Here is a 144179-nt window from a genome sequence, read left to right as displayed (position 1 = left end):
TTTTCTTACCATGCCAATCCGTGACAGTACAATCTGGCCAAGATGGATTCCACGGAGTTAGACCGCTTCCGGTCGGCGCTTGCACACCAAGGACAATTGGTAGGAAGTCATGATAAGACTTTAAGAGATATTATGGAAGCACTTAACACGCTATCCACGAATGTTTCAGCGCTAGACCAGCATCTTGAACGCACCTTTGCCTCAGAATGAGATTCTTGCCTCTCTGGACTTTGCTACTACCAGCTCGCCTCATATTCAGACTCATAGAGAACCTAGCATACCTCACCCCACGCTTTTTTCGGGGGACTCCGGTTCATGCGGCAATTTTTACATCAATGTTCACTGGTGTTCGATCACCAACCTGGCACCTACACCTCCGATGCAGCCAAAGTAGCCTTCATCATGAGTTTGCTTAGAAGTAGTGCAGCGGCTTGGGCGCTAGCTGTTAGCAAAGCTAATCCGTCAATTCGCTCCTCACTCGCCTTATTTTTTAGCAAGATGCGTAAGTTTTTTGATCATCCCATTCGAGGTCGAGAGGCAGGAAGTAGACTCTTGCATTTGAGACAATGGAACCGCTCAGTAGCTGAGTTTTCTATTGAATTCCGGGAATTAGCATCAGAGAGCGGTTATGACGAGAGCGCCCGGGTATTTTTCGCAAAGCTCTCCATACTCGTATCAAGGACGAGCTAGCAGTTCGCGACGAGACTCAATCTTTGGATGAACTAATAGACCTCGCTGTTTGCCTGGATAACCGGCTACACGAGCATGATCAGGAGCACACGGAGGAGGAGAGGGGAGGTCGAACCTCTACAACGACTCGACGCCAGGAGACGTTCACACCGCCCAGGGGGGAATGCCGTGAGACCGTCACGACGGAGGCCGCCATCGTTGCTCCAGAGGAACCAATGCAGCTGGGAGGACGTCGACTACCCTCGGCTGAACGTTCACGTCATCATCGTCTGCACCTCTGTCTCTACTGCGGTGCAGCTAACCACCTCATCGCATCGTGCCCCATCAAGCCTCCTCGTCGCACTCAATTGCCCCCAGACATCGTAAGGAGCAGTAAGGTCCAAGCCGATACAGGTCGGGAATCGGCCAGGCATCGATCTCCGGAAGCCAACTGTATCAAGTCGAGGAGGAAAGCAAGGAAACTACGCACCCCACACAACTTAGACTGCAGATTTCTGGGACAATCAGTGGGGGGGTAGGAGTGTACCTGTCTCGGCTCTCATAGATTCAGGGGCCGACAACAATTTCTAGCCGACGCTAACTTTGTTGAGAAACATAGATTGCCTAGAGTTAAGTTAACCATCCCAAGGAAGTACATTCACTGGATGGTAGATTATTAACAGTGGTGTCATTCCAAACCGAACCAGTGACTCATCGACTCTCGGGTAACCACCACAAAAAGATTCTGTTTTTTATTGTACCCTCTCGGTCTGCTCCTGTTGTGTTAGGTTTGACATGGCTTAAACTTCATAACCCTTCGATCGATTGGACAATGAATAATTGGGGAATACATTGCTACGCTAATTGCCTTCGTTCAGCGGTACCCGAGAGTCCACTTATTAATCCTACCGAAGAAAATATCAATCTGTCTAGAGTTCTCAAGGTATATCACGAGTTTTTGTTCACAAGCTTGAGTTTTTAGTAAAGATAGGGCCCAGTGTTTGCCACCCCATCGTCCATATGATTGCGCTATCAAGGTCATGCCTGGTGCGCCATTACCTAGCACAAGGTTTTTCCACATTTCAGCACCGGAACAACAAGCATTAAAGGACTACATTTCTACATCACTGGTAGAAGGGCTTATCCATCCCTCTTCCTCACCCCTGCGGGCGGGATTTTTCTTTGTTGAGAAAAAGGATAAATCACTCCGACCTTGCGTTGATTAACGTGGTCTTAATGAAATTACAGTCAAGAATCTCTGACACTCATGGACTCAGCATTCTCATCACTTCATTCAGCTAGAATATTTACCAAATTAGATCTACGCAACGCTTACCATCTGGTTAGGATCAGGGAGGGGGATGAGTGGAAGACAGCTTTTAACACCCCATTAGGACACTTCGAATACCTTGTCATGCCATTTGGTTTAACCAATGCACCAGCTGTTTTCCAAAATCTTAATCAAGTGTGTTTTGTTTATTTTAATTTTCTCTGACTCATTGCAGGAACCCGTTCGCCATGTTCGGCAGGTTCTACAGCGGCTTGTGGACAACCGTCTATTTGTTAAGGCAGAGAAGTGCGGATTTCATGCTGCCACGGTGTCGTTTTTGGGCTATATTGTGGAGAAGGGGCAACTGAGAGCCGACACCGCGAAGATAAGGGTTTGCTAACTTTGACGAGGCTTACATCCACCAATATTCCTTTTGTTTGGTCTCCAGAAGCTGAAGCTGCTTTCGTTAAACTAAAATCATTATTCATCTCTGCAACCGTTGTAACTCATCCTGACCCTTCACTTCAATTTTTCTTTGAAGTTTAATTATCTACAGACCCGGTTCCAGGAACGTGAAGCCCGATGCACTCTCCAGACTCTTCGATCCAACTAAGGAGGACGAACCCCCATTACCTGTAGCTCGAGTCTTGGGGGGCCTACTTTGGGAGATTGAGAGGGAGATAATGGTAGCAGCTGCCGGTGTGGATCAGCCTGAGGAGTGTCCGGAGAATAGGCTGTTCGTGCCGCCGGAGCTCAGGTCCGAGGCGCTTCATTGGAGCCATACAGCTAAGGTTTCCTGCCACCCGGGAGTCCAGCGCACACAATTCATCTTGGCTCAGAGGTTCTAGTGGCCGTTACGACGTTAAGGAATTTGTTGCCACCTGCTCTGTCTGTGCCAGGAGCAAGCCGTCTCATCGTCCTCCTGCCAGTTTCCTACAGCCGTTACCCATCCCCTCCCGACCATGGTCACACATATTGCTGGATTTTATCACTGGATTCCCCCCCTGTTTTTCTGTTCATGGACTTGTCTATATTGTCTATTTTTGTTTTGCAATAAACATTGAAACAAGAAAGCCTTATTGTCTGCTCTGCATATTGGAATCCTGTTACCGGCCACCACGCCAATCCGTGACATGAACAGAAAATCACATTTTGCATGTTTTAATGCTATGTAACTCGACGCTGCTATCGGCAGTAATCCCTACAGTAATCCCTCATCACGATGTGCTTCAAATTTCGTTGCCTCACGCTCACGTTTTAATTTTAGCTCATAAGTCATCACTGTTTTGTGGTTGAATACGGCTTATTATTATTTAAAAATTGCATATTTAAAGAAATTGTACGTATTTTTGTTTTAAGCATTTTCAAGAATAAAAATGGCTCAAATAAGTAAAACACAAATATAAGGCATTCAGAAGACGCAATCAAAGACGTTGTGATGATATGTAGCATTCTACACTGGTCACTAGGTGTCAATAATATTACTGCAATTTTCAGTGAGACACAAAAGCACCAGGCTTTTATTGCAGGTTTGAATTATCTCACAACAGGCATAATAATCCCTTTATAAGCCAGGCCAAGCTAAAACTCAACTCTGAACCGCCAATGTCAATTCCTGCCAACCCTCAACTACCCACTCCCCGCGAACCCCAGCCCCCAACTCAACAGAAAGTAAAAAAAGAGCAACAAGGAGCTCTCCCAATGCTAACATGTAAGTCTACTGTATATTATGTTGTAAATTGATAATTTTCTCTTATTACGTCTTCTATGTTGGGTAATATGAGTGTAAAGCTGACTATAGGGGTGTTATTTCATGTCCAGAGGACTTTAATAATGTTAAAAACTGTATTAAATGAGTGATTGCTGTACAAAACATGTCAACATATACACTACCAAACAATTTTTCATAGAACTCCTTTGGGTCTCAAATTTTATGTCGAGAAAAGCAGTCAACCATGTACGTCAATTGTAGTGTAGTGTGTAGTGATAGCAATAACAGTTAGACTGGGACTTGATGAGTTGTTCGACACAGACAGGTTTTTGTCACAAGTGGGACCGACCTCAGCAGGATTCCACTCCATTTCATGAACCCAGTGAAGATGAGCAGTTCAAATGCATGTATTGCAAATGTGCACAAATATGAGATGTTAACAAGCCATTTCTGCTTTATAGTCTTTATAGAGACTCTGCAATAAAGATGATTAAAATGTATCTATTATCCCTCGCTCATACACATGCAATTCATAAGCACAAAATTACACTTTTTTTCTTTATTCATTCATTTAGTTGTTCATTTCTAAAGCCGAGATTCCTACTGTATATATTCATAGCACAAAACAACACCAATTTAACAAAACTAAGATATATTATCATATTGCACAAAATAAAAATCATCCAAACTGTAACTTTTGGTAATGCTTTTTGATGATGTAAAACATCTTCATATGGCTAGATTGAGTCAAAAGGTCTGAGATTGGTAGCGTGTGTTTTACACTCGTCAAAAAGGTAAGAAACAATGTAACAAATAATTATGCCGTTGGCAGATTGGCAAAATGAATGTTCGCTGACAATATTCGTACATGACTCTTTCTCTTATGCGGATATGGAGATGTACTGAATGGGAACTAAATCATAAAACTTTAACAAAACTAATAGAATATTGACATAATTTACTCAAAACATCCATGTGTCTGACTGAGATGACATTTTGTCTATTTACCACACATTGAGGTCCGAAGGCCAGCTCCAACTGGTGGTGCCTAAGACCAGACTTAAGACCAGGGGAGAACGGGCCTTTTCTGTAGTTGGCCCAGAGCTGTGGAACACTCTCCCCCCTCATGTAAAAACGGCCCCCACAATCAAAAGCTTTAAGTCTCGTCTTAAAACCCGTTTTTATTCTCTGGCTTTTAACTCGTGGCGTGAGTCGTGTGATCCTCTGTGTCTTTTATTATTTTTTAGTTTGAATGGTTTTATTCATTTTAGTTTTTAAATTTAATTCACTTATTTATTTTTTACCTACTTCTTGGATTTTTTGCTTTTATTGTTTCTACTTCTTGTTTTAAATATTTTACTGTTGTACATTTCTTTGTTTTTATTTGAGCTTTTAGTTTTTACTGTAGTAATTTTTACTTATTATTTACATTTACATCTACATTCCTTTATTTATTTTTTATTTGTGGTTTTGCTAGTCTGTGCAGCACTTTGGAAACAGTGTTTATAAAATGTGCTATATAAATAAAGTGGATTGGATTGGATTGACTACCACGTCATCAGAACTATGATAAAGCAGATGACATTTTAATGTATTGCTAAAAAACATATATATGTATATACAGTATATATATATATATATATATATATATATATATATATATATATATATATATACATACATACATATATATACATATATTACATACATTTCATAATATTTACATTTTTGCAAATATAAGTGTTAAAATATAGTTTATTTTCCATTTATTTAATGGAAAATGTCTTTGCTACTGGTAATCATCCAATGTTTTAAAAATCAACAATAAAAAAACATCATAGTCACTCAATTCAGCTTTAGACAGAGTGATTTGTAGCTGTGAGGGTCATACATGTATTTTTTTCACACCAGCAAATTACAGTAGAAAGCCTATCACTCTTCTGTTCATCTCATCAACGCCACCACATGTGTCCCTACCATAGAGGTTCTCAACTCGTGGGTGACGGGCAGGTGGGTTGGCAAGGCTGGAAAAGTGATATCAGACAAATTATGACTATTATGACCATACAGTGGTACCTTGGTTTTCGTTACTAATTCGTACCAGAAGGTGCGACGAAAACGGAAACATACGAAAAATGAAACAATGTGAAATAATGGATGACATGGATAACATTTAACATCACTTTTACCTCAAGGCTCTTGTTTGCCAGAATGGCGAGGAGCGGCAAGGGAAGAGGGGAGAGGAAAGGAAGGAGGGGATCCACACCAACAACTTCTCAACATTTAACATTTTTTGTAATCTCTGTTTTACAACTTTACCCTTTTCGCACCATTAGCTTCCTTGACTTCTTCTTTCTTCGCCAGGATGGAACTTATAGTTGATACAGACTTCCCATATATCCTGGCGAGATCGGCCACACGAACGCCATCTTCGTATTTTCTTGAATCCAATAGTGTTTCTCACCCTCTTTATCAAAGTGCTGGCACTCGCAACTTTCTTTGGCCCCATGGTGGGTTATTGAGCAGTCACACACAAAATAAAAATGCATGGATAGTGAGTCAGCAATGCGGAATAATACATGACAGGGCAATCGGGCTAGTTTGTATGTGCAAAATTATACAATAATCGAGACAGTGGATGAAAACGGTAAATTTGGCGAAAACCGAGGTTTGACTGTACATGGTTGGTTACTATGGATTTGTGTGAAGACCTGCAGCTGAATGCTGTCCACTACAATTAATCTTGCGTCCTCTTCTACACAGCCCTGTCTGTGCATCCCAATACATGATAATTTACTGTCCACTTTCTCTGTTGCTCATAAATCTATGCAACTATGTGAGAGAGTCTTGGATGTGACACTCAATTCAATAATAGCCAATTCCAATATCCAAAAGCAAACAACAAAAGGATGAATTGGCCTTACAGTACTTTGTAGAGTCTAATCAAAAAGAAGATTACACGGAAATAGCACTGCTTCGATCTACTAACAATGTTGTCCCATGCTTGCAGGTGCTCAAAGGGAATTTATCTAATCCCTGAACTGTAAAACCTGACACTTTAGATTTGAAAAATACCAGTATTTGGGATTCTAGCATGCTCAGCAGGTGTTAGATAGTATTGACAGATAATACTGCAAGTGGAAATCCTAATTATAGGCGTTAGTTTGAAGGATGTCGCAGAAAAATGAGGAAAATGATGGCGGAAAAGCAGGCGCAACTGGGGAGCAAGCGGTGATGGTGATGGCAGAGGAGGGAGTGAGCTCATAGCAGGGTCTGGGAAAATCTGTGGTCCCAGGGAGCCCAGCTGAGCTCAATTACCAGGAGAATCCTGTTGCAAAGGGAAGCTGAAAGGATACAGCATCGATCTGTCACACATCGACAGTGGAGAGGGGAGCACATGTGGAGAAGGTGAAGAAAGCAGCAGTCAAGAAGCAGAGTGAGAAAAGTGATGGAATTGTAAAAGACAACGATGCAAAACAAATAAGAGGTATAGAAAGATAGTAATAATACTGTTAAAAGCATTATATTGCTCCAATGCTAGAGTGAGCAAAAACTGTCAGTATATATATATGTCACTCTGTACAGCACAAACCTTTGTCAAGGGCGAACGCCCAACAAAAGTGACAAAAATACAGCAATGATAGAAATTGGATGTAAAGATAGCATCACTATCTGATTGAATATATATAAATAGGTATTATGAAATTATGAGCGTAATTACGAAAAAGGTTTTGTGGACATAAGTTAATTATCAACTTTCAGGATTATAATAAAGATGTGTTCTTAAGCACAAATTAGAAATAAAAATGAATGTATACATTTTATATAATATTCTGGATGTTGTATTTGTTTGACATTGTGTCTCATAGTAAACTCACTACACTCAATAAACACAATAAATAAATCCTGGACTGTTAATATCTTTGTAAGGGGATAAACTGTCAAATTCAGCAGCGGATCGAATACTTATTTTCTCCGTAGATCTCTTTTTCCTGGGGGTTATGCTTTAGGGCCACCAGGCAAAAACCCGCGAAGTATTGATACACTCATAAAAATGCTCGCTCCCGCTGCTCCTGCTAGCGACGTTGACATTCTCCTCCAATTTCAGATCAACATTTGCAATCACTGCTGTAATTATCAGATTAGATTCGGTTCCAGAAAATTATCCTTCTCTCTTCAATTGCCATTGTTCACTCGCTATCCAATCCAGGTTTCAGCTCTAAGTATGCCTCACACACTTATTAAACGCATTTAAAGTATAAAATGCATAGCTACTCACCACTAATGAATGATAAGGAGTCACGTTGCAGCCTGTCACAGCACAGCACACAGTTATGGTGAATTCAAGTACCGCTGAACAGTGCAAATGTGCAAAATCTCAATGCTTGACAAAAAACATTATCAATGAAGCATAAAAACATATACATGTAAAAACGGTGGGCTTTGTAACAGTGGTACATGATCACTGTGCATTTAGCTAAGGTGAATGACATGAGTTTTCTGTGGAAAAAATTGCCTATTTTCAGAGAAAATGACCAAAAATATGCAAATCTGCGGGGCCACGAATGCTGAATCACGAATGTGCTCAGATCCACTCTACATACTGTGCCTTCAAGAGCCCCCAGGAGTACAAGTACCCCCATTTTAGAACCTTTGGGTTAGCAGGTTACTTTTTTGTGTATGGAGGATGAAGAACAGACAGGTGGTAGCATTATGACTGTCAGAGATGGAAGGTTTCATCAATGCAACGGTGGCAACAAATGCTAAAAACAAACTGTATGCTGTTAGGTGTTCAAAACATCATAATTGTAATGAGTTCTTCTGTGGGCAATGCACCAACTCCCTCAAAATTTTTGTGTAAGTTATTTTTGTATGTTTTCATGTAATCCTGTTGTATTATTAATGATGAGTGCATGTATGAATCAGAAGGTCATAAATCCTCCCCGTTACGAAGAACGTTGCCAAGGATGACGTTCACGTTGCCTCTCATGACATGCTGATGGAATGTTTGTGATCTGCATATACGGAGCCTTCTGTAGCATGTTTAAAAAATATTTTTTAGATTTTTTTTTTTTTATAATTCCTGTGCACATAAACCTCCATTTGGTTCATATTAGCTGACTGTTTTTGTTTCTGAGATGAGGTGGGTGTCTGCAAAATAAATTGTTTTGTTACAAAATGACTCAAGGCACTCAGGCGTCATTTCAAAATGCAATTAACTACTTGATTAGATCTGGAAGGTTCATTTTTGATATGTGGCACACATGCTTTTTTTAATATGAGGAAGCCTCGCTAGTTTGGATTGACTGCCCAGCTAAATGTCTTTGTAGCGTTAATGAATTTCATGCAGGAAAGTCAAAGCTGCTTTTCATCACTGATTGATTAAATGAATGCACATAATCTGTATTCACTGAGGTATTTTGAAAAGTATGTTAGAAAGTCCTGAAGGAAAGTCTCTGTCAGATATCAGAAGTTTAATGGCATTTCACGCCCCTGGTCATATGCCTAATCAGAACCGACGCCACCTGCTGGAGGGGGCGCTGCTCAAAACCCCCTCACAAACAACAAAATAGTAAAAAATAATGACTACTATAATGCAGTTGCAGCCCGGACTGGTGTCCTCATGCTCTGTCTTGAAAATAAAAATAAAAAAAACATACAGAAAAAAAAGAAAACACCCACAAACATACACACCTTTGTTGTTTGTTATTTGATTGATCTATCCTGCACTTTGGGAGGGAGGGATCGGATGAATTACGGTAGCGTAGCAGACAGATGTCAACAGCAAGTCATGTACTGTATGTCAAAACCCTATATTCCCATCCATCTTCTATACCGCTTCATCCTCATTAGGGTCACGGGGGCATGCTGGAGCCTATCCCAGCTGACGAGAGGCGGGGTACACCCTGGATTGGTCGCCAGCCAATCGCAGGGCACATATAGACAAACATATAGACAAACAACCATTCACCCTCACCAATCGCCAATTAACCTCACCTGCATGTTTTTGGGAATGTGGGAGCCGGAGTACCTGGAGAACACCCACGCGCACACGGGGACACGGAACATGCAAACTCCACACAGAAATGCCCAGGGGAAAATCGAACCCAGGTCTCCAGGCTGTTCCTGTATTGGCCAACGTGCTAACCACTAGACCACCGTGTGGCCCCATATATTCCCTACTGTTGAAATTATTCGATTTAATAGCAACACAATCCAGGTTTAAGTCTCACACATGTAAATGCCTCACAGATGTATAATTACTCAGCACTAATGAATGATAATGGAAGATGATCGACTAACAGATGGAATCAGAGTCACGGTGTAGCCAGTCACAGCACACAGCTATGGTGTGTTCAAGGAGCGTGGACAAAGTGCGAAATTTCGCTTGATGGAAAAAAATCTTATCAGTGAAGCATAAAGACATCCATCCATCTATTTTCTATGCCGCTTATCCTCACTTTATCCCCACTAGTGTCCCGGGGGTATGGTGGAGCCTTTGTAAAAATTGTGTGCTTTCTAACAGTAGCGCATTTATGCTGTGCAGTTGACCTGTATTATCATGTATTTATAAGTTATTATTAGTGACTTATGGTGAATAACATGTTTATATATATAGATTTTTTTTTTTTTTTTTAAACCAAAATGTGCGGGGCCATGGATGCTTAATCACGGATGTGTGAGGATCCATTGTATTGTTATCATGCCCTCAGGTGCAGAGGAGAGAGAACAGTGGATGTGGAAAAGAGGTTATGTTATGAGTAATGTTGTCTTCTTCACTCGCATATTTATTTATTATTTTACATTATCCTAGTGTGTGTTTGGTTATTTGTTTAACCTTTAGGGTCTCTCAAAAGGCTGTTGTCCATTAATGTTCAAGGTGGCGTATGAATGCTGTTGGTGTTATTTGGGCACCGAAATTCCAGGAGTCAGCTCTGCTATTGATCACCGATAGCGTTGTACTTCTAACACTAACTAATACAGGCATTGCTGTTGTCTAAATACTGTTGTTTTCACCTTTGGTTCTGTGTCCATTACAGCCACATAAAACAATTACAGTAAGTATACAATTTTATGGCTATTACTGACAATGTTTTAATGGTTTTATTGTGGGATTGTATTCCGTTCCAATCATAGGATGGCTACTGAGCCCCGAAGCCAGGGGTGTCCAAACTTTTTCCACCGATGGCCGCATACTGAAAAATGACAGGATGCAAGGGCTACGTTGTAATAATCTTTAAAATTTTCTTTTTGTGCTATTTTGACTTCATTCCCATAATGTTATAACTTTTTCCCCAAAAACATTTTTTAAAATTGATAACTTTGTTTTCTTTTGTCTGTTTCTCATAATATATAATATTACAACTTCTAGCATATTTTTTTTAATATTTCTACTGTATGCTACTGAAATGAATTTTTTTTTTAATTACTGTTGATTTTTCCATTGTTGGTGTTGTTTTTTAGTTTTCTTGTTAAATTATACTCCTCTGTGAATCACCACCTTATCGTGGTGGATGTGTTTGAGTGCTCGAGTGATCTTGGAGCTATGTTGTTTGTTTGTTGCCCCTGGTAGGGTCTCCCAAGGCAAACAGGTCCTAGGTGATGGGCCAGGCAAAGAGCGATTCAGAAGACCCTTTGAACAAGAACAAAAGGAGGGGCCGCACCCCAGCCGGATGTGGGACACGGGGGCCTCACCCTGGAGCCAGGCCCGGGGCAGGGCCTTGCAGGCTTGGGACATGGAACGTTACTCCTCTGGTGGGGAAAGAGCCCAAGCTTGTGCAAGAGGTTGAGACATTCCAAATAGACATAGTCGGACTCACCTCGACCCACAGCTGGGGTTCTGGAACCAAACTCCTCTAGAGAGGCTGGACCTTGTTCTAGTCTGGAGTTGCTGTAGGGGAGATTAATTAATGTATCAATTGATCTGTGTTGGAGTCATCCCCGGTGAACGAGAGGGTCACTTCTCTACGCCCTCAGGGTCAGGGTCCTGACTGCCAGAGGGGTGCTGGAGAGCACCCCAGCTAGTGACTCAGTAGTTCTACTGGGAGACTTCAACGCCCATGTGGGTATGATGTTATTGGACTTCTGTGCGAACCACAGTTTGTCAATAACGAGCGCCCAGGTCAAACATAAGGATGCCCACAAGTGCAATTGGCACCAGGACACCCTAGGCCGTAGGTCTATGATCGACTTTGTAGTTGTATCATCAGACCTCAGTCTGCATGTTCTGGACAGGCGGGTGAAGAGAGGGGCTGAGAACCGGGATGTCCAGTCAGAATGGGCCGTATTTTGTGCCTCCATTGCAGAGGCAGCCGATCGGAGCTGCGGCTGCAAGGTGGTCGGTGCCAGTCGTGGCAGCACACCTCGAGGCTGCCGTCAAGCTGAAGAAGGAGTCTTATCGAGCAGGTACCGGCAGGCCAAGCGGCACGCGGCTTTGGCGGCGGTTGAGGCAAAAACTCGGGTGTGGGAGGAATTCAGTGAGGCCATGGAGCACAATTTTCAGTCGGCCTCGAAGAGTTTCTGGCAAACCGTCCGATGCCTCAGTACAGGGCGGCACGGTCCACACTGTTTACAGTGGGGATGGAAGACTGCTGACCTTGACTGAGGATATAGTTGGACGGTGGAAGGAATACTTTGAGGCCCTTCTCAGTCCCACTGACATACCTTCCATAGAGGAAGCAGAGTCTGAGGACACGAACAAATACAGTTCCATCACCGTGGCTGAGATGTCTGGAGTAGTCAAAACACTCCCCAGTGGCAAAGATCCAGGTGTGGACAACTTTCCTGCTGAGTTCCTCAAGGCTCTGGATGTTGAGGGACTGTTTTAGCTGACGCATCTCTACAACATAGCGTGGAATTCAGGAACAGGACCTCTGCACAGACCGGGGTGGTGGTCCCCTTTACAAGAGGGGTGATTTTGCTCAACCTCCATCCATCCGTGTTATGCTGGAGCCTATCCCAGCTGACTTCGGGCGAGAGGTGGGGTACACTCTGGACTGGTCGCCAGCCAATTGCAGATTTTGCTCTACCTGAACTTAGAAAACTCATTTCAAGCCAAAGTTTAACTAGAACTGAGCAATATATTAGCAGGGAGCTATAAAACATTTGCTAAACAAAACCAAAAAAAATAAAATCAGTATAGATACACTGGCAAAAAAAATCCTTGGTTGGGTATATGTTCAGTTTGTTATATTCAGACTGGAGATAGTAATAACCAATAGCTTATTTCTATCAATTATTAAAAAATTTACATTTACCTGACATTTGTGCACACCCAGAGGCAAGAAAGTCTTGAACAAAAGTGGATTCCTTTAGCAGCGCAGGCATCTTAGTAGACTTTCAAAACACCGTCGTAGAGATGCTGGCATTTCACTTTGTGAAGTTCAATGTTTTTTTCCCTCACCGCTGAATGTTTGCAACACATTTGGTGCATCTCGGATGCAAAATTTCATTCCACAGTTCATGACAGGTTGACTACAGCACGGCACAGGTCGGAGAAAAGGAGTGCATGATTTGCTCCCCCCATACAACATAACCCATTTACAGCACAGTACGGGAAATCTCACCTCACTGGAGTGTTTTTTTAAATGTTGGATTTATTGGTATGACATCATAATTCCTCATATCAGCCCAATAATTATCACTGATATGTATCGTGCACCCCTAATTCAGACAATAGTTTTACGGTAAATCAGATGGATTAGATCTATTATAGGGCTGCACGATGGTCTAGTGGTTAGCAGGTTGGCCACACAGTCACAGTCCAGAGATCGAGAAGACCTGGGTTCGAATCTCCGTTGGGCATTTCTGTGTGGAGTTTGCATGTTCTCCTCGTGCGGGAGTGGGTTTTCTCCGGGTACTCCGGTTTCCTCCCACATTCCAAAAACATGCATGTTAGGTTCATTGGGGACTCAAGATTGTCCATAGGTATGAATGTGAGTGTGAATGGTTCTTTGTCGATATGTGCCCTGCGATTGGCTGGCGACCAGTCCAGGGTGTACCCCGCCTGTCGCCCGAAGTCATACCCCCGCGACCCTAATGAGGAGAAGCGGCATAGAAAATGGATGGATGGAGATCTATTATAAGATCTATACTTACAATGTCATGTTTCATGTCCATCAGAGACATGATGCAACATACAAATTACCGCTGATAAGCGCCACGTCACAGTCAGCAGCTGACCCTTCTGAGGAAGACTGCAAGTGACAGTCGCGACATGTGATGGTAGATCTCTATCTAACATACCTTAAAAATATTGTCTGAATATAACAAACTGAGCATACTTTATATCAGACAAAATGAACCTATTTGAACTGCTTGGTTGGGGTTAACAGTATTGTTAGACAACGAAACTGAGTCAAAACACAAACCAGAGACTAAACAACATAGATTTTATCAGTTCATTGATTTACTATTGTGTACTTTTTTTAAATTTCTGTCTGTAGTTGATATCACCATAAAATGTATGTTACTCATTAACATCAAGCAAATGTCTACATTCAAATTTAAATGTTCTTATTATTGTTTAGTATTGGCCACTGAGCACTATAATAATACTTGTACTACATCCACACCATTACACTGTATTTGACAGTCCATTGTTTTTTAATTACAGTGAATAAATTATCATTTAGTAATGTGGACACGTGCATTTTTACTGGTGAGATAATAAGTGGGATACAATTGTTTTTGAATGGCCATTGTCCACTTAGGCCTGAGTAAAATTAGTCAGTATCCATTAACGAGCCTCTCTGCATCCAGAGAGAACATATTGATGAGGAACTTTGGTTTAGACTGGCCTCTGTTTGAACCCTGTTGTTTTAGTAAACAATTTAGCTGTATCATCTTGAAAATATTATTGTAATTAGCCACTTACTGTTTTGAGATCATTTCTGAAAGCAGCTAAAACAAAAATGTTGGAGACAATCCAGACTGATTTTGATTAACATTTTGTCAGCGTGTCACTGATGTAGTGGTTCATTTGCCTGACTTCCAAGCAGGCAGTGTGGGTTTAGTTCCCACTCAGTGATGCTGTGAATGTGAGTGTGAACGATTGTCTGTCACTGTGATTGACTGCTGACCAGTCCACGGTGGAGTAAACCTGAACTGAAACTGTAATTGGAACACTATCTTCCCTGTTTTTTTATCGTATATATAGTCGTCCCTCGCTACATTGCAGTTCAAACATCACTCCTCACTCAACATTAACTAACAAATGATCGCTGTTTCGTGGTTGACTATGGCCTATTATTTGTCAAAATATGCATATCTAAGCAAATTGTACATATTTTTTGGCCACTAAAATACAAATACAGTATATCCCACTAAGTGTCACGTTCGGCTTTGCGGCGTTGTGTGGCGACTCCGAGGATGCAGAGAGCAGCACCAAGTGCAGGTAAAAATCTATAGTCTATAGTGCAATGGCAGGACCACAGCAAAGAGTAAAGCCATATACAAGCTATATATGCTTGTATATGGCTGAACCATTTTGTATTCACTATGTCACTATGCATTCTTTACTTGTGTATCTTGCTTGCTGCTGTAACAGGTGAATTTCCCTGCTGTGGGATTAATAAAGTACTACTACTACTACTACTACTACTACTACTACTACTACTACTACTACTACTACTACTATATGCAAGCGACAATGATAAATCAGAATGTGAAACAGAAAACTGGGCAAGGCAGGAAATGATTACAAAATAAGAGTCTAACCACAGCAACTAAGGCATAAAAGGGAACATTAACACACTGTCATGCCGGCTAAATTACAGGGTGTGACATTAAGACCACAACTTGTGAATGTAGTACTCTACATTGGTCACTGGGTGTCAGTAATTGTTCGGTGAGACCACCACCCAAGCACCAAACTTAAACAACCAGCTTTTATTGCAGGTTTAAATGCTCTCACAACAGCCACAATAATGATAATAATAATAATAACATAATAATAATCATCATCATCATCATCATCATCATAACATGGATTACTGATGTGGCCATAGCCCACAACAAGCTAAAACTCAAGTCTGAACCCCATATTACTTCCTGCCCGCCATTGATTCTGCTCCTCTACGAGGTAAACTGTCTAAAATGGCTTATTTTCTGATTATATATATATATATATATATATATATATATATATATATATATATATATATATATATATATATATATATTATATACTATAGTGTGTACTACAAATAAAGTTGACTATATGGGTGTTATTTCATGTCTGGAGGGCTCTAATAATGTTTAAAAAAATGTACTTAGAAGATCGTAAACAGGTTTTCTATGCCATAACTACAAAAATGAACCAATTAATCACAATTAACCAATTAACCGTGATAAATGAGAAAATTAATTGGTTCCAGATTAGTGAATTTACACAAAGTAGGATTCCTTACAGTATATATAGATCAAATTCAACCACAAAACAGCATGATTTATGATTTAATATATTTTGTAAAAATGTCAAAATGTAAAAAAAAAGTGAAGGCGTGAAATTGGAACTGCAAAGTGGTGAGGGATGACTGTATATAAGAACTACAGAGCCAATCGCTGATGATGTCATAGATGGGAGATGGATCTATAGGACAACGGGCCTCATTCACGAAACGTTCTTACGCACAATGTGTTCTTAAAGCCTTCTTGTCAAGTCAAACTAGCGGGAATGAATCAATTCATGAGACAGGAAAAAGTGATTGAAAGATACCTTATTTAAAATTTATAAAACTTAAAGGAAAGAAAAAATAATAATAATAAATAAATAAATAAATATTTATAGCCTTAAGTAAATAAGATTTTCGTTAGTGTAGCTGGAAAAAACTATTTTTTATAATTGCTACAGAAGATCTGGTTAGGACAGGAAGTTAGACTCACCAGCACACCTGGGCGGGCACCAAGGACATGCAACTTCCTTTTAAGCAGGCAAGGCTGCAAACAGGTGTGGTAAGTTGGTGTGATTAGAACTTTACCCCCAAACTTTGTGCAAGTGGAGCTACAAGTCTGAAGAGGCAGCCGGTAAGAAACTGAAATCTTCTCTAAAAAGTCTTATTACTGCTGTTTTGATGAGCCTGCGCTGCACACGGCTTGACTTTCTTTCATGGTGCGTGCCTCATTTGTGAATTAAGAATATAAATGAATTGAAAGCGTGTGCTCGCTGTACTTGTTTTGTTGAGGGTGTTGAATTAAGAATGCTGCCAATCGTTTGGGGCACATGTGGGCTTGCGGCGGTCCATGTTTGGTTAATTGATTAGTTCTTGATTGTAATTTTGCCAAGGTACGAGCAGCATGTTTGGGGCATTAAATACAAATTATGAATATTTCTTGTTAAGTCCGTGGTGTGGTTTGGACCCCAGATGCAGAGGCTGAGGGCTGGTGTGGTTGTAAAGGAACTTTTAATAACAAAAAATGCAAAAAGGCAGTTCCACAAACCGAAAGCGATGGTGTCTTGGCAAAAGAGGGAACAGAAAAACAAATAAAGGCAACACCATGAAGAGCAGTACAAACTTGGGGAGTAAAGCTGGATGGCAGGGAGCGACAGGGTCCAGAAAGGCGTAGCACGAGGATTGTGTAGTAGGAGTTCTGGGACGGGTAGTCAGCTGTAGCGAGACAATAATCCAGCGGCTGCCAGCTGCGGGCAGTCAGCTTAAATAGGTATAGACTAATGAGCTACAGGTGTGCCCAGCGTCCCCGCCTCCAGCCTGCTCAAGGTGTGACTGCAAAAAAATAGAAAACAGGCCAGGAGAAGGCAGGTACCAAGGCGACACAGCACATCAACCACCAGTGCTCACTGGCAACTGTGACAGTACCCCCCCCCTTAATGGGCGCCACCCGGCGGCTTACCTGGCTTCTCCGGGAAGCGCTTGTGAAAGTCCGAAATGAGGGTGGGGTCGAGAATGAGGGACCGGGAGATCCAAGAGCGATCCTCAGGGCCGTACCCCTCCCAGTCCACCAGATACTGGAAACCCCTGCCCCTTCTTCTCACGTCCAAAATGGCCTTGACCGTGAATGCAGGGTAGCCGTCGATCAGCCTAGGAGGAGGAGGAGGCACCTCCGGAGGGCTGAGGTTGCTGGAGGTGACTGGCTTGAGGAGTGAGACGTGAAAAACCGGGTGTATCTTGAGGGATTCTGGCAGAAGGAGTCGAACCGCGGACGGGTTCAAAACACGATCCACAGTGTAAGGGCCGATGTACCTGGGTTGGAGCTTCTTGGAGTCTGTTTGGAGGGGTAGATCCCGGGAAGAAAGCCACACCCTTTGTCCTGGCTTGTAGTCTGGGGCGACTGAGCGATGGCGGTTGGCTAGGTGTTGGTTGCGCTCTGAAGTCCGGCCCAGAGCTGCCCGTGTGTTGCGCCAAGCCCGGCGGGCCCGGTGAAGGTGGGCAGCCACGGAGGGAACTGCCACCTCTGACTCCAGGGAAGGGAATGCTGGGGGTTGGTAACCATAGGCAACGTGGAACGGAGAAAGGCCCGTGGCGGAGCAGACAAGGGTATTGCGAGCATACTCGATCCATGGCAGGTTGAGGGACCAGGAGGCGGGCTGCTGATGGCAAACGCAGCGAATGGCCGCCTCCAGGTCCTGATTGGCTCGCTCTGTTTGGCCGTTGCTCTGAGGGTGATAGCCCGAGGACAAGCTGGGTGATGCTCCGAGGGACTTGCAGAACGCCTTCCAGACTGCTGATGTAAACTGTGGGCCTCTGTCCGAGACCACATCCAGAGGGATCCCGTGGAGTCTGAAGGCGTGGGAGACAAGTAGGTCTGCCGTTTCCAGGGCAGACGGAAGCTTGGGGAGCGCGATGAAGTGCGCCATTTTAGAAAAGCGGTCTACTATGGTGAGAACGACTGTATTTCCATTGGATGAGGGCAGTCCTGTCACAAAGTCCAGTGCAATGTGGGACCAAGGGCGGGAGGGGATGGGAAGCGGTCGTAAGAACCCCGCCGGGGCCAGATGCGATGGCTTGTTCCGCGCACAAGCTGGACAGGCGGCCACAAACCTCTGGACGTCGGCTCGGAATGAGGGCCACCAGAACCGTTGCGCCAGCAGGAAGGCGGTGCGGGAGACTCCGGGGTGACATGCTACCTTGGAACCGTGGGCCCACTGGAGGACCTCGGAGCGAAGTCCCGGGATGACAAACAGCCGGGCCACCGGACATCCCTCTGGGACGGAGACTTCCTTCGCCGCGTTGGCCACCCGCCGCTCGATGTCCCATTGCAGGGCCCCCAGGATCCGGGACTGGGGAACGATGTACTCCTGGCGGGGTTCCTCCAGGACAGGTGCGTGTAGTCGGGAGAGGGCGTCAGGCTTGCAGTTTTGGGAGCCCGGGCGGTAGGTCAGGGTGAAGTTGAAACGTGTGAGGAAAAGGGCCCACCGTGCCTGTCGGGGGTTGAGGCGCTGAGCGGATCGGAGGTATGACAGATTCTTGTGGTCGGTGTGAACAATGAACGGGAGCTCGGAGCCCTCCAGCCAGTGCCTCCACTCCTGCAGGGCTAAGATAAGAGCCAATAATTCTCTGTTACCTATGTCGTAATTTCGTTCGGCCGGGGTCAGGCGGCGAGAGAAGAAGGCACAGGGGTGGATCCTCTGGTCATCGCTAGAGCGCTGGGAGAGGACGGCTCCTACGCCGGAGTCGGAGGCGTCGACCTCGACAATGAATTGAGAGGAGGGATTGGGGTGGATAAGCACAGGAGCCGAGGTGAATAAGGATTTAAGTCTACTGAATGCAGCGTCTGCCTCTGGGGTCCACGTAAACGGGATTTTAACAGATGTGAGCTTCGTCAAAGGTTCGGCTACCCGGCTAAAGTTCCTAATGAAACGACGATAGAAATTGGCAAAGCCCAGGAACCTCTGAAGAAGCTTCCTTGATGTAGGAACGGGCCAGTCGACCACAGCCTGGAGTTTAGCTGGGTCGGGACTAAGTTGGCCCCGTTCCACAATGAACCCCAGAAAGGAAACGGATGATGAGTGAAAAGAACATTTCTCCGCCTTAACAAATAGTTTGTTCTCGAGCAATCTTTGGAGTACTAGCCGCACGTGCTGGACGTGCTCCTCAAGCGACGAGGAAAAAATTAGGATGTCGTCCAAATAAACGAAAATGAAACGACCAAGCATGTCTCGCAGGACGTCATTGATGAAGCTTTGAAATACGGCTGGAGCGTTGGTGAGCCCGAAAGGCATGACGAGATATTCAAAATGTCCGAGAGGGGTATTGAAGGCGGTCTTCCATTCGTCACCCTCTCGGACACGGACAAGATGGTAGGCGGAACGGAGGTCGAGCTTAGTGAAGATTGTGGCGGAGTGGAGGGAGTTGAAGGCGGAATCCATAAGCGGTAATGGGTATTTATTTTTGACTGTTATATCATTGAGAGCGCGGTAGTCTACACAGGGGCGTAAGGACTTATCCTTTTTCTCCACAAAAAAAAACCCAGCAGCTAATGGAGAAGAGGAGGGGCGAATGAGGCCAGCATCGAGGGATGTGGCGATATAAAGTTCCAAAGCCTCCCTTTCGGGTTTAGAAATGTTAAATAGCCGCGAGGAAGGAAGGGTAGCCCCGGGGAGTAACTCGATGGCACAATCATAAGGTCTGTGCGGAGGGAGTGACTGAGCTTTCTCTTTACTGAACGCTTCCCGGAGGTCGTGGTACACCGGAGGCACCGAGGTGAGATCAATTTTTTCTGGAAGTTCAATCTGAGCGGACCGAGTGCGTGGAAACGCAGATTTGAGGCAGTGTGTGTGACAAAAAACACTCCAATTGATAATGGAGGATTTAGTCCAATCAATATGGGGGTTGTGTTTAAGCAACCAGGTAAGCCCTAAAACGATGGGTGCTGAGCGGGAAGGAATGACGAGGAAGCTCATGGACTCTGAGTGATTACCAGAAATGCGGAGAAGAAGTGGGACAGTTTGGTGTGTGATAGTGGCCAGGTGACGCCCATCAAGAGAACGCACCACTCTTGTCTCATTGAGTTCTAACACAGGAACACAATGTTGTTTAACAAAAACCTCATCAATAAAATTGTCGTCGGCACCGGAGTCAATAAACGGTTTGATTTCTAATTGTCTAGTTGACCAGGAGAGTGTACCTGGGAGTTGTAGTCTACGCGCCGGGTCAGGTGGTGACGTCATCACGGAGGGCGTGTCCGCGGGCGCGCTCGGAGGACTGGAGCGTGTTGCTTGGGTGCGTGGGCTGTCGGGGCGGACGGGACAGCGGGAGATGGAATGGCCTGCCTGTCCGCAATAGATGCACAGGCGGAGGAGCTTGCGTCGGTTCCTCTCCGCAGGAGTGAGACGACTCCCTCCCAGCTGCATAGGTTCGTCGACCCTCGGCGCCGGAGGTAATTCCCTGTAGACGGATGGTGGAGGCGGCGTCTGTTGGGCCTGGTAGCTGCCGTGGCTGTAGCTAGGAGTGATGCGTCTCCGGTCCGTGAGGCGATCGTTGAGCCGTTTCTCTATGCGGATGGCCAAGGCGATTAGGTCGTCGAGGGTCGCCGGAGTCTCCAGCGGAATCATCTGGTCCTTGATGGGGTCGGCAAGGCCCGTGAAGAATACGTCCAACAGAGCAGAAGCGTTCCAGTCACTCTTTGCTGCGAGCGCACGGAATTCCACGGCGTAGTCAACGGTGCTGCGGCGCCCCTGACTTATCCGCAGAAGGGTACGTGCTGCGTCGCGTCCAGGAGGAGTTCGTTGGAACACCTGTTCCATAGCCTTGGTGAAGGCGGGATAGGAGGAGCAAATGGGGGAACGACGGCTCCATTCCGCCGTGGCCCACTCCCCGGCTCTGCCCGTTAGGTGGGATATAATGAAGGCGATCCGTGCCCGCTCGGACCGGAAAGCAGCTGCCTGCAGCTCGAAGTGGAGCTCGCATTGAGTCAAGAAGGTGTGTACCTCGCCGGAGTCGCCGGAGAACCTCTCGGGTTTGGACAGCGCTGCGCCGAATGCAGGTAAGATGGCGTCTGACGAGGGCGAGGGGTCTGCGGGAACCTCAGGGTTAGCGGGGGGTGCGGTGGTGGAAGAGCCTTGTTGTAGACTTGCGACCAACGCGCCGAGCTGGGTCTCCAGAGCCTGCATGCGTGCGTCTTGTTGGTCCGCTAGGCTTTTGATGCACGAACCCAATGCATTCATTTGTTCCTCTTGTCTGCCCAGGCGTTGGGCCTGGTGACGAAGCGACAGCTTAATGGGCTCGGGCTCCGCGGGTTCCATGGTTTGGCTGGATTATTCTGTTAAGTCCGTGGTGTGGTTTGGACCCCAGATGCAGAGGCTGAGGGCTGGTGTGGTTGTAAAGGAACTTTTAATAACAAAAAATGCAAAAAGGCAGTTCCACAAACCGAAAGCGATGGTGTCTTGGCAAAAGAGGGAACAGAAAAACAAATAAAGGCAACACCATGAAGAGCAGTACAAACTTGGGGAGTAAAGCTGGATGGCAGGGAGCGACAGGGTCCAGAAAGGCGTAGCACGAGGATTGTGTAGTAGGAGTTCTGGGACGGGTAGTCAGCTGTAGCGAGACAATAATCCAGCGGCTGCCAGCTGCGGGCAGTCAGCTTAAATAGGTATAGACTAATGAGCTACAGGTGTGCCCAGCGTCCCCGCCTCCAGCCTGCTCAAGGTGTGACTGCAAAAAAATAGAAAACAGGCCAGGAGAAGGCAGGTACCAAGGCGACACAGCACATCAACCACCAGTGCTCACTGGCAACTGTGACAATTTCTTTTGCCCATTAATGTACTTGTTTAAGTGTTTGTTAAATCATGGTATTTATTTAATAGATTTTTATTTAATACCACAGTTGGAGAAAACAAGCATTATGTAAAATACAAGACTAAGTTAAACGCAAATGTTAAATTGTAAAAATAATTTAATAAATAGCAGTAAAAGTGGTAAAAATAATTTAAATTGTTGCCATAGAAATTAGTTCATATATTGCAATGCAATATAACGTTGACTTTGTGTTACATGTTTGTCCTTCTTTTGAAGGTTTTCAGCTGTGCTGTGCTGTGCTGTGCTGTGCTGTGCTGTGCTGTGCTGTGCTGTGCTGTGCTGTGCTGTGCTGTGCAGTGAAAAACTTTAATGTGCATGAAAACTCATGATTTGAACCACATTGAATAAACTTAAGGAAAGCAAAGCATCGAGTGGATCCAGTTTCTTCAGCGTAGCAACTGAAGCCCTTTCGTCAAGTTCGAGGGATGCACAAAGTGAAGAAGAACTTGACACTGAAAACCGGGGACCAGTAAACTGGAAAACCAGGAATGTTGATCTGTCTGTGGAACTGAGAGAAAATTAAGCAAGATTAAAAAATCATCAAACTGCATCAAAAATAAATAGATCTGAAGCAAGAAGTCAAAATGGCTGATCAGATTGCCAGCAAATCCGTGGAGCAACTTAAAGTGGATAGGACAACAGCAAAAAGGGCATTCTCACGACTTTTTAACAACACCACACGAAGCTTTCGAGACATGTCGGAAGAGGAGCTAAAGGGCAATTTTGATAAAATCACACAAGAGGCTGAGAGAATCCTAGAGGCAAATGACAATTTGGAAGCTGGGCTCGTTGCAGAGTTGGAGGCGGAGCAAGGGACAGATGAGGAAGTTGCATTACCCGAGCAGAAAAAAGCCGACCTGGAAAAAACTGCAAGTGAATGTGAGCTAAAACTAAAGGAGGTCAGACGCCTGATCAAAAAGACTCTTTGGTCAAACTTTGGATGTGATGAGTTGTCCACAGCATTTCAGGCGGCGGAAGCGGAGTATGAATGTGTTGCTGCTGTAAAGCCGAGTGGTAACCTTGAAGCATATGATTACATGCTCACTCATCTGCAAAAGCTGGTGAAGTCTGCGAAGGAAGCCTATGGTCAGTGGAAGCGCTGGATCCCATCAGATAACATGAGGGATCTCCAAGGCCAGCTAAAGGCGCTAGAGCTTCATGTTCCAAAGTTAGTCTCCAGGAAGGCGGACTTTATTCAAATGAGATGTGAAGAGGATGCAGGAAAACTGGCACAGACACTGTCAAACCCCAATTACCCAATGCAGGCTATCAGATTGAGGCCAACAGCCCTTCCCAAATTTTCAGGTAACAAGCGTGAATTTACCAGGTGGAGGAAAGATTGGGAAGCACTTCAGATGCAAGGGGAGCCAACGGGCTCAAAAGAGGTCAAAAAGATGCAATTACTGGACAGTCTTGATGATAAAATGACCAGAGACCTTCGGCTTACCTCATATAATACAGCTGAAGATATTTTCCGTGTTCTAGAGAACCGCTTCGGGAACCAAACAGCCATTGCCATTGAAATTGTTGAGGAACTGCAGAAAATGCCAGCCATCCGAGGGAATCAACCACGGAAAATTGTTGAATTAATTCAGACCGTGGAAAAAGCACTGCAGGATTTGATTGACCTCGGAGACACAGGAGCAATTAAAAATCCCATCGTAACAAAATCGATCGAAAGTAAGCTTCCAGGGTTGCTTAAAAAAGAGTGGCTTGTGTATGCAGCTGATGAACAAAATGCCGTAACTTCATCGAGAAGATTTGACTGTTTGTTGGCATTCCTGAAAACACAGGAGTCCATATATGAGCAACTGGAGCTGCTAAGGGAGGAGGAGCCTCACAAAAGGGATTCCAGATCTGAGCCAAGATATGCCAGGACAAAATCAACCAAGGCAGGTGATGACCAGAGAGGCTGTGTAGTCTGCGGGGACAGCAAGCACAATAGAAAGCTGTATTTCTGCAAGCAATTTAAATCTCTGAAAGTACCAGAGAAGAAGGTGGCAGTACAAAGGCTTGGTGCATGCAGGAAGTGTCTGGAAGTTCATAAGGACAACTCGGATTGCAAGTCTGACTTCTTGTGCAAAAACCAAGACTGCAGAGATCAGCATATGCCAGAACACCACTACTATCTGTGTCCGAATGCAGAAATGAAGAGGACTACTACAGGGCAGAAAGGTCATGTCGGCCCTGCAGATGGAAAAAGCAGTGGAAGAAGCACGGAGGAACAAGAAGAATTCCTCAAGAAACTTTCCCCTGATTTGGCAAAGCAATGTAGAGATGTATTTTCCAACACCACATCCAAGGCTTTTAGTACTGCTAAATATTCACCTGGTCTTCTGTCAGAAAGTGGCTTACAAGAGCTCCCAGTACTAATGATGCTCCTTGAAGTCACCGCTAATGCAGGACAAACAATTGGAACGCTTATTGATCTTGCATCAGACACAAACTATATAACTCACAAAGCTGCCAGTCAACTGAACCTCCGAAGTGAGGAAATCACCCTTGTTGTGCATGGTGTTGGAGGAATGAAAGTTCATGTTGAGACAAAGAGATACCTCCTGAAGATCAGGATCAGCACTCCGAAAGGCACAGTCAAGTCACACCAGATGGTTTGTTATGGCTTGGATACCATTGCGGATGTGCATAAAACAGTGACCCCGAAACAGCTGAAAAAATTCTTCCCAGACATCCCACTCAAAGAATTGAGGAGACCCAAAGAAATAAACCTCCTTATTAGCCATCGAGAGGGTCAACTAGCACCGCAACAAGTCAGAGCTGTGGGAGACCTTGTGTTGTGGGATGGACCACTTGGAAAGACAGTTGGGGGAACTCACCCAAGGCTTTTCGAAAATCTTCATGTTGCTGCCCATATGTCCAAGACACACTTTGCACGGTCAATGAGAGCGGCTGCTGTGAAGTATGAGGAGCTGGTTGGAGAGGTTGAAGGGAAATTTCTGCCGAGGCAAAAGATGACAACTGATGCCCAGGAGTCAAGAACGTTGACAAGCAGCCGTGATTTTTTAAACTGGTGGAAGTGGGACAGCATTGGTGCAGCTTGTGAACCAAGATGTGGAGGCTGTCGTTGTGGAAGCTGCCAACCCGGTGGCAAAGAAATGACTCTTGCTGAGGAAAGAGAGCTTGAAGTTGTGAAAGCAGGGCTCACTTACGTCAAAGGGGACGACCACAGCAAGGAACCTCACTGGCACGCCAAATATCCCTGGTTGGAGGACCCAGCTTCCCTACCAAACAATAAAAGTGCTGTTGAGGCTACCTTTCTCAGAACAGAGAAACAATTAGCAAAAGAACCGGAATGGAAAGTTGCATATACTGCACAAGTGCATGAGATGATCGCCCGCAAAGCTGCAATGGAGCTATCGAGAGAAGAAATACTTACTTGGACGGGGCCGGTCTGGTATATAAGTCATCTCATTGCGCCAAACCCTCACTCTGTAACCACTCCAGTGAGACTCGTCTGGAACAGCAGTCAAAAATTTAGAGGCAGGAGCCTAAATGACCTGCTTATGAAAGGCCCAGATGTTCTGAATCCAATTCGTGCCGTCCTCCTCAGATTCAGGGGTGGAGCCTATGCTGCTTTAGGGGATATTAAAAAGATGTATAACTCCGTCTGGTTGGAGGACCGTGAAATACACCTGCACCGATTCCTTTGGCGAGACTCTGAGAATGAGGAACTCAGGGAGTATGCAATTACCCGAGTGAACATTGGAGACAAGCCAGCTGGATGCATTGCGCAGCTAGCAATGCGTGAGACTGCAAACCTCCCACCTTTTACTCACCTCAAAGACGAGCAGCAGGTACTCCATAAAGATAGTTACGTTGATGACATCCTCACTTCTCATGATGACCTTAAACAACTGAGAACCATCACAGGAAATGTACGGAATATTTTGAAAGCAGGAGGATTTGAACTGAAGCCTTGGGTCTTCTCAGGTCAAAGTGGGAGGAAGGACAGTCAGGTTGGCACAGAGTCAAGCACAGTGAAGACCATAGTGTTGCCGAATCAGATGCGGGAGGACGACAATAAAGCACTTGGTTTGGGCTACCTGGTGGAGGAAGACAAATTGCACGTTATGCTGGGCATTAACTTCTCAAAGAGGAGGAAAAAGATGAGGCTGAGCCAAGACCTTCTTCATGAGCAAATTAAAACCGAGACACCAAACCCTCTGACCAGAAGAGAACTGCTCAGCCAGGTGTCGAGCCTGTATGACCCACTGGGCCTAGTTACCCCCGCGAAGCAGAAGGGTGCCATTCTTGTGCGGCGGGCATTCCAGGAGGCAAAAAATGAAAGTGGCCCAGTCAAGCAAACATGGGACCTGGCACTTTCAGATTGTCTCAGAGAAGACGCTATTCGTCTCTTTGAAGAATACTCAAAACTCAGCAGAATCAAGTTTCCCAGGGCACTAACTCCTCCCGGCGTGTCTGGAAAACCACTGGCAATTACGTTCTCTGATGGCAGTGAGCACACTTATGGGGCAGTTCTCTATCTAAGGTGGGACTCCAGTCATTGTCCAATCATCAGGCTAGTGGAGTCCAAAGCCAAATTAACCCCCCTGGATCACAAAGGAGACGCTGTTAAGGCAGAGGTATGTGGAGCAGTGTTCGCCTCACGGCTAAAGAAATACTTTGAGCAACACAGTAGGATTAAAGTCGAAAGGTGGTACCATTTGGTTGACAGCCAAACAGTGCTTGGGGCAATACAGAGAGAAAGCTATGGCTATCAGACATTCTTTGCAAATAGAATTGGTGAGATTCAAAGCATAACAAGGGTCCAAGATTGGTGGTGGATTCTTGGTCCACAAAACATCGCTGACATTATCACCAGAGGTGCTGGCCCAGATGACCTGGACGAGGACTCAAAGTGGCAGAATGGGCCAAAGTTTCTCAGTTTGCCAGTAAATCAATGGCCGACAAAAGCTGCCAAAGATCTGGCCTTGATTGCCAGGGAGAGCATCCACAAGATGCAAAAGAAGGCATTTGTTGCTGTGATGACAAGCTATAACAAAAAGCAGGAACAGGAGAAAAACACAATCCAAAACCAGGAACTCATCCTTGCTGACCCAAGAAGACCACCTGAACCAGCTTCCATCCAGTTAATTGAGATTAAACGGTTCAGCAGTTTAACCCGACTGGTAAAAACAGTTGCATGGATGTGGAGGGTAGCAAAAAAGTTTAGAGGACAGAATCCAGCCACGAAGAGCCCAAAGTGGGAGGCAATCCCCTCCACAGGAGTCATCTCTGCAAAAGAGCGAGAGGATGCGCTAAGAGACATAATTCTTGCAGCACAAGAGGGCGCTACCTTCCCAGATACTACTACAAACAGACTAGTGGTCTACAGAGACAAAAACACTGGATTGCTGCTTTGTGGTGGGCGTGTGCAAATCTTCAAAGAAGATAAAAGCGCTGTACCCCTTCTACCATATGGGGCTTGGGTGTCCACGTTGCTTGCTCGAGAGGCCCACAGTGAAGGTCATGAGGGCGTAGCTGGTACCTTGCTCAAAATGAGACGGAAAGCATGGGTAATCAAAGGAAGGAAAATAGCCCAAAAAGTTGTTGATAGCTGCATCCTTTGCAGGAAAACAAAGGCTGTAAAATGCCAACAAGTAATGGGAGACTTGCCACCCGAACGGACGGAGCCTGCTGCACCATTCCAGTTTACAACAGTGGACCTCTTTGGACCCTACCATGTCAGGGATGATGTCAAGAGGAGAGTAAGCCTTAAAGTCTGGGGTGTTGTATTTTGCTGCATGGCGAGCAGAGCCATCCACGCAGAGTTGGTCAACAGCCTATCGAGTGAAAGTTTCCTTTTGGCCTACCAACGTTTCACTGCAATCAGAGGGCATCCGTCGAAAATCTGGTCTGACCCAGGCACCAATTTCATTGGAGCAAAACCTGTCCTGGAAGATATGTACAAATTCTTGGAAAACCAAAATAAAGCAAGCCTGGAGGAAACAGCAGCCAAGAATGGAACTGATTGGATGTGGAAAATCCACCCTGCTGATTCGCCTCATCGAAATGGTGCTGCAGAGGCTGCTGTGCGTGTCCTCAAGAGAGCACTCCAGAATGTCTGTGGAGATTCTGTGTTCAGCTGTAGTGAGTTCCAGACGATACTTCAGTTGGCAGCCAACCTGGCGAATGACCGCCCGATTGATGCAAGAGTCCAAAGTCGAGAAGATTGTATTCAATATGTCACACCAAACAGTCTTCTTCTTGGCCGAGCGTCACAAAGTGGAGACCTAAAAACGTTTGACTTCTCCAGCTACCCTTATAAAAGACTTCACGCAATGCAGTCAGAGGTAACCAAATTCTGGAGGCGCTGGAGCCAACTCGCAGGTCCATACTTATTTGTAAGGAGTAAGTGGCACACCACACAAAGGAATGTCCAAATTGGAGACGTTGTATGGATTGCAGACCAGAATGCATTGAGAGGACAATTCAAGCTGGGCAGAGTTGTGAGCACAAACACAGATGGCAAAGGCGTCGTAAGAGACGTGAATATCGAGGTCTTCCCAAGTTACTGTGTTCCGATGGTGAAGGCCAAGAGAAGCCATCCAACCTACGACCGACAGAGGGAGAAGATGCAAAGCACCATTCTTCATCGAGACGTCAGGCGGCTGGTGGTTATACTACCTGTAGAAGAACAGACTATCTACCCCAGCTGATTCCAGAGCATCAAGCAATTGAGTTTGACTTCAGAGCGGGCGATCTCCCCGGTGGTTCCTTGGGTAGATCGAGTGGGAGGTGTCAAGTCAAACTAGCGGGAATGAATCAATTCATGAGACAGGAAAAAGTGATTGAAAGATACCTTATCTAAAATTTATAAAACTTAAAGGAAAGAAAAAATAATAATAATAAATAAATAAATAAATATTTATAGCCTTAAGTAAATAAGATTTTCGTTAGTGTAGTTGGAAAAAACTATTTTTTATAATTGCTACAGAAGATCTGGTTAGGACAGGAAGTTAGACTCACCAGCACACCTGGGCGGGCACCAAGGACATGCAACTTCCTTTTAAGCAGGCAAGGCTGCAAACAGGTGTGGTAAGTTGGTGTGATTAGAACTTTACCCCCAAACTTTGTGCAAGTGGAGCTACAAGTCTGAAGAGGCAGCCGGTAAGAAACTGAAATCTTCTCTAAAAAGTCTTATTACTGCTGTTTTGATGAGCCTGCGCTGCACACGGCTTGACTTTCTTTCATAGTGCGTGCCTCATTTGTGAATTAAGAATATAAATGAATTGAAAGCGTGTGCTCGCTGTACTTGTTTTGTTGAGGGTGTTGAATTAAGAATGCTGCCAATCGTTTGGGGCACATGTGGGCTTGCGGCAGTCCATGTTTGGTTAATTGATTAGTTCTTGATTGTAATTTTGCCAAGGTACGAGCAGCATGTTTGGGGCATTAAATACAAATTATGAATATTTCTTTTGCCCATTAATGTACTTGTTTAAGTGTTTGTTAAATCATGGTATTTATTTAATAGATTTTTATTTAATACCACAGTTGGAGAAAACAAGCATTATGTAAAATACAAGACTAAGTTAAACGCAAATGTTAAATTGTAAAAATAATTTAATAAATAGCAGTAAAAGTGGTAAAAATAATTTAAATTGTTGCCATAGAAATTAGTTCATATATTGCAATGCAATATAACGTTGACTTTGTGTTACATGTTTGTCCTTCTTTTGAAGGTTTTCAGCTGTGCTGTGCTGTGCTGTGCTGTGCTGTGCAGTGAAAAACTTTAATGTGCATGAAAACTCATGATTTGAACCACATTGAATAAACTTAAGGAAAGCAAAGCATCGAGTGGATCCAGTTTCTTCAGCGTAGCAACTGAAGCCCTTTCGTCAAGTTCGAGGGATGCACAAAGTGAAGAAGAACTTGACACTTCTTACGAAGATTTTTGGCATTCACGAAACGTGTTCTTAACTCACAGTTCTTAGATCTAAGAACAAATTCTACGAACGCTCAGGAGGACTCTTACGCACAAGCAAAGCTTGCACTTTCAATGCGCAATCACCCTCATGATGGATTTTGCAACCTGATCCCAAAAAATGTAGTGCAAATAAAATATCCCAACAATTATTTATCATCAAAACAACTAAAATATACTCCATCGATAAATATATATTCAAATCCCAATTCATCAAAAAAAAAAAGTACCTGGCTGGACGTGCGCTGCGCAGAGAGAGAATGTAAAGGGACCATGTAGATTTATTTGCTGAAAGCGACGAATATTTGATGTCCCGCTTCAGGCTTCAGGCTTCCCTCTCTGTTCTTGCAGGTGTGCAGGATCATCAGAATAACATCGCAATTAAACGTGGTGTGCCTATTGCGCACGTAGCACCCCCAGATAACGACATGCGCCCCCAGCCACGTCTTGAGCCAGAGCACGGGGCTGCTGTATTAATTAGGCAGCGTCTAATCAAATGTAACCACAGAAAAAATAAATTGTCACACACAAACTATGTATTTTGACTTTATTTTTCCATCATGATTGTGTAAATATTTTCTACAGTTTCCGAAATGGTTTGGTTTCTGATTGGTGGCCCACCTCCCGTTTCCTCCAGATCCCTCCGGTGCAGTCTAATCTTTTTTTTTGTGTCTATTTTAAGTCAAAACACTTCTTTTAAACCTCTGCGGTGGTGCGTTTCTCCGTGGAAACGGCATTTATGTTGCCTGCAATGGTGCTCCATGCCGACTCTTTTTGGATGGCCTGATGACCGGTGGATACACGTGAAAATAAGGTGGTCTTGTGTTCGGTCACTCCTTGTAAAAGCACCTCTATTTCTGTAGAATTGAAGTTTTTCTTTCGTTTGTTGTCCAGCTGCTCCTCAGTCTTGCCCTTGCTCGTTGCCATCTCCGCCTCCAGCTGCCTGTTGCGCACGGCACATGTTTGACCTTATATGGGAAATAATAGGCGGTGACCTATGCAAATTAGGCCTCACATGCACGGGCATCGCAGTTGGCATTCATCAACCTAAGAACACCGGTGCGAACGATTATCCCTACTTAAGAACGTGTCGTGAATGTGGCGCAGTTTCCAACCGGCGCCTTCTTAAGTACACTTCTTAAGAAGACTTTTAAGAAGATGTTCGTGAATGAGGCCCAATGACTTTTGGTTTCCAGTTCAGAGCATGCTAAGACGCTGCTAAGAGGGCCGTTTTGTGATTCAAATAGGTTACAAACACAGTTGGACTCACACTGTATTAATAACACAACAAGACTTGCACTATATTGTATGTATGCATTCCGAGGTAACATGTTTGCATACATTTTCGACCAAGGAGAATACGCTAACCGGGCCGTAAGCTAACTGAGGTTCCAATGTAATATGAACAGTCTTGGGGGAGCCAGTATCCCGCATGCTGAGCATAAATAGAATATTTTTTTCCCTCATCCTCGTGATGTCCCCATGAGAATGCCGCCTTGGGCAATTGCCCATGTGGCTCATAGCTAAAAGCGTCACTGATATAGAAACAGACAACCAGTCACACTTACATTCACATCATGGAGTGGGAACTGAACAGAGTGTGCACACAAATGTTACTGTCAATAATAATGATCAGTTATAATACTGACTGTGTTTCTCTTTGGTTTGTTTCTAAGTGAATTTGTCTGTTGTAGGGTCTGGTCAATATTTACAGGAATAAGAATGTGGATTGTCTGACCTTGAAGCTTGGCATAGACTGTTACTAAGAGAAAAACAACATGATTTACAGAAAATCAACAAGCTGGACACACACACACACACACACAATTACACAAACACATTACTGTTGTCCCTGTCTGCTCATAGCTATGTGGTCAATATTCACCAGTGAATGTCATTGAGACAAAGGTTAACAATGACATAAATAGCGCTGCCGTGTACTCATGAAATGAAGTGCAAAACAGGCAATCACTACAAAAGGCTACATAGGCACAATAATTGATGGACAGTGTTGTGGGAATTACTGGATTTGTCTCAAAGGTCCACAAAATCTAAGCCTAAAACCTAAAAAAAACTGAAATTTTTGGTCAAAATATTTTTTTACCTCTGAAAATAGGCCATTTTCAGAGTCATAATAGTCGTAATAATTTATAAATTTCTGATAATACAGGTAAAATGTACAGCATACGTGTGCCACTATTAAAAGAGGCCACAATCTTTGCATGTTCATGTCTCTCTGATTCACTGATCATGTTTTTGTCAAGCATCGAGATTTTGCACTTTGTTCGGCAGTCCTTGAACGCACCATGGTGGCTGTGAGATACAAAAGTGAAACAGAATCTAATCTAATAATTACAATAGTCAAAAATGTTGGTCCAAAATCAGAGAACGTCAATGTCAATCTCGCAGGTGGGTTTGAAGATTTTCACCATTCACTGGATCAAGATTGTAATCCCCGCAAAAAGTGTCAGTCTACTCTATTTTATTAGGTAGAACGACAGTACTAGAACTGTTTTTAACCAATTTTTTTGTCAAGAATGGCTCAAAAGCAACAGTTTAGAGTATGTCTTAAAAATTTAGTGGATGAACGGATTAAAATAATGGCCTACCCAACAAAGTTCGTTTGTTTGCATTTGAGTACAATTACAATCACAAGGCCCAATGCCAATCAGCTTTCTCTTCAGCAAGAAGCATCCCAAAACTTTCTTGTTGAAAAAGCAGCAGATAGGTTAGCCAAAGATCACATTAGACCAGTCGCATGCAAACCTTGATTTCACAGAAAAATGTGGAAGAATGGTTTAGGGTTGCCACATTTTTTTACCATTTTGCATGAGGAAAGTTACTAACCTGAGGGTCCTCAGCAGCGTTAATGCTGCTCAGCCAAGCACAAGCAAACATCCATTTTTGGTTGCAATATTATCTTAGATTTCATTTATTGGGCCCCTTCCGTCTCTTCCATTAGTTTCGCCTAGGACTCAGTAATGCTGCCCTTTTCTTTCTGCGTGAGCCAATCAGCTCTTATCCTGCCATTGCATTCTACCCAGCTGTATATGATCTCTACTATTTTTTGTTTACAGCTCAAGTAAAATAGATTAAATTGTTTACACCCAGTTCCTGTTTTCCTCCCTTGTTCTGCAGTAGAATGCCTGTTTAAAATCCACCTTGCTTTCATTTTTACATTCACATGTGCAGACATGTCTGTGATTGGAACTGGATATGACAAAGCCAAGCTGTCTGTCATGAAACTGTGTTGTTGCATTGTTTTGCTGTTGCTCTTTGTTTTAGCATAACATTTAAAGACAATAAATACAGGTATCTCATGAACCGTAATGCCGAGTTATTAATAAGATAAAGATGAACTGTACGTGCTATTGTGGCATTTTGATTAATGAAGGTATATACAGTAGTAATAATATATTTGCATGCTAGCGTATAATCCGCTTGATAAAATGAATATACAGTCATCGCCACTTTGCGCTTTCCAATTTCATGGCTTCATGCTATCACGTTTTTTCCAAAAAATGATTAAATAAATTAGTGCTGACTACGGCCTATTATTAGTCCAAAAATATGCATATTTATTTAAATTTGGAATTTTGTGTATTCCTGTTATTCTTGTGTATTCTCACTAACAGAGTGCTTCTCAAATAGTGGGGCAGGTCCCCTGGGGGGTGAACTGTAAGTGCGTGAGAGGCAAAGAGTACTTTCCCTCCCTCTGTAACTGGGTGTTTAACTTTCTCACAGGCAGGCCCCAGTCAGTCAGAGTCCACAATCGCACATCCAGCTCAAGAATTGTGAGCACTGGGACCCCACAAGGGTGTGTGCTGAGTCCACTCCTCTACACACTCTTCACCTACGATTGCGTGGCCTCCCAGAACAACACCAGTATCATTAAATTTGCGGATGACACTACAGTCATCGGACTGATCACTGGTGGTGTTGAAACATCATACAGAAGAGAGGTGGCGGACAGACAAGACTAAAGAGATGATCATTGACCCAAGAACAAGGGAAAAGGAGCCACATAGACCCCTGGTTATTGATGAGACTGAGGTGGAGAGGGTGAAAACCTTCAAGTTCCTTGGCACACACATCAGCGAGGACCTCACCTGGTCTCACAACACCCAACAAATTCTGAAGAAGTCCCAAAGGAGACTGTACTTCCTGAGAAGACTGAGGAAATTTGGCATGCCCACCACAATCCTGAGTTGCTTCTACAGATGCACTATCGAAAGTGTCCTTACCGCCTCCATCACTGTTTGGTACGGTAACTGTACAACACGTGATAGGAAGGCACTCCAGCGGGTGATCAACACCTCACAGAACATTGTTGGGGCAGCCCTCCCCTCACTGCAAGACATTTATAAATCTAGAGTCCTACGCAGAACACACAACCTCATCAAGGACAGCACACATCCACAACACTCATTATTCACACTCCTACCGTCAGGCAGACGCTACAGGAGTTTGAAGTCCAGGACCACAAGGCTGGCAAACAGCTTTTACCCACAGGCCATCAGGCTCCTCAACGAAGCACTCGCACACGCCGCACGCAACACACGCACACACTCATAGCACTTTATTTATTTATTTATTTGTATTATTTACTTGTATTAATGTCTCTTCTGTTGTTGTTGCTTAATTTATTGGTATTTATGTTTATGTGTTTATGTTTCTTATGTTCTTATTCTTTCATTTGTTTTCTTTCTTTTCTTGGGAGAATGAACAGAATAAGATTTTCATTGCATGGTATAACTGCTGTTTTACTATGCACATGACAATAAAACTCTCTTGAATCTTGAATCTCTTGAATCTTTCAGTGTGATACTGCCGACCTGCCAACATGTACAAATTTATCATACTCAACATGCAAATTGACTCTTGATTATGCCTGTATTGTATTGTATGCTTCACAGCGCTCCGATTTATTTCATTTTCCTGGTTTCAGTTTCAAGTTCTGTCTGTACAGTACAGATAAATAAATAGATATTATGAGTTTCCTAATAGTATTTGAAATCGGGGTAGGGCGTGAAAACCTTTCTGTCCCACGGGGGGGCATGACAGAAAATAATTGAGAACCACTGCACAAACGTAACTCTTACTGCAGAAGTACAATTTGAGGCACGTGGTGTCTTTGAACGCAACCCTTCATGGCTCATAATAACACGCTTAAAGTGTGATTGAAATGTTGTGCTACTATTAACGAGACTAGTGTTAGGTAAATAGATTTTCAGACATGTGTGCTATCTTTTAGCTTGATTGAAATTTTCAGTTCATCTGGAGCTGTTAATACATACAAATATATACAACTCTTTCCGGTCATATTTCTGTTCATAAAATAAAGCAAAAATTAGCATATTTTATTCACACAGTGGCAAATGGTGATTAATCATGATTAATTCATTTGGAAACTGTGATTAATTCGGTAAAAGATGTGTAATCATTTGACAGCCCTACTTATTTTCTGTTATTATGTCTACTATATTGAGTAATATAGGTGTAAACTTGACTATGGGGTTTCATGTCTAGAGGGCTATGAAAATTAGAATTCGGAAAATCGGAAATTGATTTATCACAGTCGGGTCTGGAACCAATTAACCGTGATAAACGAGGGATTACTGTATGGATTTTCTCCAACATATTTATGGATGGTAACTTTTATATGGGACACATAGGATACAGTTGTAACTGATTTAACTGCTGGCCTGCTTATCTTGATTATAGTTATAGTTTAATTCATTTCAAACATGCATACAGTTTACATTGAATGTTTCATGTTAGAATTCACAATTCCGAAAAGGAGTAGGGAGAAGCAGAGCTTATTTCATCCTATCCCCTGTCCGTATCATATCAATTGCTAATACATATGCTCACTTCCTGTATTCAAGATACACTAATACACTGATAACTTATTCTTCCATAAAATCAAAGCAGATAATACAATTATTATTATTGTGATTACTATAATCGCAATTATCATTACTATTTTTTTACCAAACAAACAAACAAAAAGTTCCTCCTTTTTCCTTTTTGATATCCGGATCTACTTCCTGCGGTCTTTCATGTCGTATTGTGAATGTCATTGAATGTAGATACATGGGTTCCAAATTTTAGTACTTTGTTGAGCAGGCCTCTGCAACGATATCAAAAGTCAAATGTTACTTAATGGAATCCTTCTGACTACATGGTTCTTTCTTTGTGGGTTGTATCCTCCCTTGGTAATGTGATCTTTAATATGTATCCAGGTTGTTGATATCTTTGACAACAAGCACTCTTGCTTCTCCTGGACCTCCATTTAGCTTGATGTAGATTTTGCCGTTGGTGCTCCAAGTGCTTTGTGTCATTGCCTGCTTCCTCAAGTCCCATGCTTTCATGGCGATGTCAGCTTTGCGTTTTGTCAGATGCTCATTCATGTAGATGTTTGTACCTATCAGCTTCTTTCTGATCCATCTCATCAATTCTATTTTTCATTTGCTCAGTGATAATTTCCTTTGCTTGGAAGGCGGGGGAAGCCTCTCCGGCCCCCAGACTGGCCCTATTTGTGATTTTGAATCCGTATTTCCGGGACCAGTATCATTTCGCTTTATGTTTGACATAGTTGCTAAGCAACCGCTTTGAACTTCGGCAGTTAGCCAGGTAGCTTGACTTGCTAGCAGCTTACAGCACTTGTAACTAGTTTATTTTGAGGAATCGGTACCTCTCGCATATCCAAATTAAAGTTGAGGGAGTCAGCAGCCAGTTGTGATCTTGTGTTTGTGAAGTGTAGTCAGGAAAGCACTAAAATAGTTCAAATTTCTAGTATCTTCAGCAGAGCTCTTGCCGTGCACATCCTCTCCAGTTAACGAGCGCATATGGTCCGGGTAAAAGCCTCATAGAATACAGTCAACCATAACACTAGAGACTGTTTAGCTGTCTCGAGGGTGCCAAAATTCAAATGTACCACTAGAATATAGCCTGCCTCTAACTGCTCTGAGTTGGCTGACGTGATACCCGCATGTGCACTAGTTATGTTTGTTGTCAGCTAATGATACTGTATCTACGGACATGTACTGTACGTAAATACCAATGGCCATGAGTGACAGTCATGAAAACCAGTTATTTTATTCGTGCCAAACAAATATTTATTCATTTTCATGCAATGTAGTTCATAATTGTAAGAGTAATTGCAAGAAAAACAGACCCTTGTTCTTTTAACCACTATTGCTAACATTTGCTAGCCGGCGGTGATGTTCTTTTATTTTTTGTGCTTCAAAACACCAGACACGAAGGACTACAACCCAGGACAAGACGCGATGCTATTGGAACCAAGACAAAGGGTAATGTCAAAGGAACCCCCACCACTACCTGTAGGACTATCTGTTGGCTAGAGAATGAGGAAATCAGACATTTTTTTTTTAGCTCAGCCATGTTGCACCAAGATGTTCTCCCTTCTCAAGAAGGCCACTCAAGATTGCAAATTTTTTTCAGTCAATCATAAAGTAAAATCAATCTCAGGTGCTTGGTGAGTCTTTATAAGGCATAAATAAACACGCTGAGAAGGATGATTCTGGGCCTTCCAGGATCATTCTCTTTTTTTCTACCTTCACTGCTGACGTGGCGTGTACGACATAGGCGTGTACGACATAGGACGTTAAAATCCTGCAATTATATATTTTATAGCCCTGATTTCTAAAAAATGTGTGTATATTCTTGTGAAAACTCCCCATGCTTTGGCACCTTTGAGGGTGCCAATGGGGTCTACCTTTAATCACGAGTCTTTGAAGTGGAATCTTTAGTGGAAAACATTCCGCTCATAGCCTATCAGCATTGATGCCTCCCATACACAGTATATACTGTAGTTGTAATGAAGTGCTTTCCATGCGTGAATTATTCAAAAGCATATGGAATAGCTGAACATCTTTGCCCTGCCCTACAGTTATGAAATGTAATTTTTAATTTAACTGAATATTAATTTCATGCCTCTCTGGTGAATACAAATTGAGTCGAGTGCATTTTGTTTAGGGAAGCTACACAATGCTAAATTTTATTTTAAAAGAATGAAATTATGACAAGTCACTGATGATTCAGTGGTTGAATCGCCGGACTTCAGTTGTGGGCAGCTTGGGTTTAGTCCCCACTCAATGTGCATAGTTGTTCAAGTCTGTGATTGACTGGTAACTTCCTTAAAACTCAAGTAAAAAGAATGACTTTGTTCTGCAACAGTCCAAGTGCGTGTATCACCCCCCTCTGCTAATGACGCAGTTTACTTTAAGAAGGTTTGGTGGAACATCGGTTTTCGAACGGGACGTTTCAGTTTTTGACAACATTTTTTGCTGAAATTTTGCCTCGGTTCTTGTACACCGTCTCAGTTATTGCACAATATTGCTCTCAACAATTGTGATGCTTAGTTTGCCCAATTCTCTGTCATCCTGTACGGCTCATTCAGTTAGCAAACTCAAATGAAAATGTTACACAAACTAGTCCTTTTTCCTGCAAATTTCAATGCTCTGACACGGAATGCAACACATTGACTCAGTCTTGTTGTGTTGTCCAACTAAGGGTGTCAAATTTAAGCATTCATTGTGAATTAATTACTGGCATATTTAGTGCGTTTTTTTTTAATTGCCTTAATTTTTTCCCATTTTTAATATCTAACTGTGAGTATCTAAGTTGTCTTTCTATATGTGTTAAGCTTTTTGTGCTCGAGTTGTTAGGGTTGGAAACAATGGTCAGGTACATCCTGAAGTGGACACTGATTGGCTTTCATTGGCTTTGGGCTTGCTTAGAATCAGCTGATAGGCTCCCATTGTAGTTGGGCGGGCAAGCTGAGGAGCAGTGAGCCGTGGAGAGAAGACGTGAAAATGGAAAAGCATGTTGTCAGTCCAATGAATAGGAAATTTACATTTCGAAAACGCTCAGACAGCACCATTGATAAAGGTCAAGTGATACGCCTTCTTTGTAAGAAGGAGTTTGCTTACCACCGAAGCAGCTCACGTTTAGCCTACCACATTAATGCAAAGCACCCAGTCGCGAGTGCAGCCACAGCTAACGTTAGCAGCAAAGACCTTAGCTGTTTAGTGAGCCGTAGCAAAGCTCTTTGCCAAACTAAACTCAAAGAGAACATCCCGCATATGAGCAAGTCTGCGACTGTCAGGCTGACGAATGTTCTTGCTAACTGGATAAGGATGAGCTACAGGCTTTTCTCAGCAATTTTTAGGTGAGCTTAAACGAGATTAATTAGATAAATGAATTGCAGATCATAATTAATTAAACTCTCATTTTTTTATATCTCTTGACAGCACTATTTGTGTCTATAACGTGTCTTAATTGCAAAACACGCCTTTAGCATGCTATCAACTGCAAACCGGAACACCTAGTCATTGTCCCCAGCTCCGTTGCCCGTCTATGACGTCATCAGCAGTTGACTCTGTAGTTCTTTGCTAATTAGTTAAATTTGTTAAACCAGAAGTCCCTCTTTTATTGATCACAGCTGAAAAATAACCTACCATGGGATGAACAAACTGGTAAAGAAGGAGAGAAACACCATTTAATTCACGAAATATGTCATAGCAAAGTACAAAAGTGCCATTCTTGTGGCTCTCTCCTGCAGTCCTACATTTCCACTGCGATATCGAAATGTTCATTTATCTTTTTTTTTCGTCATTTTGTATGAATTTTACATTGCTTTCTGCATGTAAAATTATAATCATTTAGTATTAAAAGTGTTTTGTATTAACATATGTGGGTGTCCGGAACCGATTACGGTACTTAGACTTAAATTGTTTCCTACGAGAAAATTTTTCCAAGTTTTCATATGATTCGTTTTTAGACGGACCATTTGGATTAATCACAAAAAGGTTACACTGTCTTTATAGATATGAATTTGCATTTATGGATGTGGGCTGCACGGTGGTCTTGTGGTTAGCATGTTGGCCAACACAGTAACAGTCTGGAGATCGGAAAACCTGGGTTTGATTCTCCCTTGGGCATTTTCTGTGTGGAGTTTGCATATTTTCTCCGGGTACTCCGGTTTCCTCCCACATTCCAAAAACATACATGTTAGGTTAAATGGCGACTCTAAATTGTCCATAGGTATGAATGTGAGTGTGAATGGTTGTTTGTCTATATGTGCCCTGTGATTGGCTGGCGACCAGTCCAGGGTGTACCCCGCCTGTCGCCCGAAGTCAGCATGCCCCCGCGACCCTAAAAGAGGAGAAGCGGTATAGAAAATGGATTTATGGATGTTGTGAAAGGTCTAGTCATGAGTCATAACACTGAGAAATAGTGTTGTTGTTTTTGCAACACTCTTACTGTTAAAATTTAAATATTTAATTGAACAGCCACAACTAGTTATGAACATTTTGTTCATTCGCAGAAGCTAAAATGCTAAAAGACTCCAAATGGAAAAGGCCATCCATGCATTTGTCACATACAAGGTGGATTATTACAATTCCTTCTAATCTTTGCTGTCTCATCATGCCTCTAAAGACTGCAGCTAATCCATGTTGCCTAATGTGTACTTATGAGAACTATAAAAAGAGACCACATTAGCTTTTTTTCCCACTGGCTTCCTGTAAAATCCAGAATACAATTTAAAACCCGTCTTTTCACCTTCAAATCTTCATGGTCAGACACCGTGTTAGTCATAATACCTATTATATCACTTGAAAACTGCTCTCCCAGAGTTCAAATAGAGTGCATTTATGAAAGCGCTTTCCAATCATGCCTCTCATTTACCCTTTCACACAAACAGTCACACATACACTGTATATTCACATTGATGATACACTATGTAATTAAGCGCTGAGTGTCTTATCCAAGGACATTCTGACACAAAGAACTGCCTTTCACTGACAGGAGAGGGACACTACCTTGAGAACTATGCAAGAGTTTATAGCAAGTATAGCATGTTTTTACAGTAGTTTTTACAAGATGCAATGCATGTGTAGGGTTATTGCCAAAACCTTTTTGACATGATCAAACACTCATAGTAGATCTCTGTGAATATTTAAGCCTTGTTGAGTACGTGCCATTCTCGTAAACATACTTAAGCTTCGCAATGATTCTTATTATATTACTCTCGGGAATTAACTGAAGTAAGCTCTTTTTAAGTGCAACCTCTTTCTTTCACTTGAGAGAAAGTAGTTGCAAAAAACCATTTATCTACTTAATAGCCCAGCAACAAAAGTTTACATGGCTCATGGATTTGCAAAATGTACTCATGGAGAGCATAAATTAGTAGCACCTGAGTGTCTAAGTGATAATAATAACATAGACTCAATATTACAGTAAAGACTCCTACAGATGCCTAGTTGTGCTTGCATTATGTTTTTCCGATGCATACTGAGACAATTTCACAAGAAACATAATATCACCACTAATTAAATACTTACAAACTAGTATATGTCTTTCCCTTTTCTGTGTGTTGTACAGATATAAAAACAGATAAAAAGGGACAGCTCATTACTCCACCACATATTCTACCAATAAAGCCTTCTGAAAAAGACTCCAAAAAGCGCCAGCAACACTCCATTTACATATAATGTGACGTGAATATTAACCAAGCTACAGCGACATTGTTATTATTATTATTATTATTAACATTGCTACTAGCCGGCTAACAACTAGCTTCACCACACACTCGCCTGCAACATGTCAGCACAGTGCTCACAGTGCCTCAGACCACTACCAAAACTACTTACATTATGTCAGGTATAACTAGAGTCTCGTTTATCGCGGTTTATTGGTTCTAGCCCCAACTGCGAGATGGGGGAATTTCCGGGAAGTAGGATATTATATAACGGGAATTAATAATAGTAGTACATGGAATATTTTTGTAGTTAGAACATAGAAAACCTGTTTATGGCATTCTAAAAATTGTTTTTAACATTATTAGAGCCCTGCAGATATTAAATAACACCTCCTATAGCAATAAAACATAATAACTCACCGTTAGCATTAGGAAAGTTCCTTGTTGTCTTGAATGTGATGTGGGTGGATAGCATGGCGTTAAAAAGGATAGACATCAGCCATCCTCACTATGCCGTTTCACTTGATTGATATACAGGACAGCCAGTCTAACATTAATCTGCCATACATACAGTAGATGTATACTCCGAAAATACTGCTAGCTTTGTTTACACCACATTGCTCACCACTTATGCACAGGCAATGGGATCTTTGAAGTGATACAAGAGACGGCCGCCACTTTAACAGTAGAAATCTACCAAGCTAACTAGTTAGCCTCCAATGTATTTATTCTAAACTTAAGAATAGGTTTGAAACAAAGTGGGGAGGAAGGACAAAGTAAGAAGCCAAAAACTACCACTGCCACACGGAATGGGAGGAGAACTTTTTGTGTTGGACTCAATGCTGACTTAATGGAGGTAATGTTTCATCAGTCTAACATTACTGACAACTACTAGTGACCAGAATACTACATATGACTTGTCTTTCAATATTTTTTGACTAAATAATAGACCATAGTCAACCATGAATCAGCGATCATTTTTTCATTAATTAATTCATTCTTTTTGGAAAACTGCAATATTTCTTTTCATTTCATATAGCTTTTCTTTAAATTAACATATTCACTTTCTTTCACTGCTTTTTATATTTGCTTGTTATGTGGGTCTCTGGCATTCACAAGCAACTTGCACACATAGTGCAAGTGGTTGTTTTTACATGGGATGAAAGCACAAACAGTGCTGTTGTTTGAACACTTTTTTGGGGGGCAGGGAATGCTTTCTCCGGTTTGAATCTATATCACTAGTGGGTATCAATGGGCAGGGATGTTGGCCCTGCACCGGCTAGCCAGACGATGGGGCTGCAGTCGTTTCGGTGAAGTCTGCGAGGATTCTCTGGCTCACAACGACATAAGAATACACCCTTGACGCTCCTCTTCCCCCTTTCTGGGACAGAGACCTGGCCACTCTGCTGGCCACGGTTTCCTGGATCCATGGCTTTGAGTCCCGTGCCCTCAGAACCATTGAGGGTGTGCAGTGGTATGACCACGTTTCCAGTGAGGCGCTTGTTATTATGGAGTTTTTTTTTATATTGTGCAATACCAAACAATAACTAATTCAGGTGGCCCTGCTTACGAGAGTTCCAAATTAGACTAATCAAATGGTCCGTTGCTTTTCAGAAAAAGAGTATCTTGGGTGGCTAAAAGTAGGGAAAAAAATTACACTTCATGTATGTAAAAATAAAAAAAAATGGTGGTGAGAGTGTGCATGGCTGGAAACCCATGTAAAGAACTAATCCCTACCAGAGAAAGAAACAAATAACAGAACCAGGTCTTACTACACTGTTTTCCGGTAGTTTAAGGATCAAGTCCAGCCAGCTCATAAATCACAAGTGCTCTAGTAAACCCAGTGATTTACCTGAAACACAATGAGTAATCCAGCCACACGCACTATTCTCCTGAGCTGGATAACACATAAGGCAACTTGCCAGTCCTTGGAAGATGGGCATAATATTACCCATCAACATATCTTATGTGACATATATGTGTTGACTCTCTGTTGTAAAGATTGATTCAATCAAGTTTGATCCGCCAACAGCTGGCTGGAAACCTTCTCGTGGCTGACCGCGTACCCGCTGGTCCGACATAGACCAAGACCTCCAGCAGATCGAAGTGTCGCTGGAGGAGGCCCCCGCTTGCCAAGACCGTGCAAGCTGGAGACGTGTGGTCATACTAGTGGGCTCAACGCTGTGCTCAACGATCGGTCTTAAGCAAGCAATGCCTTCTCCATCTCCATCTTCTCCATTTCTCAAAGGCTGTTTGAATGAATCAGATCACATGAGTGTCGTGCCGAACTGGGCTTTTTTACTCCCTGTCACCTGTCCAGTGTCACTATAGTACAGGTACTACTATATCACCTGTAGTACCTGAGAGCATTTGTTTTTTCAATGGCATGAGACACCCTCCTGTTTAGTTGTTTCACATGCTCCTGTTATCCAATCACCACATTATGTCTTCTGTTTGTTTTTGGTCTTGTTTACTGACAATGAGGGTATACTGCAGTGGGTTAGCGAGCTGTGTTGACTGTAAAGCCGGGCTTGCGTGTTCAACAAACGTAGCACTCTTTTAAAGCAGCTATATCATCATGGTAACTTAGGCTAAACTTATAACCTGGTCCAAATCTGTTCTAGACTTTCAGCTTAAAATCGGCTATTGAAGGGCCGCTGTTCCACTGTGTAACTAATTCGGAGATGGTGACACCGTTTATTGAGAACCTGGCGGACATGGGAGCAAGAACAATTTGGGCAGCGCTACGACGGGAGTGGCTACTTTGAGATCACACTGATTTGGTTAAATTCTCTAGAAGTGATATAGATTTTCAGCCGAGAGAATACGCTACATTTGGTCACTTTTTGAGCATCAGGAATAAAAAAGAATATGAAATATTACCGTAAATTACGGTGTGTAAGCCACACTGATGTATTAGCCCCACCCACTAAACTTAGAGGAATAAACAGATTTGTACATAAGCCACACCGGTGTCATTAAATGGCATATTGTGTTGTGCACGACTCTGTGAGGACCAGGCAGTTCTTTATCATCATAGCTCATGAGTCAATCATGAGCTATGAAAAAACTCACGACGACCTTGTCAAACCATTGGAAATTGGAAGCCATTACTCAGTATAACAGTCTGACTCACGGTGACTTTAGTGTTCTTACAAAGAACGCAAAAGTCATTACACAGCAACTTAACACTCAAATATACCTAATAAATATACAAACATGTACAAATACAAGTTAATATAAAAAACAACATTTTAAAGTTTTCCCATTATGCATTTCGTTTGAGCAAAGCATTTCATTGGAGGACAAGCAGCATAGAAAATGGATGGATGGCGCTGCAATGCTGCCTCTGTCTACTAGAGGGAGCCAGAGGAGCCCAGAGGAAGGCTGACGTCATTGCAGCGCCCCAATTAATGCATTGCTGAGACACAATGCATTATGGGAAAACTTTAAAAGAGTTTTTTTTTTCAGCTTTAAACTTGTATTGGTATACGTATATTTGAGTGTTGAGCTGCTGTGTGATGAGTTTTGTGTTATTTGTAAGAGTCAGACTGTTACATTCTGCCAAAGAAAGAGCTACCGTTTCCTGACTGACTCGCTAGAGGCACAGTATTTAAACAATTAGTCGTAGTTCTGAAGTAAAGAAGATGTCATGAGATTAGAATGTAACCATAAATTATCATTTTTATCAGTTTAAGTATTCACCAGACACTACACCTGTTGCAAGATGGATCCCGTGTTAATCTACGAGTTATTTGATGACTATCTGGCACTAAGAAAGACACAGACAGTTGTTCCCAGCGACATCTTATAGGCACAACACCGGTTAATGTTATTAGACAGATTCTGCAACAGAACTGTCATGGAATAATGGGTAGGCGACCTGTGAGTGTGCTGTTTAGGTCAGGATGAAATGAAGATGGACAGAGAGATTCATCGTTCCTGTTGCAGAGACACATTTTTTTTTGTGTGTGTACGTTTGTATGATGAGAACAACTCTGAAGCGAAAAGACCATGCTGACAGAGTACTGTGTAGAGACAAATGAAAAATCAATGAGCCCTCATATCACCTATACTTTGACTTTTCCCTTTCAAAAAAGAAAAATTAGTGCGAGCCAAGAACTTGTCCTAAGGGAGAACATTTTTTCCTGGAAAAAAATTAAGAAACCTCAGCTATTTTAATGAACTGTCAGAATAAGATAATAGTAGGCCTAATAACAATAATGTATCGCATTTATACAGGGTGGGTGAAAAGTAACTCCTTAATATTAAAATATTTCTAAAATATGCATACACTGAGATTGCATGAGTAGTCTCCCAGGAAAGTTTCATTTTGAAAACTCATGAACTTATCAACGGAAGATGGTACTATGACACAGAACATGGTGGAGGGCTATGTGCCACTGAATAGATTCTACAGTTTTATCAAGACATGACAAATCTTGATGATACACAGTCAACAAAGCAATGCATCCCCATACCACAGACCCAGTGGTGGTTTTTGATATAGGCTACATGAATAATAGCCCAGGGCTGTACTCTCTCGGGGGCACGACAAGAATGATTTTTTTTTTATTATTCATCTTTATTAGTGCACTGCACTCACCTCACTGCACTCATTACGTGTTTGAAATGGACGCCCTGTATAGGCGGGTGCCCTCCCTGTGTATATGAAGTGGATGAAACCAAACGAGGGAGGGCGTTATACAAGCCTGCCTACCGTCATACTGCACACTGAGTTGGCTCATGGCGTCTGCCAGTTTGTGTTTGTCAGACTGTCGCCAATAATTTAATGTTGCAGAAAGAGTTATTAAGCATCATGACTTTCTACAGCCTTTAATGTAAGAGTGACATCATTATTCTTGCTAATTGGAGAATAAAATACAGAGAAATATCATACAGGTACATCCTGAAGGGGATCAGGTGTACATGAGCAGGAAGATGCTTGTCACTGCCGTTCTTCCATAGAGTCAAATGCATTCAAGATATTTTTGTGCTCTGCTAATTGAATGAATGAATTTGACTGCCAAGGTGGAGGATTATATACTCAAGCTCACAAGGAGGGAATCAGACTTTTGCAACAGTATAGCAGAACCTTTCCTGGAAAAGGACAGACTGCGTGAACTTCATCTACAGTACAGATAAAAGGTAAGACCACAAATGTTTTCCAGTTAATAATTTCAATAAATGGGACTAAGAAATATTTCAAAACAATTTCACAATTTTTTTTTTTACAAAAATGAAAAAATTGAATTATACATTTATTTTTCTTGCTATCCTCTTAATGAGCAACCTATATTAACTTTTTTCAAAAAACCTTCAAAAGAGTCAGTGCCTTACCAGCCATGAACTTCTCTGCATGTCACTGAATCCTGCTAATTAAAAGTGCTACGATCAGAATTTCACTGAACGAAATGGAAGTTAGCCAGGCTACCGGGGTCTTGCTACGAAGACTCAACAAGATGCTTGTTTGCTGTCAGCATTTTCTACCTGAGGGCTGGAGCACAAGTCTTGTGCCGGAAGACACAGCCATGTTATCATCAATGTACCTGTTAATGCATGAGCACAGCATGGAAATAAAACAATAAAACATTGTCGAGGTTTTTTTAGAGGGCTTCATAGTCGAAATAGGTACCTCCCATGACGTGCAATGTTAACTGGCTCATGCTAACTTGTTTTCTATTTTGACAACGCACAGAGGGAAGGGAAAGAAATATGTGTTCATGTTTCACATAAGGATAGTGGATGATGGGCAAAATTCCCAAAAAGTGCAGTTTTCCCTTAAAGACTTAATACATACGTATTATATAGTTGCCTGGCTAACTTCTGTTTTGTTCCATGAAATTACAGCATTTTTGGGATCTGTGTTATTTTTGGGTTGTTTTGGGGGTTTGGCATTTGCAGAATCTTTTACATTTTTTTTTTTTTTGCATTTGTTTTTGACCGTGCATCGTTTACGTGATTGCAGCATTTTTGATTTGCAGCATTTTCTTGTTGCATTTGTTTTATAGTGTTGGTGTGTTTTTGGTTTTGGATCATTTCTATGTTTGGAGTTTTGGAAGGTGCTGCTTTTGCCCCTGTCGGCTACTGTAATAAGTTGACTTGTCATTCATTACAAGAGTAATTATTATTTTATTCTTAAACTACTGCAAACCATATTTTCACAAGTAAACTTGCTATTTGAACAAATTAAGTTGATTTTCAGAGACATTTCCTGCAGTTGGCTCAGTTTAAAGGAACATTCTTCTCTTCCTCTATTGGAGTGGGGCTCATCTCAAGCCAGAGTCGCAAGCAGGCTACAATTTGCATCATTCATTGTTGCCTTGTCATTCTGCATTAGTGATTGGAATTGTGATTTCTAACCATAACCTGAAATTCCTGCATTACGATGACTGTGACATCTATCATATCTGTGCAGTGCTCTGTGCTGCTGTGGAAGTGTGCACATGCACGCTTGCAAAAGGCCTTTAATGTAAATATTATTTAAAATTTGTGTCGATGAAACTTAATACTTGATGATGATAATTTATTTTTCTGAACACATCAAGACAAGGTTTTTCTTCAAATCTGAGCATTTTGTCGAAACTTGACATGGTCTTTTATCGCCATCTAGTGGACAATTGTGGCTGATGACAGCTTGACGATTGGCCCAATGCCTTTATTTTGGTATTTTTGTCTTCTAATTAATAGCAATGTTGGTCATTATTACAATATGTTTTGTCATAAAAAAAAAAGACATTACTTCCTTTGGACCAGGGGTCTCAAGCTCAATTTACCTGGGGACCGCTAGAGGTAGAGTCTCGGTGAGACTGGTCTAGATAAGGTATTGGGACTTGGGTTGGGAATCTCAGGATACGATCCGATAACCGATACATAACAATAATATCTGAATACAGTGATGGGGTGAACCAAATAAATAAATAAATAAATTTGTAGCGTACTTTAACCAGAATACAACCAGCAATGCTGCAAAGAGTATTTTAGTGCAACATAAGTATGAACAGGATTTTAGTTTAGGTGTTTGACAAACAGTAAAGCTATTTTAAACTCATTCAGAAAACACAACTTGTCATATCTCTCAAGTAAGATCAACTCTATTAAGTAGGAGCGTAAGAAAAATAAATATTTAGTGTCGTAGTGACAAATTCACTGGAAAGATAAGGTTGAACAGCATACCAATGTAAAAAGGAAACTAAACACAAATCTCTTGATCGAACAACGCAACATTTATCATTTGAATAGAAAAAACATTTATCTCACTCGGCACAGTTTTTTCCGCGAACGTGGTAATGAAGGAGTTGGCTGTTCATGTCTGTCATGCCTCCTGTTTGTTCTATTTGTCAGACACTACAATCCTTACCCAGCATTGTCTCGTCCACGCTATAAAAGCCAAAGTTAGCCCACACTGTTTATTTTAACTATTTTCCATTTAATTTTGCCACTATTACGCGACGTTTGTTTATCTTCTACTTCAGGTGACTTCTGACCAATTTTCTGCTGTTCTGGCGAGGAGCTCCTCCTAGATGACATGTAAAATGGTGACTCGACTCACTGAGAAGGAACGGTGATAGAAGTTCATAGTGATACACGGTGAAAGGTATGGATAATTCACAGTAGGGTTTAATATCGAGATAGTTGGATATATTGTATACATATTTTGTCACAACCCCTTTTTGGGAGAGATGCCAGCTCCCAGCATGCATTGTGGTACTTGGTTTGTAAAAAGTTGCTAAAGTTATGTGTTTAGAGTTGTTTATTATTCCCCATAGTAGTAGTTGCCCTATGTGTGTTTGCTTACATGTTACATGTCATGCTGCCATTTTTTTGTGTGTGTGTTAGCACCGCAATTGTATGTAGTGTTCTGTCTCCCAACCTCCTGTTCAATTCTCTCGCGGGCCATGTGCCGCAAAATGTGACTTGGGTGGCCGCACATGGCCCACGAGCTGCGAGTTTGAGATCCCTTCTCTAAATTGTCCATAGGTGTGAATGTGAGTGCGAATGGTTGTATGTCCATGTGTGCTCTGCGATTGGCAACCATTCCAGGGTGTATTGTGTACTGTGACTCTAGTGAGGACAAACGGTACAGAAAATGGATACGGTGGACCCTCGGTTAGGGTCATTGATTCATTCCAGAAGGTCAGACACTAACTGTATCACTTTTTTCCATCAGAAATAATGTAAATTCATTTATCACATGAGTTGTTTCTTGAATTCAATAGTATTTCTCACCTCAATACTGTAACCCAAAATGGAGCCAAAGAAAGTTGCAAGTGCCAGCATTTTGGTAAAGAAGGTGAGAAACACTATTGAAGTCATGACAGGAAGATGATGTCCGTGTGGTGTCTCGCTGCCACATCGTGTCTTTAACAACAGTTGTCTTTAATTAAGTTAAAAGGAACCTTAAATGCTCGTTTAGCTCTTCTATTAGTATACATTTAGAATTGTTTACAAAACGTGTTTACAAAACGTGTTTTGTGTTAACATTTTTGAGAGTCAACCGCTGACGAAAAAGCACGCTAACCGAGTCGGACGCAAACCGAGGTACCACTGTATTGGCAGAGTTACTTCTGAAATGCCGCCAATGAAATTATCCAAAAAGAATGGGTGCTTTCAGAATAAATTACTATATTAATTAACATAACATTTAATAAATGAGAGCTTTGCATTCACTTCACACGGGTTGAGCAAACTGCACCTTGCTTCAAGGACGGACCGAATCACCGCCGAGATGATGTCAGTCGGGTTTGTTTAAAAGGGGTCTGAGTTCCTTTGGAGTGCCCACATTGACACAAAAAATTAATTAAAAAAATATTGATAAAAATATAAATTAGGACACCAACAACAACTCTAGTGTGTTTTTTAATGATGCCTTTTTAGAGAGATGGTTCTTTTGGCTCGGCTCACTAAAATGGGCCGGCTTGTTCAGCTCCCAGGTGGCTCCTCAGATTTTTTGGTCTGCATTTATTACCAAATTATTAGGGATGTAACGATTTGTTTTAATAACGATTCAATTCCCATCATGATTCGTGGTTGCCGATAGGATTCAAGGATGATATTGGTACATTTAAAATGATACAACCCAAAACGACTCAGTAACTTTAAATCGATTCAGTAACTTTTTAGCCAAAAATTCAACTAGTGTGACTGTGAAATCAACACCTGGATACTGGCTAGTGCAGGTGAGGTTTCCTAGATTCCCATAGTTTTTTGTTAGGGAATCAGGAATAAATGAAGTATGGATATAAAAAAACAAGTAAACAGCAATTATTGGCAAATGCATTCACATTTTATGTGAATAAAGTGCAACCAGCACTTCAGGTTGGACTTGCTAACAGGACTTGCTCTCATTTTCAATATTCAATAAATTTTCAATAAAAGTCCAGTAAGTGCAACCAACATTTCAACAGTAGGTTTACCTGCTACTTCTGCTTTTGTTTTTCTACATAAAAACAATATTAATGTAAAAATAAAGTGCAACCAACATCTCTTCAGGTTAAATGAGCAGTGGTTGAACCTGCTACTTCTCTCATTTTAATAAACAAACAGCACTAATATCTAAAAAGGTCAAGTGTAACCAACTACTCTTCAATGACTGTAAAAAACTGTTTTAAAAAATATCACCTGATCAACATGACCTGGTCGCAGAACACTTCTCTGTGCGTTCAATGTGTCACCAGCAGTACTAAAACTCGTTCTGCTAGTACACTGGTGCTGGGAATACTCTAAAATATAGGTACCGTTTAGCAAGGGTTGAAAGTAGAGGTAGCTCTTTCTCCTGAGATCTCCACCACTTTATCGCATTTTCAGTCAAAGGCAATGCATCTTTTGCTCAGTACCTTATCACCTCTGCTCTGGCTGTCTCGCTTGTGGATTTTCTTTCTCTTTGGGTGAAGGAATCGCCAAACAGTTCATCTAAGGCTTTCTTCTTACAAGGAGGTGACTCATTTGGACTTATTTAGAACATCTTTCTATTTGCAAAAGCCAAAGTGTTTCCACACACTGGGTTGTGTCTTTACCAAAGATTGGCATTAAAAAAAACAAGTGCCTCAGCTTTGAGGAGCTGATCCTGTTTCTCCTTTCTGTTATGATGTGAAGTGAGTTAAAACACCTTAAGTTTTGAACTACAAATAAACTTGGTTCTTGGTTTGTTCATTTTTAATTGGTCATCACTTCATCAAAATAAAATAATTTTGAATATTTTACCTTGGCCAGCACTTTCAAAGTCTAGCAGTGCAATAATTACATCCAAACTCAACTCCAGCCTCCACTCTTTATCTTGCAGTTAGGACAACTCGTTTAACTTATCACACAACGTTCTCCCCTTACACATTCTGACACAGACAGGTGAGTGAGTAAGAGGCTGAGTCCGAATGAGGTTTGAGTGTAAAGAGTAGTAATTTAATGAAGATTAAGAAACATTTATGTTTTAGATCTCGCTCCACCCCTGGCAACTTTCCAAACCCCCTTGGCAACATACAGTATTTTCTCAAAAGCGATTAGCAATGGTAAATCTAGTGACTTTTCCTAGCATCATTGGAGACTTTTCAGGTATTTGGAGATTTAAACCTGGAAGTACATATTGTTCTGCAGTGTCTCTTCTCAGTGAGCAGCAGTGGGTGTTGCTGAGAGGTCTGCCCCGCCCCAAGGCAGTCACAAGCAGTCAGTGCAGCTCCAGCGGCACATTGAGAGCATAGTGGCGCTCTACAACACTTGTGCGCATCCAAAGTGCAAATGAATCATGCATACAAGAGGCGTGATGGTTTTACAGAGCGGGATCTAAAACATATATGTTTTTTAATCTTCATTAAATTACAACTCATTACACTCAAGCCTCATTCGGACTCGGTCACTTACCTGTCAGTATGTCAGAGCGTGTGATGGGAGAACGTTGTGTGATAAATGAAACAAGTAGTCCTGACTGCAAGATAAAAGGATGGAGGCTGGAGGCTGGAGGCGAGTCCGGATGTAATTATTACGCTGGCTAGACTTTGAGAGGTGCTGGCCGAGATAAGATATTAAAGTTATTTTATTTTGATGAAGTGATGGCCAATTTTAGATTAACAAACCAAGAACCAAATTTATTTGTAGTTCTAAACGTAATTAAGGTGGTTTTACTCACTTTTTTGTCTCTCCAATGAGGTTATGCTTTTTTCCTACTGTTAAAACATCATATGCAAATAATATGCAAATTCGCCGATGATGTCATTTACGGAAAGCCAGTGGCTAAGGAGCTGGCAACAGTGAGTTCATATTAACTACCAAAGGTTATGGGCTGGGCAGAGGAATCCCCCTTCTCAAGAATTTAATCTCATTAGGCTTGTTTTACTTCTTCAGGTCAAACACAGATGAATGTCAACAAATGTAATTCCCCACACAACCTTATTAGTTGGAAACTTTTAACATGACATTGATGTAGTTATAATAATAATTATTAGACCATACGCTCCAAACTTGCTTTATAACAAGCATCAAAGTCAATTAAATTTTGTATAACAGGGGAAGTGTATATCACACTTCTCCCTGGCAGAATAATAATAATAATAATTATTATTATTATTATTATTATCATTATTATTATTATTAATTATAATAATAATAATAATAATAATAATAATAATAATAATAATAATTATTATTATTATTATTATTATTATTATTATTATTATTATTATTATTATTAGACCATAATACATAATAATCATCCAGTTTGTTCTACAGTATGTATCCACAATATGAATGAATTTTGACAAGATTTGAATATGTATGTATTTGTAAGCAATATGCAATTTTAGTTCAATAGAAATCTGAGTCATGATTTTGTTTATGTTTACTTTACTAAATGATCACAAGCTATGACTGCTTTTCTTAAATCTTCTTAGAGACATACAATGGGGCAAAATATGTATTTGATCTCTTGCTGATTTTGAAAGTTTACAAAGACACGAAAAGTCCAGATTTTTTAAGGTCTGTAACCGAGAAAATGTAATAAATATCCAGAAAAATGAAAGTTTAAATAAAGATTATACATTCATTTGTATTTGATTGAGGGAAATAAGTATCAGTTTTTATGTGATGCCTGACCTCAACATCGAAATATCAAGACTTTAGTAATGCTTTCAGGAAAGCCGGGTAGAACATAGACTGGTAGACATTATCAATAGAGATTGCATATTTTTATCATTTACTGCAAGTCAACTCTAGCTACAGTATTTTAAGCGCACGAGCCAGGAAGTGTTAGATTTCAATGGTTTTAATTCCTATTATAGCCCTACTCTCGCTCTCAGCCAGCTGGGAAAAGCTCCAGCCACCCCATGACCCTGCAAAGGATGAGATATATGGAAAGTAGCCCACTGGATGCATATGTATAAGGATTCCTGAAAGCACAGAAATAGTCGACTCTGGGTCAATAACAGGAGAAAGGAACGGAACAGAAACGCATGGCTGTTACAGCGTACAGCAACTGGATTCAAATAGCTGTCAGTGGAATGTATTCACATTTCAATAAATGATATGGCAAGATGGAGTCTTGACAACTGTGAAAGGTGTGTGAGAACTTGAGGAGTAAGTAGCTATGTCATCAGTGAAAGTAGCAGATCTATTTAACAGACATTGGATTGTAGCAGACGAAAGCATAGCAACGCACTTCTTATGCTGAGTTGGGACAATCAATAAACAACATTCGAAACCTTGAGAGATGGCCCATTTTTTAGCTAGCTCAGCCTAGTATAGAACATTTGCTTCTGGACACATCTGGGTCTTTTTTTTTATTTTAAAAAAGGATATTGCTAGAGTTTGATATGTTTAATTAAGCATGACCCACTTAGAGATCGTGTCAATCCATGTCTCCTGAAGGATTTGTCTCCCTTGCCTAATGTAATCTAATTAAAGAAGATTGATATACCAATTCCAAATTAGCGTGGCCTGGAGCGTCTTAAGCTCTTAGCTTGTTTTTAGCGAACAGTGAAGAGACGGATTTAGAATAACACTGGACATGGTCATAAGGTCAATAGTGTGGCTGTACAATTTCAAAGTGAAACAGAGCTTTCCTGGCCAGTGTTCTTGACCCACTTGTTTGGTGCACACGAGTGTTCCGATGACAGAGTTCACACTTGACCAAACAAATTGCACTCTCTGCGCCAGAGTTTTAAACGAACCATGCATGACAAGTGTAAACAGAGCCTTGTTTTTCCTTTATTTTGTCGTTTTCCTTTGATATACATTGACTTACAATATTCATTACGTGGTACAAACTTCATTCATTTTGACTGAAACACATTTTACAAAGCTTACTGAGTCACACTTTGAAGCTTTCCGCATAGCACTGGACTCCGGTCCGCCAAATCATCCCTCAAGTCAGAGCTGCTCTGTGTATCCCTTTTTCATGACTGCAGTCTCACTGAAAGCTGCCTCTGCAGCTGAAACACATGAATTTCATTTGTGCAGTTCATTTAAACAGCCCTCATAGCAAAAGATAAGATATGACAGGATCCGCGGTGAGTCCGCAAAACGGGTCCACGATGGAGCGTTCCAATTGTGGGGCACAGACGGGAACCGGACTAGCGACATCTGGACAGCGGAAGTGCCGATGTCCATTGTGTACCTCGAGCATCCTCCCAGGTCCCACTTTGGACCTGCTTTCTAGAGGACGTCGTCCGGCATGGATTTGCCCCATATCTGTCACTGATGTGTTTATTATGTCATTATAGCTGTTATATGCCTCGGATTTGTTAAACATAGATGAATGAAGAAGCAACCTGGTGTCCACATAGTTAGATGTTAACTTAGTACAAGTGTATATCTTTAAAAGCTGTGTGAATTTTCTATTGTAAATGGAACATGATGTAAACTGTTATTTATGAGGATTGCTTCATTTGAACATTTGATGAACATACATCCCGGTGTGTTTATCCCAGGCCACAATGAACTGAGCGCTAACTCAAAGAGGAAACCCCAGCAAGGTAATCCAGTCTTAATCCTCAAGCCACACTAATCACCCGTCTCAAACGTGAATTGGATCTTTGGGATTCCACAGGCTTTTAAAAACAACCAAGTGAGTCAGATGCCCATTTCTAGTCTGGACACTTGGGCAAGGAGTACATACCCACAGCCTAAAGGACAATGAACTGATCAAATACTAACCATGGGACAGGCACAGCAAACAGAGAACGTAGAAGAAATTGATGTCAAAGCACTCCAGGATATGTACAAAAAGTTTGTCACAGAATGCCCGAGTGGACTACTTTTTCTACATGAGTTCAAGCGTTTTTTTGGGGTGGACCCAACAGGTGAAGCATCAGAATATGCAGAGAACATGTTTCGAGCTTTTGACAAAAACGGGGTGAGATCTTCTAAGTTGATACAGCAATGTATTTTTCCTGTGTCCAAAAATGTTGCCAATTACCTTAATTGTTCATAATCCACCTTGCTTTCAGGATAATACGATAGATTTCCTTGAGTTTGTGGCAGCACTGAATCTTGTCTTTCGGGGGGACATGGAGCATAAACTGCGCTGGTCATTCAAGGTGTACGACAAAGACAGCAACGGCTGTGTGGACAGGGACGAGCTCCGGTCAATAATCGATGTAAGCTTATGTCAAGGGCAAAGTGGCTTATTTGTGCACATGTAACAGCGTCTCAATTTACAGGATTATTCAAAAAAAATTAACCGATTTCATGACGCATTGCTTCAGTTTTCAAGCATTGTCATGGAGTGAGTCAGTGACCATTTGAAAGAGGACTTTCTAAGTTTTGAATGGCTGCAACAGGGCGTGTCGTTTCTCCGGCAACGTTGGTCCAAAAGGGGCCCAAGACCTTGCTCGGTGTGCTTGGCCTGCAAGATCCCCAGACCTCACTGTGTGTGATTTTCTTCTTGTGGGGACATGTACAAGATCTTGTGTATGTTCCACTGCTACCCACTAACCTCGATGACCTTAAACATCAAATAACAACAGCGATCAACTCAGTGGATTGTGATATGTTGATACGTGTCTGGGAGGAATCCTCTTATCTCATTGATGTTGCCCATGCTGCAGGTGTTGGCCAAATTGAACCCTTGTAAGGCAAAAACTATAAAACTTGATTGTGTGTAGAACAGAACAACCCCCGGGCCGTGGCCCAGTACCAGGCCGTGGGTCATTTAGGAATCGGGCCGCACAGAAAGAAAAAATAATTTCCATTATTTCATTTTTTTTTTATGTTTTATTATTATTATTATTATTAACCTTTATTTAACCAGATAAAAACCCATTGAGATCAGGATCTCTTTTACAAGGGTGACCTGGCCAAGAGGTTAGCAGCACACGTCACAAGGGATAAAATATACAAATCTAAAAGATTACATACAATGTATATTAACAAACATACTTTGTAAAATGCAAGTGATTAGTAATAAAATCCATAAAAAGCTATTTAAAACAAAGGCACTGTTCTGTGGTCTCACGCTCTTTGTCCAACAGCAAGGACCGAAAGGCTCCAAAAGGAATGAGTTCCGAGAGCTTTAGTTCAGCCTGTAAAAGATTCCACGCTGTGGGGGCTGCAAAACAGAACGCTTTCTTCCCCAGTTTAGTTCTCACACGGGGAACAGCGAGATGGAGGATGTCACACGATCGCAGGGCATACTGACTTTCAGATCTCTGGAGTAAAGTACTTAAGTATGTTGGGACTAAGCCAAGCAGAGCCTTGTAAATCAGGATCAGCCAGTGTGTATACCTATGCGCACTTAAAGAGGGCAGTCCTGATTTTACATATAAGTCACAATGATGTGTAAGGCGACCATCACCAGTGACAAACCTCAAGGCACTGTGATAGACACTGTTTAAAGATTGGAGACACTTGAGAGGAGCACCCCTATACAGCACATCTCCGTAGTCAATCAGAGGGAGAAATGTAGCTGAAACAAGCAGTTTCCTGGCTCCAAGTGAAAAACAAGTTCTATTTCTATAAAAGAATCCGAGTTTCACCCTGAGTTTAGAAATTAATTTTGTAATATGTGCCTTAAAGGAAAGCTCATGGTCAAGAAGGAACCCCAAATACTTATAATTAGAAACCAGCTCGATGGTGTTACCCTGAAGCGTTACAACGGTTGGCATGTTTGTTGGTAACACACTGGAATTTGAAAAGACCATGAGCTTGGTTTTTTCTGTATTTAAAACCAATTTCAGGGTCTTCAGACGAGACTGAACAACAATAAAAGCAGCTTGTAAAAAGTCAAAAGCCTGAGTTAGTGAGGGTGAACAGCAATAAATAATGGCATCATCGGCATAAAAATGATAAAATGCGTTTGGCACATCAGTACACAGACTGTTGATATATAATGAAAATAAAATGGGACCCAGAACCGATCCTTGGGGCACCCCTTTCAACAAATCCAGAGTAGTGGAGGTGGATCCTGCCGCCTGCACACACTGAGTTCTGTTGGTTAAATAATCAGAAAACCAATCGGTGGCCGATTTTGAAATACCACTGCTGTGTAAGATTTCAACCAAGAGTCCGTGGTCTACTGTGTCAAAGGCTTTGGATAAATCTATAAAAAGAGCTACACAATGTTTCTTACTGTCCAGAGCCTCTATAAAATCATTTAAAACTTTAAGACCGGCGGTAACAGTGCTGTGCTGTTTTCTAAAACCAGATTGAAACAATGATAAAATATTATTTGACACTAAGAAGTCTGTTAATTGATCACTGACGATCCTTTCAAATACTTTCGCTAATACACATAATTTAGAAATTGGTCTATAATTATTTATATTAGAAGGATCGCCTCCTTTTAACAGGGGAAGAACGAATGCAGACTTCCAAACTTTGGGTATTTTATTGCTGATAAAACTCAGATTAAAAATATGCGCTAGAGGCTCGGCAATGAAATCAGCAGCCAAATTTAAGAAAAAAGGGTCAACATTATCAGGTCCAGCAGCTTTTTTTGTGTCCAGTCTCCTCAGAGCACTCTGAACCTCAGAGGCAGTCACAGCAGTGAACTCAAAAAGACAGGCCATACCACCACTAACTGATGTTGGGACCAGGGGTGAGTTCACATAGGCTGGATCAGCTTTCGACAGCTCGGGATGTAAGGACTCAAACAAGGAGCCAGCAGAAATAAAATGATCATTAAAACAATTTAAGATGGCTTTCTTATCAGACACGGGTCCTGAATTAGAAATCAGAGAAGTTGGCAGGTCACTAGTCCTTTCATGATTAGTTGATTTTATGACCTGCCAAAATTTTTTGGGATCTTTTAGATATTTTGTTGATTCAGTCAAATAAAAGTCTGATTTAGCTTTTTTGATTAAAAAAGTGCATTTGTTACGAAGTTGCCGAAAACTGAACCAATCTGCCTCTGATTTAGTTTTTCGAGCCCTTGCCCAGGCAGCGTCCCTATCCTTAAGGAGGTTTCCTAAATCAGATGAAAACCATTTATTTTGAAAAGTGGCCAGATTCTCTCTGTTACATCCGTCTGACTTGACGCATGTCCATTGTGTGTGTGCTAACTTTATGTCATGCCGCACAGATAGACTACTACTTTTTTTTAGCATTTTTCTTTCACCTCATATTTGGTCTCAAATGCTGATACTATGTGGGAATGCATAAAGGTAAGTTTTGATGACTTATTGAGTGCTAATGTGCACATTTGTCTCAAATTAATTCATGCTAGCACACTGCCTTTTACCACTCACGTCAAACAGCGATGTAATAATCTCTCTGGAAAAACTTGGCTGGAACTTGAACTGGTGGATGGTGGGTCGGCATTCATTTTGTGCTTTTAATTTGATGTTATTCATGTCTTAGTTTTACACAATACATAATAAATAAGATAAATTAGATCGTTATAATGTACGAACCCCACCCCCGGTCCGCGGGAGATTTGTGGGAACACAAGCCGGTCCGTGGGTCAAAAAAGGTTGGGGACCACTGTTGTAGAATACTTGTGATTTGGCTGGAGTTTTCTGTTGCCTTTCCTGAATAAAATATTGCGTCATGAAATTGGTTCATTCTTTTTGAATAACCCTGCAAATTTCAAGGTTTTTGTATTTCACTGTATGTATGAGCCTATTGGTAATAACCTTGTCAACTCTCATTAATGATGCATCAGTAATAAAGCAGCTATATTGCATAAATACTCTATATATACATATTATTTTATACTTGTTTTCGTCTTGGTGTACCATCAGCTATTTCTGTTCAGGCAAATGCTTTTTGAAACACAGGATTTAAAACAATGATTTCTCTTCATTTTTGGGTAGAGCATTCATCGTGCAAAAAAAGGCAATAAGAAGGACAAAGAGCCACATATGACAGTTGATGATGCTGTGGATCGAATAATGCGGGCTGTTGACACTGATGGTGACGGTAAAAAATTATCACAGTTGTAGTTCACAATTTAAAAAAAAAACACAAAAGCGGCCCCAAAAGGCAAAGAATATTCATTCATTATAGTTTTTTGTTCTGCAGGTTGCATTAATATGGAAGAGTTCATTAGAGGGGCACAGCAGGACCCCTGGGTGCTCAACATGTTGAAGGTGGACATAAATCCTGCACGATGGGTTCTGGATCAAAGGAGAAAGAGCGCACACTTCTGAAGATGGCCAAGTACACAATTTAGGCCTTTTTTCACACTGAGAAGACATTTAGGCTATGTCCACAGGAACACGGTGTGCGTTTTAGTTTCTCGTCCAGACGCAAACATAGATTTTGTCCCTAAAAACTGTGTAATTATTAGTCATGGTTATAATGAAGTGACATGTAGTTATACAGTTAAATTAAGACGTATTTGGACAGTCGCATGTGTGTGAAATAAAATAACATATGGCTGACGTGTCGGCGTTCAGCTTTAATTTCAGAGGTGTTCCCAAAAATATGGCATTTACAAAACTACAACATTTACAATTCAACCATTTATGTAAAGTACATAAATTTTCTAAAGCTCAAAAGTATTGGCATAATTGTACATTAATACCTTAATTTTAATACTTGGTTGATAACTCATTTGCAGTTAACTAGTGCCTGAATTCTGGAACCCATGGATAGCATCACATTTTCCAAAGTTTTGTGTATTAGAGAAATAGGGTTTCATTTGCAATTGTTGCAAATATCAAAATACTTTTGAGCTTGTGAAAATAGACGTATTCTAAATCATAGAGATGTGATGGTAAATTACATAATTTTTGTTAAAAAATGCTTAGCTTTGCTCTTGTATTGACCGGCATGATAGCCAAACAGGAAAAAATAAAATAATTGTGACTGTCCAAATAATTTCAGACTTAACTGTATAACCAACGGGGGCCATAGTCCACGTTTGATTTTTTTTTCTGAGATACCGAAACAAAAAAAAGTTTTTCACTGGGTTTTTTTTCCATTTACACTTACAGACTTCATACTTTTCTTTTCTTTTAAAATGTATAACTGCAAATGGCTGCAATGTGTCTTGTAGCACTTTTTTATACAAAGGGCAATGGACAATGATCAGCAATGTACGTTGCATACTTCAGTATCAGGCGTGGAGGACCAGTGCAGCACTCCGGTGGCAGCACAACACCAACTGACCTTGGAACTGTGCAAGACGTCTCGTCTAATACAAGACAGTCATCTTTCGCAGCAAAGGGCAGCCATACATATATACACATACATACACACACATACATGGGTAGTTAAAATCTCTGAATCTGCTATTTATTACCATTTTGCAATAACTACGTATTACTTTTTTTTTTATTTTAATTTAATGTTTGTATACATTGCTTCTCAATTCAATTCAGCCTTGTTGACACATAAATGTTTATTTTACTGCATTTCTTCCCAGTTTTTACTGGTTTAAATTACTTTATACTGTATCACTGTGTGATAATGTTTTGTTGCAAAACAAGTATAAAGGATTCACCAATGTACAATTGTGTTGGAGTCATTATTTTAGGTACCCATTACTTTTTAAAATTCCGGTGTGTAAGCCGCACCCACTAAATTTAGAGGATAAACCACATTTGTTCATATATAAGAGCCGCATGTGTCCCTGTCATAAAATGACATATTGTAGCACACATGAGTCCGTGAGGACCAGGCAGCTTTTTATTTCACAGGAGCCAATTATGAGCTATGAAAACACTCACGACGAGCTTGTCAACCCATTGGAAATTGCAGGAGGTCATCACTCGATATAACAGCCTGACTCACGGTTTCATCTTAAAAACAACATTAAACTCATCACACAGCAACTTAACACTCAAACGTTATACCTCAGAAATATACATGTACCAATATGAGTTTAATATAAAATTAAAACCTTTTGAAGTTTTCCCATAATGCATTTAGTTTGACAAAACCATTTCATTAGAGGGGTATAGAAAGTAGGGACGAGTCGGATACTAGTATCCGTTACGGATGATGCATTTTCGCAGAATACGAGTACATCTTGTCATGATCCGTAATCGTGATGAAAAAAAAAATCCTCATTATGTATTCTGTGATTCGCCAGTCACACAAAGCGAACGCCCCACACAGGAGTTGATCACCTCATTCACGTACACGGTGCAGTTGGCAAGTTGAAAACAGCTCCACCTATTTCTGGTTCAACCACACCCATTTCCGGTTTATGCCCCGCCCACTCAGAGTACAGATGCAGATACGGGTAATTTAGATGGGTGAACAGATACAGATACAGATACATATAGTGGTATACTCGCTCATCCCTAATGGAAAGCAGAGAAAATGGTGGACGGCGCTGCAATGCTGCCTCCACCAGAGGGAAGCTGATGTCATTGTAGCGCCCCAATGAAGGCTTTGCTCAGACGCAATGCCTTATGGGAATAAGGTGGTATGTGAGTGTGTGCATCAAGAGGGCCTTCTATGATAAGTTATTAGACTGAAAAGAGAGAAGACGAGTTATTGAACTGAATGTAAAGCTGTAATGATCTTTTCTAACAGTACGGTGTTCTAAAGTTTCAGACTGACATCCACGTGTGGCTTAACAAGTTTCCTCTTTGTCACTGTGGTTGTCTGATATCTTTTTCCTAGGTATTATTATAAAATGCACAGGTTACTGTGGTCACCCAAAGTTCAAGATGGGATAAGTCTTGTGGATTACAGAGTTAAACTCACAAAACCTGTGGCTTAAAATAAGCCCCTCGTTTGGAATCAGGCAGATTCAGTTATTACTCGACACAGGTGCTGACCCCACGCTGGATGCTATGAAGAGGTTACTGAACTGTTCATCACAGGAATAGCAGACAGCTTTAAGGATATTGCTTTACCAAATTATCCTCAAATTGGTAAATCACAGAAATAAGAATTAGTTGTTTCTAGCACTCGGATCAGCATGGGACAAACCCAGCAAAGGCAAGAACCTGATGAAGAACTGGAGTTGAACAGCATTCAGGACCTCTACAAGTCTTTCATCATGGAGTGCCCAAGTGGATCTTTGTACCTGCATGAGTTCAAGAGGATGTTTGGAGTTCAAAGTGGTACACCGGAGTCTCAGTATATGGATAACATCTTTCGAGCTTTTGACATGAACCATGTGAGTCACTTCCACGCCATACATGTAAACAGTGTTATTTTACTTTAATTCAAGCAATTTGAAAACATCTGTTATATTAACCATGGAATATTTTAGCGCACGCATATTTATCAATGGCTAATTCTCTGTTTTCCAGGACAACACGATGGATTTCATAGAGTATGTAGCTGCTCTTCATCTTGTTCTGAGAGGAAAACTTGAAGATAAACTGAGGTGGTCCTTCAAAGTATTTGACAGTGATGACAATGGTCGACTAGACAGAAAGGAACTAAGGAAGATTGTTAGGGTAAAATACTGTATATTCCGACTTTGTGATTCTGCCATTTGCAACGCTTTGTCTTTGACACTAGGCGAAAGGGCTCAAGCAATACTGTACAAGAATTAACCAAACTATTATAATCACATGGCTATACTGAATGGAGGCACAAGAAAAGGTAGTCACTAAAGAAAAGTTGTTGCATAAGAACAGAAAGAAGTGCCAGAAGAATAGGAGGGCAGACAACCAAAATCATAAGCTGATGAGCAGGATGGTAAAGAGATTCAGGTTTGAGGATCTGCTGAGCGGGGCTTAAGGCAGGAAGTCGGGGAAAACAAACTAATCGCACACAGGTAAACACAAGGCACAATCAGTTCAATTTATTTATATAGCGCCAAATCACAACAACAGTTACCTCATGGCACCTTACACATGAAAGTCAGACTCATAATTGAAATCAGAGAACCAACTGAAACCCCACATGAGCAAGCATTTGGCAACAGAGGCAAGGAAAAACTCCCTCTGGGGAAGAAACCTTGAACAGGACCCAGGCACTGTTATATGGCCGTCTGTCTCGACTGGTTGGGTTGAGACAGAAAAATAAAGTAGAGGGATAGACAGATCCAGCCAGAAAACAGGAATGTTTTATTTTAGTCCAAGGGACATAGAGGAGTGTCTCTGATACATAGCGAATCGGTGGTCACTTCTAATAATATGCTTTAGCAAAATGGTTGGCTTTGAGTTGACTTTTAAATAGACTGGCAAAAATAAAGTCAACAGAATAACATGTCAAATGTATTTATTGTTTAGACACCAGACAAAAAAAAATACTTGCTGAATTGACATATTTTCGTTTGATGGGATCAATATTTTACATTATATATTGTATATGGATGTTTTTATACCTGTTCAATTTGGATTTAGAACATTTAAGTTTGAACATGTCTTAATGTTGCTAGAAATATCTATCTATCTATCTATCTTTCTATCTATCTTTCTATCTATCTATCTATCTATCTATCTATCTATCTATCTATCTATCTATCTATCTATCTATCTATCTATCTATCTATCTATCTATCTATCTATCTATCCATCTATCCATCCATCCATCCATCCATCCATCCATCCATCCATCCATCCATCCATCTATATAAAATACAACAATGAAAACAAGTCTCAAATTAATAAATATTGCAAACCCGTTAAATAATGACACATCTCTTCCAAGCACAGATAAGTAAATAGAAGTATTTATCACATGAGTGCAATGAAAATGCTGTTTTAGGTTGGAAAAGTAAACAATCCCATACTCAAAATGTCATAACAATGTTAATGGTACATCATTTCAGACTGAGCATAGTGCTGTCAACACTTCAGGAGCAAAATAACATTTCTAAGTAATCAAGGTAGAAAGCATAAAAGTACCATACTCGCCTCTGTTGGTCTCGCTGGTCAACCATACTGATGAAGTGGTGTTGCCAGTTGGCCAGCGTTGGCTGGCTAGCTAGCCGTCCGGCGCGCTCGTAGCTAGGTCCTAGCCAGCTAGCCGGCGCGTTAGCATTCTCGTCTTCAGCCATGGCAAGTTACAGTATGGAGTATGTGCAACAAGCCTCTCGCGTTGTTTATAAGACAGTGTCACAATTGATGAATCAAAAGATTTATGGCTGATTATTATCGATAAGGTGGCTTCTTCCGGCAAATCAAAATCGTTCCCTGCTCAAACAGGATTGCATCGGTTTATCTTTCACATCCCTAGTGACTACCTATACATTTTATACTTTAAAATGCATTTAATAAGTGTGTGAGGCATATTCTGGAGCTGAATCTAATCTAATAATTACAGCGATCACTTTTATTGCAAATGTGGATCTGAAATCAGAGCAGTACGTTAACATCAAGCTAGCAGGAAGGCTACTTGGGGAGTGGGAACGAGTCGTGTGTTAAAAATGGACAAAACCTGTGACTTTTCTTCCCCTTACAGTGGCCCGGCTGACCACGATGAGCAGTGGAAAACGTTTTGACACCTATCAGCATCAATATGATTACTGGCTTCAAGTATTCACATAGTAAAAGCGCCACAGCATATCAATCACCAGGCCTTTTGTAAACGAACCACACACCTTGTAAAAGTATCGCAACGCAACACAGTCTATTTGTATATTTGTGCCTAGATCATCTACAAGATAAAAGACGGCTCCATCTGTGATGAAACAGGCAAAGAGAGTCTTACGTCTGAGCAGGTGTGTGATCGCATATTTCAACAGGTCGACATCAACAGTGATGGTAAGATGCCTTAATCATCAAAACCACCTCTTCTTATATAGTTTTTCTTTATAAATGATGATCACAAATTCTAATGCACATCATCTTTCTGTTTTTCTTCTGGTGCTGCAGGCCAGATTACGCTGGATGAGTTTCTTAACGGAGCACAGAAAAGTCAGTGGCTGCAGAGCTTTCTGACACTTGATATCAATCCATCCGGATGGGTCCAAAGATACCTGTGCGACAGGAAAATTACAGCTGCCAAAGATTCTTAAGGTCGGTTATAATATCGACCGGGGCGTGTCAAAGTGTGAGGTGGTCGTCTCCTGGGATGCGCCAGAAGACTTCAGGGGAGGTGCAGCAACTTCAGAAAAATACTGAAAAACAGATTTTTCAAACCAAATTAACGTATTTTTAGTTCATACAGTGATTGCGTGAACAGAGGTGACAAATGAACAGAAAAACTCCACAACATGTGCTCCAGAAAATCTGTTTCTTGGGGAAGTAAGCGTATTGTATTCACTGTGGAAAGACTTTGAAAACCCCTTGAAAACACCACGAGCAGCAGAAGTGTCTTGTTGCCCGGATAGGTCTGCTACACAATCTTAACTGAATACTGACTTAATAATTGCCTGTTTTTAATTGGGGTTGGTGTAATGTTTACACAGACTTGTTTACATTACTATACTGTATACATTGTTTTTACCAATAATCATGAAATGGAAGATTTTAAGCCAATCAACATGTTCACATTTCAAAGAAGTGTTATGAATGAAAGGAAAAATATAAATTAGTGCAGTCTGGGGGCCATTTGTGGCCCATGGCTGTAATCTAACAAGAAAAAGTTGAAAAAAGTTGGAAAAATAAAGAAGTATTTTTTGTTATGAGAAACAAGCAAAACAAAAACAAAGTTGTCACTTTTGGAAAATTAGGTTGGGGAAAAAGTTATAATATTATGGGAATAAAGTACGAATATTACAGAAATAAGGTCATTATATCACGAGAAGAAAATTTACGAAGATTATTTGAGATGAAAGTTGAAATATTTGGAAAACTAAAAAAAAAACAAAAATGAAATGGGGAAAAAAAAGAGCAGACCATAGTTCATACTAATAATATAATAATAATAATATCACCTGAATCACAAAGCCGAGATGCAGTTTTTTCGTGAAATATATATAACTTATCAGCATATCTGCATGTGTTGGTTTACAAAATATCAAAGTGGCCCTTGTATCCTTTGATTTTTCAGTGTGTGGCCCCCGGTGGAAAAAGTTTCGACACCCCCGATATGGAAACCCAGCTTTCAAACACGTTACCATATGATGTGCTTGTATTCTATATTTGTTGGTGAATTATAAACACTTATTTGAGTTGTAATCAAAGCATGCAAATGTTTTTTTGTACCCAACAGATGCCTTTACGTATATGAAACAATTCTTTTACAGCAATATGAGTCTATGTACAGTATGTACTCTATATTTTTGACCAAACATTAAGGACTGTTAAGTTTCTGCAATTTGAGTTACAAACATCTTTTTCTTCATCTGTAAGTGTTAAATAATATGCTGAATTAGGGGTTTTTGTTTTTGCAACATCAGCCATGCAGAATTAAAAGTTTGCTGAGAAAATTGTGTCACATGATCACGTCATTTTGAAGTACTGAAATATAATCGTCTTCGTTCGAGTCGTTCTGATTTCTGGTGTGGAAGGTGGTGGCTGCCGTTAATTAATTGCGAGGGGGAGGGATTGCTTTAATTAAATGACATGTTTTTGTTACACCCAAGTGTAGTCGCAGGCGTGCAACCATGCTGCGAGTTTGACTTTTGGATTATTTCTTTGTATTTTATTTCTGTTATTAAATGTGTTGGTTATTATTACGAACCTGTGAACCTACTGTCATTCAATGATTGCCACATTGTGCGTATGTGCATGTGCATGTAATCCACCTATTCCACTAGCGCTAAAGGAGGGGAAGCGTGCTGTGCTTGGGTGGAGATGATTCCGCTGATTGTGAGGTGGGCTGAAGCATGAGGATTGGCCTAATGCAGGGCTGTCCCAATTCCCATTTGTGGCCTGCAGCTTGTTTTTTATTAGCCCGTGTCACTTTATAAAAATACAATTAAACAAGAACAGTACAGCAAAAATGGAAAAAAGAGCAAAAAAGGCGAGACAAAATTGGAATGTTGACACCAATAAAACAATGTGTAAACTTAAATAAATTGTGTTGAAGTCATTCTAGGACAGGACAATCCAAAGTGCAGCCCAGGGGCCAGTCGCAGCACTCAGATAATTGATTTTTTATTGGGCATATTCTAAAAATGGTGGTTAATGGTGGTAAAAATAGTGGTTAGCATGTTGGCCACACAGTCAGGAGATCGGGAAGATCTGGGTTCGAATCTCCGTTGGGCATCTCTGTGTGGAGTTTGCATGTTCTCCCCGTGTGTGCGTGGGTTTCCTCCCACATTCCCAAAACATGCATATTAGGTTAATTGGTGACTCAAAATTGTCCACAGGTATGAATGTGAGAGTGACTGGTTGTTTGTCTATATGTGCCCTGCGATTGGGTGGCGACCAGTCAAGTCAGCTGGGATAAGCTCCAGCATACCTGCGACCCTAGTGAGGATAAGCGGCATAGAAGATGAATGGATGGATATTCTAAAAATGCAATTAAAACAAAAAACTGCAAATAAAACAGATACAGGCTGCTTTATAATGTATTAGCATATCTATGTGGGATTGCTAGTAGCCTTTTTAGAAAATGACAAATGGTCATTACTCTGAAAGTGGGCCCAAATGCAAAAACAACCCTCCGTGAACAACAAAATAAATATTTACTGAACATATATCATTCAATGAAAGGACAATAAAATATTATAAATGTTTTAAACTTACCTTCAATTGTCACAAACATGATCCAAAATGTAACACGGAGCAAGTGGATGGACCCCGCTGCAAACTCAATACTGTGTTCTTTTAAACATTGTTAGTTAGCACTGCAGTAACACACTTCAACTCCCACATAAGCATGATGTGAAAAACAGTTTCCCAACGTGTATTGATTAGAAAAAATACAAAGAAATACTGAAATTAACACGTATCCTGGCCATTATGTCATATTCTTCTTTTTTTTTCAGTGTCACTTTTGTTATTGTCTGAATTTTGATGAAAAAATTGAAAAATTACACGCAAATACTCAGAAGTTCACAGTGTGTCAAGGCAAAGAGTCTTCCACGATTCAATTTTAGTTACATTGTGTGCGGAATACGCTGGTTACGATCGCGACGCATACATGTTTCATCAAAGTACATGCTTTGGATGCAGCAAAATTCGTTTGGTGCACAATGAGGTGTTGTACTTCGAAAATCCATGTGTCTGCAGTGTATTTTTATTTGGTTATAGTTGCAAATCACTGCTTCAAGGCCCTCAACAGCACCCTCACTTGTCCCCCCCTTTCAAGAGACTAACCCACATATCAATTTGGTGGTCATAGGTGGAGAAAGTTTGGGCGCCCCTGGGGTATTTTTAATGACTGTAAAGATTTTCAATTATTAGGGATCAAATCTTATAATAAAATCTACAAAGATAAATATGCTAGGAGTGCCACACTTGAGTTTCCAATTTCCCACTGCCTCCGAAGGCAGCAGCCTATCGCAGCCTATCGCCTCTCAGGTGGTGTGTCCGCCGGTGCTGCTGCGCGGCTCAAGTCGATGACGGAATGAGAGCGGAGCGGCATGGCGGACGGAGATAAGACGAAAGCCAGTCCACAGTCAGCGCGTTACATCCACGTGAAGTCTCCCACGAGCTGTAGGTAAGAGCTTGTGAGGTTGGTGAGGGTTGCTGAGGCGCATGTTTGCGGCAAGACAGGCTGTGATTGAGCGTAGCGGTTGCGTGTGGCTCTTTAGGTGCAGATAGAGGGTGCATGGCGCCTCTGTGTTTTGGTTTTGGTCTGCAAGTGTTATTGAGTTGTATGTGTGTGTTTTAGGGTGTGTCTCTGCTGACTCAATATCAGTCTTCTGAAGTGTCAAGCGTTTTATTTATTTATTATTATTCGCAGCTTCTTGTGTGTTTTGATTTCATTAGAAACATTTCGTTTATTGAGCCAATAAAATGATAAAAACAAAAACTTTAAGTTGGCCATTTTGGTCTTCTATGCCTTTAATAACTTACTATTTTGGTGACATCAGGAGAAACTTAAGAAATCAATTAGCCAAAAGTCGCAGCATTCATTCATTCATTGTCTATGCTGCCTAATGGGCGCCAGGGGAGGCGACATCGCCTCGCCTCGACTCGACTCTATTAATTTTCAATGAACGGATAGGCCCATTGCTGCGTGTCGCCGTCCAGCCAAGTGACACACGAAAAAAAGTTTGTGTTCGTGCGTGTCGTCGTGCTCAAGCTGGCTTGCGACGCGATCCCAGAAAGTTGACAATTTTCAAGTTTTCATCTCTGTGGCCCAGACAAGGACCAATCAACGGGAGTGTCATTAATTGACCAATGAGCGACAGGATGCTAATCAGTACGCAATGCTTGCCGCATCAGATTTCCCGGAGCTATTTGACATTTTTTAAAAAAGAATATAGAAATAAAGAAAAAAGCGGCATGGGAACTTGTCGGTGCCAGAGTAAACATATCGGGTAAGTTTACATTCATTTTACACTGACATTTATCAAAGTTTATCTTCAGTACTCGCAAGATCGGGTACTAGCAAGTGTTCGATCAACACCGGCCGCTTGACGCTCGTCGCCTCCCATGTGCGTGGTTTGATACGCGTTCGCCAATCGCAGTCGTTTGTCGCCACTCGCATGTGGCGGCCATAATCCTCAAAATTCACAGCAATAAATTGAAGAAAAACAAACAATAAATCACGAGTTTGTCTAAAGAATGACATGCTTTAGAAATAAATTACTGTCACTGTCGAAATTGCTTGATCAGGGTACGTTCACACATTTTGGGTCCGGTTAAAAGCGTCTAAAGTCTGTATGCTCTGCTAGTACGATTTGTTTTCTGAAGTGTGAATACAGTGCAAGACCAAACAGGGGGACTGAGACCACGAGAGGGAGAAGGGTCCCGGTCCGCCTGCCAGTGGACTCAAGTCTTGAATGAGGCAAGTGTGAATGCTGAGCGCACCAACGGACCAAAACTCTGGATATGATCATCATAGCAACACCCAACAGAAAGCTGAATGAAAATCAGCAAAAAAATAAGCCCATTACTGTAAATTAAACATACCTGGCTCTTCAGACCAGGGGCCTCACCTATAAAAAATGTGCGCGGAAATCTGACTAAAAGTCTGTGTATGCCAGAAAGCCAAAATGCGCGTACAGACTAAAATATTCAGACCTATAAAAAGTGGCAAACGCACACATTCACGCAATTTGTGTTGTTGTTCTTTGTTTATTGGTGGACTACAACCTAATCTTAGAGGTGTATGCTGCCACCTACTGTATTATGTAATATCATGTCAATCTCCCTCGGACTGGGGCTCCAAGCAAGATCTCACCTTGTGGCATATCAATGATCCTAAGAAAGGTGAGGAATCAGCCCAGAACTACAGGGGAGGAGCTGGCCAATGACCTGAAGAGAGCTGGCACCACTGTTTCCAAGTTTACTGTGGGTAATACACTAAAACGTCATGGTTTAAAATCATGCATGGCACGGAAGGTTCCCCTGCTTGAATCAGCACATGTCCAGGCCGTCTCAGTTTATCTATGACCATTTGGATGATCCAGAGGGGAGTCATGGGTGAAAGTTATGTGGTCAGATGAGACCAAAATAGAACTTTTTGGTCTTAATTCCACTTGCTATGGAATGAGGAATACCATCCCAAAAACACCATGCCTACTGTGAAGCATGGGTGTGGAAGCATCATGCTTTGGGGGTGATCTACAGAACATCTCTGTGGAGGAATGGGCCAAAATCCCTGCCGCAGTGTGTGCAAACCTGGTGAAGAACTACAGGAAACGTTTGACCTCACTAATTGCAAACAAAGGCTACTGTACCAAATATTAACATTGATTTTCACAGGTGTTCAAATACTTATTTGCAGCAGTAACATACAAATTATGTAAAAATTGTACATGTGATTTCCGGACTTTCACCGTACTAAATACTATTTTTTGAGCCTGGTTATTGGGGCATGTCCTGTTATGTTCATCAAACGAGCATCTGTGTGTGCGTATAGTGATGATGCATATGAGTGTGCTATAGTCACCAATTACGTTGGTTAAAAGAACAAGAAGGTAGGCCTGGGTTGCCTTGCTGCTCGCTCGTTTGCCCGCCCGCTTGCTCATTTGCTGGCTTTCCTCCTCGCCTTCTCCTCTGTCTGCCTTGCTGGTAACGTCCTGCAATTGGGATGGGGGGGCCTGGGGTTTTCTTGCTCCCTAGTGGTCCGCATTGTCTACGGCTCAGGATCTGGTTTGTGGGTCTGGGACCCCAGGCTCCCGTACTCCGCTGTACCCTGGGTCCCCAGCGGGGGATGTCTTTCAACAAGGCTTCCGCGTATCGGGCAGTCGACCACGGGCCTCCGTCAGACGGGTGGGGGGTGACGCCTCCTTCGTCCCTGGGCGGGGTGGTACTGTGTCGGGCATGGAGTGGCCGGTGGCGGGCCGGGCTCTGTTCCCTGGGGGTGGCATGGCGGGGCGGTGGACTGGCGCTTTCGCCATGGGTGGGCTCCTTTCCGGTTGCAGGTGGGCTTGCTGGTGTGTGGCCCCCAGTGCCCATCTGCCCTTGTGGGGTATGATCTCTTGCTGGTCTCGTGGGTTGGCTGTCCCCCAGCCTGCCGTCACCCTCTTTCTAGTTGGGATTGCCTCTCTGCGGCCCCTTGCTGATCTTTCCGGGGGCAAGGGCTCTGTGGGCTGGCACTTGGGGGGCTGGTCTATGCTGCCTGCCCCTGTGGGCCTGGTGGCTTTCTGGCGGTGGGGGCTCGGCCTGGCTGTGTGGGGCGGAGCTTGCTAGGCGGTGGGAGGCAGTCCCTCTCCTTTCATGCATTCTCAGTGACAATTACACGCTCACACATTCACGCACCTTTTATATACATGAAGACTTGCACACATACAGAGATACCTGTACACACGTATATACTGTATGCACACTCACAGTACATACATACTTCCCCACATTACTCACTTAGTTAACCAGGGTGTTATTATGCTGTTGGTTTTATTACAGTGACGGTGATGTCGGCAATATGATTATAGTTTTTACAATTGTACAATTGTCATTCTGATCATTATCATAGTTAATAATTTCATTACTAATATGTATGACTGTTTCAATGCAGTTTTATCATTGTGGTTGTTGATACTATTTTGTCCATTCCGTCATAGTCTTTATAGCCATCAGACATTTGCTTATGTAGTCCTGTTTGTTTTGTTTTGTTATTGTTTTATCGCAATTGTTGTTGTTGCTGTTGTTCTTGTCTCTTTCTTTTTTGTCCATTCTTATCCCCCCCCACCCCCCCTTTGTTTTCTTTTCTCTTCTTCTCTATCCCCTCCTGCTCCGGTCCGGCTGCTCAAAATGTGCATAACAACAAAACATCAAAGTCAAATAAATTCTGTATAACAGGGAAGTGTATCTCACACTTTTCCCTGGCAGAGCAAATCTGTTGAGCACGTAAGGGCATTTAGATCTACAATTCTAACTACCCTAATGGCTGGACAGGACGAAGAGAGAGAGAAAAAAAAAGAACAAGAAGGTTTTTAGTACAAATGCATAAATATACAAGTGTTGATTTCAGGGTAAATAATAAGAAAGATACTAAGTTGGGGCACGTGACGGGAGGTGGTTGGCGAAAAGTTAACTTTGAGTTTTGGCCCCCTGTGTGATTGAGTTTTTACACCCCTGAGCTAACAAGTCCACACGACCATGGATATTTAAAAAATGCACCACTCTCACACTATGTTCATCCACACGAGTGTGCTTTTTAAAAAAAAAAATGTTTGTCCACATAAAAACACATAAACTGGATGAGTTTCAGAGATTGAGCCACTTTGAGGTTCCAGAGTTAAGTTACTAAAATTACATGAATACGCTCAGACAATGTTCTGAGATTGCAAACAAGTAGACATTAAAGATTTTGCAGATTACAATTTATTTTTTTAAATCAGTTCTCCACTTCATATCCATTGTTTCATTAAAAAGAAGTTGTAAAGCTTTCTGGACAAATTTAAATTAAACCTTTTTCACAAATGCTTCGGGTTCAGGAAATAAAATTCAGCTGATCAGAATGTTTCTCCAGTGGCAGTTCGTATCATGCTGACCACTTTGCCTACTGCTCTTTCTCTGTTCTGCTGAATCTGCACATTCCCCCTCATAGACAGGCAGCTCCCCTCCTCCCAACTCGGCTACACACACACACACAAGACACACACACACAAACACATATTCGTACATGATAAAAACACCTCAGCCTCTAGTAACATACAGGTACTACCCAAAAAATTAGAATATCAAGTAAAAGTTGTTTTATTTTGGCAATTTAACATAAAAGATGAAACCAACTAATTTTATTGAGCCGTTACATGCAAATTGACATTTCTCAAGCAGTTCCTTGTTGTAACTTTGCTGATTAAGATTTTCATCTTCCTAAAACCACAAACCCACAAACTCAGAAAATTAGAATACTGTGAAAAGCTTCAGTTTTGTAGGTTCAAAGAGTCAAATTCTAATCAGGCAAGTAATCCAAAACACCTTCAAAAGGGTCTTGAGCCTTTCAAAAGTCTGTCTTAGGTTGACTCCGAAGAGTTCAGACATGGGGAAGACTGCTGATCTGACAGTTGTGCAGAAAACTCTCATTGACTTGAAAGTCAATGAGAATTGAAAGTGGACAGTCAAGTGGAAGGAAGAAATGTGGTAGAAAACGGTGTACAAGCAGGAGAGATGACCGCAGGCTGGATAGGGTGGTCAGGAAAGGGCCATTCAAAAGTGGGGGAACTTCATAAGGAGTGAACCGATGCTGGAGTTGTTGCTTCAAGAGAAACAACACGCAGGCGGATGCTGGACATGGGCTTCAAATGTCGAATTCCTGTTGTCTAACCTCTCCTCAATAGTAATCAACGCCAGAGGCACCTTCCCTGGGCAAGAGAAAAGAAGGACTGGTCTGTTGCCCAGTGGGTAAAAGTCCTCTTTTCTGATTAAAGCAAGTTGTGCACCTCATTTGGCAACAAAGGTCCCAGAGTCTGGAGGAAGACTGGAGAAGAGCACGATAGAAGATGCATGAAGTCCAGTGTTAGGTTTCCCCAGTCTGTGATGACTTGGGCATCCATGTCAGCTGCTGGTGTTGGTCCTCTGTGCTTCATGAAGTCAAACATAACCACAGCCCGTCTACCAGGACATTTTAGAGCACTTCATGCTTGCTTCAGTAGAACAGCTTTATGGAGATGCAGACTTCATCTTCCAGCAGGACTTGGCACCTGCTCACACTGCTAAAAGTACAAAGTCCTGGTTCAACGACCATGGGATTACCATGTTTGATTGGCCTGCAAACTCACCTGACTTGAACCCCATAGAAAATCTGTGGGTCATTGTCAAGAGAAAATTGTACGGGAAGAGACCAAACAATAAAGAACAGCTAAAGCCACAATTGAAGCATGCTGGTCTTCCATAATCCCTGAGATATGCCACAAACTGATAGCATCCATGCCACGCCGGATGAAGGCAGTTATTCGGGCAAAAGGGGCCTCAACCAAGTACTAAATACAGGTGCAAGAGTTTAGCTTTGGAGGCCTCACATTTTTGTATTTAAAACCCTTTTTTACATTGACTTTATGTAATATTCTAATTTTGTGAGTTTTTGAATTTGAGTTTTTTTAAGCTGCAAGACCTGATCAGCAAAATCCATAGAAATAAAAACTTGAAATATATTGATTTGCAAATTATTTGTTTATATAATATGTCAAATTCACCTTTTAAATTGAACTGCAGAAATACAACAACCTTTTCAAGATATTCTAATTTTCTGAGTAGTACCTGTAAATTCTCCATATCGTCTGTTGGGAGATGTTTCCCATTGTCCTGCCTGATTTTCACTCCTACCTGACTGATAAAATTTTTCAGGCGTCCAAATTATTAGACATTTACATTGTTATTATTTGAGCAAAGTGAAGGGCGAGTGAAAGCGGCAAGGCAATGAAAGAGAAGGAAAACAAAATGCTAAAACACAGGCAGAAAATGTGGGTAAACAGTAAAATGAACACTGTGACGTGTATCTGTTGTAACGCGGCACTTATATACCACAACAGCACATCTTATATGTTGCATCATCTCCTCCCGAGTAGAGCAGAACATCCGAGACAAGGTAACATTACTGTTGCGCAAATCTACCTTACTAACGTAACGTTAACCGTGTGGAGGGCTAGCTTTCTCTTAATTATGACTGCTGTGAGTTAAGAGGGAAAATGAAAGCATTTTACCTCACTAATCCGTACAAACATTACTGTGTAATCGAACAAGGAAGCGCGTGTCTTACTCACTTAGTTGAGAGTAATGTGTTCCACTACAGAAGGTGTCTTCATTTTGCTTTAAACACTGCAAAAACTCAATATCTTAGAAAGAATATTTGTCTTATTCCTAGTAAAGCCTGTCGAAGTTTAGGATTTATAAATGCACAGCCATCAACATAATGCAATATGTAATTTTGTCTTAGTAATGTCTGAGTAATGTAATTATTATTTCTCTCCTTTTCCAGTAAATAGTTCCTGTAGTCTGGGATGGATACATTAATCTACTGTGCAATAGCACCCTCATGTAGTCCATCAGACCCAAGAAAATACTGTTATAATAAAATAAAACGGTTGATTACCTAAAAAAATTAAGCCAATTGGTCGTTCATTATTTAGTGACATGTTTTATTTTCTCTGGTGTAGTTATAATTGCTCTTTAACCAAGCATAAACATGTTTTTTCTGATTACTCGATTCATCAAAAAAAATGTTCAGTAACATACTCGATGACTAAAGTATTTTATAGCAGCAGCCCTACTTTTAATTAAAGTTTTTCTTTTATATTTGTTGCTAAAACCATGACATGTTTGATGTACTCATCGAGCCTCTTCTCTTTCTTATTGAGGCAACTTCACTTCCTCATTCGATCATTCATTCCGAGCACGTGTATTGTAGGAGCTGGGCTGTATGTGATGCATACCAAACATATTCTTTTAGAAATGACGTGTCCTTTTGTTGAGGATCCCGTTGATGAGGAGCTGCAATACTCAGCAGGGAGTTGAATATATGCCGTGTGTTGAATTGGAGACCTTGATTACATGGCTTATCAATTCCAGTTGACTAGCTCTTTGAGTGTTTACTGTTTTTCTTTACGGTCATTCAGCTACTTTATATACATGATGTCAATTGTCCTCACTTACGTCACCCACAATGAAAACACCCACAAATTCCCAGTGTTCTCCTCTGTTCTTTTGTACAGTGGGTACCAATCATAGATTACCAAAACGTATGCATGTGCAATGTTGATTTGCTCCTATTCCTGGAGGGACAAAATCAGATAGCCATTGAAATCATTCAGGGTTCTTTCCTGTTATCATTCCCATTTAGAATAGCAAAACATGCCATTCAGTCACCTTTTGTCACTGAATACTGTATGTTTTACAGCAAATTTGGTGGAAGTCTGTGCTCTCAATATGGGGCATAAACCTTGGACAGTTTCTGCACACGTGCTGTATGGCCATATGGCTGCATGTTTTTAGTTCAGAGTGGGCTTATGAATAAGGAATCAATTCTCTCTTCAATGCTGGGTGTTTCATGCTATTGCAAATCCACCTGGCAAGATTAATATAAGCAGATATTGTCGAAAGAACATTGTCCTATAATTCCTAAATGACAGGACAGGTGTTGGGTGCAATACGGTGCAAATATAACATTGTACATTGCCAAAAATGTATAAAAGCACCATACCTATATTGAAGCAGTGTCATGTATTGATGCTTTCAAGGTGGAGTTAGTACAGTATAGTCGTCCCTGGCCACATTGTGGTTCGAACAGTGCTCTCTCTCTGTATCACTGTTTTTCAAAAATGTATAGTAAATATAATATAATAATAAATGATTGCTGTTTCGTGGTTGACTAAAGCCTCTTATTAGTCAAAAAATATTGAAAGACAAGTCATATGTAGCATTTCACACTGGCCACAAGGCATCAGTAATGTTACGTGAGACATTACCTTACGTTACATTACGTTAACTTGTGCTGCATGGAGTCAGCCATGAAGCCAGAGTGGAAAAAAATTCTCCCATTCCGTGTGGAAGTGGTAGATTTTTGCTTCTTACTTTGTCCTTCTTCCTCACTCAGTTTCAAACACTTTCGAGTTTAGAATAAATAAATTGGAGGCTAACTAATTAGCTCAGTAGCTTGGTACTCTTAAAGCAGCGGCTGTCTCTTTTGTCCCTGTAGTGATCCCGTAGCCTGACCGCAAGCGTCGCACACTGTGGTGTAAACAAAGATCCACATTATGTTTGAGATACTACAATAAGGAATTTTCCCAATGCTAACATGTGCGTTATCATGATTGGTAGATAGATACTTTATTCATCTCCAAGAGAAATCTACTTTTATTCACTATTATGTCTTGTTATCGCTTAACATGTCTACTATATTAGGTAATATGAGTGTAAAGGTGGCCGCACGGTGGTCAGGTGGTTAGCATGTTGGCCAACACAGTAACAGTCTGGAGATTGGGAAGACGATCGATTCTCCCTTGGGCATTTCTGTGTGGAGTTTGCATGTTCTCCCCGTGCGTGTGTGGGTTTTCTCCGGGTACTCCGGTTTCCTCCCACATTCCAAAATGTTAGGTTAACTGGCTACTCTAAATTGTCCATAGGTATGAATGTGAGTGTGAATGGTTGTCTGTCTATATGTGCCCTGCGATTGGCTGGCAACCAGTCCAGGGTGTACCCCGCCTGTCGCCTGAAGTCAGCTGGTATAGGCTCCAGCATGCCCCTGCGACCCTAAAGAGGAAAAGCGGTATAGAAAATGGATGGATGGAGTGTAAAGGTGACTATAGGGGTGTTATTTCATATCTACAGGGCTCTAATAATGGTAAAAAGCATATTGAGAAGCTCATAAACAGGTTTTGTCTGTGAAAATATTGCATTTCTTAAGAATGAATCCTACTTTGTAGAAATGCACTTATCACACCTCAGGAGGAGAGGAATTTACCTTCCATCATAACAATGACCCAACTCGTACGTCCTAATCAACAAAAGAAGTGATTCCCCAGACGATTAACATTTCATAGTAACCCAGCTGGAGCCATAGAATCCAATTGGAAATAAGTAGGATGACCTAAAAATGGTTTTAGCGATACACCCACATTCAGATTTGTGACACTTGTATAGTAGTAGTGGTAGTAGTAGTAGTAGTAGTAGTGGTGGTAGTAGAAGCAGCATGTATTTATCTTGCTCATAGACTACTTTTCAAAATTAATTGAATCTGTGATAAAATAAAAAATGCTAAAATGATTACAGTGGAACCTTGGCTCACATCATGAATCTGTTCCAGAAGGTCTGACTCACCAAAACTATTCTAACCAAATCAAATTTCCCCGTAAGAAATAATGTACAGTCGTCCCTTGCTATATCATGGTTCGAATATCACTCTCTCACTATATTGTGTTTTTTATTTAAATAATTAACTAATAAATGGCCGCTCTTTCGTGGTTGATTATGGCGTACTATTAGTCAATACTAGTCACTAGGCAGCAGTAATGTTATAAGACATGATGTTCGATTACATTACCTTTCACACTGCATGGAGACTGGCTACTAAGCCAGCAGAACCTGGCCAACATGCCATGGTTGAGACGGACATGCCGTGGCTGAGATCAAATGAAAATTCCATGTGGAAGTGGTAAGTTTTTGGCTTCTTTGTCCTTCTTCCTCACTCCATTTCAAACTCTTCTTAAGTTTAGAATAAGTAAAGTGGAGAGGCTAACTACGACCAGTCCAAGGTGTACCCTGCTTCTCGCCCAAAGTCAACTGGGATAGGCTCCAGCGCTACCCCTCGCCACCCTAGTGAGTACAAGCGGCATAGAAAATGGTTGGATGGATGGAGAAGCTAACTAGTTAGCTCGCTAGTTTGCGATGCTAGCAGCGGCTGTCTGTTATGTCCCTGTAGCGATCCTGTAGCCTGCGCAAAGTGATGTCAACAAAGAATAATAAGAGTCTAAAAGTGACTATTGGGGTGTTATTTCATATCTACAGGGCTCTAATAATGTTGCAACTAGGGATGTCCTGATCAAATCTTCTGGATTGGGATCGGCTGCTGAGCCCCTGTATTGTGAAGATCGGATAATAACGGCTTCCGCCTTGAGATCGGGCCGATCCGGTTGCCGTATACCATTTGTAACTGGACCACACTCCAACATGTTAGGTGCCTCAGAGCTGGTTGTGACTCTCCCACCACCCGCAAGAAGGAGAAAACGCAACACCACCATGTAGACATTTCTGCAGTGTACTGTGGTGAAGTTACTTTCATGTTGGACTTTTGATATTCGGATATCTACAGCGGTAGTTCCCACTCACTGTGCCTGGACTGCTGTGTCATTGTGCAGGGAGCTTGCACGGGAAGTGCTGCTCTAACCGCTGGTTGTTTATACTAGGACCGTCAATAAATTACTATTGCGTTGAACAGAGTTTGTTAAAAAAAAAAAGTCATATATTCTAAATCACACCACAAATTCAACTATAACTATGTCATATGATTAGTCCTACCCAAAAAGTATTTAGCACGTTCATTTTTTCCAATGTTATTTTTTATTGGATGGACTTTTATTGGATCTTTTATTGGATTAGGGACCTGACTCACAGAGGTTTGTTGCAAAAGCCAAGCAGTATTGTTGGTCATGCTGTGCAATAAAAAAGTAAATTCAGCAATACTTTGGTTGCATTATTTGTAATGCTTTGAAGCGCTATTTTCATATGTTTCCATATTCAATTCCACAAACAAGATATTGTTCTTCAAAAAAAACAATTCGATCGGCAAGACTGTTAAAAAAAAAAACAAAAAATCGGATCAGATTGGAAGCAAAAAAATGTGGATGGGGACATCCCTATGTAGAATGATTAAATTCTACATAGGGCCCGTCTTGGGAAAAGCCTGATCCTGCAGCCATAGCCGCCCCGTATAACAGGCCGTGCTGATCTGTCTGTCCGGCCTGTTCCTGTACTGGTGCTGTTGTCGTTAGTGTCATGTTGATTGTCTGTTGTTACTGTTGTGGTATGTGATGTGCTTTGTTGTCTCTGTAATGTTGTCTACGTAATGTACAATCAGTGAATAGGAATTTTTCCCTGGGGACCAATAAATCTAATCTAATCTAAATCTAATCTTTATTAATATTGAATCTTATTTTCCGTAAATTCACTAATCGAAGTCGGGTCTATAACCAATTAACCGCAATAATCGAGTGACGACTGGAATCCCTTCCAGAAAGCCAAAAATTGTATTTATAATTGCCCCATTTAAGGTTACTTTTACCTTTTATTGAAAACGTAACTGTTAAGAAAGACAGCGATGTGGCAGTGGCATCAACATGGACACATTTGTGCTTTACCAGGAGTTATTTCTTAAATTCAATAGTGTTTCTCACTGCTTTAAAAAAAATCCCTTTCACCATTTACTGTATATCAATTTTGAATAGTTTTCTGTATGTAAAACTATAGAGACGTGTTTTGTGTTAACATTGTTGAGACTTGTGGCGTAACTGTGTAGTTAGCGAAGAATCACAGAGTCAACTGCTGGTGACGTCATAGACGGGTGACAGAGCTGACTTCTGCTAGCAACGACGTTTTGGGCTAAAAATACATTGATAATAGATTTGGCCTCACGCTGTGTATTAACAACACAACAAGATGTATGCCATGTTGTACGTTACAAGGGAAAATATACGCAAACAGATCCAAAATGTTGGTGTCAATTTTTTTTTTTACGTAAATCGAAAAACATGCTAACCGGGGCATACGCTAACCGAGGTTCCACTATACATTCACATTATTTTATTAAAGATGTTTTCACCGTACACATTTTGTTTTTACTCATCTACTTCTTAATCCAATTTCAGGATTTAAAAATATTTTTATATTGTTATACTAATATTTCAGTCCAAATTCTAATGATGACTGTACTTTGGTCACTTCATTGCTGTCAGGAATGATGGTCATAGTAATTTCTATAAACCTAGTGATTATGCACCAGCCATCTACTCTACTTGGATGAAGGGGAATGGGATTACCAAAAAAATGTCAGTTATGTTCAATGGACCTCATGAATAATTGAGCATGACTATGGTGCAGAGCAAGAGGAGTGCCCTGTTGTGCTGATGTTTCCCTTGTCTGGGCTTTCCGTCCAGTGGGTATTCTGCTAACACCAGCATGTTCCTGCCCTAGCATAGTAAATCTGATGCACACACAGCAGTGTAAACATCATGGAAGAGAGCGGCAGGAGAAGATTATATAACACTCCTCTTAGATGGTTGTAGCTTCTCTGCTTTTAATAATTCCCTCACTATCTCCTCTCTGGAAGAGAAGCAACAGCGAGCTCTGAATCTAACGCTTCTCCCATCGACCCGTATGGGCTGTACCTCACCCTTTTCTTCCAGCACTCCTCCTTGATGCTCCTCCCCCTCACTCTCCCTCCCTTCTTTACTCTCTAAATCCCTTGCACCTTTTCCTCTTCTCGGCTTCAGATGCCCTCCTCACTTACATTATGGACTCAGAAGGGGAAGGAGGAGAGGGTTGGATGGAGGACCAGTGGGAAAAATGGTAGGGTATCATGCACCTTTTGTCTTATGTTTTACTGGCATGCAGCAATGTGGCTGTGTGACCTTGTTTTTGCGTGCACCATTTTTTCCCTGGCTATTTGTCGGCTCTTTGCATGTTAAAGCTCAGGGCAAGCTTGTCCTTGAATGGAAGGATGTGCATATGCCTTTTGTGTGTCTAGGAAAAGATGTAAAGCCTGCAGACCAAAATAGCATGGGCAGGGAATACACTGCCCACATTATGTTGTTATGACAGTAATGTGAGTGCAGAAAAAGCTCTGTTTGAATAGACTTGTGTTGGGACTTGTTTTCATACATCAAATGATGAGTTATGGTGTATGGCATCTGACAGGACCGTCCTGCTCAGGTCCTAAGTGTGTCCTTGCAGGAGGGCAAAGCTGATGAATGACCAGCAGCTTGCAGCATTGTGGTCTCTCAGTGGGGGTTTAAATGTGTGAATTATTGGGGACAGATGACGGACAAAAGATCACCTGGCATGTACTGGCATCTGCAAATAAATGCCAGGTGGTTGTTCACACTGTAATGCTCTTTGACATAAGTCATAAGTAACGTGCTCCATTTGGTTTGGTACATCTGTACAACATACCACAATCCAAAACAACAGATGCAAGATAAAATACTTTAGTTTATACCGCCATATCATTTTCTTCAGCAAACTCAATGTGTCCAAAAGCCTAACTAACTTTATTATTATAGCTTATTTACAAAGCTTTTTCAGTTGTTTGTAATCTAATCACATTTGAAATGACATGTTTGGTGGTATTGTAACGGAGTGCATCAAAATGATTTCCTAATACTTTGCACATTTAAGTATAGAATAAAGTGGAAATGTTAGAAACAACATTTAACACCGTAACTTGTATTTGATTACCTGAATTTACAAAAGTAGCATATGGCGGTGTATATTAATAAATGACACATGATACATCGCATTTTATTGATCAGGAGATCTGTTATTACTTTTTGTACTGAGGTCTATGCCCCTAGATTACATGTTTTTCTCCCATTTTATAACAGGATACAGTCAGTGCGTGAGGTTCCTTGGCTTAAGAGCACCTCATCCATGGATGTGGGAGATACACAAGGAGTGTGACCTAAAAATGATCTTTATAATTGTAAAGTAATAGCATGTAAGTACAATGCAGTGTCACTAATTAGCTGGCTGGTCCGTCATGGCCTCAGCGAGTGGTCAACTGTCCTTCATGGTGCAGAATGAGGTGATCCCTCGCTGTCAGACATCCACCCTGCAGTGTTGATACTCCCTGTCATTGTGTCACTATAACTGTGGGTTTTGCATCTGTTGTCTGTTGTTTCTTAGAGTGATGATGTCTATATACGATACCAACAGAGCAGGGCTGTAAAACTCAATTTACCGCCGCTGGAGGTTGGGTTTGTTTGGGGTTGGGCCGCATGAACTATTGGGAGTAGGGCTGGGAATCTCAGGGTATGTCACGATACGGTGCGATATGCGATGCATTGCTCACGATAACTGTAATATCTCGATACGTTTGTATGTGTTTGTATTTTGCTGCATTCAGCTGTAATAGGCTCCAGCTTACCCATGACCCTAATGGGGACAAGTGGTAGAGAAAATCGGTGGAATTTTTGCAGCATATTTTAGCAATGGTGCAAAAAGAATGAGATTGTTTAGGTGCCTGACAAGCAGTAGAGCTATTGTAAACTCATTCAGAAAACACATCTCATGTCTCAAGTAGATCAACTCTATAAAGTAGTAAACTGGATAAGGTTGAACAGCACGACAATTTAAAACGTATACTAAACACACGTCTGTTGATTGAACAACACAACATTTAGCATTTGAATAGAAAAAAAGTTTTCTCCGCAAGCGCGGTGACAAACAAGGTGGTTGTGCATGTCTGTCATGGTGCCTGTGTGTCGTATTTTCGTCTTCAAAGTCCTTATCCAGCATTGTCTCGCCCACGGTCTAAAAACCAAAGTGAGTCCACACATTTGATTGTAACTATGCTGGCGTATCTTTACATTCTTTGCCGGTGTATTACACGCCATTTGTTTATTTAATTCTTCTTCTTTTCAGATTTCCGCACAATTTTCTGCCACTGTTGCGTGTTCTAGATGACATGAAAAATTCTCACTAGACTCACTGAGAAGTAACTATGATAGAAGTTCATAGCGGCTCTTTTAGAATTTTTTATTTTAATAATAATAAAATGATAAACGGCGAAAGGTATCTATAATCCATAGTTTAATATCAAGATAGTTGGATATATAGATATTTTGTCACAACCCTACTCTGGAGGAATGCCGGCTCCCAGCATGCATTGTGGTACTTGGTTTGTAAAACGTTGCTGAAGTTATTTCTTTAGGGTTGTTAATCATTCTCCATAGTAGTAGTTGCCCTGTGTGTGTTTACTTACCTGTTATATGGCGGACAGCAAATGGCCCGTAAGCCGCGAGTTTGAGAGCCGTGCTCTAACGTTATACATTTAGAATCTGGACAGTAGTTTGGGAATAAAATAACTAGGTGACTGCTAACACTTTCTCAACATTTGAGTCAATGTGCAAACACACACAGTGTCTATGAACACAACTGGATTAAATTTAAATGAATGGTACTGCTATCGTGGGAGAAAGATTATGCACTCTTAGAATAGGTCCAAAATGACTGAACAGTGAATTAAATATTCAAATCAACCCTTGAGAGAACATACTGCGGAAGACTCATTAGAAGTAAACGTGAGCTTTGTCAGCTGCTCTGGATCCTCCCAGTGGTATATATTTTTTTTGAAGTTGCCAATATGCTATATGAGTATATGCTCTGGTTTTAACATTTAGATAATCATGTACCATCTGCCGTTAGTGGTTACTACGTCTGCCTTCACAGTCAGGTGACCCGTGTTCAAATGTCAGTTGGAAAAGTTGGAGTTTGCATGTTCTTACTGAGCTTTTGTGGATTTTTCTTTGGGTACTCTGGCTTACATCGGGTACATCTCAAAAACATGCATGGTACAGTAGGTTAATTGGAGACTCTAAATTGTCAATAGGTGTGAATGGTTGTTTGTCTCTACAGGTATGTGTCCGCCGATTGACTGGCGACGAGTCCAGGGTGTACCGCGCCTCTCGCCCAAAGTCTGCTGGGATAGCCTTCAGCTCTCACCCACAATCCTAATGAGAACAAGCAATATAGGAAATGGAGGGATGAATGAAGCAAAAGACGCCCTATATTAGGGTAGTATCAGCATTTGTTACCAAATATGAGGTGAAAGTAAAAGGGTAAAATACAGTATAGTAGTCTATCTGTGCAGCGTGGGTGAGAAAGTGCATTCAGGACCCTCAAACAAAGTGGGACATATCGTCGGTCGCATTAAACGTCCAAAAACTGTGGGGATTTCAAACTGTGTATTATTTTTGAATACAATAATGTTCCAAATTGATATTCCTTTTACATAACATTTGATGTAGTTATTGATGTAGTCGAATCATTTATCACGAAGAGATTTACATCCCTACTTCATCCATCCATCCATCCATCCATCCATTTTGTATGCCATTTATCATCACTAGGGTCACAGGTATGCTGGAGCCTGTCCCAGCTGACTTTGAGGGAGAGGCGGGGTACACCCTGGACTGGCCGTCAGTCAATCACAGGGCACATACTGTATAGACAAAGAATTGTTCACACTCACATTCATACCTGTGGACAATTTAGAGCCTCCAGTTAACCTAACATGCATGTTTTTGGAATGTGGGAGGAAACCGGAGTACCCGGAGAAAACCCACGTACGCACCGAGAGAACATGCAAACTCCACACAGAGATGTCCAACGGAGATTTGACCCCAGATCTTCCAGATCTCCTGACTGTATGGCCAACATGCTAACCACTTGGCCGCCGTGCGGCCCTACATCCCTAGTTATTATAGATAAAAACTTATTTTTATCTGCGATAAAATGTGATTAATTATGACTTAACTATGGAAAAAATTTGATAAATCGTGATTAAATATTATAATTGATAGACAGCCCTAATTTTGTTTTCCTTGCCAATAAGGTGTCTGTTTGTATTCATTTTAATATAAAAATATTTACCATTTGATTAATTTTTTAAATTTTATTTTATGCTGGTTATGGGAATAACTTGGAATTGACCTTACCTGCCATCTAGATATGATGTGTATAACCCTTTTTGTGATGAATTATAGCCACAAAATGTTAAGAGTTTTAATGGGCTGTTGCTGTAAATACTGTTATACTGTAAGTGTGCAGGGTTGATCTTCAGTCAAATGTCTAAATGCTACAATGTTATGGGTGTCATTTTAAGCGGATGACAAAGTGGACATGTACAACCCACTCCGAGCTTACATTGATCACTGAGAGCGCTAATGTGTTATGTGAGATGCTGTGTGTTTGCAGTACACACAGAAAATGTGTCTAGAAAGCCCGGGTCTCTTAATTGAGTGAATGAAATTTTGTTGGTAGAGTCAGAGTATGTGAGAATGCCAGTAATGATGATCATTACTGTTGGTCTGTTAGATTTTAGATGATGTGGGATGTTTTTTTGTATCTTATTTCTGTGGCAGCCATGTACTGTAACTTACCATGTGTGGATGATAATGCGGCTCTGTCATGCACATCCATGCACTCTGCATGTGTCTGTGTGCATTGGTTCTATAGTGGAATGAACAGAGAGAGTGAACCTCTTGTCAGCTAATCAGCCTCCTTGTCCCAGTACTTGGAGGCGGGGGCTACGTACTGAGTGGATACACAGAGTTGTAGCAGTTAGCAAGCAAACACGAATATGAATGAAGGCACGAAAGTGATAGTTTCCAAGCCGAATGCCACAGTTCCAATGTGGATGTGCAGCGGGGCCTTTGTCCTGGTGGTTGGCGCTTGCTGGGGTGAAGTGAATGTATAGGCCGGGTTGGTGCGCGCTTGCAGACAGTGTTGTTCGCTGCATTGCAGGAGAGGTGCAGCCTTTCGGTGCGGTTGAGGGGCCATCATTTCGGGAGATGTTGGAGGTGTTTGGCAGACGGTGCGAGTTGCCTGGGAGTGCGTGCAAGCGCATGTCGTGGACAGCGGTTCTTGAGCTGTGTGGCCGAGTGGAGGAGGACGTATTGAAGTACAATCAGCAACATTGAATTTTATGCTGCAACTCAGCTGTCGTCCAGCTCAAATTTGACCCCCTACATTAATTTAACAATACACTACATAACTGCGTATGTGTGTTGGTTTTATGGGAGTGTTTTTTTTTTTTTCTTAACAGAGACCGTCTATATAGTGTAGTGTTGCCGGGAGCACTTCCTGTTTCCTATCACGCTTTGTTTTTGTAAATGGCTGCTAAGTATATGTGACACCATGAGTCGGATTGGTATGTGAAGTGGTGACCTCCCTCGATTTCAATGGGGTTGAGAAGCTCATTGTGAGCTGTGTTGTTACTCTGCTTGCAAAATGGAGTTACCTCTTCCTCACCAACTCTGTGCCACAATAGGCAAATTCACTCAGGTACACTATACTTGAGTATGTGACATAACAGTTAATGAAAAACTGTTATGAAAAAATGAATGAAAAAAATTGTCTCAAAGTCAGTATTGTCAATTATGTATGATAATTTATAGCACAATTATCGACCAGCAAAATTTATCGTGACAGACCTAGGGTTGGTTATTGCTTACTAGGGGTGTCACAGATTAAAATGTGACGATATTTCTCATTTAGAGAAAAGCTGTCTCGCAAAAACACGGCAGCCAGAAGCCAAACACACTGTGAACTATGGCATCACTACTGTGAATGATAATACTGTAATATGGAAGCGCAGGCAGGATTGGAACTGCACATTAAGTGCTCTATGCACACAATAAACCTTGCAGTCCAACCTACCTTCTTGTTCCCAACGTCACTTGTCACTCAGTGGGTGCTTTTTTTTTTTTCTTCTGAGTTCAACATCTGTGGCGGTGTAGTGTCCAAGCAGAAGCATTAGTAATTCTACATTTGATCAAACTTACTTAAATTTGATCAAATGTTAAGTCATATGCAACTCTAACACGATGGCTGTGTATGACTTCTCTACTTCCTAGTTTGGCACGCTAAGCATCATAGGAACTGTTGTTCTTTTATTGTGAACATGAAAATAATCTACTGTACTGCAAACTGCCGTCTATTTTACATTCTTTATATAACTCCACATCAACCTAAATGATTACTAGTAGTAGCCATAACTACCATCATCATTTTAACTTATAATTTTTAGGGTTTTTTTTTCTCAGTTTGTGGAAAAATGTTCAACAATTTAAAGCACCATGCTTAGGTCATGCATGCATATAGTTTTCTTAAAAGTAATATTAAAATATTGTAATGTCTTTTGTGAACCCAGTACGGTCTCGTGAGCTGAGTGTATTGTGACACTTCTATTGTTTACACATTATTTGATACCGTTGCCAAATCGCTTGTAGGCATGAGCGGGTTACCGGTTTCAAGTTATACCGCGGTATGAAAAAGTCACAGTTTCAAAACCGCTAAAATAGACCTACGGTATGAGAGAAAGTGGAGGTCACTACAGTATGTGGAAATACTTCGTCTTGTCCTGTGTTGGAACTGGACTTCGATGTGCTGAAACCACGGGCCTTGGCTGTGTTCCCAAAAGTCGGGCAACTCAAATATTGCAGCATTGCTAGCACTGATGTTACCTGCCATTAGCATCAAGCGGCGCCTGTGTGACAAGACGTGCCCTTTTAGAGTTTTGCTTTATAGTTTTGGATATATATATTTATATGTAAGTATGTGTAAGAGCTGGCACACACATCTATTTACATAACACTGGTTTCTTCAATAGCAGAATATATGAATCAGACTTTAACTGTGTTGTTATGAGCAATGATGAGTCGCGTTCAAAGACACCAGACACCAGAGCGGTCTGTCTCGTGTACACTTCGGTTCACCTTTCGCGGATTTGCTGTTTCGCTGATTTTTTTTATGTGTCTGTTATTGTATTTACTCCTGCTACCAGTAGAGGTGTTGTATACTCATGTGAGAGTTGAAGACGTTGCGCAGCTTCACCTCGTCTATGTGTTTTATGTGCCTGTACGAGCATATTAAGAACCCACAGTAGACAATAGCCGGCTAAATATAGAGCCAAAACAGTCCTAATTGGCTAAGGGGGAACCCGCCTCTTGTGTTCTGCGTCCTGATTGGCTGTAGACCATTGTCAATCAATCTCCTTTATTCCGTTTCCCGTTGTGGTCAATAGTCACGAGCAAACTAGCTAAATGTGTGAACTGCTTGTTAACCGCCAAAAAAAATAGAAGAAAAGGAAGAAGCTAAACGTCTAAATTAATCTTCGGTTCAAGGAGTAGGACGACGACTGCAGGAGCAATATGTTTTAACAAGAATAGAAAAATGCTACAGCCAAATGGCGACAGGACAAGTGAATTTGCGTGAGTCAGTTAATAATTTCTTGTGTTCAATCTACTAGATTGATCATTCAAATTCAAACAAAATGTGAGAAAATGTTAAAGCATGTCTGACAAAAGTGTATAAAGTTGTTAGGGGTGATTGTTAGGGGTTTTATAGCCTTAAAACAGACGTAATTATTTCAAACAAATAAAGTTGGTTACTTCGCACTTATTGCGGGCTATTTTGGGAACCTAAATTACAGTACATCACTCTCACAAACAATAGGTAAGTCCCACGTGGCAGACATGATTGTTTTGGGTTTGGCACGCCTGCGCAGTGTGAAGGAAAGGAAAGTGGGTGGGAGACGCTTGCTACAGGCTGCATCCTGCAGTAGTGTGGGACACAGGTGATCGGCTTTTGTAATGAGCGTTGAAAAGCATTTATCGGCATATGCGGATCACATGCTTTTTCACGGAAATCGGACGATTTTGATTTGTGGCCGATCGATTGAAGCATCCCTATTAAATGCATATGTTCCACTTCCAACATGTTCTATTACATTTTTAAAAATGACTGTTCAACAGAAATGTTTTTTTTCTCTTCGTTTCAATCAAGATATTTAAAAATAACACATTTTATAGCTGTAATTTTATAATATCGTGGATTTCATACCACTCCATGCCTAAACAGGTTGAAACAGTTCCGGTGCTGATACGGTGCCTGAACCGGTACTTTAAAAATGGAAAACATACAAATTTTACATTACATACATTAAAGGGTCACTTATATACTCTATGATTTATCCACTTTGCTTAAATATGTTCTATCATGTATTATTATTTTTTTTAAGCGAACGTTAAATTAGTAAAAAATTACATTTTTGTACCTGGCGGCCGCCTTGTTGGTCAGAAGTCGGCAGAAAATACCTGTTTCTCAAGTGACGTCGGCAAAGGTGCAGGTCTCATCTTAGGCAGAGTAAACAAACAATGTTTACAGTGATTATAGCAAAGATTTGAGCAATGTTTCAATAATTTTCGACGGGGAAGAAACATCTGGAGATGAAATAGAGAACTTGCAGAACATGGAATGAAGCCGTATTTATTTGAACCACCGACAATGGGACTACATATCTGATGCCGAGGTGTCCGATGACAAAGACATGGAGGTGAACATTGGTCGGCTTCAAAAACAAAATGGTAAGTGTAAATTACCTTGAAGTTGCTTATCTTTCAATTATTGTTTTAAATCGGTTTCTTAATGAGCTTAAACGGCTCTTTTCCTTTTTTATTGTGTTCGGCGCTGCTTACAATGCACACTCCGCTCTATACTCTGGTTCTCCTGACATCCACAGCTCCACCGGGGGCTGCTCACAGCATGTGTCCGCTTACAATGCACTTTCCTTCGGTGGATGATGCAAGCGGTGTCTGAACTGGTCCACCTAAGTCTGTAGGTGATCTGGTATTGCCATGCCACTGAACCACAAAATCAGTTTGAAGCTTCAAATTAAACATACTCCAACATATTATTGCTATAAAGCCACAAGTGGACAACGTATTTCTAAACAAAAATGAAATGCTGAATGTTTTCCTAAAGAGTCATTACATAAAATTATTCAAAGAATTGTTTATCAATGTGCCAAAATTCAAATGCCAAGCCTTGGATGGCAATGGCAAATTTATTTTAAAAAAGACAAGTTTTTCGATAACAGTATCTCTGCATTATGTAGTGCTGGCCTTTGTTTGGAACTGTTTGGGCTTTTATCCCTTCGGCTTATAAGTGATTACTGGATGCAAATTCTTCCAGTGCCCTTTTTCTTCTCTTCTTCTCCCACCCCATAGCATGGCTGCTTCTCTTCCTCCCCCTTCAGGGCCTCATTATAGATGTAAACAGATGCTTCTACTAAGGCTGCTTGAATCCCATATCCATCTTCTGCCATGTGGTGCCGGTAGATGATCATAGCTATGTGCATGTTACATGCATTGTCCTTCTTTTTAGACTAACAATTGAATTATGAGCAGACCATAACATAACAATATTATAACATAAGCACTGACACACAGCCTTTTAATGAGGGATGGCCCAGTACTACTTTTCAGGTCTGATAAGGATACCTAGGCAATGATAATATATGGCATGTCACCACATTAGGGGTGTCCGATATTGGCTTTTTTGACAATATCCAATATTATGCCGATATTGTCCAACTCTCAGTTCCGATATCAACCGATACCGATATGTGTAACATCACATAATGTATCTCCTGTCATGGAATTGCTGGACTGGAACTTATTACCTTATTTTTAATATTATTATTTATTATGTATTATTGCACTACAAATTTGATGTGATCTGTATCTGTTCTATCTATCTATGGCCGAGCAGACTACTGTATTTCCACTTTCTTTTTTTACACTTCCGCTACCCTCTTGATTAGTAGTGTTTTAACAACCAATCATGTCCTCCCACCCCATACACGGTTCAGCAAAGCATCGGCTCAAGTACTTGTGTGTGCTGCGTGTGGACTTTATGTCAGCTGCAGGCACACGGGGCTCAAAGTCTATAACCTCCTACACTTTGCATAGAAACACCGATAAATGTTGCTCAGATTGGAAGTTACAGATAACCACCGTATTAACGACACAAGGCGCAAAAGGGCTATATCAGCTTTCATTATAGGGAAAAAAATCAATACCGATACTGACCGATTCAATTTAAATAAATTACATTTTTATGCCTATAACGGGCCGATAAGATCTTTGGGCCGATATTATCGGATATCCCTAATAATAATTCAAGTACACCATATTAAAAGCCATAAACTTAAATTCTCAAGGTATTGTTATTGGAATGTCAAGAGCTTTTAAATAAAATAAAATAAATTAAACAAGCAAACAAAAACATAATAAATTAAAAAACAATAAAAGAAAAACAATGAATATAAAATGGATTCTGAGTTTATTTTAGCAAAAATGACATACTTACTGTAAATTCCAGTGTAGAAGCCACTACTTTTTTCTTAAACTTTGAACATTGTAGCTCATGCAGCTGTGTGGCTAATTTATGGCTAAATTCTCATCTCGTGACATCTCCTTTACTTCAGAACTACTACTAATTGTTTCAGTGAGGAAACGATACCTCTTCTTTGGCAGCAGCCAAGCACGAGTTTCAGTGCGCTCACAACGAGCTTGTCATCCCATTGGAAGTCACAGGAAGTCAGTATCTATACCCGTATAACAAAATAACAGTATGACTCACGGTGTCATCGTTTAAAGAACACTTTAGTAACACTAAATTCATCACACAACAACTTAACACTCATTTTAAAGTTTTCCATAAGGCATTGCGTCTGAGGAAAACTTTCATTGAGGCGCTGCAATGATGTTAGCTTCCCTGTGGGCTTTGGGATCTGGGTTCTCTGGCTCCCTCTGGTGGACAGAAGCAGCATTGAAGCGTCATTTTCTATGCTTTCCATGCATCCTCCAATGATGGTTTTCTCAAACAAAATGCATTATGGGAAAACTTTATTTTTTTTTAACTTTTTTTATATTAAACTCTTGATTGATACATGTTTCTATATTTCTGAGGTATAGCGAGTGTTAAGTTGCTGTGTGATGAGTTTAATGTTTATAACATGAAACAGTGAGTCCGACTGGTACATTGAGTAATGACCTGCAATTCCCAATGGGTTGACAAGTTTGTCGTATGTTTTTTTATAGCTCATGATTGACTCCTGTCACATAAAGAACTGACTGGTCTTCAGGGACTTGTGTGTGCCACAAGATGCCATTTTATGACATGGCCTCGTGCGGCTTATACACCGGAATTTTACGGTAAATAAAAATCACACTTATAACCAAAAACTATAAAAAATAGACACAGTGGCTGTTAAGAAAAAAAAACACTCCAATAAAAACCACATACAACAATAAAAACAATAAATCAAATTTAGGATCAATTATCTGTAAACAAAATTGCACTTCAAGTAAATAATGAAGATTGAGTATTATTCCTTAACAGGTAAAGAAAGAACAACAAAAAAGTGCAGACTAGCCACAGGCCATATGCAAATCTGTAGTCAGCAGATCAGTTCAGCAGATTCCGAGCAAGGAACACCAACATGTTGACTTTGTGTGGCAGGATCTCTCTAGAGTAGCAATGTTGCCAGCTGTGCTAAACATTCTCTCAGAGCTGGTGCTTGTTGCACATGTATTTTTGTGCCAGCTTGGCATTCAAAGGGTATCTTCTTTGATTATCACACCACCACATTAAGGAATCAGAAGATGCATCAAGTACATCTTCCTAGAGGAACTTGGTCAGCTCTGCAACAACTAGCACTCTTGTTGGAAATGCAGCCTGGGCCTGACTTGTGAGGCGAGCTCTTCTGCTGCTGACACCCTGGGAGAAAACCTTAAGAGTAGGTGTACGTGGGCTGGGACCTCCGGCTGGGTTTTGGAGACTGGGCTCCTGGCTGGAGCTTGTGGGTTGCTCGCCTGGGAGGCGGCGAGGCGTACGAGCATGTTGAGTGGTCAAAAGGTGTGCCTGTAGGTCACTCTCCGGGAGGGGAGGTCTTTTTTTCTCTCTCTCTCTAATAGTCTCTAGTAGCTCGTGATCGACTGGTTGGTGACCCCTGATGTACACGGTGACAAGGAAGTCATGTTGTGTGATGTAATTCCCCTCTTGGGAAACATGGGCAATCACTTCCTGCTTGTCTGCTTCCTGTCGGCCTAGATGGAAAGGACATTTTATGTATTTGAATGCAAATGAATAAAATATCTGTAATCAAGTTCTTATACTGACTTACATTTTGATTAGGTTCAATTTTCTCTCAAGTATTAAACTTAGTATAATACCAAAGATCACAGTGGGCTTACATCTAAAATTATGTATTTCCCTTCCTCTCCACCAACACTATAATTTAACCATCTCATCATTGTTGGTGTAGTGGGAGCTTCATGAGCAGTAAAAAGTTTAGTCGTGCCAGCTGTTTATTTTCAACAAGGCATAATTTCTCTCGTACCAGTGAAGCGAAGGGAGTGTATTGTGTTTGATGACTGTCCTCGCCACCGTTAACACTCTCACTGATCTTCTTTTGGGTTATTTCAAAGGTTATCTGACACGACAGCTTTCAATCTTCCTCATACTCTGAGGTAATTATTGTGGTGTGCGGAAGCAAGATCTCGGAAAGACTGAGTCTGAAATGTTTGATTTTGAGGTGAAAGTTAGGTATGTGGTCATTGTAGATCTGCATTAATAGTGCATTAGCGACGATTAATTGATTATACAGTTCACTATTTTTGTGTTCTTTTTAATTGTTTTTTTGATTAAAAAAATATAGGTATGCTCTGATTTCAGCCTATAAAATGTGTATTTATTTTTAAATATCCTTAGTTATCCATGAAAGCAGACCTATTATCTTTTGTGTTTAGGCAAAACAAGATATTCACGCCCATCAGCTTTGACGTTGGAAAACAGTGATCAACATTTTTGCCTCTTTTCTAATATGCTGCACACCAAATAACAAACTGCTTGTGTTTGGTTTATATTGATTTGGTCCATCTAGGACCTGACCGACTACTCGATAATCGAAACAACAGGCTTCAGATTGATCGACTAAGAATATAATCGTTACTTTGCAGCCCTAGTTCATTGGTTTGTTTTTTTGTTTGAGTTTTATAAATGTTAACTTTTCCGTTCTACTGTGTATTGCCTGGTTTAAGTATTTACAACCTTGAAACCTAGAAACAAGCCATTGTCTGTTGTATCTATATGTCAGACTAGTAATCTGCTCAGCAAGATTTGGAGATGAAAAGAGTCCTGACAAATTTTATTTCTCCTGTAATCTCTTCCTTTTTTCTTTTAATCTTACCCCGACCAGGTTGACCCATGACATCAGCCTGGGTGAGTTTGAAGATGATGACCTGTCAGAGATTACAGAGATCACAGATGAGCGAGGAATGAGCCTTAACTGCAATGGCCCAGATGTAAAGGTAAGATCAACACATTTTCACGAAATTTGTGATGGGGGTCAGAATACTTGCTGGTTGGTATGGGGATCAAATACTTACTTCATTCAATCAAATAAAGATTTTGTCTCTCTCTGTTAAACTAAAGCTAACAATATACAGTGGTTTGAAAAAAGTATTTGCCCCCTTTCTGATTTTTTTACATTTTTTTGCATGTTCATCACATTTAAATGTTTCAGATCATCAAAAAAAATTGAAATATTAGTCAATGACAACACAACTGAACACAGAATGCAGTTTTTAAATGAAACTTTTTATTATTAAGGGAGAAACTAAATTCAAACCTACATGGCCCTGTGTGGAAAAAGTGATTGTCCCCTAAACCTAATAACTGGTTCGGCCACGCTTAGCAGCAACAACTGCAGTCAAGCGTTTGCGATAACTTACAGCTCTTACACTGTTGTGGAGGAATTTTGGCCTACTCATCTTTGCAGAATTGTTGCAATTCAGCCACATTTGAAGGTTTTCGAGCATGAACCGCCTTTTTAAGGTCATGCAACAGCATCTCAATAGGATCAGGTCAGGACTTGGACTAGACCACTCCAAAGTATTTTCCCAAAGGTCTTGGAGATCATCAACATGTTTTCTGGAAAAATTGAGTCGCCTTAATGTGTTAATAAACTGACCTTAACTGAGGCAAATGAGTCCTGCAGTTCTTTGGATGTTGTTGTGACCTCTTGGATAAGTTGTCACTGCGCTCTTGGGGTAATTTTGGTTGGCTGGCCAATCCTGGGAAGGTTCACTACTGTTCCATGTTTTCACCATTTATGGATAATGACTCTCACTGTGGTTCGCTGGAGTCCCAAAGCTTTAGAAATGGCTTTACAACTTTTTCCAGACTGATAGATCTCAATTAACCTAATCACTTCTTCACACAGAGCCATGTAGGTTTGAATTTTTTTTCCTCCCTTAATAACCAAAAGTTTCATTTAAAAATGGTATTTTGTGTTCAGTTTTGTTGTCATTGAGTAATATTTAAATTTGCTTGATGATCCGAAACATTTAAGTGTGACAAACATGCAAAAAAATAAGAAACCAGGAAGGGCAAACACTTTTTCACACCACAGTATAATTTTTAATGTATTTTCTATACTTTCCAGTGACCTGTGAGACAAAGCAGGTACTGCCTGAGCATTCCTTTGAGTAGAAATTTGTGATCCTGGACTACATTTGCCTGGGGCACATTTCATTGAGGTTGCCAGACCCAATTGTACTAGGGAGTCTAGGAAAACGCTTATGGCAGAAGCTTTCGTTGTAAATTATGCCCATTGTCACTGCCCATGTTTTTTTTTTTAACTCAAAATATGAAAATGTGTTGCTACAGTTAAGTTGCGTATTCAGTCCAAATTGGAACTCAGTAGAGGGATGTGGTTTTCCTCACTGAGTTGTTTTGCCAGTAGCAGAAAGATGCCAGGGGCAAAGAAATGTGATTGACTGTAAAAGAGACATCTGGTAAAATGTGTGTGTGATGAGCATATGTAGCCCTCACTGCATCCTGTCCAGCTTAATAATTAATGCTTAGAAGTTTATGGTTTGTTCATTATTTCACTGAAGGCTGCCAGGGCAAGCTTTGGGCTCCATGAGCCACTCCTGCACATAAAAAAAAAAATAATAATGTTGGAGAGAGAGAAAAAGACAGCGAGACTACACAGAGGTGAATGTATTATGCTGTCAGATCTCTGCAGCTCTGTTCCCTCTGAACCCATCATCACCTCCTCCTCCACCAGCTATACAATCCATTTCTGCTCCTGTAACCAAGGCAACGGCAGGGTTGAAGGATTTTTCTGCCCCTGAGTCATTTATGCTAGCAGATGAGCATTTGGGTTATATTCACATTGCATTGCTTTAGAACGAGGATGATGATGACAATGCTAAAGATGAGTCACTCACAGTCACATTGTGTGGATATTTTTTTTTCTTCTTACTACCGTCTTATTCTGGAGGCCGGTGATTACGGCTGAGTTGGGCAAAGTGAAGTTAGTGTAGCGTAGGCCAGGGACGATAATCAATAAATCAATTAATTGCATGGTAAATGAAAATGTGCACGTGTGTCTGTTTTCCTCTGATTAAATGGCCGCATTTTGTGACTAAAATATGAGACATTGTGAGTGAATTTTTCATCTACTCGCACATGTGACGTGTTCCGTATTGAGTTGAACAGGGACGTCCCTTATTACGGTAAAAATAGTTTATGTAGTCAATTGGCGACAGCTTGTCACAGTCTATGCCTATCGTTGCCAGCGTGTGCGATTAAAGTGTCACCTAATGGTATCAACACAAATCATAGATACTTTATTTATTTTGTAGTGTGGAATGTTAGAAAAGGCTTGATCAAATGATATTACTCTGAACAATAATGGGGAGTGCTCCAGGAATATGGGGTAACGGATCACCTAATTCAGGTGGTTTGTTCCCTGCATGACCGGTGTCAGAGTTTGGTTTGCATTGCCGGCATTAAGCCGGACCCGTTTCCTGTGAAGTTACTTTTATTGACAGAATTTCTAGGCACATCCAAGGCGTTGAGGCGTTCCGGTTTGGTGGCTGCAGGACTGGGTCTCTGCTTTTTGCAGATGTGGTCCTGTTGGCTTCATCGAGCTGTGACCTTCAACTCTCAATGAATTGGTTCGCAGCCGAGTGTGAAGCGGTCGGAATGAGAATCAGCACCTCCAAGTCTGAGTCCATGGTTCTCACTTGGAAAAGGGTGGAGTGCCATGTCCGGGTTTAGGATGATATCCTTCCCCAAGAGGAGGGGTTTAAGTACCTCGGGGTATTGTTCACGAGTGAGGGAAGGATGGAACGTGAGCTCGACAGGTGGATTGGTGCGGTTTCTGCAGTGATGCGGACTCTTCATCAGTCTGTTGTGGTAAAGAGGGAACTCAGCCGAAAGGCAAAGCTCTCAATAGACTGGTTGATTTACGTTCCTATCCTCACCTATGGTCGTGAACATTGGGTAGTGACCGAAAGGACAAGATCACGGGTACAAGCAGCCGAAATTTGTTTTCTCCGTAGGGTGGCTGGGCTTTCCCTTACCACCATTGAGAGGAGCCAGATGAGGTGGCTTGGGCACAGTAGTCAGGATGCCTGCCAGACGCCTCCCTGGGGACGTGTTCAGGGCATGTCCGACCGGTAGGAGGGAAGACCCAGGACACGTTGGAGAGACTATGTCTCTTAACTGGCCTGGTAGCGCATGGGAATCCGCCAGGGGGAGCTGGACGAAGTAGCCATGGAGAGGGAAGTCTGGGCTTCCCTGCTTAGGCTGCTGCCCCCGAGACCCGATCTCGGATAAGATGAATGAATAAATGAATAACAACAATAGTCAGCAACCGTAGGTATGAGAATAACTCACCCACTTACTTCTGCAGTATATCCATTTAGGGTATAGTTTTATGCACAAAGTATTGGCTGCTCGGCATGATATAGCGAGGTTCAAGGTGCTCAATAAAGCTTTTAAACTGGGTCAAAAATAACGCGTTAACGCCGGTAACTAATTTATTACATTAATTAGGTTACATTTTTTGTGTCATTAAAGCATGCGCACTAGAGCAAGCACACCTCTCTTATGAGGGCAGACGGGTCCGTCATCATAAGCACAGTGTAGCGTCCTCACACAGTCACACAGAGCCTGACACAGTTTTATAACTTCATTCTGACCTGAACACACACACACAGCAGTACAATTCCATCACCATATACAGTATGTATCTCCAACTCACACACGTCTCTAGTCAATTCAATCTTTCTCATTCTCATTATAAGATGAGAAATGCATTCAGGGACACTCCGAACATCACAAAAGAGGCTTTAGAATGTGTGCTTGTGTGTGTAGAAATAAACAGGAAGATAAAGAAAAACATGAATTGGATATTCTTATCACTCACTTTGTAACTCCTAAGGAGTTTAATGAGTTTGAAGTGCCACTACACGGAAGCTCACGGCTGCTAGCGGCAGCGCAACTGCCCGCTATGACAGTCATAAAAGCAGCACATTTTGGAGCTTGACTGTGAGTCTACGACTGTGAGTCGTAGCAGGGGACATCCCAGAGGATCCATATGTTTCTCCTAAAAGACGGGGTATGTAGCACATGTGGCCAAAACACCGCTATGGGGGCGGTAGTGAGAATGTAAAAAAAAAAAATGCGGATATTGGGTCAGTCACGTCGGAATGTGCGGCAGAAAATACACTTCTAATAGCAGAGAAGGCAGCAGTGGTGTTCAAGATCCCGCTGTAAATGATGATGATGATAATGGCTGTGTTTGCGTGAGAGATAAGGAAGAGTATCACAAGTATCACAACCCTAGTTTAAACCCGACATTACTCACCACCGACAGGGGCTCGGTCTTTTCTGTTATAACTAATGACGTTTTGCTGTCCCATGGGAGTTTCCCGTGTGATGCTGCTTCATACTGTATGTGCCATGAGGTTTGTTGTACTAAACTTCCCCAGTTCTATTCCACCACGGGAAAGTTGTGCATGACAAGTGTTGCATTCACCTGCAACGTCGTTTTACTGCCACACAGCTGACATCACTCTTGCTCCTTGCTACTTTGTTAGCACGTTAGCAAACACTGTTGTTGTCATCACATGGAGATCACACATATCCGGTCGCTGCTGGATAGACGCGCTGGGGCGGAGTCTAGAATCGACTGCTTGTATCAGAGTTCCAACATCGGACATTTGGTCGATTTTTATAATCTGAGATCCCCCAGGACACCATCCATAGTCTCATTAGGAGCATGCCCCGACGTTGTCAGGCATGCGTACAAGCACGTGGGGGCCACACAAACTACTGAGAATCATTTTGAGTTGCTACAATGACATTTTAGCAAAATGGACCAGTCTGCTGCATCATTTTTTCACTTTCATTTTTGGGGTGTCTTTGATTTCCCCCCTCTATAGGGTGATCATTTTCATTTCTATCAAATTATGTGTCATCATTTTGTTACTAATACATCACCCACTTATTATCAGGAAAGATATTCAAGATCATTTTTCCCCCAGTTTAGATCTGATGTGTTTTCGAAGTGTTCCTTTAATCTTTTTGAGCACTATAGATGGAGTGATGGATGGAATATATTGTTCACAGACCTAGTGTAGTGACCTGCGTCTGTTCAGAATGTTGGTGTTTGTGAATGAACTGCACTGTTAGTGGTGGATAGGGAGGAAGTTGTGTGTTGTTGTTATGGACAGCGATGGAGAAACGTGTTTGTGAGTTAACATACTGCGTTTTTTTCACCGGTACCAGTAGTAACTACTAATTTAACAGAGAAATGAGGCACCGTTAGCTACATAGTTACCCTTTACATCTGCACCGGTGCCATTTCGATATAGAGTTTTGGTATGCATCCCTACTTGTGATTAGGAGTGTGACAATATCTCGATATGGTGATATTTTATCTCCCGATCAATTATCGATATGCGCTTGCCAAGTATCGATAATTTTGATTTACATACGTTTGCTATAAACTGCCTCACTCATTAATTCTTTTTGGGCAATTCCTTGGCGGTCCGCTAGGGGCCCACCTCGCTGGAGCGGCGGAAGTCGGCAAGCGAAGTAAACACACAACAGGAGAGAACATGGCGGACACGAGCGGAAAACAGAAGTTGAAAGATGCACCGGCAGCCTACAAGTCAAAAGTGTGGATGCATTTCAGGTTTTACAGTACTGATGTTGGAACAAAGCTGGAGGACTTTGCTACATGCAAGAACTGTTTCACAAAAGTTACGTATAAGGGAAACACAACGAATACGCACAGCCACTTGCAGCGGCGTCACCCAGAGCTAGTAAGCCAAAAAGCCATGGCTGTTAGCCTGCCTCCTGGGCCTGGCCAGACCACCGTGGGGGCTCTACTTTAAGCAAAACTCCCTTTCAACTCCCCCTGGTCAAAGTCGACCGCTCACGGCATATCTGTGTATATTTGCAAGGATCTGCGGCCGTACAGTGTTGTCAAGAATGATGGGTTTCGCTTTATGATGCGCACTTTGGAGCTACGAAATACCAAGTCAAAAACATTTCACCAAAAGCTTGTTTATCAAATTTTGTTGGTTCCCTCAAAATGTGCAGGTAAATGCCTTGCAGTAAATTTGCACTTTACAGCAGTGTTACACAGAAATGGTGTCAATGTTTGTAAAATAAGCTATAGGTTTGTTCCTGAAATGCTGCACTACAATAGTGACTGTGTTAGAAAGACACTCATTTGTGTACAGGTATATTGCAATAAAAGTGTCTTAAGAAAACATTTGTTTACAGAAATGCTGCACTAAAATCTTCTCACTGTGAAGACGAGGAGTGTTAAGGTGATGGTGCCAAATAGACACGTTTTTTTTTCCCATTTTAAAATATCTATTTTTCTCTTTAATAGTAGTATCGCAGATTATCGTAGATTAATTTCCTGACCAATACATCGATAATCGTTATCGTGAGCCTTGTATTGCGTATCGTATCGTGAGGAAGCCAGAGGTTCCTACCTCTACTTGTGATGATAGTAAAGCATTGTGAAAAGTAAACATTGTGTGTACTTCATGTTGTATGTGTCATATACACACAGGTGTATCCAACCCACAGGTATTACAAAAAAGTAGACATGAGTCATTACATTTTTAAATTCAATAAATGTGTTGAGACACTGAGGCGCACCTGCATTTAGTGGGGCTGCTACGCTGTAGGATAGCAACAACGACAAATAGCTTAGCTTTTGGATCCCCTGAGTGGTGCTGGCTGTATGACCACGTTATGCTGTAACAGCTGGAAAAACTGTCAAACAGAACTAACAGAACAGACACACACACACACACACACACACACACACACACTCTGCTATTTGCCAATGTTTCTGCCATCTGCAATTCAGGATACAAGAAGGAAGTTGCCCTACAACCAAGTGATTCTCAGGTCGATCAAGAGGTGCAGAGAGAATACCCATAAATTGATTGGTCATAAAACATAAGGCTGAGCACTAGTGAATCAATTCACTGGGCGAGACAGGTGTTCTGCCTCTTCCAGTCATATTTCAGCATTCTAACGAGTGAAGGCCCAGCCTTGTTTAATAATGTATGAAGGGCTGGTACAGTTTCAAGATCCTGGGAGTGAAAGGAGTTGTTGACCCGAGTAGAGACCTCTCACTGTAGACACATTGGCCCACAGTGGTGACCTCATCATTGAGCTCATCCTCCCAAAGGGCTTCAGGAAGCAGCTTGTCTTGTCAATAATGGACTGTACCACAGAGGGAGCATTCAGCCACCCAGACGAGTTGGGTCTGCTTTAGTACAATAAATAGCACCTTAATAATTTACATGTAAGTTATTTAAATAGCTTTTGCATAATTCAGCTTAATTAGAACAAACGGCACAAAAAAGTGGTCCCCCTCATGGATGCACAGTAATAGCCAATCTATGTATCAATCTGAATTAGTGTGCATTTGGTCACAGTCATGCAGGTTTAATGTGGAATAGCTCAGGCTCAGAGTGCAATATAAAGATGGTGATGGTCCTCAGAGACACAAAGTGACAGCATGAATTAGTGTATCTGTGCGTGTGGTTGAGAGAGAGAGAGAGAGAATGGATTGATTAACAGTGCTTTGTTGCGTCAGGGTGGGGCTGAATACAGTGTAATAGCCAAATAGATTATGTGACAATAGAAACTAAGAGAAGCTCAATTTAACATATTTTACATGCAATTGTAACCCTTCTGTATGTGTCAGAGCTGCAAATACACAGAGTGGTGGTGCACACTGCCCCCATGGATACTGCTCCCGTCATCTCACCCACTCATGGTAACCGAGAGGATGCCGCCTCATCAACACAAACCAAATCAGACAAGTTCCGTGTGTTTCTGGTACTATTAAGCATCCCTCATGCATCATGCTCATCATGCATTATGGGTGCTAGAAGTGTTCATCATTGGTAATATTATGACAGAGTTACTGAAATAAAATTACTTTCTGCTGCAATCTCTACAACATGCCTGGAAATTCCATATTTAAAAAATGGAAAGCTAGTTTTTAATCAGATCTTTTTCAGATATAGTTGTGATTTATTTGATTCGTGAGTCATCGGGTTGGACTGTGTCATAGCAACCCAGGGTGATTGTGAGATTTCCCCTTCTTCGCTTCTCTGATTGGATGAGACCTGAGCATCACAGTATTGCTATGTCGTCAGGGCACCAGCAGCATGTGTTTCTCATCCACCTCCTCATCGTCACTTGTCTCCTAGCAACAGAGCAGTGCTCTTTTAAAGGGACCAGTTGTAAATTGAGGCCATTAAGCACAAGAACAGCAGAAGCGTGTGTCATTAGAAGATATTGATGTTCACTTTGAAATTGTTGAAGGGAAGGAAAATGAGCCTTCTGAGGATTTAAACCAGTTCCAGTTTTATTTGAGTGACTACAAAAGCAATATATGTTATATTGTTATATATAGTATACATTTACAAAAAATGAAATCATATTCAACAATTCTTCCCAATCTGTTCCTGACTGAGTGACGTCTTATATAAGCAATTTTTGTTGCCAAATTTACTTCTCTCTCTTTTTTTAGGCACCAGATTACAGTCTGAAATTGATGGTTTTGTGCATACAAATTGGATTAAATTAAACAGTCATCTGATGAAATTGTAAACTAACAAAATAACTGAGCTATCATCCGATTTTTGTTTTTGAGTTCCTAACAACTAACCAGACCGGGTTGTACCATGCCTCTCGCACAAAATCTGCTGGGATAGGCTCCAGCATACCCGCGACCCTAGTGAGGATAATCGGCATAGAAGACGATTAGATGGACTTCCTAACAACATTAAATTCGCAAGAGAAGAAGATTAAGTCAGTGGCAGTGGTCAGTGTTTACCAGGAGACAAACTAATGCTACAAAAGGTAAGCTGAAATAAGTCATTTTTTAAAGTATATGAATACAATAAAAACATTCAGTACATATTTAATAAATGTTAGAACGTTCTTGAAGAAGACACTTAATATGTGACATGACACCTGGACGCATCCTGGTGTGTGGAAATGTATCAAACATCAGTATTTCAACAGTAAAGCTTCATTTTTTGTATTCACAAATGAGTTGAAATAGATGGAAAATTATACATGTGTATTTGGTTGGTCAGTATCTGACGCAGGAGCTGCAATCTCCAAGCTAGACATAATTAGTGTCCAAATTAAATAACACTACTGTCAAAAATGTGACATTTTTCAATCTCTCTCTATATACAGTATATATATATATACATATATATATATATTATGTATATTTTATGTATAAGTTGCACCCGAATATAATTTGCAGGACCATCCAAACTATGAAAAAAGTGTGACTTATACTCCGGATAAAACGGTACAATTAAGCAGTCATTTTTCCTCAATTTGACCTCTTGTCAGTCAAGTTTAGTCAAATGAAAATCTCTAACACAAGGGTCACCGTTTTTTCTTGTGAGAGCTACTTTTAGAAAATGAAAATGGCCACAAGCTACTCATTTTTGTAGAAATGATTTTCATACCTTTTTTCAACCCAAACAGATCAAATATGCTTGTTTTACCAAAACATTCACAAAATGCTGGTATCCACAACTCACATTTTATGTTTCAGAATACTTTTCTTTCTAGTGTTCTCACATTATTAACTGAAAACCTGAATGAAAAGCAGGCTTGCGGGCACCTCATGTGGTCGTGGGAGGCTACCTGGTGCCCGCGGGCACTGTGTTGGTGACCCCTGCTGTAACTCTAACATTATACTGTGTATTATACATGTAATCAACATATTTTTAAAAATGTAGGTTACGTGTGTTAAAGGCCCAATATAATACTCTTTTTTTCAACAAATGTAAGTCTCAGAGGTCCCACAGTAGTCTATTTGAAATCTAACATTGATGCTGTAATTTAGAAAATGTAAAAGTTCTCGCAGTTAGCTCTACTGGGAACATGGCGCTCTGTATGTCTTTAGCTATAATTCTAATGAGCTGTGTTTGCCCTCGCCTCTGAGTGTGTGGCTCAAACAAGCACTATTGTGCACTTTTTACATTTTTTACATATGCGGTGCTCTTTTCAAATGTAAAAGATGTTTCAACTCCACCCCCCAGGAGAGCTTCGACCATGGTCTGAGGGAGGCAACGGACATAGAGTCACAGCGGGCCATGTTTCGTGCCTCTAGTATTGAGGTTGCTGATCAGAGTCTTCCAATGACAAAGCAATGCCTAGGGACCCGACGGTAGGCACTCCTATCTCTGGTTGTGGAGGTGGTCAAAAAGCTCCTCGGTGGCAGGGCACCAGGGGTGGATAAGATCCGCCCGAAGTTCCTTAAGGCCCTAGATTCTTGGTTGACACAACTCTGCAGCATCGCATGGACATCAGGGACGGTGCCGCTGGACTGGCAAGCCGGGATGGTGGTTCTCCTTTCCAAGAAGGGGGACTTGAGGGCATGTTCCAACTACCGTGTGAACACACTCCTCAGTCTTCCTGGTAATGTATATTTGGGGATACTGGAGAGTTGCGGCTCGGATTCAGGAGGAGTGTGCTTTTTGTTTGTGGAACTGAGGACCAGCACTGTACTCTCGGCAGGATCCCTGAGGATGCATGGGAGTTTGCCCAACCAGTCTACACGTGTTTTGTGGACTTGGAGAAGGCATTCGACCATGTACCTCGAGGGACATTGTGGGTGGTACTGGGGGTGTATGGGATATTGGACTACCTGATCCGGGAAGTATGCTATACTATACGACCGGTGCCAGAACATTGTCAACATTTCCAGAGAGGGTTGGACTCTGCCAGGGCTGCCTTATGTCACTGATTCTGTTCATTACTTTTATGGATAGAATTTCTAGGCTCAGTCAGGGCATTGAGGGGATCCGGTTTGGTGGTTAAAGGATTGGGCTGGATTCATCAGGCTGTGATACTCACCTCTCACTGGATCAGTTTGCAGCCGAGTGTGCAGCAGCTGAGTGTGCAGCAGCCGGGATAAGAATCAGCTTCTCCAAGTCCAAGTCCATGGTTCTCGCCTGGAAAAGGATGGAGTGCCATCTCTGGGTCGGACATGAGATCCTGCGCCAAGTGGAGGAGTTCAACTACCTTGGTGTCATGTTCACAAGCGAGAGAAGGATGTATTGCGAGATTGATTGACTGACGGCGCTAAGCCAAAAGGCAAAGCTCTCAATTTACCCGTGTATCTACGTTCTGACCCTCACCTAAGTGAAAGGACAAGACTGTGGGTAAAAGCGACCGAAATGATTCTCCCTAGAGTGGCTGGGTTGTGCCTTAGAGAGAAGGTGAGAAGCTCTGTCAACCAGGAAGCGCTTGGAGTAAAGCTGCTGCTCCTCCGCATTGTTAGGAGCTAGATGATGTGGCTCAGGCATCTGGTCAGGATGCCTCCCAACCTCCTTGGTCACGTGTTCAGTGCACTCACCACGGGCAAGAGTCCTCGAGGAAGACCCAGGACACGTTGGAAAAACTATGTCTTTAAACTGGTGTGGAAACACCTTGGGATCCTCCTCTGGACAAAATAACCTAGGAGAGGAAAGTTAGGGCATTTCTGATTAGGCTGCTGCCCCCGCGACCCAACTCCAGCTAAGCAAAAGAAGATGAATGGGATGGATGTTGCTCAGAAAATAGGCTGTCAAATTCCCCTAAATTGAACCACACAGTCCACAGTCCAAAGTGATGACATGCCGTCATTCTGACACTGAGTTTTGAGGTTGGTGAGCATGTTTTTGCCACTGAGAACAGTTTTTTTTTTTTTTTTTTTTTATCTTTTCCTTGTTCCATGGTTTACATCCATCCATCTTCTATGCCGCTTAACCTCAGTAGGGTCGCGCGTATGCTGGAGCCTATCTCAGATGACTTCGGGCGGGATGAGGAGTACACCCTGGACTGGTCGCTAGACAGTTGCAGGGCACATATAGACAAACAACCATTCACGCTGACAATTTAGAGTCCCCATTTAACTTAACATGCATGTTTTTGGGAGAAATCCCACGCATGGGAAGAAATGCCCAATGGAGATTCTAACCCAGATCTTCCCGATCTCTTGACTGTGTGGCCAACATGCTAACCACTAGGTCACCTGCGGCCCCCATGGTTTACAATATGTGTGAATGCATCTTTTAAATTTCACCTCAACGACATGACCTAGAAGAGTGGTTGTTAACCTTTTGACTCATTTTCAAATTCCGATTAAAGCAATGGACCCCTTCCTTACCCAGAAATATTCACATAAACACAACTTTATATAAAATGTGTATAATGTCAATTTATTATCAAGATTTTATAATCTCATACATTTGGCAACCACAAAGTGGTAGAAGATCCTCATGGACCCTATGAAACCCCTGGTTAAGAAACTCTGAACTCGAAGTCTCGACAAACCAGTCACAAAAAATAGGTTTTAAGCATTGAGGTACGTTCGGAAAAAGATGTCCCGGCCGTATAGGCTGACAATCCCTGAAGGCTTTAATATGATTTGAAGGTTATTTGAGCAACCGCAAACAGTTAGTCAGATGTCTTGTCCTGGGAAACTAGATTAAATTTGACATTTGGGATTGAGAGCATTAGAGCAGCTGAATCTTTCTGTTTTCACCCTTCTCTCTTTCTGTTACTGTTTTCAGATAATACTTGACTTTGTTAAAATAAATAGTAATAGTAAATATAATCTGTGTGGAGAGATTAATGCAGTACATCCTTCACTGCCTAAAAGCTAATATGATCCGTGCTTAATAGTGCTGGCTAGCAACTTGCACCTTAGTGAGGATTATTAGGCCAAGTCAGAGCATCAGCATTCCCCATCTGTGTATGTTGAAGAAAATAAAGCAGAGGAGTGCTGCTGAACACTGATTAGTAGAGAAGAGGAAGGGGGGAGTCCAATCTGACCATAGAATATCCTCAGCTGTCTTTGGGCGCTAAGCAGCTCAGTATTGGCAGTGAGAGTGCTGCAAGCTACAGTGAGAGAAGCTTCTAATTGGCCGGTTCAGTCTCCTCATCTCATCCACGCACTCTGTATCTCTCCATCTCGCTCTCTGTTTCTCTATCTTGGCTACAACTGACAGTATATGTCTTCCAATCACTGCAGGGCCATGTGAGACGAGGGACCAATAGCAGGCCGGGGAGGGCAGAGCTTGGTGCCGTCGGTCAGCTCCAGGCTGAAATGCTACATTTGGACCTCATTGACGGTGCTGACGGTTACCGCGGTGACAAAGAGTCCTCCAAGGCCTCCATCGCACCTCCGCTGGTCACCAAGGACCCAGCAGTACCGGTTACCATGGATACCTACCGGCCCAAGAGACCTACAACCCTTAACCTTTTTCCAATTGTGCCACGCACACAGGTAGAGTGTAGATTAATTTTACATATATATACATGCACATACACACACACACACACACACACACAGCTTTTGTGAAGATGAGCTGGTGTTCATCTGAAACAACAAATTTTCCCATGAAAGCATCGGCTCTATGGCCATATTGGTTTGGAATTCATTTTATTTCCATTTTCTCTGAGAGGCTGTGTTCACTGGGCTGAACAATAATCTCCTTTGTCAAGATTGTTATTATTCCTGCTGGTGTTTGTCTTATTTGCTGGTGCCGGTACTCATGATGTAGTGTTTGATATGTAACTGTGTTGGGAGCTCGTGTTATGATCACTATTATTAAAGTGCATGATGTTGCGTGTATGAGTGTATGTGACTCAGGTTTTGATTATTTGTCAATAGGAGGTGGATCTTCACAGTGGCCAGATTGTGAGTTAGTGTCACTTGTGCCACTTGTGCGCAGGGATGGACTGGCAATTGGGAGAACAAGGAGTTTTCGCTTGCAGGTTTTTCCAGAATAGTAAAGTTAAGTTAAACAGATGGGTAATTTTAGCAGGCGTCATCGCTTGTCATGAAATGGGCGTTGCCGCGGCTCGACATGTCTCATCCACAGCGTTAGCCAGAAAAGAGGTCCAATAGCTATTAAAGTTTGTAGTATTGCGTGAGAATGGACACACACCGATTTACACTGCACCTAATAAACGTAATGTGGTTGTGAGCAAACAAACCATAGAATAAACATTCTTTCAGCCTGTAGCAATGTGCGCTGTCGCTGCTTAACTGTATTCTGTCACACATAAAGACAAGGATGTCGTTGGTACACTTCAACTTTGCCCAGGTTAAAAATGAGCCGTTCTGTTGACTACCTTTTACAATCTACATGTAGAAGGCAACTCACTGACCCGTCCTGTGTGATTAAGTGTGAATATAAGTTCCTATTGAAGTCATGTTACTGATGAATGTGTGTTTAGTCATCACTGTCTCTCAGCATTTTGTCAGCCAGTGATGGGAAAAGTCTGAAACATCAACAGTTGGAGATTTTAAAAGTCCTGAGAACTGGGTGAGAAGTGACTACCGAGACTGTTTGTAAAAAGGCAGCCGCTTAAGGAAATAATTTAACCTGTACACAGTATATACGATACTATATTCCTCCCAACCCACATGAATATTGCAAAGCCAGCAATTAACAAAAAAAACCCTGGTGTGATTAGTTCTGTCAATTACAGATGACTCTAATACTGTACCCTGTACATCCAAAACTAAACCTTGGCACCCATTGACACCGCTTAATATAGAGTGCTGTGAATATATATTTACGGGGTATTTGACATTTAGTCATACTTTATTCATGCCCCTCTGGAAGGCCTACGTGATGATGCCTGGTTATACAACAATGTGTATATCTTGTGGATGATTCTACACCCACTCCTCCAGGCGTCTAGGCTGTCAGCATCATCCACTGCGTTACATTTGTCAATTCTTAAGTTAGTACACTTTCCCTGAGGTGGAAAAATGACTGGCGGTGCTGCTGTGAGACTGTTTTGAGTATCCTGTCTTTGTTCGAGCTGTCAGGGCTAGAAAGTATGAAGGAAATAATTGCTTGTTCCCAGGAAGACATCATGTCTCCTGCATTTTCACATTTTTACTTCCTGGACACTTAACTCGCTTTTGCTTAGAAAAAAAATAACATGCTTTTCCCTCATATATTTCAACTCTATGCTGCTAAAATTATATTATTTTTCCTCATAATATTACAACTTTATTTTTGTAAAATTTAGACCTTTCTTGTAAATATTTTGACTTTATTCTTTTCTATTTCAACTGTCTTCTTGTAAATTTCCTTGTCATAATATTGTGACGTTATTCCTATAATATTTTGACTTTATTCCCATAATATTATAACTTTTTCCCAACATAGTTTCTCATATTGTGACTGGAAAAAAAACAACTTTTTATTTCTTTCATTTTTTCATTACAACTTTTTTCTGTTAATATTTTGATGTTATTCTTGTAAAGTTGCTGCTGTTTTTTCCGCTGTTTCTGTTGCTCTTTTTTAAAATTATTTATTTATTTTTTGTTTTCTTGTTAAATTATCATTTTAGAATGTGCCAGTAAAAAAAAACAGCTGCGGGCCGCAAATGGCGCCGAGGCCACACTTTGGACACCCCTGGCTTACATCATAGGTCTGCAAAGAAATGTGTAGATGACCATGGTGAATCTCATCTGTTTTCTTCTTGCATTCCATTTGGTAGTGGTGTGGTGTAATTCTCATATTTAGGTTTCTTATTCAGCTACAGTATATAATATGGGAAGATTTACACCACCTCAGTATGATGCAGTTCATTCATATGCCAGTGTACACTACAACCATATTATCTTTACTAAGGCAAAATGTACAGCTTTTCTATTTGATTTCATTAAAGTATTTTGTGTATATGACTATAAGGCGACAGAGCCTTTATTTTTCGCTGCCCCCTCCCTCTGAAACTCCCTCGCCGGACCCGCCTGTAATTGCACTGACCTGTCCACATTTAGTTGTCATGTTAAAACCCATCTCTTCAAACTTGCTTATAATGTATGACATTTTTGCTTAGTAATTCTCATTTTAACTGAATATGTCATGTATCCGTCTGCTTTATGGTACATTGCATTGATTGCATTGCATGCTCTATTTTAAATTGCCTTTGTTTTTAGAAAAACGCTGCAAAATAAAATGTTGTATTATTATTATTATTATTATTATTATTATTATTATTATTAAAACAACAGGTGTAACTCACTCTTAACACTGAGCAAAAAGTATGTGACAAATAATCCAGTAATTGTAGTTTAACTATGCAGATACAGGAACTGATGTAGAACAAGCGCTTTGGCTGATGTGATTACGTAAGATAAAAATGAGCGTCGGTACTTCCTTGGTAGTGTTATTCAGAGTGCTGCAGAGTTGCAGTGAGACATGCAGGGAACTAGGTGACTGTTTCCAGGTCAGTGAATGAATAAAAATGTAAACTGGACATTCAGCTCTGCATCATTTGACAGACTTATGTGTCTAAACAACAAAGGAGAGTCCGACCACCGTGGCATTTTGAATAACAACATTTTGGAAATGAATATTATGCCTTACACTAGCATTTAGCACTGTTAAATGTCATTACTCTAGTGAGGAAACATTTGCAGAATTTGTGTTTAACTCAGACATGCATGGCAGGTTTTATTTTGCCCTTTGCCCTCTCTAAGGCTGTTTGAGTAAATGCACTAGACAGAAAGTCCAACATGATATCTGGATTAATGCTGAGTCCTGCTAATCTCCCATCTGGTTGCAACACACTTGTTATAAGTACGTTTGTCTGAGTCTATTGCAGGGTAAACTTACATTTATTCTAAATGGAAGTTCTGGTTTCTACTCAATAAAATGACCAACATCTGCAATAGAAACTCTGATGATGGTCTGTTAGATATGAAGAAATGCGGGGAGGGGGATCTACTGTTCAGTCATGTACTGTCATATGGACTATCTTAATACACACACAGTATACGTCATGTGCCACAAGCGACTATCTTTCTGTATCCATGGCAAGATGCTCCCAATTCTCTCGTTACCATGCCAACAGCTCTGTCTCCGCCTGGTACACAAGAATGGGAACTGAGTCATGCATCATTGGGTGGGTGGACAGAGGAAGAGGAAGTAACCATATTTTCCACAAAACTTTTTAATCACATGAGTTTCCAGCTGTTTATTTTAATCCGCTTCGGTGATGTCACTGAAACCTGAGATCTGATTATTCATTGACCAATATGCACGTGGACATTTTTAGTACAAAAACAAAAAGCAGCAAAATATTTTTGCACAAAGTTTGTTTTGCTTTATTTGCGCTTTGGTCTGAGCTGATGCAAGTGCATTATTATTGTTATTGTTATTGTTATTATATTTGTTAGTAGTAGTAGTAGTTGTTGTATTCATTGCTATTGTTAATTTACACTTGACAATAAAAGAAAACAAGATAGCCAGGCTTTCTTAACACCAGTCAGGTCATGTTAGCTGTCATCTGCATATCATAGTAATGAAATGGAACATATTTTCAACTATAAAGACAATTTTAAGAGAGTCTCTCTGTTTGTTGGTGTATAATGTGTATGTTCCCAGTGGGGAAAAGGTCTGGTTCCCTTTAAATTCACACCACTACTCACAGACAAAAGACTCATTCACTGCATATTTACCAGAAAAAAAAAGCTTTGTGTGTGTTGTTGGGTGAGAGAGGGACAAAAAGTGGAGTCTCCCGATGCAAAGCTCATTTTCCTTTCTCACCGCTTCCTCCGTGTGTTCTCTACCGCTCCTTTCCCACAGGACACACTAAATAACAACTCATTTGGGAAGAAGTACACATGGCAGGAGAAAGTTTCGGGCTCATCCTCACCTCTCAAAACCGGTGAGTGCTTGTGGTTTGAGTCTCTTTGAATGTGTGCATTTAGAATTTTCCGTCCCCATTAAGTGTTAAGTGTAGTGAGATGAGACTGTTGAATGACTGTGTGTTTGTGTAAATGTGTCTGTGTGTATGTGTGTCAGCCTGGGCCTCAGCGAGGAGTGAGCTGTCCAAAGTCATTGCTATAGCTCTCTTTACACACATGATGTAAGACAGCGTTGGCCGCAGTGACAAGAGCAAACAAATAATATTCCTGAATACTATAAACGCCCCTATAGAGAAACCTGCAACAATCTGAGAAGGAAAACTTGCTCATGCAGCTCTCATGTCTTATGTACTGTATATCACTATAATTCTAACACTTTCAACACAGCTATTTTTATTCACACAGCACACTTACTGACATGTTGACAGATGCTTTTATCTAATTTGCCTTGTGAAATGTGTGGCTCACACTTAAAGGAAAATGAGCTGAAAAGAAAACGGAACACGATGTCATAGCATGAATTCAATCTGACTTGGTTTTCAATAATGATAATGCAATACATGAAAAACGATGTACTATCAAAAACCTACACTTTTTGTATTGAATGTCCAAACTGTATTGTCGATGCTCTTATTATGGTTATTGGGAATTTCTCTTCTATGTTGTATTAATTTCACATTATCAATTTATGGGAGGGAATGCCAAATGTGTTCTTACTTCAGTAACATTTTGGTATAACATCCTGTATAGGATACACCTGAAGATGAACTTTGCCGCCTCAGCCGTTGTCCTTCCTGGCCTTAAATGTTAAATTCCATGAACACACTCACCTGTTATTTGCTGATCTGTGGCTCTTGATGTCAGCTTACCATGCCCAGTAAAATCCTTGTGCCTGTGCTTCTTGGCATTGGATTATGACATAACCTGTCAGTCATCATCCCTTTGACGTACTTTGAGTTTGATGAGTAATGGGGATTTATCTGAATAATCCTGACATATGTTACCTAACCATTTATACTTTTCTCTCTTCCTCTCTCTTCCCTCTCTCTTTTATGGTGACATGTGATGTCTGCCTTCATGCTTTATGCTTTTCTGTCGTTGGTCATGTCTGCATCATGTTTGACTTGTGCGTGTGGCCCATTTGTGTGTTTGTGCATTTGTGTTTGCATGTCCATCCTTGTGTTACTGTGTGTCCGTACCTATCTTCCAGGCGAACTAACGCCTCCACGTGAGCACAGCTGCTTGAGCGACGAGGACAAGGTGCAGAGTGGCGGCGCACAGACCAAAGACAGAGGCACTTCCACCGACGCCCCCTGCAGGCACACACACACGTCCGGACGTTCGCAAAGCTGTACAACAGCGGCAGTGACGCGGCCAAAGTTTCAGGAGAAGCCACCCGCGCCGCCACCGCCGCCTCAGAATTACAAACCGGCTCCTCTTTATCCAGCGGGAAAGGTGGATGGAGGTGGCCATCAACGGGAGAGGATCCAGTACCACTCAGACACTCATCTGGAGCCCACAGACGAGATTTATCTAACTCCAGTACAGCGCTCTTCTGACCCCTTGGAGCCTCCTTGCACACAGGACCGTCCTTTCCTCTCACAGCAGACTGAGCAGGGCCGCATGTCCATTAGCTCTGATACAGAAGGCCCACCTCCTTACCAGCCACTACCAGATCGGACCAACCCCTCTATCTACGAAGAGGAAGAAGTCTACATCCCCCCACCTTCTTATGCTTCCTGTGTGGAATCACTCATTACACCACCTAGCATGGCTCTGTCAGGTCACTCTTCCCTAGCACTGGACCTCAGTTTGAAGGGGTCAAGAACAGGTGCGGGGGCAATGTTGAGAGCTGGTTCATCAGTAGAGTATGTGGACGCAACAGACGACAGCTACTGCGGGGAGGATGAGGATGTGGACAGAATAATTATGGATGGAAGAACGAGGAAGGTGGGAGGAAAGGTGGATGGCAGTAGCAGCAGGGCTGCTTTTCTACGAACTTCCATGAGCTCTGACGCCAGCGGCTTGTCATACGACTCTGTCAAATACACGCTGGTGGTAGACGAGCACGCGCAGCTAGAACTTGTTAGTTTGCGCCAGTGCTACCAAGGTTATAGCGACGACAGCGACTCGGCCACAGTCTATGACAACTGTGTCTCCTCTCCCTATGAGTCTGCCATCGGGGAGGAGTACGAGGAGGAGGACGAGGAGGAAGGTTGCACCCACCTGGGCGGAGTGAGACGAGAGGCCACAGCTTGTTTTTCTGAAGACTCGACGCCAGACGTCGACCTGCATTTCTCTAAGAAGTTCCTCAACGTCTTCATGAATGGACGCTCTAGCTCATCAAGTAAGTCAACACCTTGTGGGCTTCCCTATTTAAACGTAATATTCGCACAACACAGCGTAAAGTGGGCCCCCGCACATTCACGATTCAGCGTTCACGGCATCCCAAATTTGCGTTTTTTTTGGTCACATTTTTTTTTGCAATTTTTATATTTTGTCTTCAAAAACAGTCTGTTTTTCCACTGAACTCAGTCACAATAAGTCCTGATTTCGCTTAGAACTTGCATGATGTAAGCGGGCATCGTAAAACGAGCGGTAAAACACAACACTGTGTAAACACACTCACACAGCCGCACTAGCATGCTCTGTTAAACTAAGCTAACCCCGCTGTCTTCCATTCACGCTCCATAAGAGAGGAGTTTCAACATTTTTTTGCCAACTTTTGGCATGTTTAATTCAGGAGGGGGCCGGTTAGTGTTTGTGATGATATTTCGGCACGATTGAGAAGTCTACCGGGGAAATACGTCCGCACACAAACATTCCTTCTCCTCAAGATGACTCACATTTTGTCAATTTCCATAACATTGTGTTTAACAATAAATTCTGTTTTAATTGGCCAATTCCGTGATTCCGAAATCATAGGGTCCTAAGATTAGTAATTTCCTCATACCACTTCATCTAAATGCCCCAACTATAGTCTCCAATTATTCAATAAAGAGCAGAAATATGCCAGCAAGATTACAAAGCCTGCTCAATGCATGAAAATAAGATGGAAAAGTAACATATAAAAGAGGAGGGGAAGTCTGCACTCATTATTAACACAAGACTACAAGAACACACATCTTCCCCTTTTTAAAACAAGTATTTATAGGAACAAACCCGTGTTCTAGTAGAGCAATACAATCTAGTAGCATATATGGGCCACGCATGTCAACTGTAGGCTACTGGGAAGCAACTTGAGAGGGTTGGAATTACGTTGTTTAAATCAAATTAATGATTGAATTAACACAGACTTAGTAGATAGAAGTAGATATACATGCTATATTCACTATGTCTGACATGGAAGATAAGCTTTCACAGCTGTTTTTTTGCCTTGTTTTCTGCTATTTCATGTCTTTGTGCAACACACCATGCACACTCACACAAGTAATGGGGCAAGTAATTTCAAATATTCACTTAAATCTGTGATTAAAAAAATATGGAGTGTGTATGTGGTCATTGTCATTGTTTGGCCCACTGCCGATCACCAGAAGTGACGCAGACTGCATCAAGGTCACATGGCTGAGAACTAGCTATAGTGAAGTATAGGGCAATATTTATTATAAAACCATGAAGCAGCACATCCACACTGCAGGTAATTGTGTGTAATGCTGTCTAGCCAAACTCACGTCATGGTTTGAAAAGCTTCTGTTGATATAATGCCACAGAGGCATTAAGACAACAAATGGGATTAACCTCTCCCTTGCAAATCGTAATTTTACATGAATCTAATGCAAAATCATTTGACCGAGGTGTTGCAAATACCTTTTCATGAATGGATTGGTTTGATTTTCTTTAAGCAGCTTTGGGTTTTTCTTTTCATAAATTAAATGCCACCAGGACCATGAATGCTTTTCCATTTGTTGAAATGCCAACATTCAGTACATACTGTACATGCTAGCCATTTACCTTTTAAACATCACCATCTTTTTTAATTTATCTGTCACTTGCACGTTTTATGCATAACAATGAAAAAAGCTCTGTTAATAACATGATTTGAGTGTTTTTCCAAAGGAAAGATGAACATCCTCCATGAATGTAGGTGCAGGTGCGTGTTAAGAAATGAACACTCATTGCAAGACATTGGCAGTATAGGTTTGTCCACCCAGGTGTTCCCATATGTGCTACACCCTCATTAGAGACTCCACAGTGTTTGTTTGTTATCAGAGGCATGCAGATGTCTCTGGGGCATGTGGGTGGAAATACACAACACTAATCAGTTTAATGCTCTATTAAAGAGGGACATGTCATGCCTGAACAACTACAGTACTGTAAATTGTATGTAATTGGACTATGCAATACAAAGTAGTAATTGTTTGTTTTGTTCATTACAAATGTGTACCTGTTAGATTTTGATGTGATGAATCTCCTTGGTGTTTTTGTTGTTTTAGGTGCAGAGTCTTTTGGCTTGTTTTCCTGCATCATAAATGGAGAGGAACGGGATCAGAGTCATAGAGCCGTCTATAGGTGAGGAATGCATTAACCGCAAATACTGTCCAGTATGTGTATTTCCATCCCTTTCAATATATGTTTACATTTAAATACAATTTACCTGCCACTGATACAGAAAGCAACATGAATTTGAAATACTTAAACGGAAGGAGGAAACTGGACTTCTTTGTGTATTTTTTCCCAGTTAGAAATTAAGGAAACAATGATGCCTTTCTCAGGGCAAGAAACTTTTTCATTGAATCACACAGGATAAGAAAGCCAACCGATAATCCAGATTATCTAAAACATTTGATTTGGCAGGAACATGAAATATCCCTAATAAATGTGTGCTTACATAACCACCACGGCCTCCTGATCCAAGGGTTTGTCTGGACACTTGTCACTTGTTAGGTAACAGTTGCCCAACAAATGTCAATCCTTTGTTTTCCTTATCACAAAGGATTTGGGTTTGACCACTCCAGACCACTTTGTTTCTTTGATTATTCCTTATGTCCTACTTATGTTTGGTAAAAATACTGCGCAATTTTCAATCCTCTGAAGACTTTTAACTAATGACATAATTGGGATAAACTGAAAGGAAAAAAGTTCAAGTTCCCATGTACTGAAGTCTCAGAGTTGTTTGTTGGCCAAAATTTAGCATCGATGCTGGAATTTAGTCAACCCTAATCGGAAGAAGCCATTTTGTGTCTGTAGCTTTAACGGAAGGGTGTCCAAACCTTTTCCACCGAGGGCCACATACTGAAAAATGAAAGGATGCAAGGGCCACTTTAATACACTTTTTGTAAACCAACACATATAGATATACTAATAAGTTATACACAGTCATTGACAAAAATATTAGACCAGCCTTGATTCTACCGTTTATTGATCCATTTTAATGCCTGGTACAAATAAAGGTACATTTGTTTTGATGTATCTAGCAACTTCCATGGTTTTCTTGATAATAACCAAAATCACTTAAGTTCTTACATGAATAGCTATAAAAATGTACTCTTATGAGCTATTTTTGTTGTCAGTGTTATATTTGTCCAAACAAAGTTACCTTTAGTTGTTTCAGGCATTAAAATGAACAAGAAACTGAAGAAACAAGGGTGCTCTAATCATTTTTTCCATGACTGTATATTTCAAGAAAAAAACTGCATCTCAGCATTGTGATATACAAGGGTTGTGAAAAAGCCTATTGTTAGTATGAACTTCAGTCTTTGCCCTTTCCCCCCCCCCCCCCCCCCATTTTTATAGTTTTTTTTAATATTTACACTGATTTCTGTACTTTAAAATGTCAGCAACAAAAAGAAAATTGCAAAATTCTATAGTGTTAAGAAATGTGTGAGAGCCAGATGCAGACATCAAAAGAGCCATATGTTCCCGACACTTGCTGTAGGGACACATATTCTATTATAACTTCATTAATCCATTAGTCAATTTTGCATAGTAAGGGACCTTTTAAAAATATATATATATAATTGGAGTGTCTCAATACTTTTGTCCATAATGTCTGCAGTACATGCTAATGCGATAACAGACACCAGATGGCAGTGTGACGTTGTAGCAGCATGAAAACCTCAGGCTACCAAATAGTGGAAAGGAGACATTGCCACACCACATGATGGTGTGACAATGTTATGCACAAGTACAAGCAAAACTAGATATTCTACTGTCATTGTCATGTTTTTAAAGAATTACAAACTAGCCAGTTCATTAAATTAAATTCCTTAACTTCATCCATATGTCCAGATTTGTCCCACGGCACGATGATGAATTAGAGCTGGAAGTGGATGACCCATTGCTGGTGGAGGTCCAAGGGGAGGATTACTGGTATGAGGGCTACAACATGAGAACTGGTGCCCGAGGGATCTTCCCAGCTTACTATGCTATAGAGATGACCAAGGAAGCAGACAGCTTCAAAGGTAATAGAATACGTCAAGGAGGCAGAAACACTCACATTGGTCGCAAGCTTTTCCTAGTGTCATTGCTAGCTTGACGTTGACGTTCTCGTCCGATTTCAAATCAAAGTGACTGTTGGAATTATTAGATCAAATTCAGCTTCAGCACCATCCCCTTCGCTCTTCAATTGCCATTGTTCACTTGCGAAACGATCCTGGTTTAAAAAACTTTAAAAATCATTTTTTGGCCAAAAATCAATGACTTTGCGGGGCTGTGAACGATGAATCAAGAAAGCACCTGCCATGTTCTTTTAGTCCTAGCAGGAAAGTAACAAATAACTCATATTGATGAACTAAACTAAATTATATTCTGTCATGCCTCCCCTTGGAGAAAGACATTTTTTCACGTTCCCCTGATTTAAAATACTATTGAGAACCTAGCAGTATTTATAAAATCACTGTATGAGTTGCTGGCACCAGCCTTGAATGAATAAATACAAATAAACATACTTGCCATCCTTGAAGAAATTTTAGTATAATATGCCCCGGTTGGCGTATTTTATTTCGAAAATTTCCGCCAAAACTTTGCCTAGGTTTGTGTACAATTTTCGTTTTGCGTACAATATGGCGCATGTCTTCTCGTGTTACACTGCGTGATTCCAACGGTGTTTCCTAATGTATTTTTATCACAAAACGGCCTTGTTAACAGCTTGTTAATACACAGAAGCAGGAACCGGAAGTCGGCTCCGTCACCTGTCTATGATGTCATCATTGGTTGACTGTAATTCTATGCTAACTAACACAGTTACGCTACAGGTCTAAAAAATGTTAATACAAAACACGTTTTTATAGTTTTACATGCATAAAAACAATTCTAAATGCATAGAAATGAACCATAAAAAAGATAAATGAACATTTAAGGTTACTTTTACCTTCATTGAAGACGTGATTGTTGACAAAGACATAATGTGGCAGCAAGATCAACACAGACACCACCTTCGTGTTTTACCATGACTTACAGTATTTCCTGAATATAATAGTGTTTCTCATCTTCTTTATCAAAATGCTGACGCTTACATCTTTTTTTAGCTCCATTTTGGGTTATTTTGCAGCTGTGATAAAAGAGAAGCAGAGACGTGGTGTAACTGTGTTAGTTAGCAAAGAAGAATCATCTGCTGATGACATCATTGACTGGGGTCGGAGCTGACTTCCGGTTCCTGTTTCCATGTATTAGCAAGTTAATACGATGCTAACAAGGACGTTGGTTATAAAAACACATTAAAAACACAGTTGGACTGAGTGTAACACGACAAGACACGGGCAATATATTGTACACCAACCTGACAATGTATGCAAACCGAGGCAGATTGTGTCATGCATTTTCAACTGAAAAACATGCTAATCGGAGTGTACGCTAACCATGGTGTCACTGTACTATTGAGAACCTGTTGTATTTATTTGTTTGTGTACAACCAGTGTATGAGTTTCTGGCACCAGCATTGTTCAAGCATGAATAAATACACTAACAAGACCTTTAAGACATTTTAGTACAGTCGTCCCTCGTCACACCGCGGTTCGAATGTCACTCCCTCGCTCTCACAGTTTTTCAACATTAATTAATTAAGAAATGATTGCTGTTTCGCGATTGACTACGGTCTATTATTAGTTTAAAAAAACTATTGAAAGACAAGTTAAATGTAATATTCTGGTCACTAGGCGTCAGTAATGTTACATTGATGAGACGTTACAGTACCTTAGGTACAACAATGCATGGAGTCAGCCATGGCATGTCCGACATGACAGAGGGGGAAAAAAAATTATCCTCCTATGCTGTGTGGCAGTGGTACATTTTTAGCGTTTTACTTTGTCCTCCTTCCCCATTCCATTTTCGTAAGTTTAGAACAAATAAATTGGAGGCTAGCTCAGTAGCTTGCTATATGCTGTGAGCGGTAGCCGTCTCTTAAGTCCCTGCAGTGATCCCGTAGCCCGCGCATCAGTGTTGCACAATGTAGTGTACACACAGAATAATAGGAGTTCAAAGGTGACTATAGGGGTGTTATTTCATGTCTAGAGGGTTCTAGTAATGGTTAAAAACACATATTTAGAAATTCTAAACAGGTTTTCTATGCTCTAAATCGGAAAATATTCCTTTTATTAATATTGAAGCCTACTTTGTGGAAATTCAGCCAATTAACTGTGATAAATGTGGGACGACTGTATATAGTAGGGGTCTCAAACTCCGTTTACCTCGGGGCCAATGGAGGTAAAGTCTGGGTGAGGCTGAGCCGCATCAAGTATTGGGAGTGATGCCAGCTTCCAGCATGTTTTGTGGTACTTGTTATGTGTTTCGAGTTAACATAGTTGTTTATTATTCCTCATAGCAGTAGTTGAGTTTACTTAGCTGTTACATGTTGTGCTGTCATTTTTGTGTTGGCACCGCGATTGTAGCTAGTATTGTTACTCGTGACCCCCCTGTTCATTTCACTGTTTTACATGCTGACTGTGAGTTCAGTGTTGTCTTGTGCTTGCCCCTTCAAGTGCTCCTGCACTTGCACAGGCTTGGCAGGTTGCACTTACACTAATCTTTGATGTCAAGTAGGGGGCCACAAAATATGTCCAGGGGCGGGCCATGGGTTTCAGACCCCGGGGGCCCGTTGCACGAAAGTAGGATTCAGAATAAACGAAATCCGGAATAAACGACTCAGCTGATTTCAAACCAATTCAAAACATGAGTGTCTAGGCTTAATTGGTTTTCACTTTTTACATAGCTCAGTCTTGGTGGATGTCATAAGACGAAAGAAACCATGCTAACGAAGTATTTTAACAGTCAATTATAAAATAACCTCACAACATATTACATTTTTGAAGTATGATTAATGACTATTTATGTTCATACATTTAAAAAATAACTACCACAGTACGTGATGTCGCAGAAGCGCTGTCGTAAAAATTGGCTAAAGGAGGAAGTGACGTTGTCCTTGCGCATGCACGGGACCGATTGCGTTCCTGGTTCGTATTGCGCTCTGACAGGAGTTTCCAAGGTTTTACGCTGCCGTTTCGACATGTTTAGTAGTGTTTGTAAGGTCCCTATTATCAGCCAGCGGTTAGAGCGGCACTTCCCGTGCAAGGTCCTCCCTACACCATGACGCAGAAGTCTGGGAACAGCGAGAGAGAACTACCACTTGAGCTACAGAGCCGAATATTCAACGTCCAATGTGAAACTACCTTCACTATGTCTACATGGTGTTGTTGCGTTTTGTTCTTCTTGCGGGTGGCACGAGTCGAGTGGCAACCAGCTTTGAGGCGCATTACTGCACCTACCATGTTGGAGTGTGGCTCAGAGTTACGAATGTGATACGGCAACCGGATCGGCCCGATCTCGTGGCAGAAGCCGATATTATTGGATCTTCGCAAATACAGCGGATCGGCAGCCGATCCTGAGGATCGGATCGGGACATCTCTAATTAAAATGAATGATCACATTTAAATATTGACAACGGGTGTAGTTGAATGTGATAACAATGTGTAGTGGGCAGTGGAATGACTATTAGTTTCCATTTATGGTGCCTGTTGACTGAGATAAGGGATGAGATTACATGGATTCTGGACCTTAGCCTGGTCTGGAGCAGGGTAGCTCCAAAGAATAAATCTCCATGGTAACTTTTGTCAGAACATATCCCACTTTCCACTACCCCACTTTTGTGCAACCGGATCGCGGATAAATTGAGCCAGGATAACCTAGATATCCCGGTTGAATCCCTTATCCTAGTTTTGTGCACCCTCATGGGAGCCCGCCACACTATTTGAGAAGCACTGATTCACTGTGATAAATGAATGCAGTATGATCATGCCTTGTGTGGCTCATGTCCTTCCAGCAAAGAGCAGTGAATGGATGGACAGGTATCGGCTGAAGTTCTTGGGCTCAGTCCAAGTGCCCTACCACAAAGGAAACGATGTGCTGTGTGCAGCCATGCAGAAGGTCAGTCCCTCTTAAGAAAAATTGTTACATTAGCAGAAAGTGGACCATGATTTGCATTGCACACTAATGTGCTTTTAACATTTGTGTGTATGAGTGCTGAACATCTCAAGTTTTCATTTGTTTTCATCAAGTCATTTGTTTTTTGCCAGATTGCCACCAACAGAAGAATGACAGTCAAGCACAACCCACCTTCTTCCTGTATCCTGGAAATCAGTGTGAAAGGAATTAAACTGGCTGTTGAGGAGGATTATTACACCTGCCAGGGCGTAAGGCTAGTTTTTGGTCTTTTATGTGCACTATGTAATGTCATGACGTCTTGTAAAATATCAAATTAAGCCACTAGAATCTCTCTTCACACTGACGCTGTGTCGCCCTCATGTGGCCACGTGCAAACATTATAGGCATGTGGTATCTAAAAATGTAATAGTGAAATTTTCAGAGCAAGAATTGCATTTTTATTGTTCATTTTTAAAGATGAACGCTCATTTGCAAGTTCGACTTCATATTAAGTATGATGTTTGTTATACATATACAGCACAAAGTACAACAACAACAAGATTATCATTCTCAACCGTAGCATGTATGTACATGGTTTCATAAAAGCTAGCATCTAATGTGTAAAACAAACGAGATATAATTTGCTCATAAAAATAGTTTTAAAATTTTAATATGGTCCAGTACAAGTCAAGACATTTAACACTGAAAATGCACCAGGATGAATCACAACTCAACAAAATTAGATGAAACGTGGTTGTTGAATGGAGCATTATTGCAATTGAAAATAATTGTAATGTTGCCATCAATGTTTTATATGGAAAATACTGCTGCATGAAATACTCCATTGTGAGATGCACCGCGTCCCACGTTTTGATTTGACTTTAAAATAATGGTCCGCCTCTGTTTGTGCTTATCTCCACCACTCCTCTCTCTTTGTCAGAGCAACGAGTGCAGTCACTTTTTCCAGTTAAAGAACGTCTCCTTCTGTGGTTATCACCCCAAAAACTGCAAGTAAGTCTATTAAATATCATTGTTCTCTACCATACCTTGTTGTCATCATGAAGTAATAGAAAGTAGATTATTCCTCCACCCCATGACAAACCGTGACACCTGTCCATCACCCTCTAAAGCGAGAAGAATAACTTTGGAGTGATGACTAATGTGACATTTGTTGATTTTCTGCAGATATTTTGGTTTCATAACCAAGCACCCGGCAGACCAGAGATTCGCCTGCCATGTGTTCGTGTCTGAAAACTCCACCAAGCCTGTCGCAGAGTCAGTAGGGTGAGTCTGTGATTGACTCTTTTGTAATCATACACTTACTGACACGCAAATACCTTGTTTAACTTGGGTGATCCTGGTGGTGGGGGCTCGGCCTGGCTGTGTGGGACGGGGCTAGCTGGGTGGTGGGAGGCAGTCCCTCTCCTTTCATGTATTCTCAGTGACAATTGCACGTTCACACATACGCGCACATTTATATACATGAAGACATGCACACATACACAGAGATGCCTGTACACACGTATACAGTATGTACATGCGTACTTCCCCACATAAAGGCCCTGTCACACCTTGACCATTTAGCCAGCGCATGCCCGAGGTGATCATTTTGATGGCATACATTGAACTGTGGACGTTTTTTTCAATTTTGGGCGTATACATAGTGTATTCATAACGAGTTCGACATATACATGATGTATTAGTAACTTATATAGAATGTTTCTATGACTTATAGACAACTTATACCAACGAATGCGTAGCGTGTTGCCGGCGTTCACAACTTATGCCCAACGCCAGTCTAACTTATGCAAACTGCACGACGATGACCTGCCGTAGCCTATAAAAAGTCTGCCACTTGATGACTCACCTCACTAGACATCGCAGTGTCAACATCACCATCATGCTGAAGAAAATTTCCAAGACCGTTGCCAAGAAGTATCAGGGCAGTGACGGAGGGATCCATCACCAGCCCCAGCCTCCCCATCCCACTGTCACACTGATGGAGATGAGGCAGGTTGTAACGCCTCTTCCCGTCCTGTTAGTTCCATTCTCCAAAGTTGTTTGGGTATTATTAAAGTGTTGCACTGTGCAATAACACTTGAAGGAATACGTTTATTATTGTTCATTGCTGGGGTGTGGTGTCATTATGACGGATGATCATGTTTTTCACGGCTGTCTTTTATACTCATTTGGAAATAGTTCTATTTTTTCCAGCAAACATGAACTTGGACAGTAACATGCTGTATCTCTCCATTCTTTTTGAATGTAAACACTCCTATGCACTTTATGTTGACGTGATCAATAATGCTTGATTAAAACGTGCATTGTTTCTCTCTGCCAAAAAGCAAAGCAAAAAAAAAATAAAAAATTTAGTTCCATTCCCAGTGTCACAGTGCCCTCTACTGGTCAACATGTAGCTGTATAAACATAGATTATAAACAACACAACAATATGCACATCTGCTCACCATGAATTCTTGAGGAGTTCTGATAGGTTCCTCCTGCGAACCCCATTTTTGTACCCCAATTCCCCTAAACGCTGCCAACATGCCATCATACGGTAGGTCAACGTTAGCAGCACGTTCAATTAAGTTCTGGGGTTGTTCGGAACGCGTCAAACACGTCTAAATATGTCAAGTGCCTTAGAGGTACGTTCGATATAAATTACACATAGGTTCAAAGCACGTTAATCATAGGTTGAACAAATGTCTTTGGTACTCTTGATATTATCTTGATGTATTACGACTTGTGTGTAACTTACAAATAACGTGTGTGAACGGGCGTCAACGATCGCATAACTTATTGCCCGCGTATGCGGGACGTATGAATTATACGTTGACATACGTCAAAGTTTTGTGCATGCACAAAATTTTAGGTCGACTTGGACGTACTACGACGTATGCCGGCGTGCTTCAGCGTGCTCTTAACTTATACAAAACTTACCCATAACTTATTTGACGTACACCAAATTTTTCATACGTTGGCCTAAGCTGGCTAAATCGTCAAGGTGTGACAGGGCCGTAGCTCACTGATTTATCCAGGGTGTTCTTATGTTCTTGGTTTCATTATATTCATGGTGATGTCTGCAATATGATTGTTGTTGTTGCTGTTGTTCTTGCCACTCTCTGTATTGTCCACCTCTTGTCCCTGCACTCCCTCTGTTTTCTTTTCTCTTCTTCTCTATCCCCTCCTGCTCCGATCCGGCCGCTCCAAATTTGCATAACAACTGAACATTAAATAAAGTCAACAAATTCTGTATAACGGGGGAAGAGTATCTTGCAATTTTCCCTGGCAGAGCAAATCTGTTGAGCACATAAGGGCATTTAGATCAACAATACTATCTGCCCTAATGGCTGGACAGGACAAAAAAAAAGCACAGAGACCAGTCCAGGTTGTACCCCGCCTCTTGGCCAAAGTCAGCTGGGATAGGCTCCAGCATACCCCCATGACCCTAATTAGGAAAAAGCGGTGTAGAAATGAATGGATGGATGGATCCAACCTGAGTCTGAGTCGTTCATGCTGATACATGTCACCAATGTGGTCTCTATATCATTGTAAATGCCACAAATTTAGATCATTTATTATTGATAAGCACTTTTGACACTATTCCTTGGACACCTAAGGTAATATCTTTTTTCTTTTGTTTCTCCAGGAAAGCCTTCCAGTTCTACTATAAAGAGTTTGTGGAGTTTTCATGCCCCACAGAAGATATCTACTTGGAATAGCCTAGTCCTGCCTTCAACCACAGCCCTGTACAGTACACTGTATCATAACATGATGTTGCATGAAGGACACATCTAAAAAATTAACAACACATCTGATGAACAAGCAGGAAAAAAAGTGGAAGGGACTACAGTAGATCCCTGCTATTCACGTTCCTAGACCCCCAGTGAATGGTGAAAAAACGCGAATAACAGACGCATAAAAAGCCTAAAAAATATGCCTCTCACATTTTAAGGCACGTTTTACACTTTACAAGCATACAGCATACGGCATTGTATGTACAATGACACAACATCACGTCTTGTCAAGGCATCTTCCTGCTGGAAAATGTTGAGTGAATTGACTTGTGAGAACGCACCCTCTGTTGGATTAATAGCTACAGCGCTTTTTGTTGTTGTTTTTTAAATCTAATTATTAACAACCTAAGACTGTGATGTGCGGGGCAGCGAATGCCGAACCGCGAACAAGCGGGGATCTACTGTAATATTCAAAAGGTTTGTGTGGTGCGAGGAGGTAAGAAGAAGCCAAGAGAGTGTCAAGAAATATGCAAAATGGCGTCAGTGATGATGAGGTGATCACAGGCTGTCCATGAAGAGCACACGTCACTGCAGCATTTGCAGTGCTCGTCAACTAAGTAGCAGTCACCTCAGCAGGTGGGAACTGAACTGCCTTGTAGTTGCACTCATTTCAAGAAAACGTGTGGTATTAGGAGATGTGATACAAGTCAACAGGGGGTGACTTTTTCTGTGACCTTGAATAATTAGAGGGCATGTATCAACCAATGAACATCCTTGCATTAAAGATGATCACACACAAATCAACACGACAACAAAAGAGCAGGCAGTGAGTTAGTAAGCAGTGCTTTTGGTTCCAAGCATCTCTGAAGCGCATACTGGGAAATAAGTAGTAGCGGTAAACTACCAAACAAATAGACACCGAATTGGTGCCATTTGCTTTTTAGAACTCTCACAAAATGAACTTCAGTTTCTGTCTTTTTTTAAAACTCTACATCTGATAATACACATTAAAATGTGTATTGGCCCATCTCAGGCAATTTTGTTTCATTTTTGTATATTTCATTGTAAAGTATTAATTTTAGGACATGGGGGGCAGGCAACACATTCTATAATGTCATTGTCCAAGGTAGCTAATCTTTAAAATTATATTTATTCAATACGCAATCGGAACAATTTGCACGACACTTCGCTAAAAAAAACATTTTATTATGCATTTATTCATTTTGTTTCCTGGCACTGATATGGTCAAATGGTTTAAAATCGATCACCAGGGATTGCAAGTAAGTGAACATATGCTAGCCATCACATCACTGAAGACTTTATGGCGTTTCAGTCCAAAACTCAGATAACTCTTTCATAATCCCGCAGGGCACTTGAAGGAGCGTTCAGCTGCTTTTTAGAATCGGTGTATTTTTCTTCATTGTCTTGTTACAGCATGACATCACAAAAGGTGTTCAAATAAGCAATAATGTGGTCCGAGCTTGCGTCGGACAGAAGATTCATCCCAGGTGGCATTTTGACATCATTTCAAAGTCAAAATCAAGAAGTACACAAAGATACAGCAGACCCTCTGCAGCAGGTACATGGGAGCAGAAAACTTCACTTGTAGTGCCTCTTTTTCATTGAGCATTGGGACCTTCCTCCATCGTTATCACAACATTTGAAGTGATTCTAAATGATGATGCTATTGAGTGTGTTTTGAATGCAGATTGTGATGTTAGTGTGTTTGGTGTGATTTTTTTTTTCCGCACTGCCCCTATTGTGCTTCACTGCAACAGTGCAGTATGTATTGTAAAATCTACAGAGTGTATGAAAACTCAATTCAAAGCCGGGACTCATAGCATGCCTTCTTTATAAATATGTTTCTGTTTGTTTTGGAATGAAGGTAATCAGGACACAAGCCAAAGGGAAGGGTGAATGACAACACAGTTGTTCTGCAGTGGGGACAAAAAAACAGATTTCTACATCTTCTGTCAGGAACGCTCATTTGTAAGAGATAGTTTTATGGGATCTATATTTAACACAGAATGTTTCTAAAACAGATAATTCTCGATGGAGGATGTGGCCATCTCACAGCCCCCTCTGTTGAAGACATTGAACGTTCAAGAAATGAAAAAAAATCTGCTGTTGCTGCTGATGTTGCAACTTTATATCTTTTCCAAGAGCCAGTCAAGCAAGACAGTGGGGGCTGCATGAAGGGTGTACAAACATGTCACATAGAAATTATTTAATATCTAATTATCAACATTGTATTAATTCAATTGAGTGGGTGGAATTTCGCTTTTTTTGATTTTTTTTTTTTTAGGTGAGAATTCTTTATTTAAAAATGTAAGAACTCTTGTGTCTTGTTTTTATTACAACACTTGCATACCCCCACACAGGTGCATCATAATAAATGGCAATATCTTTCAAATAGGCCAATTCAAAAAGTGAAACGCTTATAATCTATAGATTCACAGAGCAAAATATTTAAAGAACGTACAACTAGGTTCTGCGCATGTGCAGAACGCGTCTACATCCGGTCATCCTATTTTTCGTCAGTCACGTGTTAGGCATGCGTAATCTACACCATCCAGCCATCTATTTTACAGCAGCAAGCAATATACGCCCCTCTTCCGCTACCAAAAACGTTAGTAAGAGAGATAGAAATTTGAGAAATAACATTTTTTTTTCTTCTATCATATCCATGGTGCAAGTGGACAATTTATAAGCCCTCTCTTCTATGTTCCATAAATTATTTTACGGTTTTTTTTTCGCCACTGAAGAAATACACACAAAAGCATTTGCTAGGAAGATATGTTTGGATGGATGGTATGTCCACGTTTAGAAAAAAATACTCTAGATTAATCCATCATTGCACTCTACTTATGGTTGTTTACATTGAAATATAACTGCATTTGATGTGTTCTATTCTCTATTCTCTTTGTATGTTACACGTTAGCGGATATGACGTTCACGACTGTGCTACGTACATTGCGTAAACTGTGCGTAGCTCAGTCTTGGTGGATGTCATTAGACGATAGAAACGTCCCCCTGCTAACGAAGTACACTCCTGATCAAAATCTTAAAACCAGTTGAAAAATTGCTAGAATTTGCATTTTGCACATTTGGATCTCAATGAGGTTTTAAGTAGAGCTACAGTATACAAAAGCAAGAAGGGGGAGTGAGACAAAAATCATTTGGAACGTGTTATTTAAACAAAAAAAAATGAAATAGGTTGTTTATCACCTGATCAAAAGTTTAAGACCACAGGCTATAAAAGCTAAAATCTAAAAATTTTAATTTTCTGTCAGGCATACACACCGTCATGCCCTCCTGATGGATAAGGCTAAGAAGCTTTCTCTTTTTGAACGTGGTTGGATTGTCGAGCTGCATAAGCAGCTATCCCAGTTGGGGTGCTTTTTCATTCAGTGGAACACTGGAGCTTCAGGTGGTGCAGGGTCATCAAACAGCGGCTGCTTACGTGCAGATGTTGCAGCGGGCATTCCTCATGAGGGCCCTCGTCTGTGTGGTAACAGCTGGGTTTTTCAACAGGACAACGCTGCAGTTCACAATGCTCGCTTGACCAAGGACTTCTTCAGGGAGAATAACATCACTCTTTTGGACCATCCTGCATGTTCCCCTCATTTAAATCCCAGAGAACATTTGGGGATGGATGGCAAGGGAAGTTTATAAAAATTGTATTGTAATTGTTTTCAATAAATTACTTTTTCAAAGTGCTTTTTGCCTCACTCCCCCTTCTTGTTTTTGCATATTGTAGCTCTACTTAAAACCTCATTAACATCCAAATGTGCAAAATGCAAATTCTAGCAATTTTTCAACTGGTCTTAAGAGTTTGATCAGGAGTGTATTTTAACAAGTCACATAAAATAACCTCCCATCCATTTTCTATACCAATATTACATACATAAAGTATGGTTATTCACCATTTATGAATAGCAGCTCAGAAGTACTTAATACCGGCGTTGCTACAACTTCTAATGATGGCCTAAGACTTTTTGCGTGGTATTCTATGTGTGACAAGAACATTACCTCCATTGTGACAATGTGGTGGTGGTGACCATACTTATGCGGCTCAAGGTGGAAAAAAGTTTGGACACCCCAGTTATAGAGGCTGTTTGATTAGCATTCTCGCAGTAGGTGACCATATTGCTTATGTTTTAATTTTTTTGATGTGACATCAAAAATAGAAGACTTGGCAGATACAAAATAACAGTGACGGGAATATCTTTCTGAAAATGATGCCGAATTTTATTTGATAACACAACAGGTAGGGACAACAGCATCAGTGGAGTAGCTGTAAAATGGGGGTGAAGGTGATTAGAAGCATCTGCCATGATGTGAATCATTTTCTTTCAAAAGTATTCATTCTCCAGGTTTGGATAATACTCATTTTCTGAGGTGGGTGGTGCAGGGACAGGGACAGGCTTCTGGCCGTAATCTGCAGTGGTAAATACATATATTACTTCTATTCATGATAGCGTACATAACATAACTTGATGTAAAAGACAGTCTCACCATCAGTAAGACTAACATACGGTTGGAGGTGGCTGGAGTCAAACAGCTCAATTTCCACACCATCTTGAGTTCTGCAAGATGACACAACATCCATTAAATGTGTCACTGCTCATATGGTTATTATATTGTAACTTGTAACAAACACAGCATACATGCATACTTTCCTGGGGGGGAAAAAAGTCATATCAAGTAGCTTCACCCTTTTTTTATGCTGAGGACAAAACTGTACCATGTTTACCTGCGCACCACAGAACGAGACAGACTTCCAGTGACCACGAGTGTGAGGATTAAGAGATGAAATGTTGTCATTTTCACGTATCCTCTAATGTTGAGTACACTCTGGATAATCGGAATTGAAAAATACAATATGGGTCAATTGGAAATGAAGACCCCAATGTTATTTAATGACATCTGTCTGTATTTGTAGCTAAACGTTACACTACATGCACACTCGGCCTTTATATGACAACAAGACATGACATGACAAGCATGTCATAAAGACGTGCAACAGAATATTGCTGATGTTTAATGATGTGTCCTCAGTTTAAAGGTGATGCAAAGCAACACCAATCAAACTGTATTGTCAACATCATAAACATGGTCGTCGTCAGGGCAACATTTTAACCAAGGTCCAGTGGATTTGAATGTTTTTCTATTCACCTTTTCTGTTTTGAACATTTAAACTTCAAGTACAGAATTCTGTGGATTTGTTTGTTCGTCCAATGTAAACCAAAAACATTACATCAACAATTAAGAACATAAATTGAGTAGATTTCAATTATGTATATTCATACACAGAACATACATCAAGGGGGGGCTGTAGAGCTTGTCTCTGCTCGTGGCCAAGACCAGCGATCTTGGACTGAGGAGCTCGACCATCCGGGAGAGCTCAGAGTAGAGCCGCTGCTCCTTCCCATCAAGAGGAGCCAGTGAGGTGGCCCAGACATCTTGTCCGGATTCCTCCCGGATGACTCCCTGGTGAGGTGTTCCGGGCATGCCCAGCCGAGAGGAGGCCCCAGGGTAGACCAAGGACCCGATGGAGGGTGGGAACGCCTCTGTGTCCTCCTGGTGGAACTGGAGGAGGTCGCTGGACTGGGAAGTCTGGACTTCCCTACTGAGACTGCTGCCTTTTTGCTTCACTGACAATGTTTTTCCCACAAGCCTTCAGGTTTCACACTTTGTCTTTTCACCTACAATTCCTGTCATTCTGCCGAAAGTGTGTTTAAGACCGAGTTTAATGGTGTTTGACAGTGATAGTGGATTATTATGACTCAATGAAGCTGCAATGAAAGCGTTCTAGTATTAATAGGAGACAGATGCTGTTGCAAATGTTTATGGTTAGTTCAGGAAATATTTAGCATGCAATGATCGTCTGTTTTAGACCCCCTTTAGGCTGTCCAAGTGAGGTCATCTTGCCTCATCTAAATCAAACACTGTTGTCACTTTGTAATAAGAGATTCCTGACTCAGGTTATGACCGCTTTATTTTCCTCGTAGCTTTGAAATCTACAGTTATCCCACTACTCAGCACAAAAGCTGACATGCTCATGCAAGTTATGATGTTCTTTTGGAATTATTTATTCTTATCAACTTTTGTTCCACTTGAAAGCTACCAAAGAGATTCATGTGACCGGGATGCACGATGGGAATCATTTGCCTGTCACCAATACATTGCACACGGATACATTGATAAAATATTGACTCTTTGACCACAGTTTGAGGTGTGCTTGTATTGCCAGCCAGAGGACAGTCGTCAGTAGTTATATTATGTCGTCCCTTATAATGCTTTCTGAAATGTGAGGTCGGTAGCCGCTGTACTGATGTGTGTGAGATACTGTGCACTTACCAAAAACTTTTTTAATTAGCTTCTGTACAATTGAATTGTACCTTTAGTTAGAATCAGTGCAATTCAACCCTCCCACCGCCCAGCATGAAGCACCACCTACGACATTCAGCTGACCCTGAATCATCTTGAACCTGTCTGTTTGAGAACAATGCTGCATTATTCATAGCCTGACTCCATCTGGCGAGTCAGCTCACCCTTCAACACCCCAGCACCCAACCAGCCTGTCAAAGACATGCTGGAGAGGACAGGAAAGGCCAGAATAACATCAGGAGGAGTTATGGCCTTGGTGTCTGTCCAAAGCAATGATGGTATGCATATTAATGGACACTTTCAAATAACTTAGAGAGAATTAGAAATGTATTGGTTTAATTGTACCCAATTTGAAACAGTGGAGCATGCACGGCTTTGTCACAGACGACTAATGGTGGACATTATAAAACAGTTGTTGTACGGCCATGTAACCACATGAGGGCGACAGTGTTTCATCGAGTTCATATCAACCAATCCTGACACTAACCGGTCCAGTGCACGCTGCAAAAACGTAAGTATAAGCACGATTACAAATCTGAAATAATGGTAAAAAAAAACAAAAAAAAGCATATGTGAGAAAAAAAAATCCTTAACGAGAACATTTATTCATCCATTTTCCACAGTCATGTTTGGCAGGACAGGAGCGAGTGCTTCTTGTCTTGCGCTCTTATTTTGGCAATGTGTACTTCCTGCCGGGTGGAAGAGGCAGCCGCTTCACACCTGGTGGCAGCTCAGCTGTTGCCAATTATCTTTAGTGGCGGTTAAAAGATCAGCATCGTCAGACGTGCGCTGTTTCATTGTCGTTATTGCCTCTGTTACCCTCAGTGCTGTCACGTAGAGTACTTACCTGGACTACCTGTACGCTGTTCACAGAGCCCTTTTTCCTCTTTTTGTTTTACACCATTAAAGAACCTTTATTTTTGCGAGCCGCCGCCACGTCTCTGCATATGGGAGTCACCCACTCGACAGCTTTAACTCGTGCCTGAAAGTTCGTGACACACTCCTTGTCTTCATTTGGGTCACTGGGGAGCCGGAGCCTATCCCAGCTGACTTTGAGCGAGAGGCGGGGTACACCCTGGTCTGGTTGCCAGTCAATCATAGCCTATAACCACTAGGGCACCCTGCAGCTCATGGGAAGGGAACATGCATTTGTTAATATGTAATGTGATATATACTGAAATCTGACCTGTTTATTAAGATAAGCAAAATAATCCCCCAACAGTGACAAAATGTGACTTGCCAAAACACCGCTTTACTTCGTTAAAGCGGTTTTACTCTTCACCAAAATGTTTTTGAACACAAATTTTACATGACATAGACATTTAATAAATGCCATAATTTGTTTTGAGTCAAATTATCTGTGCCATTTTTCAAGTTATTCAAAACCAGAAGTGGTAATCCACAGCTTCAATGGACTGATAACATAAAACAAATATTAATATTTGTCCAGTGATCTGTATTATAAATGTATTTTCTGTATGATTCCAGTCGTTTTTAGCATTTTAGTAAACATCGCAGAATTTGCACACTTCCAGATGAAATGCAGGGCAGAAAGCTAAGATGAGCGTCTCTTCTCGGCTTAGTGCATCAGCCCTGCCTGCCGCTCAGTTGGATCAAGGCACCTGCCAGTTTCTGTTTGTCAGCATGTCTCCAATAATTTAATGTTGCACAAACATGTATTATGCTGGCTACAGCCCATGTAATGCATTTAATGTAAGTGTGACATCATTATTACTGCCAATCTGATCATAAAATACACAGAAATGTCATACGGGAAAAGGCACTCGCAGTACTCGCTTCATCCTGATGGGTGGGAGCCTGCATGAGCTGGAAGGTGCTTGTAACTGCTGTCCTTCTGTAGAGAGGAAAAGCAAGTATTTTTGTAACAGCTGGAGAGCAGCAAGTCAAATGCAGAATATGTTTACGCTCTGCTGAATGAATGAATGAATTTTACTGCCAAGACGGAAGATTATATACCCAAGCTCACCAGGAGGTGATCAGACTTTTACAACAAAGTATCAGAAGTTTTCCTGATGACGGTTAAGGTGCAAGTACCTCATATACAGGTAAAAGGTAAGAACACAAATGTTTTACAGTTAATAAAACATTTAAATAAATGGGACTAAGACGTATTTGAAAACAATTTCAAGATATTTTTAACCAAAGTGAATATTCGCTGCTTTTTATTGTTCATATTGAGCGACGTGTATTAACATAAAAAACTCCAAAAGTCACTGACTCACCAGCCATGAACTTCGCTGCACGCCACTGATGGGTTCCTATCATTTTAAGTATTTAAAGTATAAAAAATAATAATAATAAATACCAGTGACAGCCAACAAAAAAGTAACCAAGTAAAAAAAGTTATTTTCGTCTACTACTTTTCATGTCCGGGACATTGTTTTTATCCCTTAAACAGGCAATGTTATTCGAGGGAGCAGTTTTAGGACGTGCTGACCTCATTTTGCTCTTCCGTTTAATGAGATCTATGTTGAAACCCAGCTATGAAAATATGGAGGTGAAGTGGAATCACGCACATGCTGGTGCATAAACATCACGGTGACCATGAAAGTAAACACACCTGCACACGTCTGGCAGTTTGTGTACTCACACGTTTAGATTTACACATCCGCCATGCCTTCCTGGCCCCTTTACCTTCGTCAAACCAAGCACAACTAAAGGTGCGAAACTCACTTATTGTCGAGGAATGTGCTAAATGGGGGGCCTATTCTCCCTTTTGTGCTTAAGTGTTTTTCTATGCGCTTGAAGTTACGCACGTTTCACTTATTCAGATTCTCCCATCCAGACTCCTGACACACCCGCCGCATGTTGAGAAGGGAGGCGGCCTTATGTGAGTCATTGAATAAGGAGGCGGACTTTGCCATGATGTCATTTTTTGGGGCTGTTTGAAAACCATGGAACGTGGACCTGTCCTAACACTTGTGAATGTCATTGAAATCCGTGAAAAAAGCGCACTTTCATTTCGCCAGGAAGAATATTTGGCTACATTGTAATGCGTAGACTTCTTACCTGTGCTTTTGCACGTGTGTCATCATGGTGGCGTGAGCGCGTGCACGTACGCTACAACCAGAGTGTCTTCTTCCTGGCTTGATGTAAATAGTGACTCTGCAGATGAAAGTTTGTTTCACTTGTTATATCGTGTAGCCACCCTCAAATTATGTGTGATGTTAACAGTTCTGTTAAGTCCAACAGTTGGTGTGAACGGTGGGTCTTTGGGTGTGTGTGTGTGTGTGTGTGTGCACGAGGGGGAAGAGTGACAGTTTGACATTCAGCTACATTTTTCTCATACGTTCTTGCTGATCTTATTGACGTAAGTGTGTGTAATTGTGGCCGAAAGCAACCTATTTTGTTCAATAAAGCAATTGTTGATTGATCACCTGGTGACAGTCATACTTTGAATGGATACAGACACCACAAACTTCAAGTGCAATATGATGTTTCACCTTCCCGGGGTGCTGGAATTATTTGCAGCGTCGGACAAAAGTGCTGAAGTCGAGGGGAGAATACGCTCAAGGCCTGATTTGACAGGGAACTCCCACATTTGCTCCACCCAACTTGCATGTCTTGAATGAAAGTGTGCAGTGAGAGACTAAAGTAGAGGGGGTGAAACCCACGCAGTCAGAATCTGCTGCGCGCCTTTTCCCGCCTAAGCAGATGTGAGAATAGGGCCCTGGGTGAATAATAAAAGCTTTGCAGAAGACATCTCTCTGGGGTGAAACCTAACCTATTCTGAATTTTTCATATCATAAAGCCTTGTTTACACTTGCACGCATTTTGTCCCTGCAGTGAGTGGTACGCAATTTTGCATGCCAGTGAGTAAATTGGTCGTTAACAGGTGTGAAGTAAACTGTGCGGGTCTGCGTGCCAGTGCGCAAAGAAAATTTTGAAATGTTGAAAATTTGTGGCACGCATTATTTCCGGAAACTAGTCATGAATGCAACGTGAACGCACCGCAAAATGTGCAAACAATGCGGCGGTGCGTATCAAAGCGTGCCTCTGTGTGTCTCATTCATATAAATGGGTTCACTTTTCCACCACCTCTTAGAGCAAGTTGGGAGGACTTCTCAAGTAATTCCTGTAGCCTGTGAATCTTTCTTGTGATTTTCTGTTAAAAAGTGATCATAGAAATGTCTTCTAGTCAGCAATTCCCTTTCCCACACTCTCTGTGTCTCTTTTTTTCTAGTTTATTGCCTCCTCCCAGCTTTTTGCACATTCTCTATCTGCAGCTGCGAGAAAATATAGACGTACCTTTCTTTCTTGCATGAGCTTCTTCTCTGGAGTTCAATATGTTGTAGGTCGCTTGCAAATAGAGGAATTAATGAAGCTAGGGGTGATGCCTGCTGTTGAGTCACGTCATGCGGGACCAAATAATGCCACTACTGCTTCACGGATGCGGGGAATTGTGGTGACAATGCAAACACTACTCAACAAGGTGTAAATAAGTAATACTGGAGCGTGGTGAGTTCGTGCCAATGCACACAATTTTTGTTCACGAATTGCGTGCAAAGTAATTCAAATGTAAACAGAATGCAAACAGCGCCCAAGCTAGTCTTCATGCCTTTCAGGCGTTCTACATTATTACCTTTGAATTTAAATCTACAATCTTGTTCGGGATCTTTTTGCAGAAACTGCCCAATATTTTAGCGTACAGAAAAAAGACCTTAACATCCTTAACCTTATGTGATTGAATGTGAATGCATTTAGAAATGGTGATGCTGTCACGCACCTTTATGCCATTTAATGTTTGGCGTTTGGTGTCTATTAACAACAGTGACACCTGAAATGTTGATCCATTAAGCTTAAGGGTAAAAGGCTGATTTAAGGATAGTGTCCCACAGCTGCCAGCCAGGGGAGTGGAACTTGTGCATTTCCTCACATTTAACCACTCACCTCCTGCTGCTCTTCTTGCTTGAATCCCACAGTGATCTTTTTGACAGTACCTTTTTTCAGAACCACAATAAACCCCCCCACCACCACCATCCTTGCATGCCCTTGCACAAGGATATGTGTCAAAGTGTAACATCATACTCCAAAGTATCACTTTGCCCCCCACAGGTTACATTCCTCTGTAATTATGGCGACTGTGTGAATGGATCTTCCATTGTGTGAGAGAGAGAGAGAGAGAGAGAGAGAGAGAGGAAAAAGGAAGAGTTTAAGGAAAAGTGAAGATCCATGCAAAAGGTGGATGTCGCACCAAAAAGAAGATCTAAAATCATCAGCGTGAAATCAGGTGACACAGAACTGCATCCAGCTCGTCCTTTTACATCCACATTCTTGTCTGACACACAAAGAAGCATTGTGTTGAGCTTGATCTGAGGCATATCACAAGCTACACACACACATCTCACACACACACACTTTTGGCCTTGAGCCACTTCTCCCATTGTGTAGCATTACGGCCTGACAGCTTTAATAGAATCTGTAAATTATTCTGTACAGGACAAAGATGAGTTATGGACTTCAAAAGGTGAGAGAAGAAGAGGAGACCGATCAACGAGGAGTGATATTGTGTCGCTTTATGGTCATGTGATCTGTGGTCAAATGGGACAAATGTGCACTATGGTTTATGTGTGTGTGTGTGTGTGTGTGTTTAGGTGTACAGCAGTGACGTGCAGTGAGGTTCATGGCTGGTGAGGCACTCCTTTGGAATTTTTACAGTTACAGTTTTTCTCCATTGGTTTGGGCTCATTCTTTCTTGAAACAGAAATGACATTCTCAGAATAACATGGACAAACCTCCAAACAGTTATTCACAACAGAATTCTCATAGATTTCATCAAATTGCACTGCATGTCTCATTCTCTAAGACCATCTTTGCAAATGATTACGTACACGTAGCTACAGTTAGCACAGTCAACCTACATTTAGCACAATTTCACAATTGAATAGATCTTGTTGATCTAAGCTGATCGCTGCTTCTCAAGTCCAATGGTTGTTCTCTCCAAAACATGGCATCATTTCATAAGTATAAGTCATCACAAGAATATACCATGTATACCATATATGAATATCTTGGAACTAAATCGATTAGGCGAAAGTAGAACTTGCCTGTAATGTGAATGAGAATCTTTACCCATACAGACGGCAGCGGGTAGACACCCAGGAAGGCGAGGGCGGTGTCCAGGAGAGGAAGGGTAAGGGGCAGCGACCAGTGAAGAAGTGTCAGTTGTAGTAGCAGTAGTAGTACTTTATTAATCCCACAGCAGGGAAATTCATCTGTTACAGCAGCAAGCAAGATACACAAGTAAAGAATGCATAGTGACATAGTGAATACAAAATGGTTCAGGTGTTGTAGAGCCTCATAGCAGTCAGTATGAAGGACCTGCGGAACCTCTCTTTCTTACACCGTGGGTGTAACAGTCTGCTGCTGAAGGAGCTGCCCAGGGAAACAACAGTGTCATGTAGCGGGTGAGAGGTGTTGTCCATGATGGATGTCAGCTTAGCCAACATCCTTCTCTCCCCCACTTCCTCCACGGAGTCCAAAGGACTGTCCAGGACAGAGCTCACTCTCCTGATCAGTCTATTGATCCTGCTCCTGTCCCTGTCCGTGCTGCCCCCTCTCCAGCAGCCCACAGCATAGAAGATGGCTGAGGCCACCACAGAGTCATAAAACGTCCGTAAAAGAGTCCTGCACATACCAAAGGACCTCAGTCTCCTCAGCAGGTGGAGGCGACTCTGGCCCTTCTTGTAGAGGGCGTGGGTGTTGACGGACCAGTCCAGTGAAACTCCAGCTTTAGTTACAGCACTTTAGGCTGCATATGATTGTCCCATTTTTGATGTATTAAACACATGTTCTCATTGCTCTGATATATGGAAGTTATTCTATGTTTGTGAATAAAAGTAGTTACAGTTTCCTTGGCAGTGTGAGTGCAATGTGTGATGTCAAACCTCGGATGCTCTTGTTACCGTAAAACTAAAATCTTGTTTTTTTCAGTTGTTTTCTGTTACGTAGACAAAAAAACGACTACAGTAACCACTGGCAAGGAAGGACAGGGCTAAGACTGAGGGGTGGACATCTGCCAAACATCCAAACATACAATTTATATGGGAAAGAAATGAAACATAAGTGAAATGTTTTGAGAGAGGTATGAGCTTCTGCAGGTGAACCGTGGTGTTGTGCTGAACCAGCCAAGTTTATTTGGCTAGAAGAACAAAGAGTGTTGAGAAAGTCCAGTCTGTTTCAGAAAATGAGCCAAAGCAATTGAGAAGGATCATTGCATTTTGGTGGCACTGACTACTTATATGAGAAAGGAATTAGCTTTGAAGCATGACTGAACTGTCTTCGGAGAGATATGTGTGTTTGCAAGTGAGCTGTTGTTTGGTGCTTAACTGTAAGACTGTTTGGCCAAGAATGGAATTTCGGTTTCAAGAAATGAGCCAAACCAATGGAGAAAAACTGTAATACAGGTTGCTCATTCAGAGGATAACCATAAAATAAATAAAATAAAACTCTCTTCAGTTAAAAAAAAAAGTCAAAAATGTTTTCAAATACAACCATTTTTTTTTTTTCAACTGAAGTTCTTACCTTTCATTCTGTGTGAAGTACATGCAGCCTTTACTTCCCCAGGAAAAGTTCCGATACTTTGTTATAAAAGTCTTATCACTGCCTGTTGAGTTTGGGTATAAAATCCTCCATATTGGCAGTCAAATTCATTCATTCATTCAGCAGAGCACACAAATATATTGAATGCATTTGATTTTCTGCACGCTAGAGCTAGCAGAAAGGACAAAAAACGCTGGCTTTTCATCTGTGAAAGGACGTCAGTGACAAGAAGCACCTTGCAGCTCACGTGAGCCCCACTTATAGAAATTCAACTTTGATATACTTCAGAGTAGTCAGTGTGCAGCTTGTACAGCAGTATATATTTACTATCCACTAAAAACGACTCACACAGCCATCATAGTCTAAACAGCTGGCAACACAAGTGAGTAGCAAGATAATTGTCTTGCCTACTGTCAAGCATGGTGGTGGTAGCGTCATGGTCTGGGGCTGCATGAATGCTGCTGGCACTGGGGCGCTGCGGTTCATTAAGTGAAGCATGAATTCAACCTCATGCTATGACATTCTGAAGCAGAGAATGGTCCAGTCCCTTGTAAAGGTTATCCAACGTGATAAGGAGCCCAAACACACCTTCAAGATGATAGGTGCCTTGCTCACGAAGGTGAGGGTGATGGAGTGGAGTGGCCAAGTATGGCTCCTTGAACCCAGTGGGCTATCTTCAAGTGGAAGGTGGAAGAGCACAGGGTGTCTGGCATTCAACACCACTGTAATATCATCATGGTAGAGAGGAAGAGGATTCCAGTAACAGCCTGTACAGCTCCGGTGGACTAAAAATGGCCTTTTGTGTTAACAGTTTTCAGTATCTTAAACAGATTAATTGGATTTGCATTATTTCTTAAGGGAAAGTTGATTCGGTTTCACTGTATTGTTCATCTCAATGTATTTAACATGATGGTGAATTGTGATTGTGTGCAAGTGTGGGTTCCTCTGTGTTATTCTGTCCTCATCCAGTTTATTCCTATCATTAACACACATGGTGTGACAAGTGTTTGCCCCCTTAGTCGTCATAAAGAATGGGCAAACTATTTTTGGGAGTCAAATGTCTCCCGTGTGTCCACTAACTGGGACATGAGAGAAAATTCCCCAAATTCCCCCAATGAATGGGCCTGGGTAATTAATCTCCAGCAGAGATTTGGCCTGTCCTCTGACACATGAGTGACATGCAGTGTGCATATGCGTACATAAAAGAGGTGTTTGATTGCTCCCCCCTCAGGCCTGCTCCATCAAGCCCTCTTCTTCTTTTGATGTTTCTTCTTTCTTTTTGCTTTTCTTCTCTTTTTCTTCTTCCACTGCCACCTGCTCTATTAGTCTTTTATACTATATGGTCTTTTATGCTGTAAAATAGATCATACAGTGAAGACGTCAAGTAGGCGTCAAGAGTACGTTGAGATACAGAGGCACGACACAGCACATATAAGGGATTGGATATTTTTAATTAAAGTGCTCATGTGACCAAAACAAGTTTGACAGAAACAATAACAACATGAGAGTACTTACTTAATCAAACGTTTTTGTCACACTGCCGTCATCCACCAGTAAACAACCATAAAATACGAGTGACATGAAGTTGTGATTATCACACGCCGCCCAGGGAGTTTTCTGAACGGCTGCCATCTTGGCTGTGACGTCACACAAAGAGACAAAACACGGCCTTGGACGCACAGCAAAGCGAAGAAAGAGAAATATCGACAACAATAACACAATAGTAACATTCACTGATATTGTTTTGGGATGAGGATAACACATTTAAAAAGTGGGCCACAACATTTGGCATGAAATTCTAAGACTCCTAGAATATATCTAGCAGAAAAAATGATTTACTTACTGACACTGACATATCGACTGCAAGATACAAGACGAATATCACTGTTTAGCTAGCAATTTGACAAAAAAACACATATTATTAGTATAAGATTCGTAGAAAATAGTCGAAAAAATGTGGATTTACTTGCTGCCATGTTAGCACGCTTTTCACAGTTGAACCTCTTCTGTTTTTTTTTTTTACTTTTTGTTTATTTCCATCTGTGTCAGTGCCTGGGTTTTCCCCGGTCTCGGTTGAGTAAAGATAGTCGGGACAGCTGATGGTAGAAGCACCCTCCATGAATACACATTCCGTCCCAATCTTTCTTTTTTCTGAGGCACAGTATCAAAGCGACTATCCTCGAAACGTGCCAAAATACAACACCAAAGACTCTGATGCGAATGGCATCTTTTGGAAATGTGTACAAGCTTACCCCGTGCTTGAGTGTTTGAGCAAAATCCTGCCACACAACAGGCGGGCATAATATCAAAAATACATAATAACAAAAAAAAATCAACAAAAAAAATGCATTCTGTTCCATGTTACATTGCTAGTTTCGGGTGG

General features: G+C 41.3%; 3 protein-coding genes across 6 annotated transcripts; all 3 read left to right on the top strand.

Moving 5' to 3' along the window:
* Positions 1-55908: 55908 nt before the first annotated feature.
* Positions 55909-61874, top strand: LOC129178394 (guanylyl cyclase-activating protein 2-like). Its single transcript, XM_054770598.1, has 4 exons — positions 55909-56194; positions 56289-56438; positions 60093-60198; positions 60301-61874. Exons 1-4 carry the CDS (start codon positions 55997-55999, stop codon positions 60426-60428), a joined length of 582 nt encoding a protein of 193 aa, XP_054626573.1. The 5' UTR covers positions 55909-55996; the 3' UTR covers positions 60429-61874.
* A 1262-nt stretch (positions 61875-63136) lies between these two features.
* LOC129178570 (guanylyl cyclase-activating protein 2-like) lies at positions 63137-66154 on the top strand. The gene is made up of 4 exons (XM_054770910.1): positions 63137-63358; positions 63495-63644; positions 65789-65900; positions 66012-66154. Exons 1-4 carry the CDS (start codon positions 63158-63160, stop codon positions 66152-66154), a joined length of 606 nt encoding a protein of 201 aa, XP_054626885.1. The 5' UTR covers positions 63137-63157.
* A 3390-nt stretch (positions 66155-69544) lies between these two features.
* Positions 69545-131500, top strand: LOC129178391 (C-Jun-amino-terminal kinase-interacting protein 1-like). 4 transcript variants are annotated; one of them, XM_054770593.1, is made up of 12 exons: positions 69545-69690; positions 95905-96016; positions 109102-109356; positions 113687-113768; positions 114959-116095; positions 118182-118257; positions 119977-120149; positions 124001-124104; positions 124254-124370; positions 125042-125112; positions 125287-125385; positions 127753-131500. In XM_054770593.1, the coding sequence occupies exons 1-12, from the start codon at positions 69614-69616 to the stop codon at positions 127823-127825; spliced, it is 2376 nt and encodes a 791-aa protein (XP_054626568.1). In that variant the 5' UTR covers positions 69545-69613; the 3' UTR covers positions 127826-131500. The 4 variants fall into 4 exon arrangements, with proteins under 4 accessions (XP_054626568.1, XP_054626571.1, XP_054626569.1 ...); XM_054770596.1 differs by having other exon boundaries at positions 69578-69686; XM_054770594.1 differs by lacking the exon at positions 69545-69690 and adding an exon at positions 81986-82646.
* The last annotated feature ends 12679 nt before the right edge of the window (positions 131501-144179 follow it).

The sequence above is a fragment of the Dunckerocampus dactyliophorus genome, chromosome 3 (genome assembly GCF_027744805.1).
Source record: "Dunckerocampus dactyliophorus isolate RoL2022-P2 chromosome 3, RoL_Ddac_1.1, whole genome shotgun sequence".
Lineage (NCBI taxonomy): Eukaryota > Metazoa > Chordata > Actinopteri > Syngnathiformes > Syngnathidae > Dunckerocampus > Dunckerocampus dactyliophorus.
Note: the sequence above shows the minus strand (reverse complement) of the source record. Positions and strands in the feature narration are given on the sequence as shown.

Bases quoted from the DNA above. Each gene is read 5' to 3' on its own strand.
- LOC129178394 (XM_054770598.1), top strand. From the start codon at position 55,997: ATGGGACAGGCACAGCAAACAGAGAACGTAGAAGAAATTGATGTCAAA. The intron at 56,195-56,288 runs GTGAGATCTTCT...CCTTGCTTTCAG, and splicing joins GAGCTTTTGACAAAAACGGG to GATAATACGATAGATTTCCT. The intron at 56,439-60,092 runs GTAAGCTTATGT...ATTTTTGGGTAG, and splicing joins AGCTCCGGTCAATAATCGAT to AGCATTCATCGTGCAAAAAA.
- LOC129178570 (XM_054770910.1), top strand. From the start codon at position 63,158: ATGGGACAAACCCAGCAAAGGCAAGAACCTGATGAAGAACTGGAGTTG. The intron at 63,645-65,788 runs GTAAAATACTGT...ATTTGTGCCTAG, and splicing joins AACTAAGGAAGATTGTTAGG to ATCATCTACAAGATAAAAGA. The intron at 65,901-66,011 runs GTAAGATGCCTT...CTGGTGCTGCAG, and splicing joins GGTCGACATCAACAGTGATG to GCCAGATTACGCTGGATGAG.
- LOC129178391 (XM_054770593.1), top strand. From the start codon at position 69,614: ATGGCGGACGGAGATAAGACGAAAGCCAGTCCACAGTCAGCGCGTTAC. The intron at 116,096-118,181 runs GTAAGTCAACAC...TTGTTGTTTTAG, and splicing joins TGGACGCTCTAGCTCATCAA to GTGCAGAGTCTTTTGGCTTG. The intron at 120,150-124,000 runs GTAATAGAATAC...ATGTCCTTCCAG, and splicing joins GGAAGCAGACAGCTTCAAAG to CAAAGAGCAGTGAATGGATG.